This window comes from Pristiophorus japonicus, chromosome 7 (genome assembly GCF_044704955.1).
Source record: "Pristiophorus japonicus isolate sPriJap1 chromosome 7, sPriJap1.hap1, whole genome shotgun sequence".
Classification (NCBI taxonomy): Eukaryota; Metazoa; Chordata; class Chondrichthyes; family Pristiophoridae; genus Pristiophorus; species Pristiophorus japonicus.
This window is the reverse complement of record NC_091983.1, coordinates 126,942,344-127,086,522: the sequence shown is the minus strand read 5'-3', so window position 1 is coordinate 127,086,522 and position 144,179 is coordinate 126,942,344. Positions and strand designations below refer to the sequence as shown.

The window sequence follows — 144,179 nt, the reverse complement described above, 5'->3', positions numbered from 1 at the left end:
CCAAAGTGGATAACCTCACATTTTCCCACATTATATTCCATCTGCCAAATTTTTGTTCCCTTACTTAACCTATCTATATCCCTTTGTAGATTATTTGCATCCATCTCACAACTTGCTTTCCCACCCATCTTTGTATCACCAGCAAATTTGGCTACATTACATTCGGTCCCTTGATCCAAGTCATTGATATAAATTGTACATAGTTGAGGCCGCAGCATTGATCCCTGATAACCTGAAAATGTCCCATTTATCACAACTCTCATGTTCTTATGCAATATATTAGTGTGGATAGAGGATTGGCTAACCAACAGAAAACAGAGAAATAGGAGCAGGAGTAGGCCATTTGGCCCTTCGAACCTGCTCCATCATTTAATAAGATCATGGCTGATCTGATCTTGGGGTCAGCTCCACTTTCCTGCCCGCTCCCCATAACCCTTCACTCCCTTATTGTTCAAAAAATCTGTCTATCTCCACCTTAAATATATTCAATGACCCAGCCTCCACATATCCAAGTGATGTCTCTGTTCCCTTCCCTTTAGGAGTGAATAATCCCACTAAACATACAAGTATGGAATAAATTCAATGTAATGCTTACAGTACTTTTAAAGCTGCTGTTGATCATTGTGGAATATTATCCCCAACCCCGTGAGCTCTTATCTTGTGCAGCAACCTCTTATATGGCACCACATCCACAGGTTCCCCTTATCCACCCTGCTCATTACATCCTCAAAGAACTCCAGCAAATTTGTCAAACGTGACTTCCCTTTCCATGCTGACTCTGCTTGATTGCATTATGATTTTTTGATCATGGTTGATTATTATCTTAACTCTATGTACCCACCTTGGCACCATATCCCTTAATGTCCTTGCCCAACAAAAATCATTTCAGCTTTGATATTTTCAATTGACTTAGTCTCAACAGCTTCTTGGAGGAGAGAGTTCCAGATATCAGGAAGTTTTTGTTCACACATAGACCAATGCATGAAATGGAGTTCCAGATAAAGATATCTCTGGAATCATCTAAGAATTAATTAGATACGGCAGTGGGGGACTTTGAGGTTTTTCTGGATGGATGAACTCAGATGGGTCAAATTGCTTTCCTCATTTTATAATCACTGAGTCACTGAGTTATGCAAATTGCAGCAACTTTTTATTCAATTGTGTGTTATGGTTCAAAAACATGCCTACAGCACATCTACAAATTCGAGCCACTAACTCATGATGTTTGATGTTTGGCTGCTGAGATTATATTTTACTAAGATAAGGGAGCAATATTGCATTGGGGGCAGTAACAGCTGCGAAGTGGGACTTCCTGCGCCAGGTGCAGAAGTCCCGCTCCGGCAGCTAAATTGGGCCTACCGTCCCCGAGAGGAAGTGGAGCGCAAATTCTCATGCTCCACTTCCTTTCAGGGTCGGGACTTGGCACTAACCTCAGGAATTTTCCAGAGCTACGTGGAAAGTCGCATAGCGCTGGTGGGAGCACAGGGCTCTCCCCTTCCATTAAAGGGGAGGGCACGCTGTGGACTTTGCATTGGGGAGAAAGGGCCACCACTATACCACAAGGGAGCAGGGTGCCATGGCAGCAGCATGACACAGAAGCAGAATGCTGGGCTGCAACATCGCGACATAGACCCCGCGATTTGAACAGGGCAAGGCCGCGACTGGTAAGTTGGCCATTTAAAAAAATGTCAGCGCCGCACCTCACCTTTAATTTTCACCCCGTGAAGAAGCTGAAGCCCGGTATGTGTCTCATAAAGCTGGCGCGGGCATTGCCTGTGGCAGCCACACAGGGCACCACCGAATTTTCGCTCCGGGGCTAAAATGAAAATGTCATAATTGGCGCAGTGGACCGGGGCGCTGCCAGCAGGAACGGGGCAACCCTAACCAGTTTCACAAGAGTCAGTAACGGTGCTGCCCCCTGGGTGAGAAGTCATTTGCACTTCATTAACGTTACCCAGGGGCACTAACAGGAGGTGCAAATGACCCGAATTTCTCCCCCATGGTATTCCAGCAGCAGGCCTCAACTCCCCTTACCCTGAGTTGGACAGGCCGCAGAAGATAAGTTCAGGAGCCAGGGCAGAAAAGTTCACTTGTCTATATAAAGCTCTGCTCCAAGAAGAATGATCATCACAATTATCAACCTAGTCAGTTCGCAGTGTCTTTGTGTTGTATTTCCCAAAGGTTATATTATCTAATTGCTCACGAACCTGTACACCTGGAGAGAGGAAGAATGCAAGCAACAGAAGCCCTTGCTGTTATGGGTGTACACCCTGTCCAGTGGGATACTACGCTGCAAGAAATGGTAGGAATCAAGAGTGATGCACATCTTGGAACAGTTGTGAAATAAAGAAGCAAAGAATAGTTGGCTGGACCTTTAGTTTACAAATGCTGATAAATCATTAGAAAATTCTATTCCGCTTTTTGATAGGATTCCATCAGTGACCAGTAATGTCCTTTTCTCTGCAGATTCCAATCTCTGTGAAGAATGCCCCAATGACCACTGGTCCGAGGCAGGAAGTCCGACATGCCAGGAAAGAACTATTGAGTTTCTTAGATGGAGTGAAATAGCATCGATTGTGCTGATACTAGCTGCCAGCCTAGGAACTTTTGTAATCTTTGCAATAACTATAATAATCACAAAAAGCCTGCACACACCAGCTGTGAAAGCTGCTGGAGGTTGGATGTGTTACATAATGCTGTTCTCACTGTTACTTAACTTTGTAAGTGTGATATTGTTTATTGGAGAGCCGTTTGATTACATTTGTAAAATCCGGCAACCATTTTTCGGTGTAAGCTTTACTTTGTGTGTTTCCTGTATTTTGGTGAAATCTATTAGGATCATACTGGCTTTTAGTTTTAATCCAATTACCCGTAAAAGGATAAAGTATGTCTTCAAGCCAGTGCCTATTATAATAGCTACCACAGGAATTCAAGTAATCATTTGTGCAATGTGGTTGTGTTTAAATAGTCCACACATTATAAAATATAAAGGTTTCCCCAAAATCATTTTGCTGTTATGTGATGAAGGTTCCCATGTAGCATTCGGTATAATGTTAGGATATATCGCTCTTCTTGCATGTGTCTGCTTCGTTCTTGCTTTTAAAGGAAGGAAGGCTCCTGATAAATACAATGAGGCTAAACTTGTTACATTCAGCATGCTCATTTACTTAATTGTGTGGATTTCTTTTGTTCCTGCATATATTAACATTCAAGCTGACAAGTATTTCCCAGCAATTGAGTCAGTTGCGATTTTAGCATCGAGCTACGGCATTTTATGTTGCCATTTCTTTCCAAACTGTTATATCATTTGTTTCAAGAAAGAAAGTAATGTTGAGTTGAAATATCTGGTGCATGTGAGAGAGTATTTTAAACGGAGAGGGCAGTTTGTATGTCCCATCCCAAATACAAGAAGAGATTCTGAGATTTATATAACAGGACAGCTAACCACTTCTGTACCAATGAGACTGAATTTTGTTCCTGGAGGTCCAGCTTATCCTTTCAATAAGGAGCATTTCAAAATGTTCAAAACAACCCAGAGTTACATAGTCACACCAAACATGCTTAGAAAAAGACGTGGAAGTTGGTAAATATTTTCTATTATGTCACTGAAATGCAGAGAAAATCAAAATGATTCGTTATTACTTTGATTTGAACTTCAATGATGCATTAACCTCGGACTACTTTTCAAAAAGGACTATATGACGTTATGAGCTGGTCATAAATGGTAATTTTGCAGCAAAAGATTATTAGAATGATAAATTTCAGTTTAGTTATTAGATAACGCAAGAATTAATTCTAAAAAGCCTAGGCTTTTATATTTATTCAAGTTTTGTTTTTGCAAGTCAGATTTAAGAGAAATAGTTTGCATCTTGCAAGATGTAGTAAAACTGCAAAGCATTTTTAATATTAGTTTTGTTTTTTTTGTACGTTTTACTTGGGGTTGAAAATTACATGAAAATAATATTAAAAAGCCGAATCAGCCTGTGCTTATGTGAGATGTCTGAGTGTTTCATTCATTTGTGTTCCCAAACTCATCGCTGTTAACTGAATAGACTCCTAGTATATACCTGTTTGTACAACTACGCGCAATTTTGATTGACAGCCAGATTGGTCATTCAGAGAGCATGACACTTACAGTCCTAAAACCATTTTAGGACAGTGAAAGTAACTGGATTTTCTCCACATAAGCCATTAAAAACTTATGGGCTAGAATTTCCACTCCATTTCCTCCGATTTTCTCGGCGGTATTGCTCGTTTTCGGCGGAAAACCACCCAGCGAAAAATTCCACTCCATTTCACAAAGAGTTCCGCCGGCAGTTTCGAAATATCGCCGGGGAGCGGACCGCCGTAGTGCACCACCGAACAAACCACGACCGCCCACGAAAAGCAGCCGGAGTTGGGCAGTAGGTAAGTAGCACTACAAAAATAGGTTAGTTAAAGGGGCCGAAATTGGCGGACATACCGCCCACGGGCCAGCGACATACCGCAAAATTGATCAAAAAATACTTACGTACCGCCCATATACCGCCCGACGGGAAATTCATCAGCGACATACCGCTGGGTGGTATGCATACCATCCGCCTACACGGAGCACCCTACAGACCGCCCAAAAGTCCAACATTGGTAACATACCGCCGATATACCACCGGAGCTGCACACCGTCTGAAAAAAGGTGGTTTTAAGCCGACGGCATGTCGACGGTATGTAAACTACAATGTTGGACTTTTGGGCCCCCTCCCCCCCCACCCCCAGCGATCTATTTATTTTCCCCCCTCGCCCCCCCCCCCAGCAATCTAGTCCTCCCCACCCTGAGATCTAATCCCCCCCAGAGCAATCTAATCCCCCAGCGATCTAGTCCCCCCCAGATATCTAATCGCCCCCAGAGAGATCAAATCCCCTCAGAGATCTAATCCTACCCCCAGAGATCTAATCCTATCCCCAGAGATCTAATCCCCCAGAGATCTATTCTGTCTGTCTTCCCCCGCCACGCCCCCCGCCCCCGGACGAAATAAATAAACAATTAAATAAATAACAATATAAGTATTATAAATAAATCAATAACACTGCACAAAACAATTACAAATCTAAACTTACCTGTGATCCGACGTCGGCAGTCTCTGGCCTCCGGACTGCTCTTCTCGGTGGTGAGGGGGCGGGGGGGGGGGGGGCGCGGAGGTCAATGGAAGAGCACACATGCACAGAACTCGGGATCCAAAGAGTCCCGAGACCCAGACAACTTACCCTGCACCGCTGGAGCAGACCGTCCATCGCACTCCGCTGACGCACTGCTCAGGTCCGTCCGGACCAATGTTGCCAGCATTCCGCCCCAGTGGTACCCGGCGGTGAAGATTCACCGATCACCACGAGACCGCCGAGAATTGGGCGGTCCACAAAAGTTGGACCCAAAGTGTTTTTTATAAGTCTTTTAAAATTCTTTTACAGCAATTAAGTTAAAAAGGGTCTTGAGAATGTTTTCTGATTTTTTATTTTTTGTTTCTTGGAAAAAATATTTTTTGCGTTTCCACCCATCCTAGGCCCAACCGCAGTCTCGATCTAAATTTGAGTAATTACCGCCCATTTTGATTAAGAACCGCCCAACTTGCCCAGGATCGTGTTTAACTGCCGAGAATCTACATGTAAGATCCATTTTCTCACCGGGCGGTAATTTTCCTTTTTGTGCAATTTCTCGCCGGCGTTAATTTAAGAATCTTAGCGATCTTTCGGGTGGCAATTTGGCGGTGGCGGGTTTTATGGAAATTCTAGCCCATAGCCTCTTCAATTTTTTTCTGAAGTAATTTTCCCAAAAAAATTAACATTAAGAACTAGATTCTAGGCATTATTTAAAGCATTTTACATGCATGACAAGTGAAACTTTTAATCTTTGGTCCCAAGATTTCATGGGCTGTGATCAGAGCAGCTGCACTGCTCTCAAGCACTGACCCTGCCAGTGTTCACGGAGTCAGTGGGAGGGCATCTCATCTGCTTGAGTCAGGCAGGTGCAAGCAACACTTCAGGTGCATCTTTGGTATCCACCTGCTCTATGTGCCCAGACACTCAACCACCCATCGGAGAGGAGGATGCTCAGCCCCACCCTTAACCCCAGCACTGCTCTGATTGGCACCCAAGCAAGCTGACCAATGCAGGAACTCAGGTTGAAGCTCTGCTACCTTGCACATCCAATTGTGAATGGTGCTGGACAATGAAGAAACTAATGGGAGAAGGAAGCTCCTTGAACATCCCCATCCACAACAATGATGAAACCACCTTCAGCCAGAAATGTCAAGTGGATGATTCTTCTCGGCCTCCTCCTGAGGTCCCCACCATCACAAATGCCAGTCTTCACTTCACGTGACATCAAATAAAGGCTGAGTGCACTGGACACAGCAAAGGCTTCAGGACTCAGCAACACCCCAGCTGTAGTGCTGAGGTCCAGTGCTCCAGAACTAGCCAAGCTGTTTCAGAGCAGCTACAACACTGACATCTACCTAACAATGTGGAAAATTACCCAGGTATGTCCTGTCTATAAAAAGCAGGATAAATCCAACCCAGCCAATTACCGTCCTATCAGCTTTTTCCAATCACTGATGGAAGGTGTCATCAACAGTGCTATCAAGTTGCACCTACTCTCCAATAACCTGCTCACCGGTGCTCATTTTGGGTTCCACCAACACCATTTGATTCCAGACCTCATTACAGCCTTGGTTTAAACATGGATACAAGAGATGAATTGCAAAGGTGAGATAAGAGTGACATCAAGGCAGCATTTGAACGAGTGTGGTCCCAAGGAGCCTTAGTAAATCTGAAGTCAATGGGGGAACAGTCTCCACTGGCTGGAGTCATAGCTAGCACAAAGGAAGATAGTTCTGGTTGCTGGAGGACAATTATCTCAACCTCATGATATCACTACAGGAGTTCCTCAGCGCAGTGTCCGAGACCCAGCCCTCTTCAGCTGCTTCATCAGTGACCTTGCCTCCATCTTAAGGTCAGAATTAGGGCTGTTTACTGAATATTGTTTTTGTTCAGAATTCACCAGATAACAAAGGAATCTATGTCTGAATGCAGCAACACCTGGACAACATCCAGGCATAGGCTGAGAGATGTGAAGTGACTTTCGTGCCACACAAATCCCAGACAATGGCCATTTCCAATAAGAGAAAGCCTAACCACCTCCTCTTGACATTCAATGGCATTACTATCACCAAGACCCCCACCATTAACATCCTGGGTGATCACCATTGAAAGAAACTTAACTGGACCAGCCACATAAATGCCATGGCTACTAGAGCTGGCTGGGTATTCTGCAGTGAGTGGCTCTCCCTCCTGACTCCCCAATGCGTTTCTACCACATACAGGGCACAAGGCGCGTGATGGAATACACTCCACTTACCTGGATAGGTGCAGCTGTAACAACAGAGGGAACGGTGGGATACTGGTTATGTTACTGGACTAGAAATTCAGAGGCCTGGACTAGTGATCCAGAGCCATGCTTTCAAATCCCACCAATGCAGCTGTGGAATGTAGATTCAGTTAATTAAATAAATCTGGAACAAAAAGCTAGACTCATGTTGACCATGAAACCACTGGATTGTTGTAAAAGCCGATCTGGTTCACTAATGTCCTTACCCGGGCTGGCCGAGATGTGACTCCAGACCCACAGCAATGTGGTTGACTCTTAACTCCCCTCTGAAATGGCCTAGCAAGCCATTCAGTTGCTCAAGGGCAATTAGGGATGGGTAATAAATGCAGGCCTTGCCAGCGGCATTCACATCCTGTGAATGAATAAAAAAAACACACTTAAGCTCAATACTGTAAAGTCCTGTCCCCTCAGTACAGATTCACACGAGGCATGTAGTGAAGTCAAGGTCACTCTGGACCTGCACCTTTATTTCACAGCTCTGGAATGCTGCACTTGCCTGGGACCTGTCCTTATATGCCTGTCTCTTGCAAGTGCACCCCTGGTGGTAAGGTATGCTGGTGGTTACAGGTCATATCTTATTACAGTCATGTATAGCATGTTAGGATACAGTTATATATAATAATGTAAGATACATGACATCACCCTCCCCCAAGGTCTTATTGTCTTTATAGGTTGAGTCTCTCAGGTGGTCTACGCTCTCGCGTGGAGCGCCTTAGTTGTGGTTCAGTTTTTTGCCTTGGTGTCTGTTTTTCTTTGGGTGTGGTTGCTGGTATCTCGCCTGGGCTGTCTGTTTCGATTGGTGTGATTGTTGTTGACTCGCCTGGGCTGTCTGTTGGGATTGCCCTTTCCTCAGGTTGTTTCCTCTGTCTGTCCACCAGGTGTGGTGCGAGTTCCACATTGTAGTCTACCTCTGGTTCCGCAGTGTTGTTGGTAAATCTGCTTTTGACTTGGTCTACATGCCTCCGGCAGGTTTTGCCATTGTCCATTTGTACTACCAGTAGCCTGTTTCCTTCCTTGCCCATTCCTGTCCCTGCAAGCCATTTGGGACCCCTGCCATAGTTTAGTACAAACACTTTGTCCCCTGTCTCATTCCATCTCCCCCTCGAATTTCTGTCATGGTACTCAATCAGTTTACGGCGCTTTACCTCAATGATTTCATGCATGTCTGGGAGGATTAACGGGAGCCTTGTTTTTAAAGTCCTTTTCATCAACAGTTGCGCGGGGGGGATCCCACTCAATGAGTGCGGATGAGATCTGTATGCCAGCAGCAGTCACGACAGGCGACCCTGCAGAGTGGGACCTTGGATTTTAAGCATGCCATGTTTAATGATTTGCACTGCTCTCTCCGCCTGGCCATTGGAGGCCGGCTTGAACGGTGCCGTCTTGACGTGATTTATGCCGTGGTCAATTATAAAGTCTTGGAATTCTGCGCTGGTGAAGCACGGACCATTGTCACTGACCAATATGTCAGGGATTCTGTGCATTGCAAACATGGTTGCGAGGCTCTCCACAGTGGTGGAGGTTGTGCTCGAGTTTAAAATGGTGCATTCGATCCACTTTGAAAATGTATCTACAACTACGAGGAACATTTTGGCCATGAATGGGCCCGCATAGTCTACGTGCACCCGCGACCAGGGTTTGGTAGGCCAGGGCTATGGGCTCAGTGGAGCCTCCCTGGGGGCATTGCTGAGTTGGGCACAAATGGTGCATCTTCGGATGCAGAACTCCAAGTCCGCGTCAATACCAGGCCACCAGACGTGGGATCTGGCTATGGCCTTCATGAGAACGATCCCCGGGTGCTCGCGGTGGAGCTCCCGGACAAATGCCTCTCTGCCTCGCAGAGGCATGACTACTCGGCTGCCCCACATCAGGCAGTCTGCTTGTAATGATAGCTCATGCATGCACCTGTGAAAGGGTTTTAATTCCTCGAGGCAGGCATCACGAGCCTCTGCCCAGTCACCGGTTAGGACACATTTTTTTACTAAGGATAACATGGGGTCGCTGGCCGTCCAGGCTCTGATTTGGCAAGCCGTCATGGGTGAACCTGTGGACTCAAAGGCATTGATTGCCATGACTATCTCACAGTCCTGTTCATCAGACCCTTCCGTGGTCGCCAGGGGTAGCCTGCTGAGCGCGTCGGCACAGTTGTCTGTGCCTGGTCTGTGCCTTATGGTATAGTCGTAGGACGCCAGCATGAGTGTCCACCGTTGAATTCGCGCCGAGGCGTTGGCGTTTATTGTCTTGCTCTCGGATAGGAGGGACGTGAGGGGCTTGTGGGCGGTTTCTAACGCGAACTTAGCCCCGAAAAGGTATTGGTGCATCTTTTTGACACCGTACACACACACGAGCGCCTCCTTCTCCACTATTCCGTACCCGCGCTCCGCCCGCAAAAGTGACCTGGAGGCATAAGCTATGGGTTGTAATTTGCCCGCACTATTGACATGTTGCAAAACGCACCCGACGCCATACGCTGACACATCGCATGTGAGAACGAGCTTTTTACCTGGATCAAAGAAAGTCAAAGCACTGTTGGAACACAGAAGGTTGCGTGCCTTATTGAAGGCGCGTTCCTGGGCGTCCCCCCAAAACCAATTGCACCCCTTCCTGAGTAGCACGTGGAGAGGCTCCAGCAGCATGCTTAAGTTCTGCATAAAGTTCCCAAAGTAATTGAGTAGCCCGAGAAAGACGCGCAATTCTGAGACATTCTGGGGCCTGGGTGCCAGGCGAATTGCTTCTCTTTTGGACTCTGTTGGGCGGATTCCATCAGCGGCAATCCTTCTGCCCAAAAATTCAACCTCGGGTGCGAGAAACAGGCACTTGGATTTTTTGACTCGTAGGCCTACCCGATCCAACCGCTTTCGTACTTCCTCCAAATTACGGAGATGGGAGTCAGTGTCCCTGCCCGTGATAAGTATGTCGTCTTGAAATACAACCGTCCCCGGGATGGACTTGAGCAGACTCTCCATGTTGCGCTGGAATATGGCAGCTGTCGACCTGATGCCGAATGGGCATCGATTGTACATGAGAAGGCCTCGATGTGTGTTGATGGTGGTGAGTAGCTTACCTCCAGCCAATGTGGCAAATAAATCCTCCGCTCTGGGCAGCGGGTACCGGTCCTGTAGGGAAACTCTGTTTATGGTAGATTTGTAGTCCCCACAGATTCGTACGGATCCATCAGGCTTCATGACTGGGATGATGGGACTTGCCCAGTTGCTAAATTCCATAGGTGATATAATGCCTTCCCGCAGAAGCCTGTCTAGTTTGTGTTCAATCTTTTCCCTCATCACATAGGGTACAGCTCTGGCCTTGTGATGGACCGGTCTAGCATCCTGTGTGATGGAGATTTTAGCTTTGGCCCCTTTGAAAGTGTTGGCACACCTGGCTGAAAGAGATGTTCAAATTGCTTTATAACTGTTGAGCAGGAGGTCCGTTTCTCTAATGACATGGAATGGACATCATCCCATTTCCAGTTTAGTTTTGCCAGCCAGCTTCTCCCCAGCAGTGCTGTGGGGTCTCCGGGGACAATCCACAGGGAAAGTCGGTTCACTGTCCCTTTGTGTGTGACAGAGAGCATGGCGCTGCAGAGGACTGGTATGATTTATTTGGTCTAGGTCCTTAGTTTGGTGTCGACCCTTGTGAGTTTTGGTCTGTCTCTTTTATGCGGCCACAGTTGTTCAAATTGTTGAGCGCCCATGAGAGATTGACTCGCTCCCTTTTCCAGCTCCATGTTGACAGATATCCCGTTGAGTAGGACCCTCATCATTATAGGAGGCATCCTGTTGTAGGAGCAGCGGCCATTGATCGTGTTGACCCATTGTACATCGGTGTCCCGGGTACTGTCCCCACCATTTTCTGGTCCGCTTTCCGACCCATCCGATTCGTATATCAGCTGAGCTGTCGTTTTTTTGCACATGCGAGCCAAATGTCCTGTATATTCACAATTTCTGCAAACAGCCTGCTGAAATCGACATCCCCTTGATGAGTGCCCACCTCCACACCTCCAGCACAGACCTGTTCCATTGTTCAAAGTGTTCCCAAAGAATGAGCTGCATCTGGCTGATCTCTCTTGAGCTTCTCTCAGTTTGTAGTTGATTGCTCGCATTGTTTGTTGATGAGGTGTGAACGGCCGTTCCTGTGGCCCTTGATGGCTTCTGCCTGCTGTCGAGAGCCTGTTCTCCCGGTTTTGTCTGTGTGTGGGGGTAGCAGCTTGTTTAGTGCTGTGAACTTCTTGTTCCGATATTTTGTTAGTTGTCGTACCTGCATTGTAAATCAACCTCGTTTCTTCTTCCCCTACCAAGAATGTCTGTGCAACCAGTGCTGCTGCCTCTAAGGTCAGGTTCTTGGTCTCTATGAGCTTTCGGAATATGCCTGCGTGGCCTATTCCTTCAATGAAAAAGTCTCTCAGCATTTCTCTCCTCAGTTCATTGGAGAACTCACATAAACTAGCCAACCTCCGAAGTCCCGCCACGAAGTCGGGTATGCTCTGGCCCACACAGTGTCTGTAGTTCTAGAACCTGTGTCTGGCCATGTGTAGGCTGCTCGCTGGCTTCAGGTGGTCTCTTACCAGTGTGCTCAATTCTTCAAACGACTTGCTTGCTGGTTTGTCAGGTGCCAACAGATCCTTCATTAAAACGTATGTTTTCGAGCCACAGCTGGTCAAGAGATGGGCTCTTCTCCTGTCTGCCTTATTGTCGCCTAACCAGTCTTTGGTTACAAAGCTTTGCTGGAGCCTTTCTATAAAGTCCTCCCAATTGTCTCCCGCATTGTACTTTTCATCTGATCTGTTGTTCGCCATTCTGTGGATTCTGTAATCCCATAACTCGTCGCCACTGTAAAGTCCTGTCCCCTCAGTACAGATTCACACGAGGCATGTAGTAAAGTCAAGGTCACTCGGGACCTGCACTTTTATTTCACAGCTCTGGAATGCTGCACTTGCCTGAGACCTGCCCTTATATACCTGTCTCTTGCAAGTGCACCCCTGGCGGTAAGGTATGCTGGTGGTTACAGGTCATATCTTATTACAGTCATGTATAGCATGTTAGGATACAGTTATATATAATAATGTAAGATACATGACAAATACAATTCAGTACAAAGCAGTCCACTTGATTGGCACATAAATGATCTAAAGCTAGGAGTGCAAAACTTAATAGCTAAATTTACAGATAATACAAAGCTAATGAAAGTGGTGGTCTCCAAAGCTGAACAGGATAACCTACAGGAGGATTTGAATAAATTTGGGAATTGGACAGACAGATGTCAGTTGAAATGCAATGTAAAGAAATGCAAAGTGCTTCACATGGGGACAAATTATGGGGACTATTACTTAAATGAAAAGAAAATAATGGGCCTAAAATTGCAGTCAGAGACTTCCTTCGTACGAACGCCTCCAACCCGAAAAAAATCTATGAATCTACCTGTTGGTCCTGGAGAAACGTCGGATCCCAGTCGAAGGCTTAGATTCACTGCGCAGCGCATGGGGACCTGTCTTCGAGGTACGTAAGTCCAAGCTGGAGTCATGTGGGCCTGGACAACCAATCACGATGCAGTATTCTCAGTGATAATAATGGGAACTCCGTTTGTACGAGTTCCCATTACTATCAATGAGAAAATCCCCTTAACACAGTATAAAAAATAAGTAAAACACCTCACATATTTAAAATTAATTGAAGTTAAAGTTAATTAAATGTTTTAGAAAAAATGTTTTTTTTTGGAATTTTTTTTCAGTGTTTTAATATGGTTTAAATAAAACTTACCTTAATGGACAGGGTTTTTAACATAAAAATGTGTTTTTAAATTTAATTTTTATATGTTTTAAAACTCTTACGCTGGTAAAATTAAGCTCTGCGCCTGCTTTCATCAGGCATAAGAGTTTGAAGGACATTCGCTGGGCACGAGTTGGGCAAATAGCCCAATCTCTCCCACGCGAATGTCCTTCCTGCGGGGATGACGGATCTGAAAAGCCAGTTTTCGGCGCATGCGCATCATGCCCCGAAAACCAGCTTTTGCAAGGCCTCATCAGGTCCGTGCGCACTTCATATGGACCCGGTGAGGACGGAATTTCAGCACCATGAAAAATGAAAGGGATTTGGAGGTCTTGATTAACAATATGCAATTCTGGTCACCACAGTACATAAAGGAGTACAGTACAGAAGAGTCATTGCACTAGAAAGATAAGAATGAGATGATAAATATATAAATATGTACAAAACAGAGGGGAAATAATTGATAAATTAGACAAACCTAGAGAGGATAAAAATTTAGGTCCGGATGGATTGCATCTGCACCTACTCCAAAAAGCTAAGGAAGAGATAGCAGAAACGTTAGTGTATATATATATAATATATAAAATCAGTAGAAAAGGCAATAGTGCCACAGGATTGGCAGAACATAAGAAATAGGAGCAAGAGTAGGCCATTTGGCCCCTCGAGCCTCCTCCGCCATTCAATAAGATCATGACTGACCTGATTATGGATTCAGCTCCACTTCCTTGCCTGCCCCCCAAATATTATTCCGATAGTATGCTGATATTCAAAAAGGGAGATAGAACAAATCCAGGGAAATATGTTTGACCAACCTTCCTGAACTCTTTGAAGAAGCAACAGAAAGAGTAGACAAGGGTACTGAAGTGAATGTAACATGCATGAACTTTCAAAGAGCCTTCGATAAGATACCGCAAAGTAAACTCATGACTAAAATCAGAGCATGTGGAGTCAGGGGACAAATAGCAGAATGGATAACAAACTGGCTGCAAAACAGAAAACAGAGAATAGGGGTTAAAGGTAGTTTTCAGACTATTGGAAGGTTGGAAATGGTGCTCCACAGGGATCGGTGCTGGGACCACAGTTGTTCACCGTTTACATAAATGATTTGAACTCAGGAATCGGAAGTACAAAATCAACATTTGCGGGACAATACCAAATTGGGTGGTATAGTTAGTACTGAGAAAGACTGCGACAAAATACAAGAAGACGTTAACAAACTTGCAGAATGGGTGTGTAAATAGCAAATGAATTTCAATATAGATATATGTAAGGTGATTTTGGTACCATTTTGGTAGGGATATATGAAGGCCATCTACTCCTTGGAAAAGAAGGCCGGGAAATGGGACCCATTTGAGCCTGCTGGTTAAGGCCGGTTTGGAAGAAAAAATGGCGGCGGCCTCGTTTCTGACCACTTCCAGCTTGGAACATAGCGGCTGGCAGTTTGGGCAGGTCGGCAGAGCTGTCATTGCCTGTGCTCGTTCCAGATATTTCGATGAGCCAAATTATGATGTCAATCAGCGTGCAATGCTGAATTGATACATGATCTGGTATTCTGGATGTCGCCGCTCCTTTTGACGCCATCTCCAAAGCATGCATGGCAGAACATGCATGGCAGAACATGCATGCAGCTTTACGATGGACTCCCTACCAATGCTTCTTAAAGGGACATTTGCAACTTTCAGGTAAGTTTATATTTTTGATTTTGTACTGGCTTCTTTACATTTCATTGGAGTCATTATCATCAGCATCATCATAGGCAGTCCCTCAGAATTGAGGAAGACTTGCTTCCACTCCCAAAGTGAGTTCTTCGGTGGCTGAACAGTCCAATACGAGAACAACAGACCCTGTTGCAGGTGGGACAGACTTTCGTCGAGGGAAGGGGTGGGTGGAACAGGTTTGCCACGCGCTCCTTCCGCTACCTGCGCTTGACCTCTTCATGCTCTCGCCGTTGAGATTCGAAGAGCTCAACGGCCTCCCGGATGCATTGTCTCCACCTCGGGCAGTCTTCGGCCAGGGTCTCCCAGGTGTCAGTGGTGATGTCACACATTACCAGGGAGGCTTTGAGGGTGTCTTTGTAACGTTTCCGCTGCCCACCTTTGGCTCATTTGCCATGAAGGAGCTCCGCATAGAGCATTTGCTGAGGGAGTCTCGTGTCTGGTATGCGAACTATGTGGCAAAGCTGATCGAGTGTGGTCAGTGCTTCAATACTGGGGATGTTAGCCTGGACGAGAACACTGATGTTGGTGTGCCTGTCCTCCCAGGGGATTTGCAGGATCTTGCAGAGACATTGTTGGTGATATATCTCCAGCGACTTTAAGTGCCTTCTATACATCGTCCATGCCTCTGATCCATACAGGAGGGTGGGTATTACTACAGCCCTGTAGACCATGAGCATGGTGGTAGATTTGAGGGCCTGGTCTTCGAAAACTTTTTTGCTCAGACGGCCGAAGGCTGCACTGGCACACTGGAGGCGATGCTGAATCTCCGCATCAATGTCTGCCTTTGTTGATAGGAGGCTCCCAAGATATGGGAAATGGTCCACATTGTCGAGGGCCGTGCCGTGAATCTTGATGACTGAAGGGCAGTGCTGTGTAGCGAGGACAGGCTGGTGGAGGACCTTTGTCTTACAGATGTTAAGCGTATGGCCTATGCTTTCATATGCCTCGGTGAATATATTGACTATATCAGAATGTGCGCAGACGCAGGTGTTGTCCGCGTACTGCAGCTCAACGACAGAGGCTGGGGTGATCTTGGACCTGGCCTGGAGGCGGCGTAGGTAAAACAGCTTCCCACTGGTTCTGTAGTTTAGTTCCACTCCAGCGGGGAGCTTGTTGATTGTGAGGTGGAGCATGGCGGCGAGGAAGATTGAGAAAAGGGTTGGAGCGATGTCGCAGCCCTGTTTGACCCCGGTCCGGACATGGATTGGTTTCTGTAATGGATCCATTGGTAAGGATCATGGCTTGCATGTCGTCGTGGAGCAGGCGAAGGATGTTGACAAACTTTTGAGGGTATCCAAAACGGAGGAGGATGCTCCATAGATCCTCACGGTTGACAGTGTCAAAGGCCTTTATAAGATCAAAAAAGGCCATGTATAAAGGCTAGCACTGCTCCCTGCATTTTTCCTGCAGCTATCCATGCTGCAAAGATCATGTCCGTTGTGCCCCGTAGGGGACAAAATCCGCATTGTGATTCCGGGAGGAGCTCTTCGGCCACAGGGAGAAGATGGTTGAGGAGAACTCTAGCAACAACTTTCCCAGTGCCTGATAGCAGGGAGATTCCCCTGCAGTTGCCGGACTTGTCCCCTTTTTAAAAAATGGTCACAATTTCTTCATCTCTGAGATCTCCCAGCATGCTCTCCTCCCTCTAGATGAGAGAGATGAGGTCATGTATCCGCGCCAACAGCGCCTCTCCGCCATACTTTAGCGCCTCAGCAGGGATTCCATCCGCACCCGTAGCCTTGTTATTCTTGAGCTGTTTTATGGCTTTGCCTACCTCGTGCAACGTTGGTGTTTCACTGAGTTGGTGGCGGGTCGCATGCTGCAGAATGGAGTCGAGAACACTCGAGTCAAAGGCAGAGTCTCGATTGAGGAGATCTTCAAAGTGCTCCTTCCAGCGGGCCCTGACAGCCTCGGTGTCCTTGATGAGTATTTCCCCGTTCTTGGCCAGGAGTGGGGTGGGCTTGGGAGTTTGGACCATAGGTGGCCTTGACTGCGATGAAGAATCCACACATATCGTGGCTGTCGGCCAGTTGTTGTATCTCCTGTGCTTTCTCCATCCACCACCTGTTCTTTAGGTCCGGGGTTTTTTGTTGGTCCTGAGCCTTGAGCCGTCTGTAATGTTGCTTTGCAGCTCCCGAGTTGGGTTGTTGCTTGAGGCTCAGAAATGCTTTGCCCTTGAGATCTATTAGTTCTTGGATCCCCTGATCATTCTCATCAAACCAGTCCTGGTGTTTTCTGGTTGAGTAGTAGCTTGGTGTAATACATTTAAAAAGTTGTTAAAATATGAAGGATGCACAAAGAGAACTTCGGAACATTTGCAAGGCTTTGGATCTTAAAGGAAGGCTTCTGAGAACACCATTTGCTCACAGTCCTGTGGACTCTAGTTACAGAACCCCTTGGGCTGCAGCATGACATGGAGATGGAGCAGAGGCAGCAAAGGGGGAAAGCTGCTCACAGTGAGAGGAGAAAGAGGACCCAGACAGTTCCTTTGTGGCCCAATATCAGGGATCAAATCAATTGCCTGCGATACCAGTGGACGCAATCCCAATTCCCTTTCAACATTTGTCCCACACCTTACCTTCCCTCTGTTACTGACCATCACAGCATCCTCTTGGCCTGAATGCTGAAATAAAAACCACCACCACAAAGAAAGCTTTCCAATCCAACTTTATCCACATATACATCCAATATTATATTAAAAAATCAACTAAGCACCCTTGTGCATCCCCTTAATGAGTCTCTTGTAGTGCCTTTGTCTTCCTTGTGCTTCACGAAGTGCTACCCCAGTGGCTGCAGCATGGCTGGTGGAAGGCTGCTGACATTCAGTAGGAGACACTGCAGATGGCCTTGCAGGACGGCCTCGAGGAGCTGCTGGCTTCGCGTGACAGTTTTTTTTTTCTTCTTCGCTCTCCTCTCCCGCTTCTTGTTGACCCACTGGCTGGGCAGGCTGATTTCTTTTGTGTCTGAAATGAAGAAAGTACAAGGGTATGGTTGTGGTGAGGGGAGAGGGTAAAGCAAGAGATGTATGCTTACACCATTGCAGCTTGTAAATCAGAAAATATTGTGGGATGAGAGATAACTGGGATGTGAGAAGGAGGATAACCTATGAGGATACTGGCATCTTGTATTCTTTCAGCCCGCTACTGGCTAAGGGCGCAGCTACACCCTTGCCAAGATTGGCCACCACCATCCAAAGGGGTGAGGTGAAGCTTGGAATGTGAGGTGTGCCTTGTATTTGGTAGAGATTGTTGGTCGGTGAGTGATGGGGGGGTGGGGCAGGAGTGGTCGTGCATTGAGCAGTGTGTGTAGCTCATGGTACCATTGGTAGTTGATGGTGTTTGAAAGTCCATTCGCTTACCTTGACTGCTCGTCTAAGGTCATGAAACTTCTTTGAGCAATGGAGCTAGGTCCTGGGGGCAACACTGCTTTGCTGATCTGGTCCCATAACCTTCTTTCATAAGAACATAAGAACATAAGAATCAGGAACAGGAGTAGGCCATCTAGCCCCTCGAGCCTGCTCCGCCATTCAACAAGATCATGGCTGATCTGGCCGTGGACTCAGCTCCACTTACCCGCCCGCTCCCCATAACCCTTAATTCCCTTATTGGTTAAAAATCTATCTATCTGTGATTTGAATACATTCAATGAGCTAGCCTCAACTGCTTCCTTGGGCAGAGAATTCCACAGATTCACAACCCTCTGGGAGAAGAAATTCCTTCTCAACTCGGTTTTAAATTGGCTCCCCCGTATTTTGAGGCTGTGCCCCCTAGTTCTAGTCTCCCCGACTAGTGGAAACAACCTCTCTGCCTCTATCTTGTCTATCCCTTTCATTATTTTAAATGTTTCTATAAGATCACCCCTCATCCTTCTGAACTCCAACGAGTAAAGACCCAGTCTACTCAATCTATCATCATAAGGTAACCCCCTCATCTCCAGAGTCAGCCTAGTGAATCGTCTCTGTACCCCCTCCAAAGCTGGTATATCCTTCCTTAAGTAAGGTGACCAAAACTGCACGCAGTACTCCAGGTGCGGCCTCACCAATACCCTGTACAGTTGCAGCAGGACCTCCCTGCATTTGTACTCCATCCCTCTCGCAATGGAGGCCAACATTCCATTCACCTTCCTGATTACCTGCTGCACCCGCAAACTAACTTTTTGGGATTCATGCACAAGGACCCCCAGGTCCCTCTGCACCACAGCATGTTGTAATTTCTCCCCATTCAAATAATATTCCCTTTTACTGTTTTTTTTTCCAAGGTGGATGACCTCACATTTTCTGACATTGTATTCCATCTGCCAAACCTTAGCCCATTCGCTTAACTTATCTAAATCTCTTTGCAGCCTCTCTGTGTCCTCCACACAACCGGCTTTCCCACTAATCTTTGTGTCATCTGCAAATTTTGTTACACTACACTCTGTCCCCTCTTCCAGGTCATCTATGTATATTGTAAACAGTTGTGGTCCCAGTACCGATCCCTGTGGTACACCACTAACCACCGATTTCCAACCCGAAAAGGACCCATTTATCCCGACTCTCTGCTTTCTGTTAGCCAGCCAATTCTCGATCCATGCTAATACATTTCCTCTGACTCCGTGTACCTTTATCTTCTGCAGTAACCTTTTGTGTGGCACCTTATCGAATGCCTTTTGGAAATCTAAATACACCACATCCATCGGTACACCTCTATCCACCATGCTCGTTATATCCTCAAAGAATTCCAGTAAATTAGTTAAACATGAATCCATGTCGCGTCTGCTTGATTGCACTATTCCTATATAGATGTCCCGCTATTTCGCTATTTCTTCCTTAATGATAGCTTCAAGCATTTTCCCCACTACAGATGTTAAACTAACCGGCCTATAGTTACCTGCCTTTTGTCTGCCCCCTTTTTTAAACAGAGGCGTTACATTAGCTGCTTTCCAATCCGATGGTACCTCTCCAGAGTCCAGAGAATTTTGGTAGATTATAACGAATGCATCTGCTATAACTTCCGCCATCTCTTTTAATATCCTGGGATGCATTTCATCAGGATCAGGGGACTTGTCTACCTTGAGTCCCATTAGCCTGTCCAGCACTACCTCCCTAGAGATAGTGATTATCTCAAGGTCCTCCCTTCCCACATTCCCGTGACCAGCAATTTTTGGCATGGTTTTTATGTCTTCCACTGTGAAGACCGAAGCAAAATAGTTGTTTAAGGTCTCAGCCATTTCCACATTTCCCATTATTAAATCCCCCTTCTCATCTTCTAAGGGACCAAGATTTACTTTAGTCACTCTTTTTCGTTTTATATATCGGTAAAAGCTTTTACTATCTGTTTTTATGTTTTGCGCAAGTTTACTTTCATAATCTATCTTTCCTTTCTTTATTGCTTTCTTAGTCATTCTTTGCTGTAGTTTCAAATGTTCCCAATCTTCTATTTTCCCACTAACCTTGGCCACCTTATACACATTGGTTTTTAATTTGATACTCTCCTTTATTTCCTTGGTTATCCACGGCTGGTTATCCCTTCTCTTACCGCCCTTCTTTTTCACTGGAATATATTTTTGTTGAGCACGATGAAAGAGCTCCTTAAAAGTCCTCCACGGTTCCTCAATTGTGCCACCGTTTAGTCTGTGTTCCCAGTCTACTTTAGCCAACTCTGCCCTCATCCCACTGTAGTCCCCTTTGTTTAAACATAGTACGCTCGTTTGAGACACTACTTCCTCACCCTCAATCTGTATTACAAATTCAACCATACTGTGATCACTCATTCCGAGAGGATCTTTTACTAGGAGATTGTTTATTATTCCTGTCGCATTACACAGGACCAGATCTAAGATAGCTTGCTCCCTTGTAGGTTCTGTAACATACTGTTCTAAGAAACAATCCCGTATGCATTCTATGAATTTCTCGAATTCCTCCTCAAGGCTACCCCGTGTGATTTGATTTGACGAATCGATATGTAAGTTAAAATCCACCATGATTACTGCCGTTCCTTTTTCACATGCCTCCATTATTCTCTTGATTATTGTCCGCCCCACCGTGAAGTTATTATTTGGGGGCCTATAAACTACGCCCACCAGTGACTTTTTCCCCTTACTATCTCTAATCTCCACCCACAATGTTTCAGCATTTTGTTCATTAGAGCCAATATCGTCTCTCACAACTGCCCTGATATCATCCTTTATTAACAGAGCTACCCCACCTCCTTTCCCTTCTTGTCTATCTTTCCGAATTGTCAGATACCCCTGTATTTTTCATTCCCAGTCTTGGCCACTCTGCAACCACATTTCTGTCATGGCCACCAAATCATACCCATTTGTAATGATTTGTGCCGTCAACTCATTTACTTTATTTCGAATGCTACGTGCGGTTAGGTAGAGTGTTTTAATACTAGTTTTTAAACCATGATTTTTAGTTTTGACCTCTCCTGCAGCCCCTTTACATTCATACAAATTGTCCCTTCCTATCACCTTGTGGTTTACACTTACCCCAGTGCTACTCTGCTCTGTTGCCTCCTGCCTTTTGCATTCTTTCTTGGGGTCCTGTTCATCTGAGCTCTCACCTACTCTAACTAGCTCCGAACCCTCCCCTGGGTAACGAATACTCCTCGCATTGAGGCACCGAGCTTTCAGGCTTGCCTTTTTATTACACTTTGACCCTTTAGAATTTTGCTGTACAGTGGCCCTTTTTGTTTTTTGCCTTGGGTTTCTCTGCCCTCCACTTTTACTCATCTCCTTTCTGTCTTTTGCTTCTGTCTCCATTTTGTTTCCCTCTGTCTCCCTGCATTGGTTCCCATCCCCCTGCCATATTAGTTTAACTCCTCCCCAACAGCACGAGCAAACACTCCCCCTCGGACATTGGTTCCAGTCTTGCCTAGGTGCAGACCATCTGGTTTGTACTGGTCCCACCTCCCCCAGAACCGGTTCCAATGCCCCAGGAATTTGAATCACTCCCTGCTGCACCACTGCTCAAGCCACGTATTCATCTGAGCTATCCTGCGATTCCTATTCTGACTAGCACGTAGCACTGGTAGCAATTCCGAGATTACTACTTTTGAGGTCCTACTTTTTAATTTAGCTCCTAGCTCCTTAAATTAGTCTCGTAGGAACTCATCCCTTTTTTATCTATATCATTGGTACCAATGTGCACCACGACAACTGGCTGTTCACCCTCCCTTTTCAGAATGTCCTGCACCCGCTCCGAGACATCCTTGACCCTTGCACGAGGGAGGCAACATACCATCCTGGAGTCTCGGTTGCGGCCGCAGAAATGCCTATCTATTCCCCTTACAATTGAATCCCCTATCACTATCGCTCTCCCACTCTTTTTCCTGCCCTCCTGTGCAGCAGAGCCAGCCATGGTGCCATGAACTTGGCTGCTGCTGCCCTCCCCTGATGAGTCATCCCCCTCAACAGTACTCAAAGCGGTGTATCTGTTTTGCAGGGGGATGACCGCAGGGGACCCCTGCACTACCTTCCTTGCACTGCTCTCCCTGCTGGTCTTCCATTCCCTATCTGGCTGTGGACCTTTCACCTGCGGTAAGACCATCTCGCTACACGTGATACTCACGTCATTCTCAGCATCGTGGTGCCCCAGAGTGAATCCACCCTCAGCTCCAATTCCACAACACGGTCCGTCAGGAGCTGGAGGCGGATACACTTCCAGCACACGTAGTCATCAGGGACACCGCAAGTGTCCCTGAGTTCCCACATAGTACAGGAGGAGCATATCATGTGACCGAGCTCTCCTGTCATGACTTAACCCTTAGATACACTTAATTTGGCGACAACACTCTTAACAGGTTACTTAATGATATAAAAAAGAAAAAGAAAAGCTACTCACCAAACACCAGCCAATCACATACCCCTTTGGCTGTGACGTCAACTTTTGATTTCTTTCTACTTCTTTTTTGCTTTTTCTCCCGGCTGGAGCTGCACAAGCTGGGCCTTTATAGGCCTCACCGATGCCACAAACTCCCGCCTCTGACTGCTGCCGCCTCTCGCTGCCGCTGGGCCTTTATAGGCCTCACCAACGCCACGAACTCCCGCCTCTGACTGCCGCCGCCTCTCGCTGCCGCTGGGCCTTTATAGGCCTCACCAACGCCATGAACTCCCAGGAGGACTGCCTGGCCTCCTGTAGGTAGAGGACCTCACTTCCAGTGTTGACCTCCTGCATAAAGCTAGCCTCGCTTGAACAACACAAACTTTGGTCCCCTGCTTAGCACACAGCCTGTCAGCAGTGTGTGCAGTGCTAGGCTGTGCACCGCATTCATTATAATTAGCAGGCAGCATGAAGTTGGCATGCTCCCTGTGCTCTTTGAACAGGCGCAAGCATATCTCACATCGCAGTGCCTGTGCCTGCTTTTTCACGCTGTCCAATTTCTAGGCCTAAGAGTTTAAATAAGGTAGAGTCACAAAACGATCTATGAGTACAGATTCACAAATCTTTAAAAGTAGCAACTCTGGTTAAAAAAGCCATAAAAAGTGCAAAAAGGGCTTTGGGGTTCATTTCTTGAGGAATAGAATACAAAGGCAGTGAATTTATGTTTAACTTGTATAGAACTTTGGTTCGACCACAGTCAAGTGCTGTGCACAGTTCTGCTCTCCATAAGAAAGTGATAAAAATATTTACAAGGATGATACGAGAACTATGAGCTTATAGCTATCAGGAAAGACAGGCTATGGCTCTTTTGTCTAGAGAAGAGAAGACTGAGAGGTTTCCACTTGTGAGGGAGTCCAAAACGAAGGACCATACATTTTAGTCACTAATAAATACAATAAAGAATTCAGGAGTGACATTGTTACACAGAGTGTGGTGGGAATGTAGAATTCGCAACCGCAAGGAGTAGTTGAGGTGAATAGTGTAGATGCATTTAAGGGAAAGCTAGATCAGTACATGAGGGTGAAAGGAAGCGAAGGATATATTGATGGGGTTAGATGAAGTAAAGTGGGAGGAGGCGCATGTGAAACATAAGCACTGGCATAGAACTATTGGGCCATATGGCCTGTTTCTGTGCAGTGAAATCTATGTAATTTTGACTTTGGATTCAATGGAAAGGAGAGTGATGTATAATGGGTAATATTGGATCAAAGTCAAAATTACCCCCAGGGAGTAAAACATAGAAACATAGAAAATAGGTGCAGGAGTAGGCCATTCGGCCCTTCGAGCCTGCACTTCCATTCAATGAGTTCATGGCTGAACATGCAACTTCAGTACCCCATTCCTGCTTTCTCACCATACCCCTTGTTCCCCCTAGTAGTAAGGACGACATCTAACTCCTTTTTGAATATATTTAGTGATTTGGCCTCAACAACTTCCTGTGGTAGAGAATTCCACAGGTTCACCACTCTCTGGGTGAAGAAGTTTCTCCTCATCTCGGTCCTAAATGGCTTACCCCTTATCCTTAGACTGTGACCCCTGGTTCTGGACTTCCCCAACATTGGGAACATTCTTCCTGCATCTAACCTGTCTAAACCCATCAGAATTTTAAACGTTTCTATGAGATCCCCTCTCATTCTTCTGAACTCCAGTGAATACAAGCCCAGTTGATCCAGTCTTTCTTGATATGTCAGTCCAGCCATCCCGGGAATCAGTCTGGTGAACATTCGCTGCACTCCCTCAATAGCAAGAATGTCCTTCCTCAAGTTAGGAGACCAAAACTGTACACAATACTCCAGGTGTGGCCTCACCAAGGCCCTGTACAACTGTAGTAACACCTCCCTGCCCCTGTACTCAAATCCCCTCGCTATGAAGGCCAACATGCCATTTGCTTTCTTAACCGCCTGCTGTACCTGCATGCCAACCTTCAATGACTGATGTACCATGACACCCAGGTCTCGTTGCACCTCCCCTTTTCCTAATCTGTCACCATTCAGATAATAGTCTGTCTCTCTGTTTTTACCACCAAAGTGGATAACCTCACATTTATCCACATTGACTTCATCTGCCATGCATTTGCCCACTCACCTAACCTATCCAAGTCACTCTGCAGCCTCATAGCATCCTCCTCACAGCTCATACTGCCACCCAACTTAGTGTCATCCGCAAATTTGGAGATACTATATTTAATCCCCTCATCTAAATCATTAATGTACAATGTAAACAGCTGGAGCCCCAGCACAGAACCTTGCGGTACCCCACTAGTCACTGCCTGCCATTCTGAAAAGTACCCAATTTCTCCTACTCTTTGCTTCTTGTCTGACAACCAGTTCTCAATCCACGTCAGCACACTACCCCCAATCCCATGTGCTTTAACTTTGCACATTAATCTCTTGTGTGGGACCTTGTCGAAAGCCTTCTGAAAGTCCAAATACACCACATCAACTGGTTCTCCCTTGTCCACTCTACTGGAAAAATCCTCAAAAAATTCCAGAAGATTTGTCAAGCATGATTTCCCTTTCACAAATCCATGCTGACTTGGACCTATCATGTCACCTCTTTCCAAATGTGCTGCTATGACAGCCTTAATAATTGATTCCATCATTTTACCCACTACTGATGTCAGGCTGACCGGTCTGTAATTCCCTGTTTTCTCTCTCCCTTTTAAAAAGTGGGGTTACATTGGCTACCCTCCACTCCATAGGAACTGATCCAGAGTCAATGGAATGTTGGAAAATGACTGTCAATGCATCCACTATTTCCAAGGCCACCTCCTTAAGTACTCTGGGATGCAGTCCATCAGGCCCTGGGGATTTATCGGCCTTCAATCCCATCAATTTCCCCAACACAATTTCCCGACTAATAAGGATTTCCCTCAGTTCCTCCTTCTTACTAGACCCTCGGACCCCTTTTATATCCGGAAGGTTGTTTGTGTCCTCCTTAGTGAATACCGAACCAAAGTACTTGTTCAATTGGTCTGCCATTTCTTTGTTCCCAGTTATGACTTCCCCTGATTCTGACTGCAGGGGACCTACGTTTGTCTTTACTAACCTTTTTCTCTTCACATATCTATAGATTCATAAAGCAAGCTAAATTTGACTTAAAAACCACACTCACTAAAAAGGTCAAGTAAATAAATGCCTGTTAGATAGGGGATCCTCTCCTCGCCAGAGGCGGAACTTCAGAGACCTTTGGCAATTTCAACACAAAGCCAGGTGCTGAATCAATCTCACTTAAACAATATGTGGCCCAACCCAATTATTCCTAATCATAAAAACATCCCTTTAAATATAATTGTGCAGCACATTTAAGAGGAAGTTTTTTAAGTACAGTTCTACTTCCTTAGGGAACTGTAGAAAATGCTTTATACGCCTGGCTTCATAAATAGAATTGTATGCAAACAGTTCTTTCACCCATTCAGATGATATTTAAGTATTCTGAGTTGTTGACTTCCAATCTGCATGATTCCAGAAAGAATATGATGGCATTTGCTTCCAAACAATCAGAAGTAAATAGAAAACAGGGTGGGATTTGTTCTTTCAGAAACAGGAAGGATGATAATCAAATCCTCCCTATATCTAGATAGAGCAATGTTTCTAAATGTCTACAGATTGGTATTGTGTGCCACAGAAATGATCTCCACACCTCTTAAGTGATCTGTTTGGTTTCTTTATAATTCCAAATTATTCCAAACCGTTAAAACCCCTGAGAAAGATGTCATCCTTGCCTGTCAGATTTATTGTTTCCTTCCTTATATTTTACCATCCAGTCAGACACTGCGATATCCCTGATGATATTGTAGGAGCCAGAGCTCCGGGAGACATCATCATCGGAGGACTCTTTCCAGTCCATGAAAAGGTGGAAAACTTGGCAAACCGGACTCAGCCGGGACCACTACACTGCTCGGGGTAAGTAAGTGTTTCTTCCAATGACACTGCTTACGGTGATTCGGATACACTGTTTTAAGACCAGAGGCTGTTATATCATATAACACACAATATGTTATTATATAACAACAATAACTTGCATTTAGATAACACCTTTAACGTAGTAAAATATCCCAAGTGGCTTCACAGGAGCAATTATCAGACAAAACTTGACACTAAGCCACATATTAGTACAGCTGAACAAAATCTTGCACAAAGAGTTAAATTTTAAAGAACAACGGAAAGGAGGTAAGAGAGTTAAAGAGGCAGAGCAGTTTGGGAAGGGAATTCCAGAGTTTAGTGCCTAGGCAGCTGAAGGAGGAGCGATAAAGCTGAAGGAGAAGCGCAAAAGGCCAGAATTGGAGCAGCACAGAGATTTTGGGGGGTTGTAGGGCTGGAGAAGATTACAGAGATAGCGGGGAGTGAGGCCATAGAGGGATTTGAAAACAAGGATAAGAATTTTAATATCAAGGGGCCCAAGTTTCCACATGATTTGCGCCTGATTTTTAGGAGCAACTGGTGGAGAACGGACTATCTTAGAAATCGCAATTCTCCACATTTTTTTTTCTGCAGTTCTAGTCAGGTAGAACAGTTCTACTTTGGAACAGAATTTTTTCTTCAAAAGGGGGCGTGTCCGGCCACTGACGCCTGATTTAAAAGTTTCCACAGTGAAAACGTACTCCAAACTAAAGTAGAATGGAGCAAGTGAAGATTTTTGTTCTACACATTAAAAAACCTGTTCTACACATTAAAAAGTCAGGTGCAGGTTACAAATTAGGCGTCCAGAACGAGGTGGGGGGGGAGGGGGGGAAGGGAACTCATTAAATTCTACAATAAATCCTTATTTATACTTCTACAAATAAATCCAACCTGAATAAACATTTATCAGCAAAGAAAAGATTAAATAAACCATCTTCCTACCTGTGTGAAAGTGCTTCAGCCAGGGAGAATTCTGCAGCCGTTCGTTGCCGCTGAGCGGGAGGGGCGGGGGAGGAGAAAGCCGTTTGTGCCGCTGAGCGGGAGGGGGGCGGGGGAGAGAGAAAGCCGTTCGTGCCGCTGAGCGGGTGGGGGGGGAGGAAAAAGCGGTTTGTTGTTGTGGAGGGGAGGGACGGGAAGGAGACAGCCGTTTGTTGCCGCGGAGGAGAGGGAGGGGAAGGAGACAGCGGGTTGTTGTTGTGGAGGGGAGGGAGGGGAAGGAGACAGCCGTTTGTTGCCGCGGAGGGGAGGGAGGGGAAGGAGACAGCCGTTTGTTGCCGCGGAGGGGAGGGAGGGGAAGGAGACAGCCGTTTGTTGCCGCGGAGGGGAGGGAGGGGAAGGAGACAGCGGGTTGTTGCCGCGGAGGGGAGGGAGGGGAAGGAGACAGCCGTTTGTTGCCACGGAGGGGAGGGAGGGGAAGGAGACAGTGAGAAGGGTAGCCTCAGTGCTGATGTGCTGATGGCAATGTGATTTTATTAAAAAATGTTCAAAAATTAAAGAACTACAAAAATGGCCGACTGCCAATGTTTTTTTTCACACTGAGCATGCGCGAACGCTCCAACGCGCACGCGCAGCGTTGCCGGCAGGAAAAAAACTAATTTAAATAGTACCCGCCCCCTCCCACTTACAAAATCGGCGCGAGTGTAGGCTCCGCCCCCCTGGGCGCCGCGCCAAACAGACAAGGAGCTGCAAAGCGCTCGAGAATAGCGCGTTTTTTTTCTAGTGCCGTTTTAGGAGCGAGAAACGGGCACCCAGCTCGGAGGGGCGCCCGTTTTTTATCCTGTGGAAACTTGGGCCCAAAGTGCTGCTAATGCAGGTCAGCGAGCACACGGCTGAATAGGACTTGGAGCAAGTTATGATGCAGGCAGCAGAGTTTCGGATCAGTTCAAGTTTACAGAGAGTGAAAGAAGACAGGCCAGCCAGGAGAACATTGGAATAAGTTAAGTTTAGAGCTAACAAAGGCATGGCTGAGGATTTCAGCAGCAGATGGGCTGAGGCAGGGGCAGAGGCAGGTGCTGTTATGGAGGTGGTAGTAGGTGTTCTTAATGATGGAGAAGATATGGGGTCGGAAGCTCATCTTAGGATCAAATAGGATGCCGAAGATTTTAAGTGGTTTGGTTGAGCCTCAGACAGTGGCCAGGGACAGTGAGCTGTCCACAGTGTGCAAGAACCTGCTGATGAAAAAGGCCTTGTAAAATTTTGCTCATAATCTATAAATTTAAATAAACTTAAAATAAAACTTACCTACTGGAAAATAATTGAAGTTTAATAGATCTGAAAGAAAAATTACCGAAGGCATTACCTAGACAAACTGAGTTGGTAGATCCAGGCAGGAGCAGCAATGCTACCTAGTGTTGGAAGACCAAAAGTACATAATGGTCACTATAGAAACCTTTACAAGCCTCACAGTATAAAAGCAATTCCCAGTGTTATGCCTGGTGAAACAAAATCATGTTAAGTGGAGATAAGTGTGACAACCAGGACATGCATGTGTCCAATTTTGGGCTCTGCACTTTAGGAAGTATGTGTAGGCCTTAGAGACGGCGCAGAAAAGATTTATGAGTGGTTCCAGGGATGGGGGATTTCAGTTACGTGGATAGACTGGAGAAGCTGGAGTTGTTCTCCTTAGAGCAGGGCAGATTGAGAAGAGATTTGGTAGAGGTGTTCAAAATCAAGAGACGTCTAGACAGGGTAATTGAGAAAAACATAAGAACATAAGAAATAGAAACAGGAATAGGCCATACGGCTCCGCGAGCCTGCTCCGCCATTCAATAAGATCATGGCTGATCTGATCATGGACTCAGGTCCACTTCCCCGTCCGCTCCACATAACCCCTTATCATTTAAGAAACTGTCTATTTCTGTTTTAAATTTATCCAATGTCCCAGCTTCCACAGCTCTCCCACTGTTCCCACTGGCGGAAGGGTCGAGAACCAGAAAACACAGATTTAAGGTGATTGGCAAAAAGAATCAAAGGCAACATGAGGGAAAACATTTTTACGCAGCGAGTGGTTAGGATCTGGAATGCATTGCCTGAAAGGGTGGTGGAGGCAGATTCAATCATGGCTTTCAAAAGGAAATTGGATAAGTACCTGATGGAGAAAATATTGCAGGGCACCAGGGAAAGGGCGGGGGAGTGGGACTAGCTGAAGTGCCCTTGCAGAGAGCCAGCACGGACTTGACGGGCCGAGTGGCCTCCTTCTGTGCTGTAACCATTTGATGATTCTATGATTCTAGAAGCAAAACCTTTCGGGGTAGAATTTCTGCAGTGTTTCACCAATCATTTGCTGCAACATCAGTGGAAGTTATGGCAAACAACTACAGCAACTTGTATTTATATAGTGCCTTTAACATAGTATAACATCCCAAGGTGTTTCACAGGAGCATTATCAAAAGAAAATTGACACCGAACCATATAAGGAGATATTAGGGCAGATAACCAAAAGCTTGGTCAAAGTGGTAAGTTTTAAGGAGCGTCTTAAAGGAGGAGAGAGAGGTAGAGAGTCGGAGAGGGATGAGTCCGTGAAGAGATTTGAAACAAGGCTGAGAATTTTAAAATCAACGCATTGCTAGACCGGGAGCCAATGTAGGTCAATGAGTACAAGGATGATGGGTGAATGGGACTTGGTGCGAGTTAGAATATGGGCAGCAGAGTTTTGGATGAGTTTAAGTTTATGGAGGGTGGAAGATGGGAGGCCGGCCAGGAGAGCATTGTAATAGCCAGGTCTAGAGGTAACAAAGGCATGGATAAGGGTTTCAGCAGTAGAAGAGCGAAGGCTGTGGCGGAGTCGGGTGATGTTACAGAAGGGGAAGTAGGTGGTCTTGTTGATGGAGCAGATTTGTGGTCGGAAGATTATCTTGGGGTCAAGTGTAACACTAAGGTTGTGAACAGTCTGGTTCAGCCTCAGGCTGTTGTGGCTATGCAACAGAGTTTGTGGTGGGGACCAAAGACAATGGTTTCAGTCTTCCCAAGATTTAAATGGAGGAAATTTCTGCTCATCCAGTACTGGATGTCAGACAAGCAGTCTGACAATTTGGAGATAGTAGAGCGTTCAAGAGCAGTGGCGATGAGGTAGAGTTGGGTGTCTTCAGAGTGCATGTGGAACTTGACAGTCAGGAGAATTCCTTATTTTATTATTGATATATAGGCAGGACTGTTATGATCAGCAATAGATAGTGTATTATTATATAAGTTGATCATTTGTGGTGTTGCTCAGGGACGAAGATAAATGGTCTCTTTTGCAGTAACATTTTCTCTGCTTCTTTCCTGCTGACTAATTCTTGCAGTCGCTCTCTCTCTGTTATTTTGTTTGTGTTCCATTTTTTTCTCTCTACATTTGTTTTCCACACACTTCTATCAATGTGGTATCTGAGGGCCCAAGTTTCTTGGCTTCCTTCAGTGTGACACTGATCAGGAGCTGTGTACCTGAAGTGTGCTGTGCCTGTCCAAGTCAAGCTGCAGCCGGTTTTGGTTTCACGAGTTAGTAACTTGGCTGGAAAGTATGTCAGCCACTGGCCTTCGTGCTGCTGTTGAAAGCCCCAAGGCTCAACAAGAATTCTAAAAACTCTTCTATTTATTGTTTACTCTTTGGTTACTCAGTCTGGGGAGGTCCTGGCACAAGCCTTCCACCATCTTCTTTGGGCACCACTGTATCTGGATGCCTCATAGCCACAGCAAGAAATAGAGCTGGGAAACTGTAGGAGTTTCCTAGTACATATTGCTGGTGAAGGCTCAGCTCCAGCATTCGGTGAAGCCCCAGAAATGCATATGCACCTTAATAAAGGGCATTTCCCAGAGGTAAAGGTCAGGAAAATTGGCGCCTACTCAGTGCTGTCTCATCCTGCATCGCTCTATCCATGGGGAATGAGATGTCAGTGTTCCTTCTGGCATAGAAAGCCTCAGAGACTTACAGTGGGAGATGTCGCTGATGTCACCTGCTTCAGCCTGGAAAGAGCCTGTGCTATTAAACCTAAGGGGCACGGTGACCTTGATGGCCACAGGCAGTGCTGACCATGCCCTACTTTGAGGCTCAAGTTGTGGCTGCAGCAGGTGACCTAGCTTGGTGCAGCCTCCTTGGTGAAGTGAAGGCACCTGACACATTGCTTCTCAGTGATGTTAAGGTAGGAGAAGCTCTCCCTGAAGACCCACTGTGGGAATGGTCTCCTGTGCAATGCCCTTCTCCACCCTCTTCTCCCAGCTGTTTGATCTCTTTCCTGTCTTCACTGCTCCCCCTCCTCCACCAGCCTCAAAGGAAGATCTACCAGACCACCCATGACAGCAGTGAAACTGGTTTGAAGGCAGACTGAAGCAGTCCAACAGCAGCAAAAAGTTGTAAGCAGAAGTCACAATTCAGTTGTAGAAGGCAGGAAAAAGACCAAGAAAGGCCCAAAACTGGCAGCATAAAAGGACAGACCAACCTGTATGGAGTGGATGAGCCCTTTTAATTGCACTGCTGCAGGGTTCTTGCTGTCTGTCAGCACCATGATTTGCTGAGCGAGTTTATCACGCAGTGAATCAGGCGCCGGGCAGCCCAATTTCACAAAAAGGTCCTCCAACAAGTGTAGAACCCTTATTCAAATATTATAATGAGGTTCTTTAATACTTCCAGCATGTGCCCTGGATGCCTATGGAGGATCCCGATCCAATATGGCAGCTGGCGCACTTCCAACAAGGAATGAGTGTGCACACGCCGCACACCATATTGGATCATACGCCAGTAAAACTGCTGCAGAGCAATTTAATTTTTAATTATATAGTTTGTTGTTGTTTGCTTAATCACATGGGACTGTAGGATTTGGCCGGTGCCAACATCAGTGTGTGTATGGGCCAGAAGGATTTTTGGACTTTTAAAATGGATCTGTACCCTTTTAAAATGGAGATGCACATGGGCTGCATTTCAAAATGGAATTTGTACTTTTGTACTTTAAAAGGACCGATTTTTGTTTTCTGTGAAGTATAGCAGGAGCTGTCTGTCTTTTAGGCAGGGGCCTTTTCATTTCGAACTTTGTGTGATCTGTGGAAAACACCTTTTTTCTATGGGGCCGGCATGTCTGGATGGACAATGAGGTTTGCAGGCCAAATGTAACACCCCTGGACTCTTTCAATGAAGGAGCAGTCAAGAACTCAACAAACAGTTAGCACTTCGAGAACTGCTCATTTACAGACATGACCTACCATTGTTTTCATCAAGATGACCAATCCAGGACAGATACGTCTCCAGGAAGACCAACTAACATCTCTGTGACCATGGAAACCAGGAATTGCCCAGCCAGTTTTGTGTATTGTACGGAGTATAAAGGTGCTGAACTTTGGGGGATTCAGTGCTTAATTTTCTCTACCATCTGGAACGGGGTTCCCCACGTGGCTACGCATCCGTCAACTCTCCAGGAACACCCAAAGTGAGTGCCTCGCCGTACCACCTGAACTTAATTCTCTAGGCCTCATCGCATGCCTCTGTTAGGTATGGTTTTGTCTTTAGAGTTGAACGAACCCGGGACCGTGTGAATCAACAACAAGGGCTGGTAATTATATCCAGCATACACCTCTGGAAATCTCCAAGACCGCAAGCATGTTTAGCTGCTGAGGAACTGCAGGTGTCCAAGACGCAGACTAACACGTGTGTTAGTGAGGAGGCGTCCAAGTGTGGGTTCTGACCAAACCAGGAGAGGCATTTAGTTACACGGGTTTCCATTATCTAGGCTTAGAGTCTGGGAAGGGGGTTGGTTTGGCGTAACCGACAGGGTGGGTATTTAGTCTAAGGTTTTTAAGCTAGTGTCCGCAGTCACCTACTCTTTAAGCCGTAAGCAAGAGGAGTAAAGGTTGTCATTTTGTGAATGTAATAAAACGAATTGATCTTTGACCAACCTGAATCATTTCATTTTGTCTGAGTCAATTATAATCTATCCATAGTAACTCCTTGGGTCCGAACTTGGGGGTTGTGGGGCTTGTGGTTCACAGCATAAGTCGGAAGACCAACCGGGTGGCATCTGCTCATGGCTGGGTTACACTGTAATCCCGCTGGGGGCGCTACGCATTGAGCATAGGAAAAAGCCTATCTGACCTTGGTCTAACTCTCTCTGTGTGGGATTAGCTGCTAATCGATGAGCTAGGCAGGAACTATTGGCAAAAGCTCCTGCTGTCCAAAGGGAAACAACCCAAACCGAGGAGTTTTAAAGCACGGGTCGACTCAAGGGAGAGTCACAGAGACACGGGGCAAGCAAAACACCCTACAGGACCACATCGAGGAATGGAGGAGGGAGAAAAGAACGTATTTCTGAAAGGATTAACATTGGGCAGTATTTTTTCTGACATATTACACAAATGGAATTAATGCTGATGCATCAGATGAAAGTCCCAGTGATCTCTCATAAAAAGTACTCTTTACATGATTATTTTGAAAACTATGGTTACATCAAAATGAATACATTTTTCATGAAAATTGACACAGTAAGTGCAATGAGTTAATGACAACTTACGCTAACCATTGAAAAGTATTTTATTCCCAATGATAAACTTGACTAAATCAGGAGTTTCATTTCAAGGAGACCTTTTTGAACATTAAATCCAGCTACACAATGAGACAAATGGTTTAGAGCTAGGTTCACCTAGCTATAAATTGTGCCCAGGTTATCATGTTACAAGGTAACACAGGGGTAAAGCCATGCCTCTACTTCACCTGTACCTGTACATTGGGGAAATAATGACAATGAGGTAGTCTTTGAGTAAGATGTGTTGTGCACATTCCCATACAGGATGTGAAACAAGAAACATTTTTAAAATAGCCAAGATATATAAGAGCATTTGTTCTTTTCTTTTTTAGGTTTAATATACGAGGATTTGTACAAGCAAGTGCAATGATATATACGATTGACATTATAAATAACTCTTCTCTGTTGCCTGGGGTAAGATTGGGTTATGAAATATATGACTCCTGTGCAGATTCCACGAAAGCCATAAAAGCAACGATGAGATTTCTGTCTGCATCTATCTCTGCTGACAGCCATTTGGACGTGCGCTGCAACTACTCTGATTACATCCCAGTTGTAAAAGCTGTTGTAGGAGATGCTTATTCTGAAGTTACCATTCCAGTTGCCAGGATAATGAACCGTTACCTCATGCCACAGGTAAGATCATGAAACAGAAAGCCGCTCATTTAAAATAGAAAAGTGTGACTAAAGTCAAAAGCATTTTACAGGTGCAACGTCTCAAATCCACCAACCTCAGGACCGAGATCGGCCAATTTTTGGATTTTTCCAGATGTCGCACCTCACTGTTGGCGCTCCTCGCCGCCCGCCGATCCTCTGCTCCTCGCCACCCTCCAATTCCCACCACTCCTCCCCACCCACCAATTCCTGCCAATTCTTGCTGCCCACGGGCCCCCCAGCACTGCATTTTTATTGGTTTTTACCGGTTTCCTCGTCCCTTGCCACCCGATGTCGACAGATTGGAGATGCCCGGTGGTTGGGCAGCCACCATCTTGGCTGCCTCCCCCACTACAGGGACATGACCTCATCTCTCTCATCTGGAGGGAAGAGTGCATGCCAGGTGATCTCAGGGATGCAGTGATCGTGACCATCTTTATAAAAGGGGACAAGTCCGACTGCGGCAACTACAGAGGAATCTCTCTGTTATCAGCCACTGGGAAAGTCGTCGCTAGAGACTTCCTCAACCGTCTTCTCCCTGTGGCTGAGGAGCTCCTCTCGGAGTCACAGTGCGGATTTCATCCCCTGGTGGGCACAACAGACATGAATTTTACAGTGCGACAGCTACAGGAAAATGCAGGGAGCAGCACCAGTCCTTATTCATGACCTTCTTCGACCTTACAAAGGCCTTTGACAGTGTCAACCTTAAGGATCTATGGAGCGTCCTCCTCCATTTTGGATGCCCCCAAAAGTTCGTCACCGTCCTCCGCCTGCTCCACAACGACATGCAGGCGGTGATCCTTACCAATGGATCCATTACAGACCCAATACATTTCCGGATCGGGGTCACACAGGGCTGCGTCATTGCCCCAATCCTCTTCTCAATCTTCCTCGCTGCCATGCTCCACCTCACATAGAACAAGCTCCCCGCTGGAGTGGAACTAAACTACAGAACCAGTGGGAACCTGTTCAACCTTCGTCGTCTCCAGGCCAGACACAAGACCACTCCAACCTCTGTGGACTGCTAGAGTACGCGGACGATGCCTGCATCTGCGCACATACAGAGGCTGAACTCCAAGTCATAGTCAATGTATTTACTGAGGCGTAGAAAGTATGGGTCTTACGCTAAACATCCGTCAGACAAAGGTCCTCCACCAGCCTGTCATCGCCGCTCAGCACTGCCCCCGAGACACCAAGATCCACGGCGCGGCCCTGGACAACGTGGACCATTTCCCATACCTCGGGAGCCTCTTATCAACAAGAGCAGACATTGACAACGAGATTCAACACTGCCTCAAGTGCGCCAGTGCAGCCTTCGGCCGCCTGAGGAAAAGAGTGTTTGAAGACCAGGCCCTCAAATCTGACACCAAGCTCATGGTCTACAAGGCTGTAGTAATACCCACCCTCCTGCATGGCTCAGATACATGGACCATGTACAATAGACACCTCAAGTCGCTGGAGAAATACCACCAACAATGTCTCTGCAAGATCCTACAAATCCCCTGGGAGGACAGCCGCACCAACATTAGCGTCCTTGACCAGGCCAACATCCCCAGCATTGAAGCACTGACCACACTTAATCAGCTCCGCTGGGCAGGCCACATTGTCCGCATGCCAGACATGAGACTCCCAAAGCAAGTGCTATACTCGGAACTCCTTCACGGCAAACGAGCCAAAGGTGGGTAGAGGAAACGTTACAAGGACACCCTCAAAGCCTCCCCGATAAAGTGCAAACACTGACACTTGGGAGTCCCTAGCCAAAGATCACCCTAAGTGGAGAAAGTGCATCCAGGAGGGCGCTGAGCACCTCGAGGCTCATCGCCGAGAGCATGCAGAAAACAAGCGCAGGCAGCGGAAAGAGCATGCGGCAAACCAGTCCCACCCATCCTTTCTCTCAATGACTATCTGTCCCACCTGTACAGGGACTGTGGTTCTCATATTGGACTGTTGAGCCACCTTACGACTCATTTTTAGAGTGGAAGCAAGTCTTCCTCGATTCCAAGGGACTGCCTATGATGATGATGATGACAATGTCTCAAATCTGAAAACATAGCGGCAAAGCAGATAACTAGTCTGGCCCACCGGTTTTGGGACAATAATTCCGGATTTTATTTTACTGATTATCAAATGGGATTTTCTCAAAAATGTTATTTTTTTGGACAATTCCAATTTTCGGACAGCTGGGTTTGAGATATCATTTTGTTTAACTGCTGCTTCAATTTAGGAGCTTCACAAATGAGCAGCAGCGACGATAACAATTGAGTATTTTTGACTATAATGTATGTTTATTTTTGTACTGCATTCTTAGAGCTTAAAATAGATTATTTTGAGAAAGACATCGTCCTCAAGATGACCTGTAACTGTATGATAGGTGAACAATGCTGTTAGCTCTGTATAAATTATATAAAACACAGTTAATTTTCTAACAGAAACAGGCATCTGGGAAAAGTTAATTACCAAACATACCCAAGTGCTGGACAATGACCGTATATCACTGGCCTATTGATCCATGTTATAATCGAAATAAGATAGCTCTAGTATTAGCTGTTTTGAATGAGACTGAATTAAGTGATAATAATCATGTTTTGAAGTGGTGTGAAATTCAGTTATGGTGTTTGTTGTCGACTGTCTCATAGACTAGCATGAATTGGCTAGAATAGACTGGCAAAGGATAGTTAAAGGGTTGACGGTGGATAAACAATGGCAAACATTTAAAGATCACATGGATGAACTTCAGCAATTGTACAACCCTGTCTGCAGTAAAAATAAAACGGGGAAGGTGGCTCAACCGTGGCTAACAAGGGAAATTAAGGATAATGTTAAAACCAAGGAAGAGGTATATAAATTGGCTGGAAAAAGCAACAAACCTGAGGACTGGGAGAAATTTAGAATTCAACAGAGGAGGACTAAAGGTTTAATTAAGAGGGTGAAAATAGAGTACAAGAGGAAGCTTGCCGGGAACATAAAAACTGACAGCAAAAGCTTCTATAAATATGTGAAGAGAAAAAGATTAGTGAAGACAAACGTAAGTCCCTTGCAGTCGGATTCAGGTGAATTTATAATGGGGAACAAAGAAATGGCAGACTAATTGAACAAATACTTCGGTTCTGTCTTCATGAGGGAAGATACAAATAACCTTCCGAATGTACTAGAGGACAGTGGGTCTAGTGACAAGGAGGAACTGAAGGATATCCTTATTAGGCAGGAAATTGTGTTAGGGCAATTGGTGGGATTGAAGGCCGACAAATCCCCGGGGCCTGATAGTCTGCATCCCAGAGTACTTAAGCAAGTGGCCCTAGAAATAGTGGATGCATTGGTGATCATTTTCCAACAGTCTATCGACTCTGGATCAGTGCCTATGGACTGGAGGGTAGCTAATGTAACACCACTTTTTAAAAGATAAGGGAGAGAGAAAACGGGTAATTATAGACCGGTTAGCCTGACATCAGTAGTGGGGAAAATGTTGGAATCAATCATTAAGGATGAAATAGTAGCGCATTTGGAAAGCAGTGACAGGATCGGCCCAAGTCAGCATGGATTTATGAAAGGTAAATCATGCTTGACAAATCTTCTGGAACTATTTGAGGATGTAACTAGCAGAGTGGACAAGGGAGAACTAGTGGATGTGGTGTATTTGGACTTTCAAAAGGCTTTTGACAAGGTCCCACAAAAGAGATTGGTGTACAAAATCAAAGCACATGGCATTGGTGGCAATGTACTGACGTGGATAAAGAACTGGTTGTCAGACAGGAAGCAGAGAATCAGGATAAACGGGTCCTTTACAGAATGGCAGGCAGTGACTAGTGGAGTACCGCAGGGCTCAGTGCTGGGACCCCAGCTCTTTACAATATACATTAACGATTTAGATGAAGGAATTGAGTGTAACATCTCCAAGTTTGCAGATGACACTAAATTGGGTGGCAGTGTGAAACATAGAAACATAGAAACATAGAAAATAGGTGCAGGAGTAGGCCATTCGGCCCTTCTAGCCTGCACCACCATTCAATGAGTTCATGGCTGAACATGCAAATTCAGTACCCCCTTCCTGCTTTCTCGCCATACCCCTTGATCCCCCTAGTAGTAAGGACTTCATCTAACTCCCTTTTGAATATATTTAGTGAATTGGCCTCAACTACTTTCTGTGGTAGAGAATTCCACAGGTTCATCACTCTCTGGGTGAAGAAGTTTCTCCTTATCTCGGTCCTAAATGGCTTACCCCTTATCCTTAGACTGTGACCCCTGGTTCTGGTCTTCCCCAACATTGGGAACATTCTTCCTGCATCCAACCTGTCTAAACCCGTCAGAATTTTAAACGTTTCTATGAGATCCCCTCTCATTCTTCTGAACTCCAGTGAATACAAGCCCAGCTGATCCAGTCTTTCTTGATAGGTCAGTCCCACCATCCCGGGAATCAGTCTGGTGAATCTTCGCTGCACTCCCTCAATAGCAACAATGTCCTTCTTCAAGTTAGGAGACCAAAACTGTACACAATACTCCAGGTGTGGCCTCACCAAGGCCCTGTACAACTGTAGCAACACCTCCCTGCCCCTGTACTCAAATCCCCTCGCTATGAAGGCCAACATGCCATTTGCTTTCTTAACCGCCTGCTGTACCTGCATGCCAACCTTCAATGACTGATGTACCATGACACCCAGGTCTCGTTGCACCTCCCCTTTTCCTAATCTGTCACCATTCAGATAATAGTCTGTCTCTCTGTTTTTACCACCAAAGTGGATAACCTCACATTTATCCACATTATACTTCATCTGCCATGCATTTTCCCACTCACCTAACCTATCCAAGTCACTCTGCAGCCTCATAGCATCCTCCTCGCAGCTCACACTGCCATCCAACTTAGTGTCATCCACAAATTTGGAGTTACTACATTTAATCCCCTCATCTAAATCATTAATGCACAGTGTAAACAGCTGAGGCCCCAGCACAGAACCTTGCGGTACCCCACTAGTCACTGCCTGCCATTCTGTAAAGTACCCATTTACTCCTACTTTTTGCTTCCTGTCTGACAACTAGTTCTCAATCCATGTCAGCACACTACCCCCAATCCCATGTGCTTTAACTTTGCACATTAATCTCTTGTGTGGGACCTTGTCGAAGGCCTTCTGAAAGTCCAAATATACCACATCAACTGGTTCTCCCTTGTCCACTCTACTGGAAACATCCTCAAAAAATTCCAGAAGATTTGTCAAGCATGATTTCCCTTTCGCAAATCCATGCTGACTTGGACCTAACATGTCACCTCTTTCCAAATGCGCTGCTATGACATCCTTAATAATTGATTCCATCATTTTACCCACTACTGAGGTCAGGCTGACCGGTCTATAATTCCCTGTTTTCTCTCTCCCTCCTTTTTTAAAAAGTGGGGTTACATTGGCTACCCTCCACTCGATAGGAACTGATCCAGAGTCAATGGAATGTTGGAAAATGACTGTCAATGCATCTGCTATTTCCAAGTCCATCTCCTTAAGTACTCTGGGATGCAGTCCATCAAGCCCTGGGGATTTATCGGCCTTCAATCCCATCAATTTCCCCAACACAGTTTCCCGACTAATAAGGATTTCCCTCAGTTCCTCCTCCTTACTAGACCCTCTGACCCCTTTTATATCCGGAAGGTTGTTAGTGTCCTCCTTAGTGAATACCGAACTAAAGTACTTGTTCAATTGGTCTGCCATTTCTTTGTTCCCAGTTATGACTTTCCCTGATTCTGACTGCAGGGGAACTACGTTTGTCTTTACTAACCTTTTTCTCTTTACATATCTATAGAAACTTTTGCAATCCGTCTTAATGTTCCCTGCAAGCTTCTTCTCGTACTCCATTTTCCCTGCCCTAATCAAACCCTTTGTCCTCCTCTGCTGAGTTCTAAATTTCTCCCAGTCCCCGGGCTCGCTGCTATTTCTGGCCAATTTGTATGCCACTTCCTTGGCTTTAATACTATCCCTGATTTCCCTTGATAGCCACGGTTGAGCCACCTTCCCTTTTTTATTTTTACACCAGACAAGAATGTACAATTGTTGTAGTTCATCCATGCGGTCTCTAAATGTCTGCCATTGCCCATCCACAGTCAACCCCTTAAGTATCATTCGCCAATCTATCCGAGCCAATTCACGCCTCATACCTTCAAAGTTACCCTTCTTTAAGTTCTGGACCATGGTCTCTGAATTAACTGTTTCATTCTCCATCCTAATGCAGAATTCCACCATATTATGGTCACTCTCCCCCAAGGGGCCTCGCACAATGAGATTGCTAATTAATCCTCTCTCATTACACAACACCCAGTCTAAGATGGCCTCCCCCCTAGTTGGTTCCTCGACATATTGGTCTAGAAAACCATCCCTTATGCACTCCAGGAAATCCTCCTCTACCGCATTGCTTCCAGTTTGGCTAGCCCAATCTATGTGCATATTAAAGTCACCCATTATAACTGCTGCACCTTTATTGCATGCACCCCTAATTTCCTGTTTGATGCCCTCCCCAACATCACTACTACTATTTGGAGGTCTGTACAAACTCCAACTAACGTTTTTTACCCTTTGGTGTTCTGCAGCTCTACCCATATAGATTCCACATCATCCAAGCTAATGTCCTTCCTAACTATTGCATTAATCTCCTCTTTAACCAGCAATGCTACCCTACCTCCTTTTCCTTTTATTCTATCCTTCCTAAATGTTGAATACCCCTGGATGTTGAGTTCCCAGCCCTGACCATCCTGGAGCCACGTCTCTGTAATCCCAATCACATCATATTTGCTAACATCTATTTGCACAGTTAATTCATCCACCTGTGAGCTGTGAGGAGGACGCTAAGAGACTGCAGGGTGACTTGGACAGGTTAGGTGAGTGGGCAAATGCATGGCAGATGCAGTATAATGTGGATAAATGTGAGGTTAACCATTTTGGGGGCAAAAAAATAAAGGCAGATTATTATCTGAATGGCGGTAGATTAGGAAAAGGGGAGGTGCAACGAGACCTGGAGGTCATGGTTCATCAGTCATTGAAAGTTGGCATGCAGGTACAGCAGGCGGTGAGGAAGGCAAATGGTATGTTGGCCTTCATAGCTAGGGGATTTGAGTATAGGAGCAGGAAGGTCTTACTGCAGTTGTACAGGGCCTTGGTGAGGCCTCACCTGGAATATTGTGTTCAGTTTAGGTCTCCTAATCTGAGGAAGGACGTTCTTGCTATTGAGGGAGTGCAGCAAAGGTTCACCAGACTGATTCCAGGGATGGCTGGACTGTCATATGAGGAGAGACTGGATCAACTGGGCCTTTATACACTGGATTTTCGAAGGATGAGAAGGGTTCTCAGAGAAACGTACAAGATTCTGACAGGACTGGACAGGTTAGATGCGGGAAGAATGTTCCCGATGTTGGGGAAGTCCAGAACCAGGGGACACAATCTTAGGATAAGGGGTAGGCCATTTAGGACTGAGATGAGGAGAAACTTCTTCACTCAGAGAGTTGTTAACCTGTGGAATTTCCTGCCACAGAGAGTTGTTGATGCCAGTTCATTGGATATATTCAAGAGGGAGTTAGATATGGCCCTTACGGCTAAGGGAATCAAGGGGTATGGAGAGAAAGCAGGAAAGGGGTACTGACGGAATGATCAGCCATGGTCTTATTGAATGGCGGTGCAGGCTTGAAGGGCCGAATGGCCTACCTCTGCACCTATTTTCTATGTTTCTGAAGCAAGACTCTTTCAACTAGCTTTATAGGTGTAAGAATCAGTCACTTTGGATGAACCAAGTGCTTAACAGTTTTAGGAGTACTAGCAGAGGACATGGAACTATCTGCAGAAAAGGAATTGGTTCTGAAAAGAATTAACAGAACTGAAGGTGAATATGTCACCAACAACATACATCCTAAGCTGCTGAAAGAGCTGTTTGAGGAGGCTCTTCAAATTGAGCTTGTTTTTTAGGCATACAGGTACTAGTAGGCACATCTTAAAAGCTTTTACATGTTAAAAAATATTTAATTTACTAAGAAACTGAGTAGTATGCACCAATGAAGCTAATAAATGGTTCACTATAGTTTTTTTAAGTTATTTTCAGTGATTTAAAATCAGGTTGCACACAGGTGGTGAACTAGGCATTTATTAAAAATACTTATTTTTTTTGTGATAAATCAATTTTCAGCTGTATTATTAAAACTGCAATAGGTTACCACTCTTAAATACATCAAGGAATATTTTTTAATGCAAAGCCAAAAAAGAGCAATTACATTACATTCTGCTAACCGATTGCGCTGGTTCATTGAAGATTTTACATTTGTGATTATGCAAATGAGTTTGGGTGGAAATATGAACTATAACTTCACTTTGGAGAAACAGCGCAATTACAACTGCAATTTGCTGCCAGTTTCCCAATTGTGACCCAAAGCGGAAACTCTACCCCGCTGTTTAGTTTAGCTAATTTAAATACCTGCCTGCTTATTGCTTATTTCTGCAAATGAATCTGTCTATCTGTCACATGCCCAGACCTGTGTCAGCAGATCACATAGAAAAACTTGAAACAACATGAACTATGTTGTCACATGGAATAACTTTAAATTACAGAAACAATTAGACTGCCACATGGAGTAACAACGTACTGGGATTTAATGAAGCCGTGGACTGTTGGCAGCTCCTGGGAAATGAGGCAGCTATTTTTTATATATGGTTTCAGTTTACATATTGTCGCACTGAAACAAATATTAATATTACAGTAATAAAACAAATTAAATGCCAATCATATCTTTACTAATGTAATACTGTATGTGGTGCAGTTTCCAGAAATTGGGTTTTAATGGGCTAAAAGATATTTCAAAGCAACAGATCTTCAGCCCATTAAAACTCCGAAGGCTGAAGATTGACTTGACTCTGTCACAGAAATGGTCAATTTAATGCTGGAAATGTAATAATGCATTAAACAAGGAAGAACGGGCAATAAACATTAAACTCCTCAGTGGTCCAGAGAATCCAATCACACACACAATGTAAAGGTTAACTGTAGCTAGCAATATTTTGAATATTCTCCAACTTTTATAATATTCAAACACATACGAACAATTGAAGTATAAACATTTTTTCCTTAAACAGTAATAGTACTGCAATATACCAAATCACAGTAAGTTGATACATCAACTTTAGTTTGTAATATTTGATTATTTATTGGCAAGATTATTGACAATTACATTTTCAACTTTGGCCATTTCCCAGACTTTTACTGGCATATAAATATTAAAAATATTTTCTGATTATTTAAAATAATTTTCATGATTCTATGACAATGGTTACTGTTTTATTTTAATGTTCTGACAGATCAGTTACACAGCATCTGCTGAAATTCTTAGTGACAAGGTGAGATTTGCATCATTTTTTCGAACTATTCCAAGTGATGTCCATCAAACTGAAGCCTTAGCTGCACTTGTCAATCACTTTAATTGGAACTGGGTTGGAGCCATTGCCACTGATGATGACTATGGACGGGCTGTAATAGACAGTTTCATCTCAAATGCAGATAAGTTCAAAATATGTATTAATTTTCGTGAACTTATTCCAAGTTATGTTAATCATCAACAAAGTGATGAAATAATCAGAAAAGTAGCTGAAACTGTTAAAAAATCATCAACAAAAGTTATTATTTTGATTGCACATATACCAACTGTTATCAAATTATTCACCACATTAATTAAACAGAATATAAGTAAAATCTGGATTGCTACTGATGGTTGGTCCAATTCTAGGCAAGTTGCAACCATCGATCAAATTGGGAAAGTTGGAAACATATTTGGTCTGTCCTTCAAAAATGGAAACATTGCAGGTTTTACTGATTATTTAAAAAAGTTGAATCCAGGACCTGATACTATGAATAAATTTATCAAGGAATACAAAAAAACATTAACTCACATAAGTGAGTTTATCAATGATACCAAGGCATGTAAACCAAACTCACAGAGTTGTACACTACCTGACTCCACAAAAGTAGTGTCATCTCTTGCTTGTACAAACATGAATGAATCTGTCCAGGATGATTTCTTCTTCAAAAATACTCAGCGTGGTGGAGCGTACGGAGCATACCTCGCAGTCAAAGCAATAGCTAATGCTCTGCAGAAGTTGCTGAACTGTCGAAAAGAAACATGTGACACAACATTTGATTTCCCTCCATGGAAGGTAATTACGTTTTGCTGGTATTAATTATTAGCTGTGGAGGTTTATAGATGAAGCAAGAATGTAACATTTTAATTTTGTTTTAAATGTTAACACTCTAAGTAGCACAAGTCACAGAGTATTTGGCTGCCAACAAGATGGTCATATGTTCACGTCTCAGGCAGGAGTATTTGTCAATGCTTGGGAATAAATGTTTCTCTTTGTCAGATAGGTTGTTCACCTATCAGATGATGGTGAGATGCTGTATAATAGGGAGAAAGAAAAACTGGTACAGCCAACTTGGTCTTTTACAACTTCACTTCCATCTATTCTTTCGAGTAGTATTCACCCAACAAATAACAAAACAAAATCCTTCTAAATAACAGAGGTATGAAAGAGTTCCTGCCATTAACATTTTTTATATAAATTTGTTTTATTACAGATTTAAATAAAGGACGATAATAAAATGTTTCACGAGTTATAAAATGCTAATATTTTCTGATATGAATATCTTCACTGGATGCTATTGAATGAATAGATTACAATTAATGGAGGTCTCATATTTTTGGATAATCCCAGTTTTTCCAGTGTTTCAGCAATTGATTGTCCTGAAGCTTGAGGAAAAACTAGTACATTTCCTGCGATATCATTCACAGCTTGAGGGCCTGGGAGTGAGAGGAGGTCAGTCTTTGGTCAGACCAGGAAGAGAAGCAACAGAAGACCATGGGCTAGAATTTCCACTTTTGTGCAGATCGCCCAAAAATGGGGATTATTTCCAGCGTTAAGGGTTAATATGGGGTTTTGGGATCGCCGAATTATCGCCCATTTTCAAAACCCCAACTTTCCGCTTTATAAAATAGGCGTTACCACGAGCAGTGTGAAATGGGAGTTAGCGTTAACTTTTTTGACCTTCTACCGTAAACTGTCGGCGTCCATAGCAACACCATGGCAACGGTCGTTTCCCACGTTTCAGGAGGTCAATGGTCATCAATACATGCGCAAAAGAGGAGGGAGAGAGAGAGCAGAGAGGAACTGAAAGCATGTGTGGGTGTGTTGTATGGTTGTTTGGCTGTTGTGGGAGATAGGAGGGAGATTTACCAGCAGCAAAAATAATTGAGTGCACAAATAACATTGTTCACACGGAGTTTTGGGGGGAAAAAATCGTTAAAATGGAAGAGATGGAGGAGGCGACACAGCACGCTGTGGAGACTGAGGACACTGGCGAAAGCAGTGAGGTGGGTGAGGAACTATTGGGAGGATGAAACCGAGCTCGGAGATTCTCCGACGAGGCAAATGCCTCCTTCCTGCAGGAGGTGGAGTCACGCTGGGGTCAATTGACCCAGGGTGGGCATGGGAAGCCCACCCCAAAGGTTTACCAGAAGATATGGGCCGACATAGCCGAGGTGGTCTCGTCGGTGACGAACGAGGTGCATGACAGCAACCAGTGCCGCAAGCGCTGGAACGACCTTGTCGGATCCGCCAGAGTAAGTATTACATTTATTTACATGTACTTATATATTTATATAATTTGAATTGTAAGTGTAATGAGTGATTAAAATCAAATGTGATATCTTGCATTTATACCGTGAATGTTTTACTCAAAGCCTGTGTTGACGGTGTATGTCTTTAGGTAAAGAATGATAATTTTCATAATAATCATGATTACATCTGTCAGTTATGTGTTGAATCAGTCTCTGTGACAGTACCCAGCAATGATGTCATGCAATGATCTCATGCCATGTCATGTTGGTCTTACGTTTTACAGCAGAAGCTTTCGAAGAATAGGGCTGAGCAGCGGCGAACAGGTAGTGGGTCACCAGTCATCCGCAAGCTCACCGACATCGAGGAGCAGGTGCTGGCACTAGTGGGGAGCCACCCCCGGTCGGCCACGCAAGCAGCAGCAGAACCTGATGTGATGCCACGTGAGTAAAGTATACACCATTGCGTGATGTAAAGTCAATAGATGCCACACCCACTCATATGCGAACAATTATATATGTTAGATGATTGATAAAAGTGTCATATAAATAATGATGGCCTCATGAAAATCATTGTAATGCAGAATTTGTTCATGGTCATGAAATATGATGTATGTGATGATTTTGATAGCGGTGGTGCTTTTGTCATGCATATGCTCTGTATAGTGTTGGAATATAAACATAGAAACATAGAAAATAGGTGCAGGAGTAGGCCATTCGGTCCTTCGAGCCTGCACTTCCATTCAATGAGTTCATGGCTGAACATGCAACTTCAGTACCCCATTCCTGCTTTCTCGCCATATCCCTTGATCCCCCTAGTAGTAAGGACTACATCTAACTCCTTTTTGAATATATTTAGTGAATTGGCCTCAACAACTCTCTGTGGTAGAGAATTCCACAGGTTCACCACTCTCTGGGTGAAGAAGTTTCTCCTCATCTCGGTCCTAAATGGCTTACCCCTTATCCTCAGACTGTGACCCCTGGTTCTGGACTTCCCCAACATTGGGAACATTCTTCCTGCATCTAACCTGTCTAAACCCGTCAGAATTTTAAACGTTTCTATGAGGTCCCCTCTCCTCTTCCTTCTCCTCTAATAACCTCATTTATGTTTTGTAGCTCAGCCAGCAGCGCGGCCCCATGTAAAACCATCAAGCCCAGAAGCTGAGGGTGCGGGGCCAGACGTCGAAGTATCCTCTATTTGGTGCTGAGGAGCCCCGATTATCACCCGTGGAGCTGCAGGGTGCCTTCTCCACGGATGACAGTGCCGACTTTGAGGAGCCTGCATCGCCAAGCTCTATAATCCATTCGACACCGATTACATCTAGTGCTCCTGCGCCCATGCCCTCCTCCACCGTGGAGGTAGCGGACCCAAGCACCTTGCTACAGGGCACCTGAGGTGTCTCCATGATGCACTCATACTTATTGTGGAAGGTTTGAGATTGCAATAAAGTCCTGATCTTGTACTACTACAACTGAGTGTGTGTGTGTAATCTGGTATTTAAAGTAACCAGACAGAAAAGAACAAGAAAGCAGTTCAACATCTTTCTTTAAAGAAGGTTTCCTAACTCTACTACTCCTATGTGGTGCTCCCCTAGTAGCCTGAGCAGAGTTGGTGGAAGGCTCATGTGGTGACCCTTGAAATGTTCGTGGTCGGTGATTTCTGGGTGTTGAGGTCTGTGAGGGCTGCTGCATCTAGACTGCTGCCAGAGCCGTCTGGCCCAGCTGACTTGTTGGCATCATGGTGGGTACTGTTTTTTTCAGGGCAGGGAGGGGCAGCATGCACTGCTCCCATCACACCACCGCCACTCACTTGGGTCTGGGACTCATCGCTTCAAAGCCCTGATCCATTTGATTAACCATTCTCGCCATTGTGGAGTCCAGAGTCTGCATGGCAACTGGTGGCTGCGCGAGAGGTAGTATGTGAGAAGAGACTGGTCTTACCTTATGGTGTAAAGAGAGGGGAGTAAGAGATGAATGTGTTTGGAATGAGAAAGAGGTGTTTTAGTATGGCTTAATGATTGAATGTTGAAGGATTTGATGGAGGGAAGGTAATAGTTGAGAATGGTGGGGGAGGGGGTGAGAGGTGTGTTGTCAGATGGTGTTGAGAGAGGTGAGATATGAAAAAGTATACTCACCCTTGCTGCTCTTGTGATGTAATTAAACTTCTTTCTACCTTGACTCCAGGTGCTAGCGGTGATACTGCTGGCACTGACACTCCCAGAGCTGCTCGCCAGTGGCCTTGGGGAACCTCCCTCCTGGCTCGCACCAGGACCTCCAGGGATGCATCAGGAAAGCAGGTGCCAATCCTAGACTAAACTCTGTTGACTGGAAAATGCAAGCTCGCGATACGACCTTGATTTAAGAGGTGCATCCTCACTTTGAGTATCAGAAATTGCAGGACCATGTGGGCGAGCTGCAGGCGATCACGAGAGCAACTCACACTTCAAATGTTAATGAAGCCTGGGAGTTAAGATGGCTCCAATCTCACACTGACGACATCATGGGGCCTTCTTACCTGCACAATTCCCGTACCATTAAAATCAGGCCTCATGTCAGAACCCTGGCTGTTATACTGAGCCTACATACATCAGTGCCGTTGCTGATATTTTTCGGCTTCCAACTTACGAAACTCTTGAATTTTGCTCATTTCAAAGCTATATTCTAAAGGACCATAATATTCATCCCTGATTTAGTAATCTATTTTTAATAGTTAAATCATAAATTGCTGCAATGACAACACATATTAGGTTAAGCAAGTGCAGTAAAGACTGCTATTAAATAAAACTCCTATTTGTTCTTATTTTGTTTAAAATTTACATAAATATTAATACTTTAATTTATGTTCTTAGAACATAAATTAACATCCTAGTGCTGAACCTAACTTTCAAATTAAGGGCTCAATTTTCCCCAGTGATTTGCGTCGTTTTTTTGGCGCAGGCTGCTTTTTTTGGCCTAAGTTAAAAAATACAAGTATCCCCAATCAATTTGCATCAGTGTAATTCAGTTAGTTACGATTTTTTTAGGTTAGTTTTTTTTTCACTCAAAGGGGGTGTAACCTGCCACCCATGCCAATTCTGGCCAGTTCGGCAAGTTTGGCCAGCTCAGAGCTACTCCAGTTCTTCTTAAGCCAGTGTATGTAGCCTCTGTAAAAAAACCTTCTGGTGAGTTAAGGAAATCAGCGCAGGTAAATAAATCAGCAGCGGATGCCCGGACAGCAGCAGCAGGAGAGATGAGAGAGTGGGAGAGTGGGGTGGGGGAAGTCTTTCGGGTATAATTAGGTGCGGGGACCAGGAGGGAGGAAGCCATTCAAGCCTGGGATAGGTGTGGGGACCGGGACCCTCGGGAGGGAGTGGGGGGATAGACTTTTGTCATTACACTTTAATAATTTAATGGAGGTAAGTTGCTGCAATGTTTAATGTGCTTGTGCAGGTTGCTGTGAGCTGGCTGTATGTTTCACTTTCCAGCCTCAGCCCGCAGATCAAGGCTCCACCCCCAAAACTAAAGAACAGGTTAGGCGGCGCCAAAGTGAAGAAATCAAACAGGGAATCTTGGAAGATTTTTTTTCGGTGTACTTGGGCCCCCAAAAAACTGGCGTAACTCTTCAAGTACGCTAAAAAACAGCTTTGGAGAAAATTGAGCCCGTTGTAATTACATATTCAGTGTAGCTTTAGCATAATTAGAACTTGATCTAATGTAACTCAATATTTGTTTTAACTAAGTGCCATTTTCATTTGCAGCTATTAAAAGAGCTGAAGAATATTAGCTTTGTTGAAGAAGATGGTGAATTTAAATTTAACGAGGCCGGAGATTCCACAAATGGATACGATTTATTAAACTGGAAGATGGTTAATCGAAGTGTGGAGTTTAATGTTGTTGGTGAATATAGACTGGTCAACAAAAAAATATACATTAGTGATCACAGCTTCCAGAATGCTATCCAGGTAACTTTTACATTACTTGATAAACCCTGGAATTCTTTTCTCCAAGTGTAACAAGTATCCATGAAGTTATTTTTCCTATTAGAACACATTTATAAGAATAAAAGCATGTATCCCAGGATATAATTTATCCTTGCATTAAAACGGCACATTGCCTAGCTAATTACAGACTGCCACACAACGGATTTAACCGTCCATCAACAGATTTGGCTGGACAACATCAAGTTCGATCAAGCCTTATTCTTATTTGCCAAAACTATGCAGAACTCCAGGATCATTCTGCAGAACAAACTTAAGTCCTGTCTTCTTTTCTCCACTATCAAGTGTCTCCTTAAACTCCTATCCCCTACCCCCTCCAGCCTCGCCTCCCAAAAAATGTGAGGAGACTGAACTATGGCTGGAAGTTTAAGTTCTTGACCCGCCAGGGGCAGAGGGCCCGATAGGGCATGGGAAACCTCCTGAGAGTGGGTCGGTTCCCCGCCCTCCCTGTCCCGCCTCCGTTAAACAAGAAATATGTGATTGCACTAGAGAGGGGACAGAGGAGATTTACGAGGTTGTTGCCAGGACTGGAGAATTTTAACTATGAGGAAAGATGGATAGGCTGGGGTTGTTTTCTTTGGAATAAAGGAGGTTGAGCGGAGATTTAATTGAGGTGTATAAAATTAAGACCTATTTCCCTTAGAAGAGAGGTCATTAATCAGGAGCCATAGATTTAAAGTAATTGGTAGAAGGATTAGAGGGGAGTTGAGGAGAACTTATTTCATCCAGAGGGTGGTGGGGCTTTCGAACTCACTGCCTGAAAGGGGGTAGAGGCAGAAACCCTCACCACATTTAAAAATTATTTGGATATGCACTTAAAGTGCCGCAACCTACAGAGCTATGGACCAAGAGCTGGAAAGTGAGATTAGGCTGGATTGCTCTTTTTCAGCCGGCACAGATACGATAGGCCAAATAGCTTCCTTCTGTGCCATAAATTTCTATGATTCTATGAAACCCGACATGGTGGGATGGAGGTGGGTTGGGGTTGGGATTTATATTTTTTGGGGGTTAAAATTCCACCCATCTATTTAGCTGCCTCTGTTGCTTCCCCCCTTTCCCCTTGCCAAATCTTCCTCAGAATGCCCCTTGCCCTAGCCCTGGTTTCTATTCCTAGTTGCTCTCTTATCTTCTCTCATGCCCTCTCTGAGTTGATCTTGTCCATGAGATCCACCTCCTGCTCCCTTGATACCATGAAGGGATTTACATGAAACTACCATGAAACTACTGACTACTTAATTTTTCCTGGCCCCCTTTCTAGCTGGCATTGTAAATGTCTCTCCTTTCCTTCTGGTATGGTCCCCTTGCCTTCCAAAGCTGCCGTCATCATCCACTTCTCAAAAAACCCAACCTCAAACCATCTGTCTTCGCAAACAATTCCCTCGTCTCCATCCTCCCTTTCCTCTTTAAAGTCCATGAACATGCTGTTGTCTTCTCAAAACTCCTTGAATCTTCACAATAAGTTTTTTGCCCCTGATGCCACTGAAATGAACCTAATCAAATTCACAAATTACATCCTCTGTAATTGTGACTATGATGCATGATCCGTCCTCGCATTTTTCATCTCTCTGCAATCTTTGATTGATTGACCACAGCATCCTCCTTCAACATCTCTCTTCCATTGTCCACTCAGTGGGCCTGCTCTCGCTTGGTTCCACTCTTAGCATTCTAATTGTAGTCAGAGCATCTCCAGCATTGCCTTCTGTCCCCGCCCCCACACCATTACCTCTGGCATCGTCCAACGACCATATTTTCCCCCTTCCTCTTCCTCATCGACATGCTGCCCTTTGGTGACATCATTCAAAGATATTAGGTCAACTTCCACATGTACGATGCTGGCACCCAGATCGACCTCTCCACCACCTTTTTTGATACAAAGTTGCCAGAAAAAGTAGCAAGCCTGAAGATTGGGAGCAGTTTAGAATTCAGCAAAAAAGGACCAAGAGATCGATTACGAGGGGAACAATAGAGTACGAGAGGAAACTTGCAAGGAATATAAAAAATGACTGCAAAAGTTTCTACAAATATGTAAAAAAAAAGATTAATGAAGACAAATGTAGGTCCTTTACAGACAGAAACGGGAGAATATGTAATGGGGAACAAGGAAATGGCAGAACAATTAAATAAATACTTTGGTCTGTCTTCACAGAAGAGGACACAAATAACATTACAGAAATGTAAGGGAACCAAGGGTCTAGTGAGCAAGAGGAATTGAAGGAAATGATTATTAGTAAGAAAATAGTGCTGGAGAAACTAATGGGACTGAAGGCCGGTAAATCCCCAGGGCCTGATGATCTGCATCCCAGAGTACTAAAAGAGGTAGCCATGGAAATAGTAGATGCATTGGTTGTCATCTTCCAAAATTCTATAGATTATGGAACTGTTCCTGCAGATTGGAGGGTGGCAAATGTAATCCCACTATTTAAAAAAGAAGGGAGAGAGAAAACAGGGAACTACAGACCAGTTAGCCTAACATCAGTAGTAGGGAAAATGCTAGAGTCTATTATAAAGGATGTGATAACGGGATACTTAGAAAATATCAACAGGATTAGACAAAGTCAACATGGATTTATGAAAGGAAAATCGTATTTGACAAAACTACTGGAGTTTTTTGAGGATGTAACTGAGAGAATAGATAAGGGAGAACCAGTGGATGTAACGTATTTGAATTTTCAGAAGGCCTTTGATAAAATCCCATACAAGAGGTTAGTGTGCAAAATTAAAGCACATAGGATAGGGGGTAATATACTGGCATGAACTGAAAATTGGTTAACTGACAGGAAACAGAGAGTAGGAATAAACAAGTCTTTTTCGGGGTGGTGGGCAGTGACTAGTGGGGTACCACAGGGATCAGTGCTTGGGCTCCAGCTATTCACAATATAATAAATAATTTGGATGAGCCAACCAAATGTAATATTTCCAAGTTTGCTGACAACACAAAACTAGGTGGGATTGTGAGTTGTGAGGAGGATGCAAAGGTGCTGCAAGGTGATTTAGATATGTTGAGTGAGTGGGTAAACACATGGCAGATGCAGTATAACGTGGATAAATGTGAAGTTATCCACTTTGGTCGAAAAAATTAAAAACAAAGTATTATTTAAATGGTGATAGCTTGGGAAATGTTAATATACAAAGAGACCTGAGGGTCCTTGTACACCAGTCATTGAAAACAAACATGCAGGTATAGCAAGCAGTTAGAAATGGTCCGCTGGCCTTCACTGCAAGAGGATTTGAGTAAAGGAGCAAGGATGTCTTACTACCGCTACACAGGGCCTTGGTGAGACCGCACCTGGAGTATTGTGTGCAGTTTTGGTCTCCTTACCTAAGAAAGGATATACTTGTTATAGAGAGAGTGCAGTAAAGGTTCACCAGACTGATTCCTGGGATGGCAGAACTGTCATATGAGGAGAGATTGGGTCAACTAGGCCTGTATTCACTAGAGTTTAGAAGAATGAGAGGGGATCTCATTGAAACGTATAAAATTCTGACGGGCTGAACAGACTGGATGCGGGGAGAATGTTTCCCCTGGCTAGGAAGTCTAGAACAAGGGGGTCACAGTCTCAGGATACGGGATAGGAAATTTAGGACTGAGACGAGGAGAAATTTCTTCACTCAGAGGGTGATGAACCTGTGTAATTCTCTACCACAGAAGGCTGTGGAGGCCAAGTAACTGAATATATTTAAGAAGGAGATAGATAGATTTCTAGATACAAAAGGCATCAAGTGGTATGGGGAGAAAACAGGAATATGGTGTTGAGATAGAGGATCAGCCATGATCATTTTGAATGGCGGTGCAGGCTCAAAGGCCGAATGGTCAACTATTGCTCCTATTTTCTATGTTTCTATGAGCTCTCCATTGCCTCTGCGCTGTCAAACAGTTTATCTGATATCCAGCCTTGAATGAGCTGCAATTTTTTCCAGTTAAACATTGGGAACACTGAAGCCCGCACCATAAACTCCGTACCATTGCCGTCAATTCTAACCCCCTCACTGGCCACTGTCTCAGCTGAACTAGACTGTTCGCAACCACCATGTGTTATTCAATACCAAGCTGAGTTTTTGACCCCATATCCTCTCCATCACAAAGACCGCCTACTTCCACCGCCATTCCACCACCTGCCTCTACCCATGTCTCAGCTCATCTTCCCATTCTCCATGTTCTGTACATTTCAGCTTGTCCAAAACTCTACTGCCCATATCCTATCCTGTAGCAACATCCACTCATCCATCACAACACAAAAGCAAGATATTCTGGATGCTGGAATCTGAAATAAAAACACAAAATGCTAGAAATCTCAGCGGGTCAGGCAGCATCTGTAGAGAGAAACAGAGTTAATGTTTCGGGTCTATGACCCTTCGGCAGAACTGGCGACTGTTTGAAATTAACAAATTCTTAAGGAGCACTGAAAGGGGGAGGGGAGGAAAGAACTAAAGGGAATGTCTGTGATAGGGTGGAAGACAGGAGAGATTTGAGAGACAAAAAGGATAATGGGCCGACTTGAGATGGTAATGGCAGAAGTTAGAAAAAGATAAATCTAGATAGGGTGTGGATGGCGGAATAGTCACCAGCTGCGCTGGGAACCAGAGAGAAAATATACATAAGCTCGAGGGGATTAAAAAAAAAAGGAGGAAAGGGAGCAAATATGGGCAGAGGTTATGGTCTGAAATTATTGAACTCGATGTTGAGTCCAGAGGCTGTAAAGTGCCTAAACGAAAGATGAGGTTCTGTTTCTCGAGCTTGTGTTGAGCTTTGTTGGAACAGTACAGGAGACCGAGCACTGAGAGGTCAGAGTGGGAGTGGAGCGGAGAATTAAAGTGACAGATGACCGGAATCACGGGATCAGGCTAATGGACTGAACAGAGGTGTTCCGTAAAGTGGTCACCCAATCTGCGTTTGGTCTCCCGAATGTAGAGGAGACCACATCGTGAGCAGTAAATACAGTATACTAAATTGAAAGAAGTACAAGTAAATCGCTGCTTCACCTGGAAGGAGTATTTGGGGCCCTGGACAGTGGAAAAGGAACAGGTAAAAGGGCAGGTGTTGCATCTCCTGCGCTTGCACGGGATGGTGCCGTGGGAAGGGGAGGGGGTGCTGGGGGTAACTGTGGAATGGACCAGGGTATTGTGAAAGGAGCGGTCCCTTTGGAATGCTGAGAGGGGAGTGGAGGGGAAGATGTGAATAGTGGTGGGATCACACTGGAGGTGGCGGAAATGGAGGAGGATGATCCATTGAACATGGAGACTGGTGGGGTGAAAGGTGAGGACAAGGGGAACGCTGTCATGGTTCTGAGCGGAGGGCAAGGGGTGAGAGCAGTGGTGCAGGAAATAGAATGGACACAGTCGAGGGCCATGTTAACCTCAGCAGAGGGAAATCCTCGTTTGAGGAAAAAGGAAGACATGTCAGAGGCACTAGTGTGGAAAATGGCACCATCAGAGCAGATAAGAACATAAGAACATAAGAAATAGGAACAGGGGTAGGCCATACGGCCCCTCGAGCCTGCTCCACCATTCAATAAGATCATGGCTGATCCGATCGTGGACTCAGCTCCACTTCCCCGCCCGCTCCCCATAACCCCTTATCCCCTTATCATTTAAGAAACTGTCTATTTCTGTCTTAAATTTATTCAATGTCCCAGCTTCCACAGCTCTCTGAGGCAACAAATCCCACAGATTTACAACCCTCTGAGAGAAGAAATTTCTCCTCATCTCTGTTTTAAATGGGCAGTCTCTAGTTCTAGTCTCCCCATCAGTGGAAACATCCTCTCTGCATCCACCTTGTCAAGCCCCCTCATAATCTCTTATGTTTCAATAAGAGCAGCTCTCATTCTTCTGAATTCCAATGAGTAGAGGCCCAACCTACTAAACCTTTCCTCATAAGTCAACCACCTCAGCCCCGGAATCAACCTAGTGAACCTTCTCTGAACTGCCTCCAAGTATATCCTTTCATAAATATGGAAACCAAAACTGCACGTAGTATTCCAGGTGTGGCCTCACCAATACCTTTTATAGCTGAAGCAAGACTTCTCTGCTTTTATACTCCAGCCCCCTTTGCAATAAAGGCCAAGATACCATTGGCCTTCCTGATCACTTGCTATACCTGCATACTATCCTTTTTGTTTCATGCACAAGTACCCCCAGGTCCCGCTGTACTGTGGCACTTTGCAATCTTTCTCCATTTAAATAATAACTTGCTCTTTGATTTTTTTCTGCCAAAGTGCATGACCTTACATTTTCCAACATTATATTCCATCTGCCAAATTTTTGCCCACTCACTTAGCCTGTCTATATCCTTTTGCAGATTTTTTTGTGTCCTCCTCACACATTGCTTTTCCTCTCAACTTTGTATTATCAGCAAACTTGGCTACGTTACACTCGGTCCCTTCTTCCAAGTCATTAATATAGATTGTAAATAGTTGGTGTCTCAGCACTGATGCGATGGAGAAACTGGGAGAATGGAATGGAGTCCTTACAGGATGCGGGGTGGGAGGAAGTGTAGTGCATGTAGCTGTGGGAGTCAGTGAGCTTGGAGTGGATGGTTGTCAATAATGGAGACAGAGAAGTCGAGGAAGGGAAGGGGAAAGTTGGAGATGGACCATGTGAAGGGAGGGAAGGGTGGAAAGTGGATGCAAAGTGAATGAAATTTTCTAGTTCAGTGCCAGAACAGGAATCGGCACCGATACAGTAATCAATGTACTGGAAAAAGAGGTGTGGGAGGGGATCCGAGTAGGACTGGAACAAAGAATGTTCCACATATCCCACAAAAAGGCAGGCATAGCTAGGACCCATGCGGGTTCCCATAGCAACACCTTTAATTTGGAGAAAGTATGTGGAGTTAAAGGAGAAGTTGTTCAATGTGAGAACAAGTTCAGCCAGGCAGAGGAGGGTGGTGGTGGATGGGAATTGGTTGGGCCTCTGCTCGAGGAAGAAGCGGAGCGCCCTCAGGACATCCTGGTGGGGCTGGAAGTGTAGAGGGATTGGATGTCCATAATGAAAAGTGTGGTGTATGTAGCACACAAATCACTGACTCCACACGGTCTGGTGTTGATCTAACTGCTGTGACCTTAGTCCTTTATTGAACAGCTCCAGAGTGCTTCACAGGTGTGGTGGGCAGCCTTTTATACTGCCTTGTGCAGGTACTTTCAGATCTCCCACCACAGCGCCCTCTGTGGTGCACCATTGTACTTATCATACATTTAATGTACCAGAGCAATGCACAACATCACTGCCCCCCCCAGTTCAAAAAGCCATTGCTTGAATCCCCTAAATCAAAAGACACATTAGCCCATTGGTAATGTTGGTCACGGATCCACGTCCCAGAATTTAAACACAGTGCCCATTCAGCATTGAAATATTAACTCTTGTCGTAATTCGCAATTAATGTCCATTATTTTAAACACAATGACCACCCGGCATTAGAATGTTATTTCTTGTCATAAATCCATCATTCACATAGCACACTTAGACTCACTCTAGCCGGACAAAAGTCCAAAAGTCTTTATGTGGGGACCGCAGTGGTATGAGGCCCTTTTAAGACTCCCGGGAGCATTTCCCTTTTAAGACGCCATCTTGTGGCTCCCACGAGGCTTCCGTTGGGCGCCGCCATCTTAGGTGTGCTGCTGGCCTAGAAAGAAGAAGAAGAAACAAGGGAGGAGGGAAAGGGAATTTTGAAGTGTTTTTAGGAAGGAATTCAGGCACCCGATGCCAGAATCGATTAGTTCCAGGTCCATGGCACAAGGTTCTCTCCATTTGCCCAGCTGCTGCTGCCGCCCAACTAAACCGAAAGAGGAACAAGAACATCAGCGGCAGGGCCGGTTTGCTTGCTGCCGCGCCCGCTGCCGCCGCAGCCTCCGCTCCCACCATAGCCGCCTCTCCTGCAGCCGCCGTGGTCGCTACCCTTGCGGCCGCTGCTGCCGCCCGGCTGCTCCACTGGGTGGGCCCCCCATGATCCGCCGGCCGTCGATGGGCCTCCCGCTTCTTGCCCGCAGCGCCCCGCCGGCCCGTACCCCAGCAATGAGCCCGCACCTGTGACTTTGAGTGGAGGCTGAGGTTGCAGGATTGCTTGGGGCCAGGAGTTCTGGGCTGATGCTGCAGCTCCAGCTCGGTTGCCGCTGCTCTTTGGAAACCCGGGGAGCAACAGTCTGTGGGGGAGTGAAGAAGTTTTCCCAGCTCCCACGGACCTTTTCCATCCATCTTCTGCCGAGGAGCGTCGGCCCATCGCCTGCAGTGAGATACTTGCACATCCGCTCTGCCGAGAACAGATATCAGTTCCTTGGTGTAAGTACGCAGCTTCGCCGTGACCGGGACCAGCTTGGGTCAGGCGGCCAGGTTACCCCACGGTTTATCAAAAGTTCTCTAACTCATCAACGACGGACCCGATCCCGTATCCACTGCCATACTCACTGGGACTCCGTCAAATTTTACTTCTATTATCACTGGGGGCGAATCGTCGGTGCACGTATACAGTCCCAACCCCTCATCTTCTTCTGCCTGCTCCTCGCTGAACAGTGGATCATCCCCCATCTCCTCAGCCACGAAGTGAGTCTTATTTCTTTTGCACATACACTGAAGGTGGCCTTTAACATGGCAGGTATTGCACGTATGCTCCGCAAACCTGCACCGGTGAGCCCCATGTCTTCCTCCGCAACGCCAGCATGGTGCTGCTCGATTGGCCCCCCTCAGCGGACTCTGAGTTCCAGGATCCCGAGGTCCGTGCTCTCTGCCCTGGGCAGAGCCACGTCCTGCAGTTTTGTCCGTGGTGGCCGCTATCCTGTGGACAGTGCCGGCTGGGTTCGAGACTGTGTGGATTATTTGCTTGGTGCTGCAAGTCAAGGTCATATATGCCCGGCTGATGGTGATGGCCTTTGTCAGGGTGACTGTGGGTTCCGTGGCTAGCAGCTTGTGAAGGAGGCCCTCGTGGCCAATCCCCATGACGAAAACGTCCCGCAACGCCTCGTCAAGGTGTGCGCCAAAGTCACACGGCGCCGCGAGTCTCGTGAGGTCCGCAGCATATTTGGTGACATCTTGGCCCTCAGGTCTGCAGTGATGGTAAAATTTATATCTGGCCGTGAGGATGCTCTCCTTCGGTTTCAACTGGTCACGAATGAGTGCCAGCAAATCCCTGACGAGACAGTAAACTTCATCTCCACAACTGGAAAGCAGTATCGCCTTACGCTTATCTCTCATTGCGTCAGGTCGTTTGCTGTGAAGTAGTACTCGAGCCTTTCCGTAAAGGCCTCCCAATCATTGCCCACCGTAAAATCCTTTCGCCAGCCCAGAGTAGTCATGGTTGAGTGGCGTTTGTCCGCTTCCTCGTTGCCAATGTGGTGTATGTAGCACACAATTCACTGACTCCACACGGTCTGGTGTTGATCTAGCTGCTGTGACCTTAGTCCTTTATTGAACAGCTCCAGAGTGCTCCACAGGTGTAGTGGGCAGCCTTTTATACTGCCTCGTGCAGATACTTTCAGGTCTCCCACCACAGCGCCCTCCGTGGTGCACCATTGTACTTATCATACATTTAATGTACCAGAGCAATACACAACAAAAAGAAGACGGTTGGGGCCAGGAAACTGAAAACTGTTAAAGTGGTGGAGGGCATTGAAGGAGTCGCGAATGTAGGTGGGAAAAGAGTGAACAAGGGGAGACAAAATAGAGTCGAGATATGAAGAAATAAGTTCCGTGGGGCAAGAACAGGCTGAAACGATGGGTCTACCAAGGCAGTCCAGTTTGTGGATCTTAGGAAGGAGGTAGAAGCGGGCTGTGCGGGGTTGGAGAACGATGAGGTTGGTGGCTGTGGAAGGAAGATCTCCAGAGGAGATAAGGTCAGTGACGGTCTGGGAAATGATGGCTTGATGTTTGGTAGTGGGGTCATGGTCCAGGAGGACGTAGGAGGAGGTGTTAGAGAGTTGGCAATTAGCCTCTGCAAGGTAGAGGTCAGTTCGCCAAACAACAACAGCGTCACCCATCCATCACTCCTGTCCTTGCTGATCAACGTTGTGTCCAAACGTTCACAAAAAACTCTCAATATTGGGGTAGAGTTTGTACTTTGGGCGAATGCCAATTCTGGTGTAAATTGGGACTGTTTTGAATTTTTTTTCCCTCATGTTTCTGCTCAAATGCATTTGCATATTGCTGAACGCAAAATCTACCATGAACCAGCACAATCGGGCAGCGTTTTATAATGTCATTTTTTAAAAAATGTTTTCCTCCTTATATTTAAAAGTGGTAACTTGGTGAAGTTTGATTAAAGCACAGCGGTTTATCACAAATATAAGCATTTTTAATTATAGTATCAATCCACCACCTCTGAGTAACCCGATTTTAAATTATTGACGTTCAGTTTCAAAAACTAATTTAGTTATATTGGGGTACATTAGTCAGTTTCTTCATAAATTAAAACAAAAATCACATGCAAGAGCTTTTAAAACTTACCTTTTAGTGTCCTTGCACCCAAAAGAATCAGCTTAGTTTTTAAAGCCTCCCCGAATGCCTGCAAACGAGCGCAATGGATAGAGGATTGGCTAACTAACAGAAAACAGAGAGTCGGGATTGTTATATCTTGAATAAAGAGTCAGACTAGATGCTGCAAGCTCAAAGTAAGGTGTGACCGTAATCCTTTATTACAGATCTCAGAGTGCCTCTCCAGCCTGTGAGGCCTCCTTATATACAGATGCTCCCAAGGGATTGTGGGATCCCTTGGGACTCCAGGGGATAAGCCTTCTGGTGGTCAGACATGGTATTTACAGGTTTACATACATAACAGGGATAAATGGTTCATTCTCGTAACTAGTCAATCAGTAACTAGTGGGGTGCCGCAGGGATCAGTGCTGGGACCCCAACTATTTACAATCTATATTAACGACTTGGAAGAAAGGACTGAGTGTAACGTAGCCAAGTTTGCTGATGATACAAAGATGGGAGGAAAAGCAATGTGTGAGGACACAAAAAACCTGCAAAAGGACATAGACAGGCTAAGTGAGTGGGCAAAAATTTGGCAGATGGAGTACAATGTTGGAAGATGTGAGGTTGTGCACTTTGGCAGAAAAAAATTGAAGAGCAAGTTATTATTTAAATGGAGAAAAATTGCAAAGCGCTGCAGTACAGCGGGACCTGGGGGTCCTGGTACATGAAACACAAAAGATCCGTATGCAGGTACAGCAAATGATCAGGAAGACCAATGGAATCTTGGTCTTTATTGCAAAGGGGATGGAGTATAAAAGCAGGGAAGTCTTGCTACAGTTATACAGGTTATTGGTGAGGCCACACCTGGAATACTACATGCAGTTTTGGTTTCCATATTTAAGAAAGGATATACTTGCTTTGGAGGCAATTCAGAGAAGGTTCACTAGGTTGATTCTGAAGATGAGGGGGCTGACTTATGAGGAAAGGTTGAGTAAGTTGGGCCTCTACTCATTGGAATTCAGAAGAATGAGAGGTGATCTTATCGAAACATATAAGATTATGAGGGGGCTTGACAAGATGGATGCAGAGAGGATGTTTCCACTGATAGGGGAGACTAGAACTAGGGGGCATAATCTTAGAATAAGGGGCCGCCCATTTAAAACTGAGATGAGGAAGAATTTCTTCTCTTAGAGGGCTGAAAATCTGTGGAATTCGCTGCCTCAGAGAGCTGTGGAAGCTGGGACATTGAATAAGTTTAAGACAGAGATAGACAGTTTCTTAACTGATAAGGGAATAAGGGGTTATGGGGAGCGGGCAGGGAAGTGGACCTGAGTCCATGATCGGATCAGCCATGATCGTATTAAATGGCGGAGCAGGCTCGATGGGCCGTATGGCCAACTCCTGCTCCTATTCCTTATGTCTTATGTAATTAGTGGAAACTCCCAATGGTGATTAGTTCACCCTGGGAGCGTGGCCAATTTTGTGGGTGGGGCCTGCTTCTAGTGTGATGTTTTTAAAACTAGCATAAAAGATCGCGGAAATGTGACTTGCGCTGAATGCGAATGGTGCTTAAAATTCCGTGATCTTTTGCGCCAGTTAGACCGATCTTGGAAAAAAACAGCAGAAGCACCAGGCCATTATACTTAAATCTCTTCACCTCCTCTCACTTTCCTATCTGAGTAACCTCTGAACCATACTAACCGCGCTCACCCCCTCTCCAGAACTATCTGTTCCTTTGACTCTGGCAACAAAACTTTCTTCACCCCATTATTAACGGCTGTGCCTTCAGCCATCTAGGTCCCACACTCTGGACTTCCCTCCCTAAATCCATAAGCTTCTCCATATCCCTCACCTCTTTTACAACTCTCTTTAAAACCCACCTCACCCCTTCTATTGCCTCTGTGTTAATTCTTGTCTGACAGCTCCAAACAGTAGACTTGGGACATATTCCTACATTAAAGGCACTATATAATTGCACACTGTAGAGGTTTTAGATGTGTATATGGGCTCACTTTCTTACATTTTTCTCTTTAATCTTTTGCACCATTTATTTCACACTCGATAGTAGCTCACTGCAGTGATACTATTCCCACCAAGAGAGGGTGCTAGTGATCTATATCTCACATACGCCAGTGCCATTCTGGATCAGCAAGCAGGAACGACATTGAAATTTGATCTTCTCCAAGATGGGTTGCCACCTTGGGCTGCAGATGTCACAAGTGGGGAGATTGGTGTGTCAATAGTTCCATGATCCCAGTTGCAGAATTCCTAAACCTTTAATTACCTCAACTACATCAAATGCTAGTTACAAAAAAAGATGCTATTTGTATGATTTTTAATGCAGTAAGAACTAATTATTTTTGGTGAGGCAATTAAGGTGTCAATCCGGGTGAATGCGTACCTATCATCAATGCTGACAGCAAGCAAAATATCTCAATTATTTGAATGCCAGTCACTAAGTGCAACTTAAAAACATCCAACTTCGGAGACTGCCCAGTGGGACAAAACATTGTAATACCAATGCAGACACCACAACAACAAGGGGTGATGGGGGCTTGGGTCCTTTGGTCTGCTGGGATGATGATTCTGGTTGATGTGCTGTCGGGAGCTGCTAAACAGAGCAGACCACCCAGCACTCTCCACCTAGATGGTAGAGTGACTGACTGGGGCTAAAATAAAGAGATTTGGTGCCTTACAACCACAAAAGCTTGAGTTTCAAGAATGCTAACTTTGAGAATGCATATAACTAATATTTTTATTACTGGTATTTTCTCAGTTGTAACCACCACAGGAATTTTGAAGAAAATATTTTAATAATACTATTGTTTCAGCAACAGCCAGGTGACATATACTGATACAATCATCATGCTATATTCCAGCATACAATTCCACTCAAAATGTCTCAGGCCCAGATCTAAACTTCAGATTTGTGCTATCTTACAATAAAAGTTACAATCTTATGATGTGTAAGAATGAAGGATCGCCCTATTTATTTCAGCCTTATCAAACCTCACCACACAGCATCGCCAGATTAGCTTGTTTATAATTGTTGGCTACTTGAGGACAAGAAGATCTCAAGTTGACAGCAGAGAGATACTTCCTTGGTATTAACTCTCACCCACTAGCAGTTTTCCTGGATTCCCTGGTTCCTATCATCATCATCATCATAGGCAGTCCCTCGAAGTCGAGGATGACTTGTTTCCACACTAGAAATGAGTTCTCAGGTGGCTGAAGAATCCAATGCGGGACCTATAGTCTCTGTCACAGGTGGGGCAGACAGTGGTTGAAGGAAGAGGAAAGTGGGGTGCCAGGGGTGCCATGCGCTCCTTCCACTGTCGACGCTTGGCTTCAGCTTGCTCTCAGCGAAGAGACTCGAGGTGTTTGGCACCTCCCGGATGCTTTTCCTCCACATTGAGCTGTCTTGGGCCACGGATCCCCAGGTGTCGGTGGGGATGTTGCATTTTTTCAAGGAGGCTTTGAGGGTGTCCTTGAAGCATTTCCTCTGCCCACCTGGGGCTTGCTTATAATGTCAGAGCTCCGAGTAGAGTGCTTGTTTTGGGAGTCTCGTGTTAGGCATGCGGACATTGTGACCCATCCAGCAGAGCTGATTGAGCATGGTCAGTATTTCAATGCTGGGGATATTGGCCTGAGCGAGGACACTGATGTTGGTGCGCCTATCCTGTCAATGGATTTGCAGGATCTTGCGGAGGTAGCGTTGTTGGAACTTCTCCAGTGTTTTCAGGTGCCTGCTGTACATAGTCCATGTCACTGAGCCATATAGGTGGGTGGTATAGAAACATAGAAAATAGGTGCAGGAGTAGGCCATTTGGCCCTTCGAGCCTGCACCACCATTCAATATGATCATGTCTGATCATGCATTTCAGTACCCCATTCCTGCTTTCTCTCCATACCCCTTGGTCCCTTTAGCTGTGAGGGCCACATCTAACTCCCTTTTGAATATATCTAACGAACTGGTCCCAACAACTTTCTATGGTAGAGAATTCCACATGCCCACAACTCTCTGAGTAAAGCAGTTTCTCCTCATCTCGGTCCTAAATGGATTACCCCTTATCCTTAGACTGTGACCCGTGGTTCTGGACTTCACCAAATTGGGAACATTCTTCCTGCATCCAACCTGTCCAATCCCATCAGAATTTTATATGTTTCTATGAAATGCCTCTCATTCTTCTAAATTCCATTGAATACAGGCCCAGTCAATCCAATCTTTCTTCATATGTCAGTCCCACCATCCTGGGAATCAGTCTGGTGAAGCTTCGCTGCACTCCCTCAATAGCAAGAATGTCCTTCCTCAGATTAGGAGACCAAAACTGTACACAATACTCAAGATGTGGCCTTACCAAGGCCCTGTACAACTGTAGAAAGATCTCCCTGCTCCTATACTCGAATCCTCTCGCTATGAAGGCCAACATGCCATTTGTTTTCTTTACTGCCTGCTGTACCTGCATGCCAAACTTCAATGACTGATGTACCATGACACCCAGGTCTCGTTGCACCTCCCCCTTTATCAATCTGTCACCATTCAGACAATAATCAGTCCTCCTGTTTTTACCACCAAAGTGGATAACCTTACATTTATCCACATTATACCGCATCTGCCATGTATTTGCCCACTCATCTAACCTGTCCAAATCAACCTGCAGCCTCTTAGCATCCTCCTCACAGCTCACACTGCCACCCAGCTTAGTGTCATCTGCAAACTTGGAGATATTACTTTCGATTCCCTCGTCTAAATCATTAATGTATATTGTAAATAGCTGGGGTCCCAGCACTGAACCTTGTAGTAAACCACTAGTCACTGCCTGTCATTCTGAAAAGGACCCGTTTATTCTTACTCTTTGCTTCCTGTCTGCCAACCAATGTTCTATCCACGTCAATACATTACCCCCAATACCATGTGTTTTAATTTTGCACACTAATCTCTTATGTGGGACCTTGTTAAAAGCCTTTTGAAAGTCTAAATACACCACATCCACTGGCTCCCCCTTGTCCACTCTACTAGTTACATCCTCAAAAAATTCTCACTTCTGCTCTGCAGACCATGAGCTTTGTTGTGTCCTTACACGCTACAGCAAATCAACACGAGGCACATACTGGAGACAAGGTCACTCTGTGACCTGTACCTTTATTCACAGGACCAAGAAGTGATGACCCTACGTGGGACCTCTATTTATATACCTGGATGACCAGGTGAGGAGTGTCTCCCACAAGTTCACCCGCTGTGGTCAAGGTGTGCATTTCTCAGGTGTGTACAGTGTACAGTGTTGTTACATAAAGGTTACAGTTATGTGAAGGTTACAACCATGACATCACCTCCCCCCAACGTCTTTGGGTCAAAGATTGAGTCTTTCAGGTGGTCGACACTCTCTCGTGGAGCGCCGCAGTTGGGGCTCTGGTTGTTGAGCCTTGGAATGCGTCTCTGTCACCTGTGGTGATTCTGGTTCGTCCGGGCTGTCCGCAGGGACTGTGCATGCTGCTGACGGTTCTTGTTGCTCGTTCACTGGCAGTGGTGTGGGCAGCATCTCATGATCTTCCTAAGGTTCCTCAGTGTCCATGCTGAACCTTTTTTTTACTTGGTCCAGATGCTTGCGGCATATCTGCCCATTTTTAAGTCTGACCACAATGACCCTATTCCCCTCTATCAATTACAGTACCCTCGAGCCACTTGGGCCCACAGCTTGATTAAGAACAAATACAGGGTCATCGATTTCTATCCATCTCCCCTTTGAGTTACGGTCGTGGCACTCATTTTGGGACTGGCGCTTGCCCTCAACAATGTCTGACAAGACTGGATGAATGAGGTACAGACAAGTTTTTAGTGTACATTTCATGAGTAGTTCCGCTGGCGGGACCCCCGTGAGCGAGTGCGGTCGGGACCTGTAGGCCAGCAGGAGGAGCGATAAACGGTATTGAAGGGAGGGTCCTTGAATCCGGAGCGTGCCTTGCTTTATGATTGGACAGCACGTTCAGCCTGGCCATTGGAAGTCAACTTGAACGGCGCTGTCCTGACATGTTTGATGCCATTACCCGACATGAACTCCCGGAATTCATTGCTAGTGAAACATGGGCCGTTGTCGCTAACTAGGATGTCCGGCAAGCCGTGGGTCACAACGACCGCACGCAGACTCTCCACTGTGGTGGATGTCGTGCACAAATTCAATATGATGCACTTGATCCATTTCGAGTACACATCAACAACAATGAGGAGCATTTTTCCCATGAACAGGCCCGCGTAGTCTACATGAATACGTGACCATGGCTTGGTGGGCCAGGGCTATGGGCTGAGTGGGGCCTCCCTGGAGGCATTGCCCAGCTGGGCACACGTCGTGCACCTGCGAACACAGTGTTCCAGGTTTGCATCAATTCCCGGCCACCATACATGTGACCGGGCAATGGCCTTCATAAGCACGATGCCTGGGTGCTCGCTGTGGAGTTCCATGATGAATGCTTCCCTACCCTTCTGGGGCATGACTACCTGGCTGTCCCAGAGTAGGCAGTCGGCTTGGATGGAGAGCTCATCCATCCATCTGTGAAATGGTCTGACCTCTTCAGGGCATGCTCCGTGTGTGGGCGCCCAATCCCCAGTCAGGACACATTTCTTAATCAGAGATAGGAGGGGATCTCTGTTTGTCCAGGTTTTGATCTGGTGGGCTGTGATGGGGGAGCCTCCGCGCTTTGCTCCACTGCCCCCTCAGTGGTGGCCAGTGGAAGCCTGCTGAGCACGTCAGCGCAATTATCGATGCCTGGCCGGTGCTGTATGGGGTAGTCATACGTAGCCAGCGTGAGAGCCCATCGCTGTATGCGAGCAGACGCATTGGCATTGGTAGCTTTGCTGTCGGACAACAGGGATGTTAACGGCTTTTGGTCCATTTCTAACTCGAACCTTCTGCCAAAAAGGTACTGGTGCGTCTTTTTCACCCCGTAGACACATGCGAGTGCCTCCTTTTCAACCATCCCATACCCCCTTTCTGCTTGGGAGAGTGATCTGGAGGCATAAGTCACAGGTTGGAGTTGGCCCTCATCATTACTCTGCTGCAACACGCACCCAATCCCATAGGATGATGCATCGCATGTCACAACCAATTTCTTACAGGGGTCGTACAGGGTCAATAATTTATTGGAACAAAGTAGGTTCCGCGCCCGATAGAAAGCCCGTTCCTGACAGTCCCCCCAAAACCAATCGCAATCCTTACGCAGGAGCACGTGTAGTGGCTCCAGCAATGTACTTAAGTTCGGTAGAAAGTTCCCGAAATAGTTCAATAGTCCCAGAAATGAACGCAACTCTGATGTGTTGCCGGGCCTGGGCGCACGACGGATCACCTCCGTTTTGGATTCGGTGGGCCAGATCCCGTCTGCGGCAACCCTCCTGCCCAAAAACTCAACCTCTGGGGCTGAAAACACACACTTAGACTTTTTGAGTCGCAGGCCGACCCGGTCCAGTCGCCGTAGCACCTCCTCCAGGTTGTGGAGGTGTTCCTCGGTGTTTCGACCCGTGATAAGGATGTCTTCCTGAAATACGATTGCTCCAGGGATGGATTTGAGCAGGCTTTCCATGTTCCTCTGAAAGATAGCGGCTGCTGAACGAATGCCAAACAGACACCTGTTGTAGACAAACAGCCCCTTGTGCGTGGTGATGATGGTCAGTAGCTTGGATTCTTCGGTCAGTTCCTAGGTCATGTGGTGAGGTCCAACTTGGTGAACAGCTTGCCGCCTGCCAGCATAGCAAAAAGATCCTCCGCTCTTCGAAGCAGGTATTGGTCCTGAAGGGACACTCGGTTGATGGTGGCCTTGTAGTTGCCACAGATCCTGACCGAGCCATCCATTTTTAGAACAGGGTCGATGGGGTTTACCCAGTCGCTGAATTCAACGGGCGGAATTATGCCCTCTCTTAGCAACCTGTCCAACTCACGCTCAATTTTTTCCCGCATCACATACAGCACAGCTCTGGCTTTGTGGTGCATTGGTGTGGCATCCGGGGTGATGCATATCACTACTTTAGTGCCTTTGAAAGTCCCGATGCCAAGTTGAAATAATGACTCGAACTTTTGTAGGACCTGTGAGCATGAACTTTGCTCCACAGATGAAATGGCGTGCACATCCCCCCATTTCCAATTCATCTCGGCTAGCCAGCTCCTCCCCAAAAGCGCGGGACCATTTCCTGGGACAAGCTAGAGTGGCAGCCGGTTCTGAGATCCATTATGTGTGACCACCAACATTGCACTGCCTAGCACTGGGATGATCTCTTTGGTGTACGTCCGTAGTTGCGTGTCAATGCGTTCTAGTTTGGGTCTGCTAGCTTTGAGTGACCACAGTTTCTCGAATTGTTGGATACTCATAAGTGACTGGCTGGCTCCTGTGTCCAGCTCCATGCGTACCAGGATGCCGTTTAACAGTACTCTCATCATCATAGGTGGCGTTTTTGTGTATGAGCTGTGGATGTTTGCCACCTGGACCCGCTGAACTTCAGCATCCATTGCTGTGTCCCAGGCATACCCCTGCCTTGCAGATCCCTCTTGTGGTTCATCCACTTCGTAAACCAGCCTCGCTGCGGGCTTCCTGCACATCCTAGCTAAATGTCCATTCAAGTTACAATTTCTGCAGATGAATTGTTGAAACCGGCAGATCTTCACAGCATGTTTGCCCCCGCACCTCCAGCATGAGCTGAGATTGTTGTGAACAAAAGAGCTGTTACCAGGTATTCCTCTCTGATTGTCTCTTTGATTACTCTTGAGCACTCTGTTTGTGGGTGTCAATGGTCCCATCCCGGGACGTATTGTCCCTTGGTGTAAATGTCCGTTCAACCTGCCATTGTCTCTGTTGAGGACCCACCCTATAGTCTGTTACTGCCTGGTTGGTGTCAAATTGCCCTTGCCTGCCTGCGGGGTTCTGAGTCGCGTTTACCATGTTAACTCCCTGCTCCATTGCCATGTTGGGAGCAGAGTTGCGCGCGTATATGATCTTGGTTTCCTCCTCCCCCACCTTGAAGGTTTGAGCCATCAACGCCGCTGCTTCCAAGGTCAAGTCCTTGGTCTCAATTAGCTTCCTAAAAATCTCGGCATGACCAATGCCCTCAATGAAGAAATCCCGTAACATCTCCCCCCTGCAGGCGTCTGTGAACTTACAGAGGCTGGCCAAGCACCGAAGGTTCACAACAAAGTCCGGTATGCTCTGCCCTTCCCGACGTCGGTGCGTATAGAATTGGTGTCGGGCCATGTGTATACTACTCGCCGGTTTGAGGTGCTCACCGATCAGTTTGTTGAGCTCCTCGAAGGTCTTGTCCGCCGGCTTCTCAGATGCGAGCAGGTCTTTCATCAGCGCGTACGTCTTAGATCCACAACTGGTCAGTAGATGCGCATTTCGCTTGGCGGCTGCTGCCTCTCCCAGCCAGTCCTTCGTGACAAAGCTCTGCTGGAGCCTCTCAACGAAATCGTCCCAGTCCTCACCAACACAGTACCGTTCCTCCGTGGTACCGGTGGCCATTCTCTTGAGTCGTTGATTCGCGTTTCTCGTCGCCAAATGTAGTGTCTTTCCACACTACAGCAAATCAACACAAGGCACATACTGGAGACAAGGTCACTCTGTGACCTGTACCTTTATTCACAAGACCAAGAAGTGATGACCCTACGTGGAACCTCCCTTTATATACCTGGATGACCAGGTGAGGAGTGTCTCCCACAAGTTCACCCCCTGTGGTCAAGATGTGCATTTCTCAGGTGTGTACAGTGTACAGTGTTGTTACATAAAGGTTACAGTTATGTGAAGGTTACAAACATGACAAGCTTGGTACCGGGTTTGAGGCCCTGGTCTTCAAACACTCTCTTCCTCAGGCGACCGAAGGCACACTAAAGGCGGTGTTGGACCTCGTCATCGATATCTGCACTTGTTGACAGTAGGCTCTCGAGGTATGGAAAATGGTCCACCTTGTCCAAGGCCTCGTCGTGGATTGTGATAACTGGGGGGCAGTGCTGTGTGGCAGGGGTATGTTGGTGGAGGACCTTTGTCTTACGGATGTTCAGTGTAAGGCCCATGCTCTCGTATGCCTTGGTGAAGGTGTTAACGATGGCTTGGAGTTCGGCCTCTGAGTGTGCGCAGACGCAGGCATCGTCTGCGTACTGTAGTTCGATGACGGAGGATGGGACGACCTTGGATCTGGCCTGGAGGCGGCAGAGTTTTAACAGATTCCCGTTTGCCCTGCAAATTAGCTCCACTCCAGCTTGCAGAGGGTGAGATGGAGCATTGCAATAAGGAAGATCGAGAAGAGCGTTGATGCGGTGCGCAGGCCTGTTTGACCCCGATGCAAAAGTGGAATGGGTCTGTGGTGGATCCGTTGGTCAGGATCTCGGCTTGCATGTGAGCAGGTGGAGAATGGTGACAAACTTTTCAGGACAGCCAAATCTGAGGAGGACGCTACGGTTGACAGTGTCGAAGGCTTTTGTGAGATCAAAGAAGGCCATGTACAGAGGTTGGTGCTGTACCCTGCATTTCTCTTGAATCTGCCACGTGGTGAAACATAGAAATATAGGGCCCAAGTTTCCACATGATTCGCGCCTGATTTTTAGGAGCAACTGGTGGAGAACGGACTATTTTAGAAATCGCAATTCTCCACATTTTTTTTTCTGCAGTTCTAGTCAGGTAGAACAGTTCTACTTTGGAACAGAATTTTTTCTTCAAAAGGGGGCGTGTCCGGCCACTGACGCCTGATTTGAAAGTTTCCACAGTGAAAATGTACTCCAAACTAAAGCAGAATGGAGCCAGTGAAGATTTTTGTAGAACTGAAAAAACCTGTTCTACACATTAAAAAATCAGGCGCAGGTTATAAATTAGGCGTCCAGAACGAGGTGGGGGGGAGGGGAGGGGGAAGGGAAGTCATTAAATTCGACAATAAATCCTTATTTATACTTCTACAAATATTATGCAAATAAATCCAACCTGAATAAACGTTTATAAGCCAAGAAAAGATTAAATAAACCATCTTCCTACCTGTGTGAAAGTGCTTCATCCAGGGAGAATTCTGCAGCCGTTCGTGCCGCTGAGCGGGAGGGGGAGAGAGAGAGAGAGAGAGAGAGGGAGAGAGAGAGAGAGAGGGAGAGAGAGAGAGGGAGGGAGGGAGGGAGAAGGAGGGAGGGAGAGGGAAGGAGGGAAAGGGAGGGAGGGAGGGAAGGAGGGAAGAAGGGAGAAGGAGGGAGAGGGAGGGAGAGGGAGGGAAGGAGGGAGAGGGAGGGAAGGAGGGAAGAGAGAGAGGGGGGGAAAGAGAGAGAGGGGGGGAAAGAGAGAGAGGGGGGGAGAAGAGAGAGGGGGGAGAAGAGAGAGGGGGGGAAGAGAGAGAGGGGGGAGAAGAGAGAGAGGGGGGAGAAGAGAGAGGGGGGAAGAGAGAGGGGGAGGGGGAAGAGAGAGGGGGAGGGGGGAAGAGAGAGGGGGAGGGGGAAGAGAGAGGGGGAGGGGGGAAGAGAGAGGGGGAGGGGGGAAGAGAGGAGGAGGGGGAGAGAGGGGGGAGAGGGGGAAGAGAGGGGGGGAAGAGAGGGGGGGGAAGAGAGGGGGAGAAGAGAGGGGGAGGGGGGGGAAGAGAGGGGGAGGGGGGGAAGAGAGGGGGAGAGGGGGGGACAGGAGCGGGTGTCGGGTCGGGGCGGGGGAGCGGGCCTCGGGTCGGGGCGGGGGGGAGCGGGTCTCGGGTCGGGGGGGGAGCGGGTCTCGGGTCAGGGGGGGGGGAGCGGGTCTCGAGTATGGAGGGGGGGAGCGGGTGTTGGGTCGGGTCTGGTCGGCGGGGGTGGGGGGAGCGGGTGTCGGGTCGGGTCGGGTCTCGGGTCGGTGGGGGGGGGAGCGGGCCTCGGGTCGGGGCGGGGCGGGGGGGGTGGTAGCGGGCCTCGGGTCGAGGCGGGGGGGAGCGGGTCTCGAGTATGGAGGGGGGGAGCGGGTGTTGGGTCGGGTCTGGTCGGCGGGGGTGGGGGGAGCGGGTGTCGAGTCGGGTCTGGTCGACCGGGGGGGGCGGTGGGGGGGAGGGAGCGAGTGTCGGGTCTGGTCGGGCGGGGAGCAGGAGCCAGGGCTAGGGGCTGTGTGCTTCGGGCCCCTCCCACACAGTTCGGCGCCTGGAGCTACTGCACTTGCGTGCCGACAGTAGTGCGCATGTGCAGAGGTCCCGGCACTGTTTTCAGCGCCGGGACCTGGCTCCGCCCCCCCCACAGCTCGTGCTGGCTGCGCCGAGTGCCACAGGACCTGTAAGTAGGTGGAGAATACGGAGGATTTTTTGAGGCGCCGTTTTAGGCACGAAAAACGGCCGCCCAGCTCGGAGGGACGCCCGTTTTTTTTCTTGTGGAAACTTGGGCCCATAGAAACATAGAAAATAGGTGGAGGAGCAGGCTATTCGGCCCTTCGAGCCTGCAGCACCATTCAATATGATATTGGCTGATCATGCAACTTCAGTACCCCACTCCTGCCTTCTCTCCATACCCCCTGGTCCCTTTAGCCGTAAGGGCCACATCTAACTCCCTTTTGAATATATCCAACAAACTGGACTCAACAACTTTCTATGGTAGAGAATTCCATACGTTCACAATTCTTGGGTTAAAAAGTTTCTCCTCATCTCGGTCCTAGATGGCTTACCCCTTATCCTTAGACTGTGACCCCTGGTTCTGGCCTTCCCCAACATCGGGGACATTCTTCCTGCATCTAAGCTGTTCAATTCCGTCAGAATTGTATATGCTTCTATGAGATCCACTCTCATTCTTCTAAATTCCAGTGATTATAAGCCTAGTCGATCCAGTCTTTCTTCATATGTCGGTCCTGCCATAGAAACATAGAAACATAGAAAATAAGTGCAGGAGTAGGCCATTCGGCCCTTCGAGCATACACCACCATTCGATAAGATCATGGCTGATCATTCCCTCAGTACCCTTTCCTGCTTTCTCTCCATACCCCTTGATCCCCTTAGCCATAAGGGCCATATCTAACTCCCTCTTGAATATATCCAATGAACTGGCATCAACAACTCTCTGCGGCAGAGAATTCCACAGGTTAACAACTCTCTGAATGAAGAAGTTTCTCCTCATCTCAGTCCTAAATGGCCTACCCCTTATCCTAAGACTGTGTCCCCTGGTTCTGAACTTCCCCAACATCGGGAACAATCTACCCGCATCTAACCTGTCCCGTCCCGTCAGAATCTTGTATGTTTCAAGAGATCCCCTCTCATCCTTCTAAACTCCAATGTATAAAGGCTCAATTGATCCGGTCCCTCCTCATATGTCAGTCCAGCCATCCAGGGAATCAGTCTGGTGAAATTTCACTGCACTCCCTCAATAGCAAGAATGTCCTTCCTCAGATTAAGAGACCAAAACTGAACACAATATTCCTGGTGAGGCCTCACCAAGGTCCTGTACAACTGCTGTAAGATCTCCCTGCTCCTATACTCAAATCCCCTAGTTATGAAGGCCAACATACCATTTGCCTTCTTCACTGCCTGCTGTACCTGTATGCCAACTTTCAATGACTGATGAACCATGACACCCAGGTCTCGTTGCACCTCCCCCTTTCCTAATCTGCCACCATTCAGATAATATCCTGTCTTTGCGTTTTTGCCCCCAAAGTGGATAACCTCACATTTATCCACATTATATTGCATCTGCCATGCATTTGCCCACTCACCTAACCGGTCTAAGTCACCCTGCAGCCTCTTAGCGTCCCCCTCACAGCTCACACCGCCACTCAGTTTAGCGTCATCTGCAAACTTGGAGATATTATATTCAATTCCTTCGTCTAAATCATTAATATATATTGTAAATAGCTGGGGTCCCAGCACTTAATGTTGCAGTACCCCACTAGTCACCGCCTGCCATTCTGAAAAGTACGCGTTTATTCCCACTCTTTGCTTCCTGTCTGCCAACCAGTTGAAGATCATGTCCATTGTGCCCCTTAGTGGGCGAAATCCACATTGCGACTCTGGGAGGAGTTCTTCAGCCACAGAAAAAAGGCGATTCAGGTGATCCTATAACATATAATTTGCTCTGTTCATAACATCATTGCCAACAGTACAAGAAGCTAAGAAGGTATAGAATAACAAAAGTCCATTGAGCTATCAAGGTCATTGGCTGTACCATTTGCCCTAGTGTGACTCTATCCATGAACCTGTCAGGGAGTATTTGATCCTCTGTGTATCAAGTCCTATTTTAAAGTGCTAATTATCATACCATTAATTGCTTTTTCGGGGAATTGATTCTGTTACTCGGCGAGAAAAAGAGAAAAAAATGTCTTTTAATCTTTAGACTTACTGGAGGCTTGTTAATTTTGTATTCATATACTAGTTCTGTGATCACAATGTAAGTTCAATACCCTCCTTACATCTACACAAATTAGGCATCTCATTATTTTAACCTTTAGACTGCCATAAATTCTGGCGAACGAATGTGTTCCTGGATCAAATAATTTAATTTCAATTCACACACCATGACATTAAACTGAACACTCATATTACAGCAGTAAGTCTGTAGCAGCTTTACTACTGCAATATCAACCCTACATAATTATTTCAAGTGCTCGTTTTCGTTAAGAGTAGAATTTTTTAAAATAAAGTTCTTCAGTTCTACTTAATCTGGTCTTCTCCAATTCTCTCTTTTTTTGCAATTTATTTTAAATTCTTTCTGCCTAGTTTTGGTTATCCTATTTTCCTTTATTTTTTTTCAAACTTTTTGCCTGTTTTGTTGTCGATTTGCTCCTGAAGACGTGGACTTTTTCTGGTTACAGACCTTCAGCCACCACCCGTCCTTTGGTACCTGCCCTTTGCTCAGCTTTTTTAATTAATTGAAATTAATGCAGCAAGAGTAAAATAAACACCCAAGGAGATGACTTTATAAATATTGTTTTATAACATATTTTGGGTATGTTATTTCCTTGTAACATGCAGTGAAATAAATCAAAATAACTGCAGAATCAGTCGTATCCAAATAATGTTCAAACAAGCCTGCTGCCTCTCATCCTCTGTTTTAACACCTGAATAAAGCTACAAACTTTCTGGTAAGTTGTATAGAGCAACATGGGAAAGAGGTTGATTCAAGGATATACCAACTCTCAAGGTACAAATAATGTTGGTACACATCTCACTCCCAGCTCTTCTGTATTACTGCATTGTACTACAGTTCTTCCTATATGCTACCCATAGTTAAATAATCCTCGTTGTGCTATAAATATCTATTTTGACATTTAAATAAACTTCTCTCTTTTCAACTTTCTTCTCCATACATATGAGAAACCTACTGGAGAACATACTTGTTCGCATTATCCATAGGATTTTCCACTAGCTCTACCCTGCCACCAGCAGGATTGCGTTAAGGAGAAAATTGGATCATGAGACATGCACTTGTATTAAAAACTTTTTTTTAGAAATACTAAATAAAATAATTGTAAGTATGGCTTATGTCATGTATTCAACTATCATTGTAGCCCATGTATAAGCTGACCTAAGTTGTACATCTTGAGAACATTGACCACAAGGGGGTGAACTTGTGGGAGACACTCCTTCCCTGGACTTTCAGGTATAAAAGGGGAAGCTCCACACACCTTCATCACTTGAGGTCTTGGTAATAAAGGTAACTGGCCACAGACTGATTTCTCTCAAGTATGGGCCTCGTGTGCATTTATACTGTATAGTAAGGACATATCAGCTTACATTAACATTTGATATATATCGATTTAATTTTTCCTTGGTCTATTTTCCATAGAATATATTTTCTAACTGCTCAAAGATTTGCAAAGCTGGAAAAAGGAAGAAGCATAGTATGCCCGTGTGCTGTTATGAATGTGTGCCTTGTGAAAAGAATCATTTTTCTTCACAGAATGGTAAATGTTGCTAAATTTTATATGAACATTGAGTACAACAACTACTTACTTTTATATAGTGTTCACATAATGAAATGTCCTCAGGAACTTTAAAAGTCAAGCAGTGGAGACTAAGTAGAAAGTAACAGAAACCTTAGGGGTCATTTTCTGCAAAGATTCTCCTGCTTGTCCACTGTAACTTTGGTAGAAGAGTCGTGGAAACCCTGAAAAATGACGTAAACATTGTTATAGCAAATGAGCAGAATTCCCACAGAAATTCCCCCCTGCGGTCAGAGGGAGCAGTATTGAGCAGGTTTGTGAATAAGGAGAAAGAGATAGCAAGGTAAAGAGCATCCCAGAGTGCATGAGCATGCTGGTTGGTGAAAGCAGAGGGTTTTGCAATCAATGTCCTGGGAAACAATGAGCTAGTGGAGATCAGTGAGGACAGGAGTGATTGGTGTGCAAGACTTTGTGCAGGGTATGAATGGGCCCCAGAGTTCTGAATGACTTGACAATTTTTGTAGAGCGGAGCTACAAAGCCCAGCAAGGAGAGAACTGGAGAAATTAAACCTTGAGGTGACAAAGATGTGGAGCAGGGTATCAAATTATATTTGCAGGAATTGTCACACTTGCTTGACAATAACTGTGGGGAACAGTCTCTACAGGATTGCAGGTCAGCAAAAAAATAGATGGACAAAGCACATAAAGACTGCATCGCAAGGCTAATAAAATATTACCATTTCATTGTTCAACTATTGTATTTTACAACAAAGGTTCCATAATTATTGCTCTGGTCAGGCTGAACTTTGAATATTGTACTTGGTTCTCATCATCAATGCATAAGGAAAACATTCAATCTCTGAAAGCAGTGAAGACAAAGACCAAGGGCTGGATTTTCTGTTAATGTGGGCTCCGTTTCATGCCTTGGCGGAGCAGAAAAAGGTGTTTCTGGGCGTCAATGGGCACGTCTAGGATTTAGCGCCCAGCCGGAAGTTTTGGCAATGGTTTTGCAACAGCGCAAAAACTTACTGCCCCGCCCTCCATTTTGACCATCAGGATGACGTCAATCGTAGCAAGGTAACGCTAGCGCCCCGGGTGGAACTTTCGGGCATTACTTCTGATTTTGTCTCCGCCCCAGGATCTGACCAAGAAAAACAGACAGTCCCAGAGTGCAGCAGGTGCAATTGGCACCATATTTAAAGGGAGGCTGGAGAATCTTATATTGCAATTGTCAGTGACTGCCACGGTTGCGCACAGAGCGCTGCATTAGTGCACACTTTAAAGCGGCAATTTTATGTGACTAAAGCCTTTGTTTTCAAGGTCAGTAAGAGAGTTCAATGGGGCAATGCTAGTTAGGCAGCAAATCATGCTGGTTGCTATTGGCAGGCGGCTTCAAGCTGGAAAAAGGCTTATTGTCTATAGTTTGTAACGTAATCAAAGAGGTCGCAGACGTTTGGGGAGGAGGCCTTACTCCCCCACGGGTTTACAGTGAACATCGTTCTTACCTACATATTTCTGATGCGCAGTGCGTTCAAAGGCTGCACTTCAGAAAAGAAGTGCTGACAGAGATATGCCAACTCATAAAGGCAGACCTACAGCCTACCAGCACCAACAGGATTGCGATGCCTGTCAAGGTGAATTTGACTGCGGCGCTGACCTTCTATGCCTCCGGCTCCTTCCAGGTAGCAGCAGGGGACATATGCAGCAACTCACAGCACACGACACATTTCTGCATTCACCAGCTGACAAGGACACTGTACGCATGCAGGATGGACTTCATAAAGTACCCAATAAGCAGCGACAGCCAGAATGAGAGAGCTATAGGTTTTGCACGATTTGCAGGCTTCCTCAAGGTTCAGGATACGATTGCCTGTACGCACATCGCCCTGCAAGCACCAACACAGAATGCAGAGGTCTTCCAAAACAGAAAGGGGTACCACTCCTTAATCCTTCAGCTGGTCTGCGACCACACTCAGTGCATCCACACAGTCAATGCCCACTATCCAGGGAGCACACATGATGCTTTCATCTAGCGTGAGAGCAGTGTCTCAAGCATATTTCAGCGACAAAGACATAATCAAGCTGGCTGATCAGGGACAAAGGATACGGCCTGGCCACCTAGCTCATGACCCCCCCTCTGAAACTCTGCCACAGAAGCCACGCAGCGCTATAATGACAGCCAGACAGCCATCCGCAACATCATTGAACGGACAATTGGCATGCTGAAGCGCTTCCGATGCCTAGACCGCTCTGGAGGCAGCCTTCAATATGCCCCTCAGCAGGTGTCTGTGTTCATTGTCATGTACTGCATGCTGCACAACTTACCCATCATTAGGGAACAGGAATTGCCAATGGGGATCGCAGCACCACCTCAAGAGGAGGAAGAGGAACACGAGGATGAAGAACCTGGCAAGGAACCCATACCGCAACCATCATGACCACATGGGAGGCAGCGTGGTGATGTGGCCACTGTAAGAGCCTTACGTAAGCAGCTCATCCTGTCACATTTCTAACTATTGCCAGTTCTGATGAAGGGTTTTCGACCTAAAACGTTAGCTCTGTTTCTCTCTCCACAAATGCTGCCTGACCCGCTGAGATTTCCAGCATTTTCTGTTTTTATTTTAGATTCCAGCATCTGCAGTATTTTGCTTTTGTGTTTATGTCATCATTGATCGGTTTGCTTGAATGGGGAATGGGAGGTTTGAGCATTGCCTCGCTACTCTATGCCACCATGCTGCCTAATGTACAACTGATTGCACAAATGAGACACAAGACAGTAATGTCAAAGATCAATGAACAATTTTTATTAACATTCAACCCTCTCAATATGCCCCCCCCCGTCACACACACACACACAGAACCCTACATAATAGAATGGTTGAATACTTATGGACACATTACTGATTCTTGCAATGAACAACATATTAAGAAAAAAATAACTGCATCCTGCAGTGCACAAAATTGAAAGTAAAAAAGACTGCTTCCTGCAGTGCACAACAGATAAAGAGAAGAATAACTGCATCCTGCAGTGCACAAAATTGAAAGGCACAATGATTTTTGAACTGACTTCCCCCCGCCCCCCCCTTCCCTTCAAGACCTTCTCATGCCTGCTGCTCCTCCTCAATGAGGCCTTACGGCATACAGCAAGGCTGCTAGAGGGCTGCTGTGTTGGGGACAATGGAGACCACATCTGAGGATGCACTGGACCAGCTCCTGGCTTGGAAGGCCTGGTTTTCGACTGGGGCGCCTCTTCCTCACATTACCAGTCACAGGCAGATGGGGTGTCAACCATCTATGATGCATGGTTGGCACGTGAGTGGTGGGATCCAGAATGCTGTCATCCTGAGGAATGACACCACATCCCACTTCCCTGGAACCACTCACTCTCCAATGGGGCTAGTGCTTAGCAACTGGAGCACGATGTCTCCCCACATGTTGCTGGCCTGCTTTGGCACCATCACCCCGTTGGACAGTGGGGAACGCAGAGTATGGATGCAGGCATGGACTGCATCACCTGCCCAAGCTCAAGCAAAGCTTGTGCCTGTGATGTGCCCGAGTCTGCAGCGTGATCAATGGCATGCGCCACATACTCAGGAACTCCACTGTCGCTGCTGGAGGCCACCATCCTCTGTGTGTGGGCAATGATGGCCTCGCTGGACTCCCGATTCACAACAACAATCTGCGATGCTGCCTCCACAACAGTCACAGTGAGCTTGTCAATGCTCGTTGGGATCCATTCCAATGCATCAATAAGGTCACGATTCATGACTTGTTTCCCTGAACATTTCCACCAGGTCCACTTCAAGGTCTGCCTGTCTGTTAAAAGACCAACTTTGCCGACTCACCCTCCAGAGAGCTGATCTGTGGGATACCACCCCGGCACTGCGTTACTATATACCACTGGGGCCAGGGGCCTCTGATTCCTCAAAGCCCATGTCATCCTTAGAACTACTTAACCCAGAGGGTGAAACTGGTGGGCTCAGATGCTCCGCTGGAGCAGCGTCCTCCAGTGCTTCGTCGTTGGCCGCATGGCCTGCAGTGGAGGCCTCCCTCAAGGAATGCTGCGCCTTTGGTTGGTCATCTGGAAAACAGCAGACGAGTGGTTAGGGAAGATAGACAATGAAAGTAAACTAGCACAAAATATAAAAACATATAGCAAGAGTTTCTACAGGTATATAAAAAGGAAAAGAGTGGCGAGACTGGGGAATTAGTGATGGGGAACATGGAGATGGCAGAAACTCTGAACAAATATTTTGCATCAGTCTTTACGGTAGAGGATACTAAAAATATTCCAACAGTGTATAATCAAGGGGCTATGGGTGGGGGGGAGGGGGGGGGAAGGAACTTAACACAATCACAATCACTAAGAAGGTGGTCCTCAGCAAGACAATGGAACTAAAGGCAGATAAACCCCCTGATGACTTGCATTCTAGGGTCTTATGAGAAGTAGTGGCAGAGATAGTGGATGCATTGGTTGTAATTTACCAAAATTCCCTGGATTCTGGGGAGGTCCCAGCTGATTGGAAAACTGCAAATGCAACGCACCTATTTAAAAAAGAAGGCAGACAAAAAGCAGGAAACTATAGACCAGTTAGCCTGACATCTGTGGTTGGGAAAATGTTGGAATCCATTATTAAAAAAGCAGAGCAGGACATTTGGAAAAGCATAATTCAGTCAGGCAGAGTCAGCATGGATTTATGAAGGGTAAGTCATGTTTGACAAATTTGCTGGAATACTTTGAGGATGTAAAGAAAAAGGGTGGATAAAGGGGCAACCAGTGTTTATGGTATATTTGGACTTCCAGAAGGCATTTGACAAGCTGCCACATAAAAGGTTACTGCACAAGATAAAAGTTCACGGGGTTAGGGATAATATATTAGCATGGATAGAGGATTGGCTAACTAACAGAAAACTGAGAGTTGGGATAAATGGTTCATTCTCGGATTGGCAATCATTAACTAGTGGGGTGCCGCAAGGATCAGTGCTGGGACCCCAACTATTTACAATCTATATTAACAACTTGGATGAAGGGGCCGACTGTAATGTAGCCAAGTTTGCTGACAATACAAAGATGGGAGGAAAAGCAATGTGTAAGAAGGACACAAAAAACCTGCAAAAGGACATATACAGGCTAAGTGAGTGGGCAAAAATTTGGCAGATGGAGTATAATATTGGAAAGTGTGAGGTTGTGCACTTTGGCAGAAAAAAAATCGAAGAGCAAGTTATTATTTAAATGGAGAAAAATTGCAAAGTGCTGCAGTACAGCGTGACCTGGGGGCTCCTGGTGCATGAAACACAGAAGGTTAGTATTCAGGTACAGCAAGTGATCAGGAAGGCCAATGGAATCTTGGCCTTTATTGCAAAGGGGATGAGGTATAAAAGCAGGGAAGTCTTGCTACAATTATACACAGTATTGGTGAGGCCACATCTAGAATACTGCGTGCAGTTTTGGTTTCCATATTTAAGAAAGGATACATATGCTTTGGAAGCAGTTCAGTGGAGGTTCACTAGGTTGATTCCGGAAATGAGGGGGTTGACTTATGAGGAAAGGTTGAGTAGGTTGGGCCTCTACTCATTGGAATTCAGAAGAATGAGAGGTGATCTTATCGAAACGTATAAGATTATGAGGGGGCTTGAGAAGGTGGGTGCAGAGAGGATGTTTCCACTGATAGGGGAGACGAGAACTAGGGGGCATAATCTTAGAATAAGGGGCCGCCCATTTAAAACTAAGATGAGGAAGAATTTCTTCTCTCAGAGGGTTGTAAATCTGTGGAATTCACTGCCTCAGAGAGCTGTGGAAGCTAGGGAATTGAATAAATTTAAGACAGAGCTAGATATTTCTTAACTGATAAGGGGTTATGGGGAGCGGGCAGGGAAGTGGACCCGAGTCCATGATCGGATCAGCCATGATCGTATTAAATGGCGGAGCAGGCTCGAGGGGCCAAATGGCCAACTCCTGCTCCTATTTCTTATGTTTTTATGTAGGTTCTAGCTTTGGTTTGTGCTAAATCAGATGACCTGTCAGGACACGAGTTGGTCTGTATAATCCTGGATTAGGGAGGGGAAAATTGGCCAGGATTCCGTGCCGAGAGGATAACTTGTTTCTTGGTTTCAGCAACTGAATCTCAGCAGTCTTCTGCTTTTGCTGTTATTTACCTACACTGATACCACTGCACTTTTGAAATCATTAATTTTATGTGAAAGGCTTTGAAATGTTTCTGAGAGACATGATAAAAGCACCATATAAATGCGCCTTTTATTGTTAGAAAATGTTCACAAGAATATTATCTGTATCACTCCACTCGTTGAAAATCTATAGGCAATGGAGAAATGGACCCATATCTGGCAGAGGTCTTTTAATATAAATAAAGCATTATTCACTTAGAGACCACTACAAGTATGTGTACATACTGCAAGGTTGGATGCTCAAAGCTGATGAGCAAGAGAAAGACTTGGGTGTTATAATGTTCGAGTCATTGAAGGCTTGTGACCACTGCTGCAAGGCTTTTGCAAAAGCAAATAGTGCTAGGATATATTGCCATGATAATTAAATATAAAACAAGTACTACTATTCTACCTCTGGATAAGGCCTTGGTCAAGCTAGAATGTTGGCTAGAAAGTTGCGACCTCTCCGGGTGCTCTGTGATGCGCATGCGCCGAGAACCAGCTTTTGCGATCTATCAAAATGTCTTTTGACAGAGCGCACACATCCCTGGGAGAAGTACATCTGCGGGGCAGAGATTTGGGGCTATTTGGGAACGAATGTCCTTCAAACTCTTATGCGTATAGCTTACTTTTAGTCATCTGCCCCTAATATCTCCTTATGTGGTTCAGTGTCAAATTTTGTTTAATAATGCTCCTGTGAAGTGCCTTGGGACATTTTATGATGTTAAATGTGCTATATAAATACAAATTGTTTTTGAAGTTATGTAAGCAAAGAACTAGATTTGATGTCAGGAGGTCTGTTTCGCAGAGTCGTGGTCCTATGTAACACGTTGTCAGCGAATTCACTGTACACACTCAGAAGGGAGCTGGATGTGTTCCTGAGAGTGGCCAATTTAACTGCATTTAGAAGGTAGGTAGGTGTTGAGGATTTGTCTCCCAGTCATTGTGGTCTACCAGAACTTGTTTGATTTACTTCAGGGATTGGAAAGGAACTTGCCAGTTTTTTTCTAATTTGGCCTAAAATATATATTTTTTTTACCTTTCCCAGGAGAGGCTATGGGAAGACAAATGTGCAGAAATTACAGCATGACAGTATAGGGCAGGCCCAATGGACCAAATATCCTTTCTCAGATGTTTACATGAATTGTCAGTTTATTGGTGATAGAATGCCACCAACAACATGAAATAAAAAATGCAGCTCCTATAAAAATGTATAATGGAATTGTAGTACAAATAATAAGCTCAAAAATTTTAAAATCACTAGTTTACTTTTGTAAATGTCTTTCTATGTTCCATTCTAGATATGGCTGAGTGTCACAAATGTCCAAAGGAACAATGGTCCCATGAGAACAGTATAAAATGTATTGACAAAACAATCGAGATTCTTCAATGGACAGACAACTTTGCTACTACACTAATTGCAATCAGTGCATTCGGAGTGCTCATCATTTTAGCAATGGCAGCAATATTTACAAAGAACTTGGACACACCTGCTGTAAAAGCCGCAGGTGGGAAACTCTGTTACCCAATTCTAATCTCATTGGTTCTTAGCTTCGGCAGTGTTGGATTTTTTGTTGCAGAACCAACAAATCATAGCTGCAAGATCAGACAGCCTGCCTTTGGTATAAGTTTTACACTTTGTATGTCATGTATTTTGGTGAAAACTTTTAGGATCATTTTGGCTTTTAGATTTAAACCCAGCATCCATGGAAAACTGGTTCAATTGCACAAACCAGTGCTTATTACATTGGTTGGAACAGGAATCCAAGTAATAATTTGTACACTGTGGCAAGTGTTTCAAGGTTCACATCCCGAGAAAATATATGACATTAAGAAGATATTCCTGAGATGTAATGAAGGTTCTTACATTGCATTTGGTGCAATGATCGGGTACCTAGCCATTCTTGCATGTCTGTGCTTCATTCTCGCTTTCAAAGGAAGAAAGTTGCCAGGAAACTACAATGATGCTCGGTTTATCATATTCAGCATGCTCATTTACCTAATAGTGTGGATTTCTTTTGTAATAGTGTATATTAATATTAACATGCAAGGCAATAAGTATGTTCCAATTGTTGAAATTATTGCAATTTTAGCTTCAAATTATGGAATGTTATGTTGCCATTTTATTCCCGTTGGTTACACAGTCTGTTTTAGGGAAAAAAAGAACACTGAAGAAAGCTATATGATTGCTCTGCACAAAAATTACAAGAGCACAAAGCATAAGGTGGAAATAACTCAGGGGGGCAAGCAACCGTCCAACAGTAAAGCAAATACCCCGGGATCTTTGCCATTAGTACTCCCAACTTTTCCTACTCCCTCTAAAAATATAGATAACTATACATTACAAAGCGAGCAGAATCCTAGGCGTACTCAAAGCTCCATTAGAAAAAGATGCAACAGCTGCTAAATATTAAATCACAAGTAACGCAGACATCTGGAAATTAATTTGAAATGAATACATAGTTTTTCTATAATTATAATTTTTAGGTTAAATCTCTTTTTAGTTTTTCCTTAGTTCAGAAAAGACTGCATTTACACTGCAGAAACCACAAGGGCAAAGAGAACATTTGTCATTTTCTAATGTAAATTTTTGCCAATTCCCTGGTGTTTTGTAAATTAAACAATTGTTTTTCTGGACATTTTGTGACAATTAACCATAACTATAAATTAAAGGCCATCATTGTTCTTTTCTTTTGTATGTTTGTCCTGAAAAAGACAGCTTAATGTGATATTTTCTGAAGATTTATCATTCAATGCCAACACTCCATTCTCCTGGGAAACCTGAAAAGAAAATTCAGTCATGCCAGATAAATTAACTGATTATTTGAGGCATTAACGTCTGACTAGCTTAAGTTACTGCAATAGAGGGACTGTCGACTTGCATCCCAAACAGCAAGCACAGAGTACCTTCAACTGTGGAGAATGAATTGGTACAATATCACATATCACAGCTTTTGTATAGGAGACCACCTGTCTGCAACATCGTGATGGCATCTTTATGTGCATTCTCAGCACGTAATTTCCCCAGAACCCATCAAACTAGGTTATACTGTCATAGCGTGCGTGGAATAAACAATATACTTTGCTCATCTACATCAATTCCTCATGGTGGAAAGGTTTAATTGTAAAATTTGGGGTGTAAGCCACAACTTTTGTGCACGTTTTTGATATCCTGCAAATACAGTATGACAACTTATATCCAGCAGATTTAAATGGGTTTCTACTGAAATGACAAGCATATGAGTGTGGCTTTATACACTGGCTGTTACTGTATTTCTTTTGGGACCAAAATCAAACTGAGACTGCATGTTGTATTTCAAAATAAATGAAAAGGACTCAACATGCATTTGTTGTTAAGTTCTTTATTCAGCCTGCAAGGAACCCAAGTGGTCACTTACAATGTCATATTTGATTTTGTTTTATTTTATATGCAGCACATTTTTATGGCACTGAGTAGAGTATTATTGCATTTGCTCTAGTGAACTGGAATGGGCAAACAGTGCATAAAATCCAAATGTCAAGCAATGCTAATGGTTAATTCATGAATTGATTCTGCGATTAAACATATCCCTGAACAAAACAAAAAAACTTCACATTACAGGAACAAAAGTTTATTTAGCAATCAATACAAACTTTCAGCCAATGAGACATCCCAAGGTAAAATACAAATGCTATTTCACATATACATTATATTTCAATATATTGCACATTTGTACATTAAATTATATATGTAACTTTAAAGAGGTAAATACATACTGGGGAGATGCCAAGCAGATACTAGGCCTTTCTCCCAAAGGGACAAGAGATAATCACAGGGAAAGTAAGCCACTCTATTAACCAGTTAAGAGTGTTTTTGGTAGACTTGAAAGAATGTCACCTATTCAACCTCTAAACTGAGGAAATAGGTAAACAAAATAAAAATACATCTTGTGTTGCTGGAAATATTACATAGATTTTTTTTAAAGTCCTAGATGGCATTTCAAACTGACCCAAGCGAATAACAACGCCTCACAATTAGCGCAGTTAATGCTGCAATTGGTCCTTTTTCAAAGATTTTATCACAGTAAATATATTCAAATGTGCCGAAAATGAATTTTTACAGCATCATGCTTCTACTGCAGAACGATATAGTTTTAAAGATCCATTCGGAGTTTGGCTCATTTTAGAAAGTAAAATATCTTGCAAACCATTCCTCATGCTGTGGATCAGATGAAGGTTCTGTGACTGGTGTGGTTTCCATCTGTGGAGGGCTACATTTAAGAGAGAGAAACCGTTTATATAAGTTTGAACAATGACAGTGAAAGTTCAAAAGACATCTGATCACATTAATGACATCTGTTAGGTGCAGTCTTCCTCATTCTTTTGAAAGTTCAATTTCTACATACAAATAGGAGCTGCAACTATTTCACAAGAATTTTCAAGAAATTGGATTATTATGTTGGCACTTTGATCAGGTGGTCGTTCCGCATTCTCAATGAAGTTTTATATTCATTTGGATTTCTTTGACTGGACAAAGCAACATTGAGACCTCAATTATGCAAATGATGAAAACATAAACACAAAGAGACCAAAGTAGCTCCAAGTAATGGTAGAAAGAGAATAAAGGCTGTAATAAGCTTTGCATATGAAGTGAAAGAATAAGGAAGAGCTTACCTAGATTATGTTGCTGAACATTCATTCAAGTAATACCAAGTAATGAAAACAATGATTAGGGATTTAGAACCTAGGTGTTCAAGCCAGATATCTGCACAGTAACACCAAAGAGAAGTCCGATTAAGACAATACTACTTGCTAAAAGCATATAAATTGCACCAAATAATTGCTCCTGCTCGTTTAGGAGATGGCCACTGCATGATTAGAATGGGTATTGACTTTCCTCAGTAGATCCTACCTCAGGAAGTATCGTAGGGCAATGTATTCTACAACCAATTTTTCTAACCTTTATTTAATGATAAATTTTGTAACAGTTCAGGAGTTCAGAGAGGTCGTGAGTTTGGAAGTTCCAAAATGTCGTGAGTTCCAAGAGGTCGAGAGGTCTGAGGAGCAAGAGGCCTGAAGGTCGGTTGGGAGTTCGGAGGTCGGGAGACCACAGAGATCGGTGAGTTCGGGAGGCACTGAGGTCGGTGAGGTGAGTTGGTAAGTAGCTCTCTTTTCTCTATTTCTTTTTAAGTAGATTTTAAACTAGATAAAGCTAACCAGAGGGATGGCAGTGCAGCTCAGTCCTGTGGCGTGCACATCCTGCGGCATGTGGGAAGTCCTGGATGCTTCGCGCAGCCTAGACAACCATGTGTGCAGGAGGTGTCTCCAGCTTCAATTGCTCGAGCTCCGCGTTTCGGAGCTGGAGCAGCGGGTGGAGTCAATAAGGTGCATCCGCGAGGCTGAGAACTACATGGATAGTACGTTTCAGGAGGTGGTCACCCTGCAGCTTAAAGGCTTGCAGGTAGAGGGGAAGTAGGTGACCACCAGACTTAGCAAGTGTGCTAGGCAGGTAGTGCAGGAGTCCCCCCGTGAGTCCATCTCGCTTTCAAACCAATATTCACTTCTGAGTATTGGTAAGGATGATGGTGCCTCTGGGGAATGCAGCCAGAGCCAATTCCAAGGCACCACGGCTGGCTCAGCTGCACAGGGGGGAGGGACGAAGAACAAAAGAGCCCGAGTGATAGGGGATTCTATAGTTAGGGGAACAGGCAGACATTTCTGCGGCCATAGACGTGACTCCCGAATGGTTTTGTGCCTTCCTGGTGCCAGGGTCAAGGATGTCACAGAGCAGACGCAGGGCATCCTGGGGGAGGGGGGGGGGGCGGGGGGGAGGGTAAACAGCTAGAGGTCTTGGTCCATATCGGAACCAACGACATGGGTAAAATAAGGGAAATAAGGGATGAGGTCCTACAGGAAGAATTCAGGGAGCTAGAAATAAAATTCAAGGGTAGGACCTCAAAGTAATCTCCGGGTTACTACCGGTGCTATGTGCTAATGAGTATAAAAATAGAAGGATAGAGAGGATGAACACATGGCTGGAAAGGAGGTGTAGTAGGGAGGGCTTTAAATTCTTGAGGCATTGGGATCGCTTCTGGGGGAGATGGGACCTGTACAAGCCGGATGGGTTGCACCTCAACAGCGCCGGGACCAATAACCTCGCAGGGAGTTTTGCTAGTGCTGTTGGGGAGAGTTTAAACTAGCTTGGCAGGAGGATGGGAACCCGAGAACTAATTCAAAAGGGAAGGAAGTAAAGCTGAAATTGGATAGCAAGAATCTAGAAAGCGAAAGACAGAGGAAACAGGGTTTAGTATGTAGTAAGCAAGGAGGTCTTCCTGTGCTGAATGGTATATAGTTTAATGCAAGGAGTATAGTGAATAAGGCAGATGAGCTAAGAGCACAGGTAGACACTTGGGAGTATGACATTATAGCCATTACAGAAACATGGCTGAAAGAGGGGCAGGTTTGGCAGATCAATATTCCTGGCTACAGGATTTTAAACAAGATAGAGAGGGGGGTAAAAAGGTGGGGGGGGGGGGGGGTTGCGGTACTGATTAAAGAAAATATTACAGCAGTGAGGAAGGATGATATGTTAGAGGGATCATCAAGGAAGGTAGTGCAGGGGTCCCCTGCGGTCATCCCGCTGCAAAACAGATACACTGCTTTGAGTACTGTTGAGGGGGATGACTCATCAGGGGAGGGCAGCAGCAGCCAAGTTCATGGCACCATGGCTGGCTCTGTTGAACAGGAGGGCAGGAAAAAGAGTGGGAGAGCGATAGTGATAGGGGATTCAATTGTAAGGGGAATAGATAGACGTTTCTGCGGCCGCAACCGAGACTCCAGGATGGTATTTTGCCTCCCTGGTGCAAGGGTCAAGGATGTCTCTGAGCGAGTGCAGGACATTCTAAAAAAGGAGGGAGAACAGCCAGTTGTCGTGGTGCACATTGGTACCAACGACATAGGTAAAAAAAAGGGATGAGGTCCTACGAAACGAATTTAAGGAGCTAGGAGCTAAATTAAAAAGTAGGACCTCAAAAGTAGTAATCTCGGGATTGCTACCAGTGCCACGTGCTAGTCAGAGTAGGAATCGCAGGATAGCGCAGATGAATACATGGCTTGAGCAGTGGTGCAGCAGGGAGGGATTCAAATTCCTGGGGCATTGGAACCAGTTCTGGGGAGGTGGGACCAGTACAAAGCAGACGGTCTGCACCTGGGCAGGACCGGAACCAATGTCCTAGGGGGAGTGTTTGCTAGTGCTGTTGGGGAGGAGTTAAACTAATATGGTAGGGGGATGGGAATCAATGGAGGGAGACAGAGGGAAACAAAAAGGAGACAAAAGCAAAAGACAGAAAGGAGATGAGGAAAAGTGGAGGGCAGAGAAACGCAAGACAAAAAACAAAAAGGGCCACTGTACAGCAAAATTCTAAAAGGAAAAAGGGTGTTAAAAAAACAAGCCTGAAGGCTTTGTGTCTTAATGCAAGGAGTATCCGTAATAAGGTGGATGAATTAACTGTGCAAATTGATGTTAACAAATATGATGTGATTGGGATTACAGAGACGTGGCTCCAGGATGATCAGGGCTGGGAACTCAACATCCAGAAGTATTCAACATTCAGGAAGGATAGAATAAAAGGAAAAGGAGGTGGGGTAGCATTGCTGGTTAAAGAAGAGATTAATGCAATAGTTAGAATGGACATTAGCTTGGATGATGTGGAATCTATATGGGTAGAACTGCAGAACACCAAAGGGCAAAAAACGTCAGTGGGAGTTGTGTACAGACCTCCAAACAGTAGTAGTAATGTTGGGGAGGGCATCAAACAGGAAATTAGGGTTGCATGCAATAAGGGTGCAGCAGTTATAATGGGTGACTTTAATATGCACATAGATTGGGCTAACCAAACTGGAAGCAATACAGTGGAGGAGGATTTCCTGGTGTGCATAAGGGATGGTTTTCTAGACCAATATGTCGAGGAACCAACTAGAGGGGAGGCCATCTTAGACTGGGTGTTGTGTAATGAGAGAGGATTAATTAGCAATACCGTTGTGCGAGGCCCCTTGGGGAAGAGTGACCATAATATGGTGGAATTCTGCATTAGGATGGAGAATGAAACAGTTAATTCAGAGACCATGGTCCAGAACTTAAAGAAGGGTAACTTTGAAGGTATGAGGCGTGAATTAGCTAGGATTGATTGGCGAATGATACTGAAGGGGTTGACTGTGGATGGGCAATGGCAGACATTTAGAGACCGCATGGATGAACTACAACAATTGTACATTCCTGTCTGTCGTAAAAATAAAAAAGGGAAGGTGGATCAACCGTGGCTATCAAGGGAAATCAGGGATAGTATTAAAGCCAAGGAAGTGGCATACAAATTGGCCAGAAATAGCAGTGAACTCAGAGACTGGGAGAAATTTAGAACTCAACAGAAGAGGACAAAGGGTTTGATTAGGGCTGGGAAAATGGAGTACGAGAAGAAGCTTGCATTAAGACGGATTGCAAAAGTTTCTATAGATATGTAAAGAGAAAAAGGTTAGTAAAGACAAACTTAGGTCCCCTTCAGTCAGAATCAGGGGAAGTCATAACGGGGAACAAAGAAATGGCGGACCAATTGAAGAAGTACTTTGGTTCGGTATTCACTAAGGAGGACACTAACAACCTTCCGGATATAAGAGGGGTCAGAGGGTCTAGTAAGGAGGAGGAACTGAGGGAAATCCTTATTAGTTGGGAAATTGTGTTGGGGAAATTAACGGGATTGAAGGCCGATAAATCCCCAGGGCCTGATGGACTGCATCCCAGAGTACTTAAGGAGGTGGCCTTGGAAATAGCGGATGCACTGACAGTCATTTTCCAACATTCCATTGACTCTGGATCAGTTCCTATCGAGTGGAGGGTAGCCAATGTAACCCCACTTTTTAAAAAAGGAGGGAGAGAGAGAAAACAGGGAATTATAGACCGGTAAGCCTGACATCGGTAGTGGGGAAGATGATGGAATCAATTATTAAGGATGTCATAGCAGCGCATTTGGAAAGAGGTGACATGATAGGTCCAAGTCAGCATGGATTTGTGAAAGGGAAATCATGCTTGATAAATCTTCTAGAATTTTTTGAGGATGTTTCCAGTAGAGTGGACAAGGGAGAACCAGTTGATGTGGTATATTTGGACTTTCAGAAGGCTTTCGACAAGGTCCCACACAAAAGATTAATGTGCAAAGTTAAAGCACATGGGATTGGGGGTAGTGTGCTGACATGGATTGAGAACTGGTTGTCAGACAGGAAGCAAAGAGTAGGAGTAAATGGGTACTTTTCAGAATGGCAGGCGGTGACTAGTCGGGTACCGCAAGGTTCTGTGCTGGGGCCCCAGCTGTTTACACTGTACATTAATGATTTAGACGAGGGGATTAAATGTAGTATCTCCAAATTTGCGGATGACACTAAGTTAGGTGGCAGTGTGAGCTGCGAGGAGGATGCTATGAGGCTGCAGAGTGACTTGGATAGGTTAGGTGAGTGGGAAAATGCATGGCAGATGAAGTATAATGTGGATAAATGTGAGGTTATCCACTTTGGTGGTAAAAACAGAGACACAGACTATTGTCTGAATGGTGACAGATTAGGAAAAGGGGAGGTGCAACGAGACCTGGGTGTCATGGTACATCAGTCATTGAAGGTTGGCATTCAGGTACAGCAGGCGGTTAAGAAAGCAAATGGCATGTTGGCCTTCATAGCGAGGGGATTTGAGTACAGGGGCAGGGAGGTGTTGCTACAGTTGTACAGGGCATTGGTGAGGCCACACCTGGAGTATTGTGTACAGATTTGGTCTCCTAACCTGAGGAAGAACATTCTTGCTATTGAGGGAGTGCAGCGAAGGTTCACCAGACTGATTCCCGGGATGGCGGGACTGACCTATCAAGAAAGACTGGATCAACTGGGCTTGTATTCACTGGAGTTCAGAAGAATGAGAGGGGACCTCATAGAAACATTTAAAATTCTGATGGGTTTAGACAGGTTGAATGCAGGAAGAATGTTCCCAATGTTGGGGAAGTCCAGAACCAGGGGTCACAGTCTAAGGATAAGGGGTAAGCCATTTAGGACCGAGATGAGGAGAAACTTCTTCACCCAGAGAGTGGTGAACCTGTGGAATTCTCTACCACAGAAAGTAGTTGAGGCCAATTCACTAAATATATTCAAAAGGGAGTTAGATGAAGTCCTTACTACTCGGGGGATCAAGGGGTATGGTGAGAAAGCAGGAATGGGGTACTGAAGTTGCATGTTCAGCCATGAACTCATCGAATGGCGGTGCAGGCTAGAAGGGCCGAATGGCCTACTCCTGCACCTATTTTCTATGTTTCTAAATGAGGCCATATGGATCAAATAAAAAATAAAAAAAAGAGCGATCACACTGCTGCGCGTGTTTTATAGACCCCCAAACAGTGGGAGGGAGATAGAGGAGTAAATATGTAGGCAAATTGATGTGAAGTCCAAAAACCATAAGGTAGTTATAGTAGGGGATTTTAACTATCCAAATATTGATTGGGACAAATTTAATGTGAAGGGTATAGAGGGTGCGGAATTCTTGAAATGCATTCAAAAGAACTTTTTTAGTCACTATGTAGCAAGCCCAACGCGAGAGGGGGCGGTCTTGGATTTAGTTTTGGGGAATGAAGCTGGGCAGGTTGAAGGGGTATTAGTGAGTATCAGTCAGATTCAAGTTGGTTATGGATAAGGACAAGAATAGGCCTGGAATAAAAGTTCCGAATTGGGAAAAAGCTAATTTTGCTAAGTTAAGGAGTGATTTGGCCATGGTGGACTGGAAACAGCTACTTGTGGGTAAATCAGTGTCGGAACAGTGGGAGGCATTTAAGGAGGAGATACGGAAGGCTCAGGCCAAACATGTGCCCTTAAAGAAAAAAGCTGGTAAAAATCATTCTAGAGCTCCCTAGATGTCTAGGGACTTACAGGGGAGGATTAAGAAAAAAAGGGAAGCTTTTGTCATATATCAACGGCTAAATACTATAGAATCTTTAGAGGAATATAGAAAGTTAAGAGGCAAAATTAAAAAGGATATAGGAATGCTAAGCGAGAGCACGAAAAATTCTTGGTCAGTAAAATTAAGGAAAATCCTAAGATGTTCTGTAAATATATTAAGAGTAAGAGTAACTAAAGAAAGGATAGGGCCTATTAGAGACCTGAGGGTAATCTTTGTGTGGAGGCGGAAGATGTTGGGAGGGTTCTTCACGAATACTTTGCATCAGTTTTCACAAAGGAAAGGGGCAATGCAGATACTGCTATCGCGGAGGAGTGTGATATTCTGGATGAAATAAATATAATGAGAGAGGAAGTATTAAGGGGTTTAGCAGCTTTGAAAGTCGATAAGTCCCCAGGCCCAGATGAAATGCATCCCAGGCTGTTGAGCAAAGTAAAAGAGGAAATAGCAGAGGCCTTGTCTTCATTTCCCAGTCCTTTTTGGGCATGCTGCTGGAGGATTGGAGGATTGCTAATGTAGTACCCTTGTTTAAGAAGGGAGAAAGGGATAGGTCGAGTAATTACAGGCCTGTCAGCCTAACCTCGGTGGTGGGAAAATTATTGGAAAAAATCCTGAAAGACAGGATAAATCTGCATTTGGAAAGGCAAGGATTAATTAGGGACAGTCAGCACAGATTTGTTAAGGGAAGATCATGTCTGACTAACCCAATTGAATTTTTTGAGGAGGTAACCAAGAGGGTCAATGAGGGTAGTGCATATGATGTAGTATATATGGAATTTAGCAAAGCTTTTGATAAGGTCCCACATGGTAGACTGGTTATGAAGGTTAAAGCCCATGGGATACAGGGCAAAGTGTCAAGTTGGATCCAAAATTGGCTTGGAGGAAGCAAAGGGTAATGATTGATGGATGTTTTTGTGACTGGAAGGATGTTTCCAGAAGGGTTCCGCAGGGCTCACTGCTGGGTCCCTTGCTTTTTGTGGTATACATCAACGATTTAGATTTGAATATAGGGAGTATGATTAAGAAGTTTGCAGACGACACTAAAATTGGTTTGCCTGTGTGGTTGATAATGAAGAGGAAAGTCATGGGCTGCAGGAAGATATCAATCTACTGGTCAGGTGGGCAGAGAAGTGGCAAATGGAATTTAATTCAGAGAAGTGTGAGGTGATGCACTTTGGGAGGGCTAACAAGGAAGGGGTATACACATTAAGCGGTAGGCCACTTAATAGTATAGATAAATAAAGGGACCTTAAAGCGCATGTCCACAGATCCCTGAAAGTAGCAGGCCAGGTGGATAAAGTGGTTAAGAAGGCATACGGAATGCTTGTCTTTATTGGCCGAGGCATAGAATATAAGAGCAGGGAGGTTATGCTTAAATGGTATAATACATTGGTTAGGCTGCAACTGGAGTATTGCATGCAGTTCTGGTCGCCGTATTATAGGAAGGACGTGATTGCACTAGAGAGGGTGCAGAGGAGATTTACTAGGATGCTGCCTGGAATGGAGAATCTTAGTTATGAGGACATATTGGATAGGCTGGGTTTGTTCTCATTGGAACAGAGGAGGTTGAAAGGAGACCTCATTAAGGTGTACAAAATATTGAGCGACCTGGACATAGTGGATAGTAAGGGTTTATTTCTATTGGTGGAGGGGTCTATTATGAGGGAGCATAGTTTAAAGGTGGTTGGTGGAAGGGTTAGAGGGGATTTGAGGGGGAGGCTTCTTTACGCAGAGGGTTGTGGGGATCTGGAACTCGCTGCCTGGAAGAATGGTGGATGCAGAAACCCTCACCACTTTTAAGAGATGGTTGGATAGGCACTTAAAGTGCAGTAACCTGCAGGGTTACGGACCTAGAGCTGGTAATTGGGGTTAACAGGATGACCTTTTGTTGGATGGAGCAGATATAATGGTAAGTACTGCAGGGAATAGAATACGGCCAGGGTGATCTCCTGGACTAGTTTCGATCGCCTGGATGTGTCGGAGAGGAATTTTCCCAGATCTTTTCTCCCTAAGTTGGCCTGGGTTTTTTTCTGGTTTTTGCCTCTCCCAGGAGATCACATGGCTCCGGTTGGGGTGGAATTAGAATGTTTTAGTAGAAGGGGTGTCGCAGTTGTGGTGAGGCGGATTGTTTGGGCTGGGTGCTCTTTGCCTTTCCGTCATTGTTCATAGATTTATATGTAACCTTTAGGGCTGTTGACCAAGGGCCGTATGGCTCTTTGTCGGCCGGCGCGGACACGATGGGCCGAAATGGCCTCCTTCTGCACTGTAAATTTCTATGTTTCTAAACGACTTAGAAAGCTCCTATTAATGGAACAAAATGACAGCTAAAACTGCAACATTGATTTCTTGAAATAAGCAAAACTCATCCAATTTGCTGCAAAGAAAGTATACTAACAACTGTGCTATCCCTATGCCAAACAAGATGCAGTCAGTTGGTGTAAGGACCACATAAAAAGGAAACCATTTTAAGTTTAGCAGAGCTAACCCTCATTCTAGTGCAAGCATATCACCTAACTATACTGCAATTAAAATACTCAGCAGGTCAGGCAGCATCTGTGGAAAGCGAAACAGGGTTAATGGCAGTGAGTTTACGAAACTTGGCGGGTCCATGGTGGGGGACATCAGTGGCGGATCCTGACCCCGCAGCAGCCTGCAGCCCATTGTGTAGAATTAATGTCCATTGATAGGGCATATTAAACCCGCCCAGTGCATTTGCCAGCCAATTAGAGGAAGCGATTTTGGTGACTTAATTTGATTATGTGTCATCAGCCGGTTTCTTTAAAGGGACCATGCCCAAATTTATTTTTACATTTGTGCTATCAGTGTTCCACAGCATTGAGGTGCTGCAAACATGAACAATGACTGCACAAAAACACAGGGCTGCACCCAGGCTCTCCCATGACTCCCTCCATATGTTTATAGAGGGAGTCACAGCACACAGCGAGGTCTTCTTCCCTTCACATGGGCGCAAGAGATCACCTCCCCAGGTGATCAACACAGCCTCATTGCATATTGCACAGGACATAAGCAGGGATGTGGGTGCAGTGCCGCAAATGTTTCAATTATCTCAGTAGAACACAACACATTCGTAAAAAGCCACACTCAACTTCATCTTTCTGTGCCTCTGATCACATCCCCATCACTCTGCATTCCCTACCCTACTCCTGTACATCCTTACTCACAACAATCGACCTTGCAGCTCCACCCATCCCTCTCTATCTACAATATCACATCCCCATCTCATGAACCAACCCTCACACTCATCCTAATGCAACCATACCAACTGACAATACACTTGAGTGTTTTAGCCAATGTTCATGTAAAGTTTCTGGTGATGTGGTGTCAAACATTGAGGGCTAAAAATGTGTTATAGCCGGTTTGAGGCGCTGACATCAATGGACGCTAACTTTAGCGGCGGTCAATGTCTACCGCCTCCAACTGGGATTTTCCTTTGTAGCACCTCAAGAGGGGATTGGAGTACTCAGGCAAGTGTTCCACAAGCCTCTTTGGGCGCCCATCGCGGGGCGGTAACGTGGGAGCGCTACTCAAGTTGAGGCGTTAGGATACCAGCATCCTAGAGCCTAAAGAGGTGAGGTCGACCATCTGAAAGCTGCAAAAAAATAAAATGGAGACTACCAAGAGCCTTCCACAGGTAAGAGAGGTAAATAAATTGTTGAAAATTTGACTCTCAACATTTACCTCTTCATTCCCTGCGATATCACCCCAGTATCCTCTGTGTACCATCTGCTTCCCCCTGTCGGGAGTAGCGGCAGGTGCTACAGCAGTTGAAAGCAGTCAACTTTGGAACTGCTAGAGTGTACAGCGCTAAATGACAGCGCTGTCGCTAAACCACTAATGAAGTTCACGGCAGGCTGTCATAGCATGGTAGCCTGTTAGCACCCTGCTCAGGCGCTAACAGGTGACGCTAATTTTTAGCCCTGAAACGTTTATTTTCAAAACTTTCCGTTCTTGGACAGATTTGTGTGCACCTTTGGAAGTGGCTGAGTGAGTTGCAGTGACTGGTGAGACAGAACGGTACCCCCTGCAATGGCGATGAATGTGAAAGGAATGGCTTGGGCATTGTCGGGATGCTTTATGGTGTTCGTGAGAGGTGGTACTAACCTGGCACATCATGTGGCAGCCAGGGTGCAGAGAGTCAAGTGAAATAAATCTGGCCATGGTGAAGCCATCCCTGGATGTCTCAAAGTACTACAGTGCTTTTGAAGTATAGTCAAAGTTATAATGTAGAGAAATATCACAGACAGCAATGAGATAAATTGCAATTTAAAAAAAAAGATTTGAGATATTGGCATTGCTGTCAAGGTCGTCGATCGCAGCTGGGGGGACTGGAGAATTGAGGGGCCTCATTTGGCAGAAAGGAGCCAGGTTTAAACATGTTAATGAAAAGCAGAACACTCGCACGGCACGTTACCCACCACCATAAAGACAGCTACGGGCGAGTATGCGGCTGGTTGGAGATGCTTTCCTCATTTTACATTTTTTTACCCCCGCCAACCCTCCCCCCCCCCCGAAATCCGTGGGTGGGGTTAATATCAAGGCCTCCATTCTGCAGGGCTGGGACTTCCTTCATCCTTGGCCTGACAAAACATCAGCCGAGTGAAACCAGGCATACCAGCTCACAGATCAGTGGAAGTGGGCACCACCTCGGACCTGGAACCCTAGCCTACAGTTTCCAGACTCCTCCATGGTGAGTGCCCGAGATCCACCCCTAGCGGTATGGGTATCTGCTGCCATTAATTAAGTGATCTCCATTCGATCCACATTGACGTTTGTAACATCAGACCATAGCTATACCAGCCATTTTTTTCAACAGCGATGGGTTCTTGTGATGTGGGGAGTGTCTGTCAGTACCTAGGAGGTGCAGAGATGGGTCAATATTTGAGGTGGAAACCCTTATCAGAGCACAGTCCTAGCAGATATGTGAGCTGGTGATGTATTTTCTCTTCTCAAGACTGACAGATCTACTGTGGTTTGCTTGAAAATTTTCTGTTTTAAATTCAGATCTGCTGCACTTGCATTTTTTTCTCTCTTTCTACTGTGCCTTCATTTCTCACGATTTGTTTGTATGGATCTTTTCCTGTGACTTTACCCCTCTACCTATTTCTCCTTTTTATATCTCTGCATCACCTCGCTGATGATCTTCTATATCTTCTAAAAGCTTTCTATCAAGCAGTTTGCAGGTCAATTAACCAGTCAACTCCTCCTCAGTGATTGGAATATCTGCTGACTCTCTACTCCTTCCCCCACTCTTTTTTTATTATCACTAACATGTTAATTTACCTTTCATGCTTCAGGTCTGATGAAGGATAAACACCCAAAATGTCACAGCCTGTCTTTTTCTTTACAGATGCTGAGTGACCTGCTGTTTCAAATTCCTAGCATCTGTAGTTTCGCTTTTGTTTTACGGATACATTAATTACTGTACATGTTGTAGCCATAATTCTCCAAACAAAATGATACTCCATATCCCAAGGAAGCACTACAGCTTAGAAAATCAGTGACACGCTGGCTTAATAATGAGAATTTCTGACGAGAAACCCACATCACCTTCCCTTACTGTATCCCATAACATTGGCCCCTCAAGTCTTAGCTATTTTAACTGCACAAGACAACTTAACATTAAGTGCAGCAATAATACCACAAGATCTTTTCGTCTGTATGACAGGAAGGATGAGAAAATATGGCACCTGCTATAGAATCAAATCTACACCCTGCACATTAATGAAATGCATTATTGCGTTTTAAATCAAGGAAAATCAAATGGGTGACTGAGTTCATGTGCCTTCTAACAGCTGCTTAGAGTAGATTTAACACTGGCCTGGGATGAGATTACCTGCGCAATCGTTTGTGTATAGTATGTAATAGAGGAAACCTAAATAAGGGCAGTGGAGAAAATCAAATTGGGGAAAGAAGCACTCATTTAAAGCCAACTTGTTAACTTGTAAGAAACAACACTGACAAGGGTAAAAAAAAATGTAATATGAAAGCATTATAGAAACTGGAAAGCATTTTTTGGTTCATACAATATATAAATGTCTTCTGAAAAACGGTAACAACAGGGACTCAAGTACCTGAGGAAATATCTCCAAACAAATGTTCCACAGACAAGTCAATAGGCAAGAGTGGCATTGATTATACAGAATAAAAACAGAAAAAGCTGGAAATCTCAGCGGGTCAGGCAGCATCTGTTGAGAGAAAGCAGAGTTAACGTTTCAGGTCGACGACCCTTCATCAGAACTGGAGAGTGTTTGGAAAGAACACATTCTTAACCAGCACTGAAAGGGGGAGGAGAAAAAAGAACAAAAGGTCTGTGATAGGGTGGAAGGCAGGAGAGATTAGAGAGACAAAAGGGATGATGGGCCAAATTTAAATGGTAAAGTACCGGAGCTAGAAAAACATTAGTCAAGATAGGGTGCGAAGGGAGCCAAAGATTGGCAGCAGTTACGCTCTGAAATTGTTGAACTCGATGTGAGTCCTGAAGGCTGTAAAGTGCCTAAACAAAAGATGAGGTACTGTTCCTCGAGCTTGCGTTGAGCTTCATTGGAACAGTGTAGGAGACCGAGGACGGAGAGGTCAGAGTGGGAGTGGAGAATTAAAGTGACAGGCAACCAGAAGCTCAGGGTCACACTTGTGGATTGAATGGAGGTGCTCCGCAAAGCAGTCACCCAATGTAGAGGAGACCACATCATGAGCAATGGATACAGTGTACTAAATTGAAAGAACAAGTAAATCGCTGTTTCACCTGGAAGGATTATCCAGGGCCCTAAATACTCCTTCCAGGTGAAACAGCGATTTACTTGTACTTCTTTCAATTTAGTACACTGTATTCGCTGCTCACGATGTGGTCTCCTCTACATTGCTGAGCACCTCGGTTCAGTCCACAGGTGTGACCCTGTCACTTTAATTTTCCATTCCATTCCCACTCTGACCTCGGGCTCCTACACTGTTCCAAGGAAGCTCAACGCAAGCGCGAGGAACAGTATTTCATCTTATGTTTAGGTACTTCAACATCGAGTTCAACAAGTTCAGAGTGTAACCGCTGCCAATCTTTGGCTCCCCACGCCCCCACCCCCAACCCCCCGTTTCTTTTTTTTTTCTCCTGGTCTCTAATGGCAGCTGGTCATTATCCCATCATTCACAACCTATCTTGACTAATATTTTTCTAACTCCTGGCAATTCGGCCCATCATCCATTTTATCTCTCTAATCTCTCCTACTTCCACCCTATCACAGACCTTCCCTTTTGTTCTTTTTTCCACTCTCCCTTTCAGTGATTAAGAACGTGTTCTTTCCGAACACTCTGATGAAGGGTCGTTGACCCGAAACGTTAACTCTGCTTCCTCTCCACAGATGCTGCCTGACCCGCTGAGATTTCCAGCATTTTCTGTTTTTATTCTAGATTCCAGCATCTGCAGTATTTTGCTTTTGTATTAGTGATTATACAGACTTGATCTTAATTCATAAAACAGTGCATACTGCAAGTAATAGTGAGCTACTACCTTTCTACTTAATTTCTCACATTCCATATGCTCTCTCCCATAGAAATATCTCACAGTAAGCTTTCCTGAGCTTTAGAGCTGATCCAGAGAGATCTTAACCAAACTTGCTACTTTTATCTTTTAAGGGGGACCTAATGGAGGCATTCATAATTATGATTATAAAAGACAAAGTAGTGAATTTTGTGAAACTGTGCACATTGCTGCAAGGAGCTGCTCAAGAAAACTTCAAGCAGCACCTCCATGTAAGATTACTCCACCTATTCCCTACTGCCTAAATAGACTTAGACACAAACTACATTGAGAACTCTTGCCTTAACAATTAACAAATCTAATCAGTCAATGTGATGTTAACAGGAGTACTGGAGTTACAAAATGCATATAGTTGTGGTGACAGTCTGATACTTAACCCTGTCAACAAGGTACGAGAGCCTTCTTGATTTTCGCAAAGTGGAATTTATGTTGCGCCTTTGATCTGTCAGGAGCAGAGTAGAAAGATGACACTTGACCCGGTTAGAACACAGGCGACACAAATACAGATTGGTCTTCATAGAATCATACAGCACAGGAGGAGGCCATTTACCCCATCTCTTTGAAAGAGCTGCCCAATTTAGTCACAGCTTTTCCCCCATAAACCTGCACAGTAGTCCTTTTCAAGTGTCTTTTAAAATTTCCTTTCCAGGTAAGGCGTTCTAGATCTTAACAACCCTCTGTGTGAAGAAATTTCTCCTCATCTCCCCTCTAGCTCTTTTGCCATTATTTTAACTCAATGACCAATGGTCACCGACCCACTTGCCAGAGGAAATAGTTTCTCCCTACTTGCTCTATCAAAACCCCTCATAATTTTGAATACCTCTATTAGGTTTCCTCTTAACCTTCTCTGCTCTAAGGAGACCCTGCCTCAGCTCATCTGCTGCTGAAAGTCATATCCATGCCTTTGTTTCTGGTCTGGCAACGGCTCAATTTTAAAATTTCCATCCGTATTTACAAATCCCTCTATGGCCTCACCCCTCCCTTTCTCTGTAACCACCTCCAGTCAGTCCGACAAGTCTTCGATATTGCTGCACTCTTCCAATTCTGACATCATGTGTATCCCTTATTTTAATTACTCCACCACAGGCAGCCGTGCTTTCAGCTGCCTAGGCACTAAGCTCTGGAATTCCCTCCCTAAACCTCTCCGACTCTCTCATCCTTTAATTCACTTCTTAAAACCTACCTCATCTGCCCCGATATCTCCTTCTGTGGCTTGGTGTCAAATTTTGATTGGCAGCGCTCATGAAGTACCTTGGGGCTCAACGATTTGTGAATCTGCACCCCCAGGTTCCTCTGTTCTAGCACCCCCTCAAAATACTACCATTTAGATTATACTGTTGTTTCTCTTCACACTTATCCGCATTAAATTGCATCTGCCATGTGTCTGCCTATTTCACCTGTCTATGTCGTCCTGAAGTCTGCTACTATCTCACTCACTATTAACTACATTGTCAAGTTTTGTATCATTCACAAACTTTGAAATTGTACTCCCTATACCCAAGTCCAGGTAATTTATAGATAAGAAAAGCAATGGTCCTAATACCGACACCCGGGGGACCCCACTGCATACTTCTCTCCAGTCAGCAAAATATCTGTTCATCAATACTCTCTTACTCTTATCCCTTAGTCAATTTTGTACCCAAGTTACTTCTGTTCCTTTAATACTATGTGCTTTTATTTTCCAAATAAGTCTGTCTTGAGGTACTTTATCAAATGCCTTTGAAAGTCAATTTTTACAACATCTAATGCACTTCCTTTATCAGCCCTCTGTTACTTTATCAAAGAACTCAATCAGGTTAGTTAGGCATGATTTGCCTTTAACAAATCCGTGCTGGCTGTCCCTTATTAACCCATGCTTCTCCAAGTATGAATTAATTTTGTCTTTCATAACGGCCTCTGTTACTTTTCTACTACTGACGTCAGACCAATTGGTGAACAGATTTATCCCCCTCTCCTTTTTGAACAGGGGTATAACATTTGCAATCGTCCAGTCCTCTGGCACCACTTCAATATCTAAGGAGGTTTGAAAGATTATGGTCAGAGCTTCTGATATCTCCATCCTAGCTTCCCTCAGCAACCTAAGGTGCATTCCATCTGGATCAGGTGACTTGCTAATTTAGAGTGATACCAACCTATCTAGCACCTCCTTTCTATCGTTTTTTATTCTACTCACCACTCCTGTACTCCAACATTAACTTCAACCTCTTTTTATTCTGAAGACAGATGCAAAGTACTCAGTCAGTATCTCAGTCATGCCTTCTGCTTCCACAAGATGATTTCATTTTTTATCCCCAATCGGCTCTACCATTTGTTTAACATAGAAACATAGAAAATAGGTGCAGGAGTAGGCCATCCGGCCCTTCGAGCCTGCACCAACATTCAATAAGATCATGGCTGATCATTCCTTCGGTACCCCGTTCTTGCTTTCTCTCCATACCCCTTGATCCCTTTAGCGCAAGGGCAATATCTAACTCCCTCTTGAATATATCCAATGAACTGACATCAACAACTCTCTGCGGTAGGGAATTCCACAGGTTAATAACTCTGAGTGAAGAAGTTTCTCCTCATCTCAGTCCTAAATAGCTTATCCCTTATCCTAAGACTATGTCCCCTGGCTCTGGACTTCCCCAACATCGGGAACATTCTTCCTGCATCTAACCTGTCCAGTCCCATCAGAATTTTATATGTTTCTATGAGATCCCCTCTCAACCTTCTAAACTTCAGTGAATACAGGCCCAGTCGATCCAGTCTCTCCTCATATATCAGTCCTACCATCCCAGGAATCAGTCTGGTGAACCTTCGCTGCACTCCCTCAATAGCAAGAACGTCCTTCCTCAGATTAGGAGACCAAAACTGAACACAATATTCCAGGTGAGGCCTCACCAAGGCCCTGTACAACTGCAGTAAGACTTCCCTGCTCCTATACTCAAATCCCCTTGCTATGAAGGTCAACATACCATTTGCCTTCTTCACCACCTGCTGTACCTGCATGCCAACCTTCAATGACTGATGAATCATGACACCCAGGTCTCGCTGCACCTCCCCTTTTCCTAATCTGCCGCCATTCAGATAATATTCTGCCTTTGTGTTTTTGCCCCCAAAGTGGATAACTTCACATTGATCCACATTATACTGCATCTACCATGAATTTGCCCACTCGCCTAACCTGTCCAAATCATCCTGCAGCCTCTTAGCGTCCTCCTCACAGCTCACACCGCCACCCAGCTTAGTGTCATCTGCAAACTTGGAGATATTACACTCAATTCCATCATCCAAATCATTAATATATATTGTAAAGAGCTGGGGTCCCAGCACCGAGCCCTGCGGCACTCCACTAGTCACTGCCTGCCATTCTGAAAAGGACCCGTTAATCCCGACTCTCTGCTTCCTGTCTGCCAACCAGTTCTCTATCCACGTCAGTACATTACCCCCAATACCATGTGCTTTGATTTTGCACACCAGTCTCTTGTGTGGGACCTTGTCAAAAGCCTTCTGAAAGTCCAAATACACCACATCTACTGGTTCTCCCCTGTCCACTCTACTAGTTACATCCTCAAAAAATTCCAGAAGATTTGTCAAGCATGATTTCCCCTTCATAAATCCATGCTGACTTGGACCAATCCTATCACTGCTTTCCAAATGCGCTGCTATTTCATCCTTAATGATTGATTCCAACATTTTTCCCACTACTGATGTCAGGCTAACTGGTCTATAATTACCCGTTTTCTCTCTCCCTCCTTTTTTTTAAAAAGTTGTGTTCCAGTAGCAACCCTCCAGTCCATAGGAACTGATCCAGAGTCGATGGACTGTTGGAAAGTTATCACCAATGCATCCACTATTTCTAGGGCCACTTCCTTGAGTACTCTGGGATGTAGACTATCAGGCCTTCAATCCCGTCAATTTCCCTAACACAATTTCCCGCCTAATAAGGATATCCTTCAGTTTCTCCTTCTCACTAGACCTTCGGACCCTTAGTATATCTGGAAGGTTATTTGTGTCTTCCTTTGTGAAGACAGAACCAAAGTACTTGTTCAATTGGTCTGCCATTTCGTTGTTGCCCATTATAAATTCACCCGAATCCGACTCGACTGCAAGGGACCTACGTTTGTCTTCACTAATCTTTTTCTCTTCACATATCTATAGAAGCTTTTGCAGTCATTTTTTATGTTTCCGGCAAGCTTCCTCTCGTAATCTATTTTCCCCCTCTTAATTAATCCCTTTGTCCTCCTCTGCTGTATTCTAAATTTCTCCCAGTCCTCTGGTTTGCTACTTTTTCTGGCTAATTTGTATGCCTCTTCCTTGGATTTAACACTATCCTTAACTTCCCTTGTTAGCCATGGTTGAGCCACCTTCCCCATTTTATTTTTACTCCAGATAGGGATGTATAATTGTTGAAGTTCGTCCATATGATCTATAAATGTTTGCCATTGCCTATCCACCGTCAACCCTTTAAGTATCATTTGCCAGTCTATTCTAGCCAATTCATGTCTCATACCATCGAAGTTACCTTTCCTTAAGTTCAGGACCCTAGTTTCTGAATTAACTTTGTCACTCTCCATCTTAATAAAGAATTCTACCGTATTATGGTCACTCTTCCCCAAGGGGCCTTGCACAACAAGATTGCTAATTAGATCCTTCTCATTACACATCACCTAGTCTAGGATGACCAGCTCACTGGTTGGTTTCTCGACATATTGGTCGAGAAAACCATCCCTAATACACTCAAAGAAATCCTCCTCTACCGCATTGCTACCAGTTAGGTTAGCCCAATCAATATGTAGATGAAAGTCGCCCATGATTACTGCTGTACCTTTATTGCACACATTCCTTATTTCTTGTTTGATGCTGTCCCCAACCTCACTACTACTATTTGGTGGCCTGTACACAACTCGCACTAGCGTTTTCTGCCCTTTGGTATTCCGTAGCTCCACCCATATCGATTCCACATTATCCAAGCTAATTTCCTTCCTTACAATTTCATTAATTTCCTCTTTAACCAGCAACGTCACCCCGCCTCCTTTTCCTTTCCGTCTATCCTTCCTAAATGCTGACTACCCCTGGATGTTGAGTTCCCAACCTTGGTCATCCTGGAGCCATGTCTCCGTGATGCCAATCACATCATACCCGTTAACTGCTATCTGCGCAGTTAATTCGTCCACCTTATTCCGAATACTCCTCGCATTGAGGCACAGAGCCTTCAAGCTTGTCTTTTTAACACACTTTGACCCTTTAGAATTCTGCTGTAAAGTGGCCCTTTTTGTTTTTTGCCTTGGGTTTCTCTGCCCTCCACTTTTACTCTTCTCCTTTCTATTTTTTGCTTCTGTCTCCATTTTATTCCCCTCTGTCTCCCTGCATAGGTTCCCATCCCCCTGCCATATTAGTTTAACTCCTCCCAAACAGCACTTGCAAACACAACCTCTAGGACATTGGTTCCGGCCCTACCCAGGTGCAGACCGTCCGGTTTGTACTGGTCCCACCTCCCCCACAACCGGTTCCAATGCCCCAGGAATGTGAATCCCTCCCTGATGCACCACTGCTCAAGCCACGTATTCAACTGAGCTATCCTGCGATTCCTACTCTGACTAGCACGTGGCACTGGTAGCAATCCAGAGATTACTACTTTTGAGGTCTTACTTTTTAATTTAACTCCTAGCTCCTTAAATTCATCTCGTAGGACCTCATCCCGTTTTTTACCTATATCGTTGGTACCTATGTGTACCACGACAACTGGCTGTTCACCGTCCCTTTTCAGAATGTCCTGCACCTGATCCTTTAATTGTTATTGGGTTCTGTTTTATGTTACTTGCTAATCTTTTCTCATACTCTTTCTTTGGCCTTCTCATATCCCTTTTCTATTTCCCCCTGCATTCTGTACCTGCCATTTGTCATGAATCTCCTTTTTCAATTTTATTTTAACCTATATTTCCTTTGCCATCCAGGCAGCTTTAGCTTTGGATGCCCCATCTTTCCTCCTTATGGGAATATGCTTGGTTTGTACCTGAACTATAAGAACATAAGAATTAGGAGCAGGAGTAGGCCATACGGCCCCTCGAATCTGCTCTGTCATTCAATAAGGTCATGGCTGATCTTCGACCTCAACTCCATTTCCTTACCCTATCCTCATATTCCTTGAATCCCCTTGAGTCCAAAAATGTATCTATCTTCGTCTTAAATATACTCAACAACTGAGCATCCACAGCTCTTTGAAGTAGAGAATTTCAAAGATTCTCAAACCTCTAAGTGAATAAATTCCTCCTCTCAGCCTTAAAAGGCAACCCCTTATCCTGAGACTATGACCCCTAGTTCTAGACTCTCCAGCCAGGGTAAACAATCTCAGCATCTATCCTGTCAATACCCCTCAGAATCTTATGTTTCAATGGGATCACCTCTCATTCTTTGAAAATCCAGAGTGTAGACCCAATCTACTCAATCTCTCATTATAGGACAACTCTCTCATCCCAGGAATCAATCTAGTGAACCTTTGTTGCACCATCTCCAAGGCAAGTATATACTTCATAGAAAATAGCAGTAGTAGGCCATTCGGCCCTTCGAGACTGCACTGCCATTCAATATGATAATGGCTGATCCTCTATCTCAACACCATATTCCTGCTTTTTCCCCATATCCCTTGATGCCTTTTGTTTCTAGAAATCTATCTATCTCCCTCTTAAATATATTTAGTGACTTGGCCTCCACAGCCTTCTGTGGTACAGAATTCCACAAGTTCACCACCCTCTGAGTGAAACATTTCTCCTCATCTCGGTCCTAAATTTCCTACCCCGTATCCTGAGACTGTGACCCCTTGTTCTCGACTTCCCAGCCAGGGGAAACATCCTCCCCGCATCCAGTCTATCCAACTCAGTCAGAATTTTATACGTTTCAATGAGATTCCCTCTCATTCTTCTAAAGTTTAGTGAATACAGGTCTAGTCGACCCAATCTTTCCTCATACGACAGTCCTGCCATCCCAGGAATCAGTCTGGTGAACCTTCGCTACACTCCCTCTATGGCAAGTATATCCTTTCTTAAGTAAGGAAACCAAAACTGCACACAATACTCCAGGTGTGGTCTCATCAAGGCTCTGTATAACTGTAATAAAACACCCTTGCTCCTGTACTCAAATCCTCTTGCAACGAAGGCCAACATAACATTTGCCTTCCTAACTGTTGCACCTGCATGTTTGCTTTCAATGACTGGTGTATAAGGACACCCAGGTCCCTCTGTACATCGACACTTCCCAAGCCATCACCATTCAAATAATTCTTTGTCTTTATGTTTTTCCTACCAAAGTGGATAACTTCACATTTATCCAAGTTATACTGCATCTGCCGTGTGTTTGCCCACTTACTCAACCTATCTAAATTGCCTTGCAGCATCTTTGCATCCTCCTCACAACTCACAATCCCACCTAGTTTTGTGTGATCAGCAAACTTGGAAATATTACATTTGGTTCCCTCATTTAAATTATTTATATATATATGTATTGTGAATAGCTGGGGCCCAAGCACTGATCCCTGTGGTACCCCACTAGTCATTGCCCGCCATCCCAAAAAAGACCCATTTATTCATATTCTCTGTTTCCTGTTAGTTAACCAATTTTCAATCCATGCCAATACATTACCCCCAATCCTATTTTGTCCACTAACCTCTTATGTGGGACTTTATCAAAGGCCTTCTGAAAATCCAAATACACTACATCCACTGGTTCTCCCTTATCTATTCTATCAGTTACATCCTAAAAAAACTTCCGTAGATAAAGGAGACATAAACTATGGACAGTACTCCAGGTGTGGTCTCACCAAGGCCCTGTACAATTGTACTCTAACCCTCTAGCAATAAAGGTCAACATACTATTTTTGTTTTTCTAATTGCTTGCTGTACCTCCATGCTAACTCGCTGTTTCTTGCACCTAAATCTCTCTGAACATCAACATTTAAAGTTTACTATTCTCTTCTATTCTTCCTACCTACCAAGTGAATGTGGGAAGAGATCTAGCACATATTGACTGGAAAAAAATTTGGCCAGGGAAACAGTAAATGAGCAATGGAAGACCTTCTAGGCGGGAGAGTAGCAAAACAAGCATGGGTCCCTTAGAGCCTGAGGCAAGAGAAATTATATTGGGGAACAAGGAAATGGCAGAGACTTTAAACAAATATTTTGCAGTGGAAGACACAAAAAGTGTACCAAAATTAGTGGGGGGAAAAGAGGTTAATGAGAATGAGGATCTTAAAGTAAGTGTAATGTACCCAAGTTGGCTGATGATACAAAGATGGGTGGGAAAGTAAATTGTGAGGAGGACACAAAAAGTTTGCAAAGGGATATAGACAGGCTAAGTGAGTGTGCAAAATTTTGGTAAATGGAGTATAATGTGGGAAAATGTGAGGTTATCCACTTTGACAGAAATAATAGAAAAGCAAATTATAATTTAAATGGAGAAAAATTGCAAAGTGCTGCAGTACAAGGAGACCTGGGGGTCCTTGTGCATGAAACACAAAAAGTTAGTATGCAGGTACTGCAAGTAATCAGGAAGGCAAATGGAATGTTGGCCTTTATTGCAAGAGGGATAGAGTATAAAAGCAGAGAAGTCCTGCTACAACTGTACAGGGTATTGGTGAGGCCACACCTGGAATACTGCGTCCAGTTTTGGTCTTTGTATTTAAGGAAGGATATACTTGCATTGGAGGCTGTTCAGAGAAGGTTCACTAGGTTGATTCCAGAGATGAGCGGGTTGACTTATGAGGATAAGTTAAATAGGTTGGGGCGATACATATTGGAGTTCAGAAGAATGAGAGGTGATCTTACACTTCTTCGGTGAGAACACCTCCACGGCGGCGGGGCCCGCCCGAACAACTCCACGGCGGCGGGGCCCGCCCGAACACCTCCACGGCGGCGGGGCCCGCCCGAACAACTCCTTGGCGGTGAGGACCCCACTGAACAACACCTTGGCGGCGAGGCCCGCCCGAACACCTCCACGGCGACGGGGCCTGCCTGACTAGTTCTCTTCGGCGAGCGCCGACCCAAACCGCTCTTCGGCGAGCACCCCCCCATCCCACCCTTTCTGACATTCTGAAATCCGAAAGCTCGGCTGTTTCCGGATTCGTGACATCAGAAAGATGTTTCAAAATCCGGCAAAACGCAAAATCCGGAACGGCCTCGGTCCCGAGGGTTCCGGATTCTGTATGCTGCACCCGTACCTGCATGTTAACTTTCAGTGATTAGTGTGCAAGGACACTCGGGTCCCTCTGAACACCAATATTTCCCAATCTCTCACCTTTTTTAAAAAAATACTCTGCTTTTCTATTTTTCCAAAGTAGATAACGTCACATTTCTCCACACTAAATTCCATTTGCCTTATTCTTGCTCACTTAATTAGCCTGTCTATGGGGCCGAAATTGATGGCCTTACCGCCCACTGCCGCCAACATTCCTCTGGTCAAACCACCCAGTGCCACTTACGTTGTGGCCTGGAGCAGGCGGGAGGGGAGAGCTGTCGGGAAGTGCCCGCCAACGTCAGTGGACGGCCAATGCACGCAAGTAAACTCCCGCCTGCCGAGATGCCATTTTCATGTGGACCACTGGGTGCAGGTAGCTCTGTCCTCAACGGTAAGTGTGAAGATGCTGTAAAAAAGGTTAGTGAAGTTGATTTAAATTATTTCTTTACAGCTACTTATCTGGATGGGGTCCCCTGAAGGTCATCAGATGTTTTTTTTTTTGTTTTTGATGGTTTTTATTTTTAGTTCTTCGACCCTCCCTGACTCCATCCTCGACGGCACTTGAGCAGCAATCGCCTTTGCCGCCGGGAATGAGTGCTCCCACCGGCTGCTGTCCAGATTGGCAGCGTATGCTGCAGATTTGCCACCTGCCGACATTCGAGGGACCTGGGTGATGAAAATCCCGTCCAAAGAATCATCAGGGACCTTGGCAGCCATCGGCAGTCCTTTGGGTGGCACGGGTGGGCAGAGGCCTTCATCAATTTTGGCCTCTATATCCCCTTAAAGCCTCTTTACATCCTCCTCACAACTTGCATTCCCAACTAGCTTTGTATCATTAGCTCTAACAGATTTGTCAAACATGATTTCCCTTTCATAAATCTGTGTTGACTGCCAAATCCTATTATTAGAAAGACCATATCCCCCATGAGAAATTATATGGAAACTTATACAGAATAATCAAGTTTATGCAAACTGTCCTCATAATTTAACCTTCTAAACCTTCATATGCCATAATAAAACTGTGTGGCCTTCTGGTCAGTTTTCCAGAACTGTTTTGAGATGTAAATATGGCATGATGCCACTAACTTGGTGATGCAACTAATATTTCTTGGCTCAAGGCTGGGAAATCGTTTTCTTGGACTCAGCTGATTATGATGCCCTGCAACAGGTAAGTTGTGGCAGAGGAAGGGAAGTGGCCAGAATGGCTTACATTTTACTCAAAATATTTAGCATTTTGTCGATCAGAATCTTGCCTTATTTTCTACCTTTTTTTGCTGGGGCAAAAGTAGTCACTTTTTACTCTCTATTGAAAGCTTCAAATTCTGATAACAAGAAGCTTGGTAACAGCTACCCTTTTGAAGGAAAACTATAACGTCCGTGTGTGTCTGCGTGTGCATGCTTATATAAGAAAAGAAAAGGTAGAGAGAAAAGGGTCCGTTGAGATTCACCAAAATTCACCAACCAGATCCCAAACTGCGACCAGCGTCCTTGATCAAGAAACCAGCTAATACAACACTGTATAAATGTGGTTATGTTTATCTTTTTCTAGTGTACAACATTAAATGTCAGTTATGCTGGTTTACTTGTAAAGATGTTTCGTTTTGGAAGTAAGCTTGCTGTCATCTGTTAAGGATGATGAGCTTGGAGCAGCTGCAGGCTTTGATGAGAATCAGATTCACCTTCCCATTAGACTTATTTTGAAAGAATAAATGGCCCTGAAAAAATGCGATTTGAATTGTACAACCCAGCTGCCTTGTGCTTCTAATGTCCTTTTCCCTTACAAAATGTTTATAGTGTCCCTTCCTCAATCTGTTGACAGATTCTACAGGCTGAAAAATCAAGATCAAGTCAGACACAACAGAGAAAAGGTTTCCAGCAGTTCTAGAATTTCAAAGCACTCTATATCAATGTGAGCAACTTTCCAAAAATTAAATTGAGGAATTCTATCAAAACAATACAACATTACCAAGGAAATAAAGGAGAGTATCAAATTAAAAACCAATGCATATAAGGTGGCCAAGGTTAGTGGGAAACTAGAAGATTGGGAAAATTGTAAATGACAGCAAAGAATGACTAAGAAAGCAATAAAGAAAGGAAAGATAGATTACGAAAGTAAACTTGCGCAAAACATAAAAACAGATAGTAAAAGCTTTTACTGATATATAAAACGGAAGAGAGTGACTAAAGTAAATGTTGGTCCCTTAGAAGATGAGAAGGGGGATTTAATAATGGGAAATGTGGAAATGGCTGAGACCTTAAACAATTATTTTGCTTCGGTCTTCACAGTGGAAGACACAAAAACCATGCCAAAAATTACTGGTCACGGGAATGTGGGAAGGGAGGACCTTGAGACAATCACTATCACTAGGGGGGTAGTGCTGGACAGGCTAATGGGACTCAAGGTAGTCAAGTCCCCTGGTCCTGATGAAATGCATCCCAGGGTATTAAAAGAGATGGCAGAAGTTATAGCAGATGCATTCGTTATAATCTACCAAAATTCTCTGGACTCTGGGGAGGTACCAGCGGATTGGAAAGCAGCTAATGTAACGCCTCTGTTTAAAAAAGGGGGTAGACAAAAGGCAGGTAACTATAGGCCAGTTAGTTTAACATCTGTAGTGGGGAAAATGCTTGAAGCTATCATTAAGGAAGAAATAGCGGGACATCCAGCTAGGAATAGTGCAATCAAGCAGACGCAGCATGGATTCATGAAGGGGAAACCATGTTTAACTAATTTACTGGAATTCTTTGAGGATATAACGAGCATGGTGGATAGAGGTGTACCGATGGATGTGGTGTATTTAGATTTACAAAAGGCATTCGATAAGGTGCCACACAAAAGGTTACTGCAGAAGATAAAGGTACGCGGAGTCAGAAGAAATGTATTAGCATGGATCGAGAATTGGCTGGCGAACAGAAAGCAGAGAGTCGGGATAAATGGGTCCTTTTCGGGTTGGAACTCGGTGGTTAGTGGTGTGCCACAGGGATCGGTGCTGGGACCACAACTGTTTACAATATACATAGATGACCTGGAAGAGGGGACACAGAGTGTAGTGTAACAAAATTTGCAGATGACACAAAGATTAGTGGGAAAGCGGGTTGTGTAGAGGCTGCAAAGAGATTTAGATAGGTTAAGCGAATGGGCTAAGGTTTGGCAGATGGAACACAATGTCGGAAAATGTGAGGTCATCCACTTGGAAAAAAAAACAGTAAAAGGGAATATTATTTGAATGGGGAGAAATTACAACATGCTGCGGTGCAGAGGGACCTGGGGGTCCTTGTGCATGAATCCCAAAAAGTTAATATGCAGGTGCAGCAGGTAATTAGGAAGGCGAATGGAATGTTGGCCTTCATTGCGAGAGGGATAGAGTACAAAAACAGGGAGGTCCTTCTGCAACTGTACAGGGTATTGGTGAGACCGCACCTGGAGTACTGCGTGCAGTTTTGGTCACCTTACTTAAGGAAGGATATATTAGCCTTGGAGGGGGTACAGAGACAATTCACGAGGCTGATTCCGGAGATGAGGGGGTTACCTTATGATGATAGATTGAGTAGACTGGGTCTTTACTCGTTGGAGTTCAGAAGGATGAGTGGTGATCTTATAGAAACATTTAAAATAATGAAAGTGATAGACAAGATAGAGGCAGAGAGGTTGTTTCCACTGGCCGGGAGACTAGAACTAGGGGGCACAGCCTCAAAATACAGGGGAGCCAATTTAAAACCGAGTTGAGAAGAAATTTCTTCTCCCAGAGGGTTGTGAATCTGTGGAATTCTCTGCTCAAGGAAGCAGTTAAGGCTAGCTCATTGAATGTATTCAAATAGATTTTTAACCAATAAGGAAATTAAGGGTTATGGGGAGCTGAGTCCACGGCCAGATCAGCCATGATCTTGTTGAATGGCGGAGCAGGCTCGAGGGGCTAGATGGCCTACTCCTGTTCCTAATTCTTATGTAAACTTTGTTTTGCAGTGGAGCAGCATATTAGAGATAAGCACAGATGGACCTGATGGCCTTTTCTCAATCTAGGTACATAAACAAGCATAGAATGTTGAAGATGCCAATGTGATGAAAAAACCTGTAATATGCCTGAAAGTTGGTTGAGGGAGAAGAAATGAATCCTTATATTAAAAAAAAAACTTTCAAATTATTTGCATGGCTTTCCCATTGTATATTGCTCTTGCACACAGCAAAGTCCCACAAATCGCATTGGGATAAATGACCAGATAATCTGCACTACTTTTCTTTAAATTTTCTCTTGAAGGATCATGTCCGTCTTAGACCATGGACAGGGTTTCAGATTAACATCTTGCCTGGAAGATGGCACCTCTGATAGTGCAGCACTCCTTCTGTGCTGCACTGAAGTTTTAGCTTAAATTATGCGCTCAAGTCTGTGAAGTGGGCTCCAAACCACAACATTCTGACTCAAAGTGAAGAGCGTTACCACCTCAGTGGAACTAAATATTGGGCGGGGCATATAACTGGTATCCAAAACAGTACCAGCTGTTTTGTGATACTGCCCAAGATAAATTTCTACCCCATTATTTCCGGTCATTGAGGGGTCTAGAATGAGGAGACATAGATAAGATTAAATGAAAGAGATTAAGGACAGAAAGTAGTTTTTTTTTTAAAACACTGAAGGGTTGCGATGCTGTGGAATGCACTTACAGAATTAACAACTAAAGCAGAGACCATGTCAACATTTAATAATGGGGCACGTCTTGCTGGAACTCAACACGTGTCATTAGTTAGACCTTTTTCTGCATTCCATTCTTCAAAACATTTTTGCGCAGTAACTTGCTAGAATTTGAGGCTGATAAAGGCGTGGCGAGGGCAAGGGGCATCTGGAACCTTGGTGAATTAACAGTGCAGCTCCTTAATGAATGAGATTTAAGGATTGAGAAAAAAAAAACAGAGGAATGACGAAGAAGGAGGGTGAATTCAATTTCAAATCAGGTACAGAAAAATAAATAAAGCGAAGGAACAAAAGATTGGATTAAGAGAGAGAAAATAAAGAGACAGAAAGGAAAAGAAAGAAAACAAAAATTTCAAATTTTACATTTTTAAAATCTCAACAACAATTGACTACGTGCAAGAATGAGATTAAATATTTAAAATTTTTCTCTTTCTGGGCAGAGAGGTTGATTGGCATTACCATGTCACTAAAAAGGTACTTGCACTGTTAAATTTCTGCCCCAACTTTCTTCAGCAAGCTTAATGGGCAATTAGTGTGCAAATCAAGCAAGTTCTTAAAAATAATGGGGAGGTTAAGGGTGAGATGCCGTTTGTGCTAAGCAAATGGTGGAGCGGCATAAATCGACCAGCCAGTTCTGGAGATTCGCAATTCATGGCGTATCTCTTAATCCCCTGAATTTGCTGGCCAATTTGTGCATTAATAATGCTGTGCGTTGCTAACATGGCACTATTTATCCAGCAAGATCCTGCCTAATAGGTTAAATCAAAGGGGAGGGAAATAAAGGGATATGGGAACAGAATGGGCCACGGGATTAACATTATTGTTCATATGTAGGAGAAACACCAGTACGGACTGGCTGGCGTGAATTGCCTATTTTTTCAAGATAATATCTATGTGATAAGGAAACAAAGTACTGCAAATTACAAATCAGTACAACATGACACCAATTTCGTTCAATTGAACTAAATCATAATTTTAAAATACAGAACACCCAGGAACCCAAAATAAAAGATAACATGCAGGTTGAGTTTAAAACATCTTCATAGCAAAAAGGAGTTTAATTAGTGACACTAGCATGCTTTGGTTAGCATGCCGCACGCATAAGTACAGAACCAAAACAACAGCTGGTCTGCAAAATGTATTTATTAAAATAGAAAATTTATATTTAAAAAGTGCATGCTTTACATCAAGTAGTAGCTACCAAGCAAAGCAAGATACAGATACAGTAAGCCATTACAACTAAGGCCCAGATGATAAGAAATTAACAATTTAAAACAGGAACAAATCCACAAATACAATCAATGGCAAAGAAGAAATATAAAACAGCAAATAAATGAAATGAAAGCACTCAGAGTTTCAGATAAAGCTGCACGATTCCCTTTTCTGCTTTTAAATATAGTAATATATGTAAATATATGTAAATCTTAGAAAATTGGTGTAGCAGCTCCTATACAATCATAAATAATTCATATAGATTATGCTTGCTTTTGCAAATTATTTACAATATGTTGCAGCAATCTAGTTTCAGATGGTCATTTTTAATTTGGCCAGATTATAAAGTAATCACTTTATTTTAAATTTATGGAATTAAGTTGAAAGTGACAAAAAATATATAGCTGTGAAAGCTGCAGCTTTAATGACAGAGTAGCGACACAAGCTACTAGGCTAAACAGATGTGAGTAAATGATCTGGAACCTGAAATAAAATTTAGAATATGTACAACATACCTTATATTCCAGTTTTGAAATTTTTTTTTTCCATCAGAACACACACTGGAAAAAGTCGAGTGCCATTCACTCATTTTTAAAAGGGGAGGAGGCTTCACGGGTAATGTAATCATTATGAAGTGCTCAACTGTTTATATCTTCCATTGTCTTTGTTCTAAACCCATAACTTTTCACTAAAAGTAAAAGCTATCTCAGCAGTCAAAATAGCCACACCTTCTACTGAAGATGGGAAAGAGACTCCACTGGATCTACTCCACTAGTTATCAGGAAGTTCTGTGCAGCCTGTAGACTTAAAAGGTCAATACGGAACCTCTTAAAAACAAATCTCATTTTCTGGTGTTACTTTCTCCCTTCTTGCAACATCATGCACAAACCATTCTGTGACAGGAGACCAATTAACACATATGTGTCTATGTTATTCTCTGCTACAGCATGCCTCACACCTCCAAGTAGCCATTCTTCCTGCTGGAAAAACAGACAAAAAATGATAGGCTCTTTCTCAAAGACCCAGTTGAGACATTGAATTAACCATGCATGAAACTTATTTAACACTCAATGGTAACAATGCACGAGTACCACCAACTCACTGACGCACCAGGTACTGTGCATTTTATTTTGAAAGTGGCCTCTGCCAAGCTTGCTTGCACTCATATTCATGCAAGTCATCCTTGACTCCAGGGGACTGCCTAAGAAGAAGGTGGTTGTATGGCATGTTTCACTATATGTAGCGAATCAACAAATTAAATTATGATATCATCAGCTGTGATGCATGAAACCTCAGTTCACAATTACTTGGTGCATGTTTATCCTGGATGACAATTATTGAAAGTGGCAAGATAATTTACATTTCATGCAGTGACAGTATTATGGAAATTGAGATGCAGCTGAGAAAATGCTGAGTTAAAAACTTTGACTAAAGAATGCACCTAAACACCCAGCTCTCACTGCAAGCTAACGCTCCAAAATTACTTCTGCTCACTTGGTTCTTAGCTGAAACTGTGAACGCCAATTTAGGTACAGATTTGGGATGGATTTACACTTGGAATGGAATTCTACTGCCAACTTGGTTAAAATGTCTCAATTAAATTAAGCTTGGTTTTATTTTCAATTCACCATGGTTCTCCAGTGTAAATTTGAATTGAAATAAAAGACAGTGACCCAGCGAGGGGCGCAGGATGCAACCACTGCACCAGAATGGACTCCCCAGATACTGGACCTTGGGCCTCATTCTATAGGAGCTGGCGTGATGAAACAGTCAGTTGGCAAAGATTAGTAAGAAAATCAGGTTGCTGCTAGCATCGCAGTGGCCCTCAGGTAAGTGGGTCCGGGGATTGGGGATCAGAGGGCTAGGTAACTTGGAGCTGGAGCTGGGGCATCGGTCGGAGATCGGTGTCAGGGGTCATGAGGGTTGGACCGAGAATCACAGTGGTCATTTTGGTGATCGCGAGGGTCGTAAGCACAGGGGAATTTTGCCTCTAATCGGTGGGGTCCGGAGGGGCAGTGATGATGGGGAGGGCGGGGAGCAGAGTAATTTTCCACTTGGCATTCCTGGTGGGGAACATTGGTCACCGAAAAGACACACTGGATATTCTGGTTGATGCAGTGCATGATATTCTGATCTTTATGGTTGGAAAACCATGCACAGCACATGCCGCAATCTCAGTGGGCAATGCTCCATCACGAAGGGCAAAAAATGAACAATTATTTTTACAATGCATTTTTATCCCACAGGTGGATTTTTATCAGCATGGGCAATTATTGTGGTCTTACATTTTATTTTGTGAATATTTATTTAAAACGTACAATGAAACACTATGAGACAAGGTCAATCTATTTATTACTTTTACTGTTTAAAATACTGCATAAGTTATAAGCATCAATGTGGATAAAATTATAAAACTGCTTTCAGAAGGTTTAAGATTCAGGTGTATCCTCTTCCCTGAACTTTTAAGTCCTGCTTAGTAACAAAAGGGATTTTCTAAAAAAAGGTAGTGCATCTTACAAAATGGAAAATTATTTCAAATTCATAAAAAAGTACAAATGTTATGCTTGCTCATATCATTACACTGTAATTCTAACCAGTGTAACTAGCTCATTTTTAAAGTAGTGGAAGTAAAGAAGGCCCGTGGGTTAAAGAGAGAAAAAAAAAATCACCATAAACAGTCTCACTGATATTCATCAGAACTGTTGAAATAATGGCATAACACAAATTAATTTAAAATTAAATGTGGTAATCATCAGGATATTGAAGGAGCAATATTAATGAGGCCTGCACATCTACTAGAAGGCAGTCATTAAGTTAATTTCAAATTCAAGCATAAATAGCAGAGCAGAGGGAAAGCATGCTTTAATTGCAAAAATGTAAGCTTAAAATCAATAACTGATCTATCCTAAAGACTTGTCCAATCTTAGCTTATGTAATTGAATGCTGAATCTCAAAAGTGGAGTTTTGGATCATGGCCAGTTTTGTACCATCACCTCAATGGTCTAGTTAAGGTGAATGCTCACCTCAGAAATCTTTTTGCCTCTTTTGGATGTACAGGCTGGGGTAGAGGCTTGTTGCAATTCAACCCAATATCATGAACAGGGGAATTAGGAATTGGCTCCAGGCGATTGTGCTGATGTTGCCCATTTCCCACTCCTGCAGATTCCAGCGCACTTAGATTTGGGGCACTGACGAAACGATTGGCAATTTTATCATTCTTTTTCTTCTGCTGCAATAGAAACAAGAAAAATTAAGGAACAAAACTATTAATTCCAAAGAAATGTAATTGTTAATCAGTTTAATAAATCCATCGTGTAAAAATGGATGATCAAAAGTATTCACCTTGAACATTCACCTGGTAACTACAGAGTACTACGCAGGTTAAGATATTAATATTCCTATCAAACAAACCTTGGCTAGAGGATTGATGACTCCTACATTAGGGCTGGCATTAAAAACTTTGTTGAAATTTGTTTCTCTATTCACCAGTTCCAGCTGGTAAAATTTCTTGTCATCCTATTAAAAGTAAGTATCAGAAATTAAAATATGCATTCTATAACTATACCTTTTAACAACAATTTGCACTGATTTAGTGCCTTTAACACAATAAAATGTTCCAAGGTACTTCACAGGAGTATAATCAGGCAAAAACTGACATGGAGCCAACAGAGATATTACGACAGGTGACTAAAAGATTGGTTAAAGAGATAGGTTTAAGGATGATCTTAAAGGAGGAGAGAGAGAGAGAGAGAGAGATAAAGAGGCAGAGAGGTTCAGGAAGGAATTAGACAGTTTGGACTTAGACATCTCCAGATATGACCATTAATGGAAGGAGTGGATGTTTAAGGTTGTGGATGGGCTTCCGTTCAAGCAGACTTCTTTGTTCTCGATGATGTTGAGCTTCTTGAGTGTTGCAGCTGCAGCCATCCAGGTAAGAGAATATTGCATTACACGTCTGACTTTGCCTTGTAGGTGGTAGAGAGGCTTTGGGGAGTCAGGAGCAATGTTCCCTCTAAATTTTTTTGGGGTGCAAGATCCATTCAAATATACACACGTGTGGTTTTTCCACTGTAAAGTCAGCAAACGGTTTGTGTGGGACCGCCAGATTGCTTCCTGGTCATGCAGCTTAACAGGAACATTGGTCAGGAGTGCTGCATGCGGGCATGGACTGCTTCATTATCTGAAGAATTGAAGAATTGTGAATGGAGCTGATCAGTGTGCAATAATCAGCGAACATCTCCACTTTTGACTTTATGGTGGCAAGGTCATTGATGAAGCAGCTAAAGATAGCTGGGCCTATGATGGTGCCCTGAGGAACAGCCCAAGCGATATCTTGGGGCTGTGATGGTTGGCCTCCAACAACCGTAACCATGATTCCAGCCACTGGAGTTTTCCCCTGATCTCACTGACTTAAGTTTTACTAGGACTCCTTGGTGCCACGCTCGGTCAAATGCTGCCTTGATGTCAAGGGCATTCACTCTCACCTCACCAACTCATCTCATGTCTATATTTGGGATTAAGGCTATAAAGGAGGTCTGAAGTGAAGTGGTACTGGTGGAATCCAAATTAACCATTGGTAAGCAAGTTCTTGGTGAGTAAGTGTCACTTGATAGTTCTTGGAGGGCTAGAGGAGGTTACAGAGATAGGGAGAGGCAAGGCCATGGAGGGATTTGAACATGAGGATGAGAATTTTTAAATTTAGGTATTGGCAGAGCCAATGTAGGTCAGCAAGCACAGGATGAATGGGAGATAGCGTGAGCTAGTCTATGGGGAGCAGAGTTTTGAATGAGCTCCTGTTTATAAGAGGTTGGAAGCTAGACCAGCCAGAGAGCATTCAAACAGTCAAGCCTGGATGTAAGCATGGACAAGAATTTCTGCAGCAGATGGGCTGAGAGGTGGAGACGGGCGATATTATGGAAGTGTAAGTTGGCAGTCTTTGTGATGGATAAGATATGGGGTCGGCAGGTCAACTCACAGTCTAATCGGACACCAAGGTTGCAAACAGTCTTGTTCAGCCTCAGACAGTTGCCAGAGAGGGGATGGAATTGGTGGCGAGAGAATGGAATTTATGGCAGAGGTCGAGGACAATGGCTTTGGTCATACCCAATGTTTAATTTGAAATACATTCAAATTTGAATCACCTATTGGCTAACAGCAGTTAAAACTTTGAAAGCTCAATTTATGCTGAAAAACCAGACTTAGAAAGCAAAAATAAAAACCTTGGCACAATTTTTTCAACCGAACCATAAAACTATAATTATGATTTTGTCCCCAAAAGGTCTGCATACAGTTTATAAGCTAGTTATTGGCCATTTGTCCTTCCTGGCTATGTCAGACCCTACATTTAAGGCTAATAAATACACACTATTAGTTTTTTCATGAGTTGATCCCGTTCTGTAATCATTTCCTTTAGCTCAGCGATCAGCTGCAGATCCTCTGCTCTTGATTCTCTGTTGTTGTATTTCTCTTCAGCTTCTTCCAATCTAGAAAAATATAAGCATATTATACAAGTTTATGTACCAAGGATAAGCATTCAGATAGTCCAGAATTTGCTGAATCCAAATTATACATTTTGTATGAAAATCAGAGATTCACAAACCATGTCATCACAAGATCATTAATAAAAACATTGAAAACAAATGCACATTTGTCTTGAAATATTTTAAAATAAGATTTTGGGGTCTTCTGTGGTGTGACTTGTGGATCAAAAGTGAAAATAAATAAATTGAGGATGTCAATAAAGGGGGAAAGGCAAAACCTGCTGAATGACACCGAAGAGGCCCGTTAGTAAGGAGCTGCATGACAAGTCTAGGGAGCCTCAAGCATCTCACCCTCTGTATTGTACAGGGATTTTGCTTTTAAAAACTTTCCCTTTCTCTTTTTCCTCCCTGTTCTCATTTCTAACATTTTTATGTCTTCCTTCCTTCCATCTTTACAATTTTTTTTCGATGATTCTGATATGCAGAAACTAGATTCTAATCACACAATGGGACCACTACAAAGAGTAAGAACATAGCAGTGAGGGTCACTGAGCTCTCTGGCCACTTGTGTGGATCTACATAAAAAGAGCAGAATTCAAAGCCTGGGCTCTCAAAAAACAAGCCTGTGTGGATGATAATGTTGCAAGTATTGCAAGATGGCATGGGTGAGTTTATTTGAAATTTTGAGTGTTCTTTTTCACAATTGTTGATTTATTTTCCATATTTATGTTGATACAAATTTCTTATTTTGAGTTGCATAAGGGGAATATTTCAAAATTATAAATGTATGTTAAGAATGTTTTGCTGTAAATAACAAATAACTGAGATTTTTATCCAAAGCAGGTAGGGTGTGAAACCAACATGGCAGTCAAAGGCCAGTTGGGGTTGAAATTCAGCGATGTGATTGTTGGATGAATGAGAGTTTTGAAAAAGTGTTGAAATGTTTACAGATTAGTTGGTTTTTCCAGTGAATGTGAAACTTAAGCTCATCAGCATCCTTTTGTGCTCCAGTAACATCACTTGACAAGACTATTTTCTCTCCCTCTGTGTATACATATTCAATATGTGGATAGAAGTACTAATTGCACTTTTAATTTGTGTGCTGCATATGTAATGACACATAAAATTACTGCTAACATTGGGTGTCAGTTACAAAACTGAGGGAGCAGCAAACATAGCCTATAATGATTTAAAAGCTAAATACTGTGGATGCTGGAAATCTGTAAATGTGATCTTCTTTCCAATTGTTGTAAGTTTTAGTCATGGACAGGACCAGGAAAACCCTTTACTATGAGGTTTGCCTATAGTTATGGAAATGCAGTGTCACACATGTTGTCTATGGAAGGTTGAAAGTGTTTGCCTTAAAAGTATCAATCTCCAATAACCAAATTTATTCCAGCCTAATAAAAGTAGTATTTACTAGGTCTGACAAGATGATATTGTAAGTGACAAATTACAATAATAATTTAAAATAGAGGATTTGTATATTACATAGACTGTACAGCACAGAAACAAGCCAGTCATTCGGTCCAACTGGTCCACGCCAGTGGTTATGCTCCACATGAGCCTCCTTCAATACCCTACTTCATCTAACCCCATCAACATATCCTTCTATCTCTTTCTCTCTCATGTGCTTATCTAGCTTTGTGGCGACAGTTCTCCTGTAATCAAAACAAATGAGGCTGAATGTAAGACAAGAGACCTATTTTAACTCTGAGCGGGAATCGGGCAGGTGGGGGCTGAGGTGGGTGGCAAACCGCCCTGACCTCGGCAGTGAGAGGCCCGGGAAAGTTGAATTCCCTTGTCATTTCTGCATGCCATTGGTCAGTTGTCAATCTGAAACTAGCTGGAAGCAGCATTTGGCTGGTAGGTGGGAGTGAAATGTCAGGCAGTAGGAGGTTGGCGCCGAGGTGGAACCAATGATCCCCAGCACTCAGGTAACGTGTGGAGGGAGTAACATTGTGAGGGGGAGAGGCCTAAGCTTTCCTTCTGGGGCCCGGGGAGAACTTCTGTTCCACCTGGCCCTACAAGGAAAGTAAAAGAAGCTTAAAAAAAAAACTTACCTGTATGGGCCTCTTCTGGCCCCGGCTCTTCTTCCCGCGAAGTTACCTGGTGGGAAAGCTGCAGCAACTTCCCTCTTCAGTCCACCGATTAAAATAGCAGCTGGACCCCGATGATGTCATCGGAGCTCAATTTGCATATTTAAAGAAGGGCCCCGTGGATTGCGGTGAGTGTTCTTCCTGCCTGCTCAGAAGATCAGGTTAAAATGGAATACTGCAGGAAGAAAGTGGGTCGTTGGTAGGTAAATCTCCCAGGCAATTTTTACTGCTCCATTTGGCGTAAATTGAGTGGTCAGGATTAAAATCACCGTTAAAGACTATAATCACAATAACACAAGTGAGACCAGGTTTCATCATGTTAGATTAAGATTCTTTAACAGCTAGTACGTTCCCTTAAATTTAGTCAAAACAATTGTTCATTTATACAACTCCCAATATACAGGAGCATGCAGCAGAAACACACATTCAAATCTGACACCAGTTTGGCAATCTACTACAGAGTGAAACTGAAATTAGAATAATTATCCACACCTGGTGTATGCCATATTTGATCCAGATAACGCTAATGCATGCTTGGGTATGATTCCACATGTGCCAGAAGCTCGTGAATACCTTGCCAAGAGGCCATTTCCCAAGTGCGAGCCTCAGTAGTGCATTTGCAGCCTTTTTAAATGTGTGAGTGGAAAGAAGGGAAAGAAGGGAGTGGGTGCATCACAGCCAAGCCTGATGTTCACCTAACAACCTGCATACACTTTCCAGCAGGTGTCCCTGCATAGCAGTGTGAGCCCAAACTGATTCATTTCCTTCCTACCACCCACCTCAGTGCAGACCCAGTGATTGAATCTGGGACCATTCTAGTTAATATGACTCAATATCACAGAAGAGATCAACTCGGAAATTATAGGTCTATTAGTTTAATGTCAGCTGTGGCAAAGTTAGTAGAATCTGTTATTAGGACGGTGACAGATAATTTAGACAAATATGAACTGATCAGAGAGAGCTGGCATGGATTTGTAAAGGGTAAGTCATGCCTAACGAAATTGAATTTTTTGAGGAAGTAACAAATGTGGTGGATAAAACAGTCCATGGATTTTATTTATATGGACTTCCAGAAGACATTCAACAAGGTTCCACATAAAAACTGTTCACAAAAATGAGAGTGCATGGAATTGGGGACAACCTATTAGCTTGGATAGGGAATTTGTTAGGTGGTAGGAGACAGAGAGTAGGGATAGTGCGTGTGTACTCAAATTGACAGGATGTGACTAGTGGTGACCCCCAGGGGTCTCAACTTTTCACTGTATTTTTAAATGACTTGGACGAAGGAATAGAGAGCCGTATATCTAAGTTTGCTGATGACTAAGTTAGGTGGCACAGTAAATAGTGTAGTATAGTGTAGTGTAGCAGAAAATTGCAAAGGGACAGATTATGTGAGTGGGCAAAACTGTGGTAGATGCCGTTTTATATGGGAAGTGTGAGGTTATCCAGCTTGGGCCCAAGAAAGATAGAGTATTTTCGAGTTTGAGAAACTAGGAACTGTGGATGAGCAGTGAGATTTAGGGGTCCAGATACAGAAATCACTAAAAGCTAGTGGTCAGGTACAAAAATAATTAAAATGGCTAATTGAATGTTGGCCTTTATCTCAAGAGGGCTGGAATATAAAGGGATAGAAGTGATGTTACAGCTGTACATCACTCTGGTTAGATCCCATTTAGAGTACTGTGTTCAGTTCTGGGCACCACAGCTCAGGAAGGATATATTGACCTTGGAGAGGGTGCAGCGCAGATTCACCAGAATGATACCAGGGCTAAAAGAGTTAAATTATGAGGACAGATAGCATAGTCTAGGTTTGTATTCCCTTGAATATCGGAGATTAAGGGGTGATGTAATTTAGATGTTTAAGATGATTAAAGGATTTGATAGAGTAGATAGAAACTATTTCCTTTAGTGGGAGAGTCCAGAACAATGGAACATAATCTTAAAATTAGAGCTAGGCCATTCAAGGGAGATATCAGAAAGTACTTCATCATACAAAGAGCAGTGGTAATCTAGAACTCTTTCCCCCAAAAAGCAGTTGAGGCTATGTCAATTGAAAATTTCAAAACTGGGACTGATAGACTTTTATTAGACAAGGGTATTAAGAGTTACAGAACCACGGCAGATAGATGGAGTTAAAATACAGATCAGCCATGCTCTAATTAACTGGCTAGAGGGGCTGAAAGGCCTATTCTTGTCCCTATCAAGTTGTATGCTCTCCCAAGTAGTGAATAACAAATTAATCAGTATTCTTTCTAGTACTGATACTACAGAGATTTGCGTCAGCTCCTAAAGTCATTATTTAAAAATGCCACACAACATACAAGATTTCCAGAGTAGAAATTTTATCCTTCAGGAGTTCCTGAGCCTTGTTGAAGTCTGCTAGCATGCACTGTGTTTCTCGGATATGGGCTGCAGTCATTTCATTTATCTTCTTCTCCTGATTCTTTATCATCTCCTGTTCATAGATCCTGTTTAAAAAGAGACAAAGTGAAGCTAACTCCCAGCTTAACTTAACAGCCACTAACTTAAACAGCTAAATCTAATTACTTCAACCGTCAATGTGCCTACAAATCATACAATGTTAGATCCATTTCCTTTAACCAATTTCAAGCTGTTAGAACACCTCAGGTAACAATAAAAAGAAATAAATATTGCAAATCTGTTGCCTGTACCTTTGTACCTCGCCAGGGAATAAACAGGCCCATTCCTTCTCATTTTAGCAATGTTTTTGCAATCCTCCTCTTGCTTCATTGGACAACTTAAGTACCTATTGCCCACTTAATTCTTAGTTTCTCCACTGACTGCCCAGTGAGTTTAGTCAGACAAGTAAAGTTTGGGTTTGATGCCTAGTCTGTGCTCAGTTAGTTGATCTCAGCTGGAGCAGCCGTCGAGGTACTACAATTGTTCTCAGAAGCCCTATGTTAGGGAGGGGAAATTGTCCTTGAGCCACCTTTTCTGGAGTTGCTTGCTTGTTCATGTCAGGCGAAGATCATAGAATAATACAGCACAGAAGGAGGCCATTTGGCCCATCGTTCCTGTGCCAGCTCTTCAAAAGAGCTATCCGCTTAGTCACAAACCCCTGCAAATTTTTCCCTTTCAAGTAATTGTCCAATTTCCTTTTGAAAATGATTGAATCTGCTTTCACCCTTCTTTCAGGCAGTGCATTCTAGATCATAACAACTTGCTGCGTAATTTGTTTTCCACACCTCCCCTCTGGTTCTTTTGCCAATTACCTTCAATTTGTGTCCTCTGGTTACCGCCCATTCTGACATGGGAAAGGGTTTCCTCTTATTTAATCTATCAAAACCCTTCATGATTTTGAGCACCTTTATCAAATCTCCCTGTAACCTTCTCTGCTCTTGGGAGACCAACCCCAGGTTCTCTAGTCCCTCCACATAACTGAAGTCTTTCATCCTTGGTACCATTCCAGTAAATCTCTTCTGCACCCAGTCTAAGACCTTGACATCCATCCAAAAGTGTGGTGCCCAGAATTGGCCACAATACTCCAGCCTAACCAGTGTTTTATAAAGGTTTGACATAACTTCCTTACCTTTGTACTCTGTGCCTCTATTTATAAAGTCAAGGATCCCATATGTTTTAACAGCCTTTTCAACCTGTCCTGCCACCTTCAAAGTTTAGTGTACATAGACCCTCAGGTTTCTCTGTCTCTGCACCCCCTTTAAAATTGTACGATTTGGTTTATATTGCCTCTCCTTATTCTTCTTATCAAAATGTATCACTTCACACATCTCTGCGCCAAATGTTTGCCCAGTTCACCAATCTGTCTTTATCCTCCTGACGTCCGTTACAATCCTCATCGCTGTTCACTATATTTCAGTTTTGTGTCAACTGTAAACTTTGAAATTATGCCCTGTATACCAAAGTCCGGTCATTAATATATATCAAAAAGAGCAGTGGTTCCAACACCAAGGGGATATCACTGTATACTTGCCTCTAGTTTGAAAAACATCGTTCACCCATACTTTCTGCTTTCTGTGACCTAGCCAATTTTGTATCCACGCAGCCACCGTCCCTTTAATCCCATGGGCTTCAATTTTGCCAGAAAATCTATGATGTGGTACTTTGTCAAGCACCTTTTGAAAGTCCATATACACAACATCAACTGCACTACTTTCATCAACCCTCTCTGTTACTTCATGGGATGGGATTGTATTTGGCTGTGATGCCTCTTGAAGCCAAATATCTTGCCGACATTTATCAGCAAGTCTCACACCTCACACATAATAGGCACCTTGCAAAGTATTGAAGGCTAAGCACCATCTGTGGCGATGTATCCACTAAAGAGGCAACTCCTTCAAGTAAGGAGAAAGAAAATTTGCAGACATTGACAAGAATTATTTTCCTGTTTTCTTTTCACGGTTTGTTCATATTTTGTATACATATTTTTCTAATTTTGCACCACTTAATATGCCACATAAATATAAATTAATAATGACAAGTGGGTGAAACTCTTGAGGTTCTGATCTCAACCACACAAAATAGTGAGGGACCAAGAGTTGGCCAGGTGTTTCATCACTGAGGAGAAAAGGAAGAAGTCAGGAGTTGTTGCCACAGGCAACTCTAATACACCTCCTCCAGCTTCAGCAAGCAGAGATCGATTTTGATTTATTTTTTGAATCAGAAATTGGTTCTTGTGCTAGACATTGTGCACTTGATAAATTGTCAAAAAGTATAAAAAATCTAAATATGTATTGCCAATATTAATATGTGTTCATTCTAATGGGAACTAGTTTTGAGCTGATCTGTAAAAAATGGTTAAAATGATAAAGAAAAATACAATCACTTTTTTTCAAAATTGTTCTCCTCTGTTTACCTCATTTTCTGGTTGACGTCACTCCGTATTTTTAGAACTTCATTCCCTTTGTACTCGAGCTCTTTGGTCAAGGTGCTTAAATTGTCATGCATAGACAGGTTTTCTTCATCCAGTTCCTTTATATGGCGCTCACGGTGTCGTACTTCTTCTTGTAGATCAGATACTCTGCTCAATAATTCTTTCTTCTAGATTGTAAAAAAGAGTCATGAATTGGTAAGCATATACCAGTATAAGGAGTAATTTTATGACATGTACTCCCACTTGGAGCCCCACCCACAGGGATCCAAAAAAATGTTGCACACAAGTTCCATCCATTAATTTGAGAGATCCTAATAAGCCCAAAAGGAACAACATGGTTTGATTTTCAATTCCTTCCCAAAACAACCCACAAGCTTAATGTGCATCAGTTATGAAAATCTTTTTAGTAAAAGTATATTTTGATTCAACTCATCCGCCAGCTTATTTCTCAGCTCCTGTTCACAAATACAAGCAAGTATCACAATGATCCAACTCATGACATAAATATAATATTCAGGGAGTAGGAGAATGAAAGAAGTATTTCTTAGTAAAGAGTGCACAAATAACATAAGATTCTCATTTGAAGCATTTGATGGTATGGGGAAAGACAGACGATAGGCTAATCTAGAAGTTACCGATATCATAATCAGTACAATTAAAGAAAAGGTTCACCCAAGAACCTATAGCGTCCGAACTCGGTCGAAGCCAAGGCCCGCCCAAAGGACCGCTGAGAGACCGGGCGGTACTTTGCCAGGAAGATTCCTCTAAAAGAGGTGGCAGTACCGCCCGGCGGCCAAACAACGGCTTACGCAGTCAATATGGGCAGCAGTGGGCGGGAGCTCTCAATCTCGGCGGCAAAGGCTCTTGTCGCCCAAGTGCTGCCGAGGATGGAGTCGGGCCCAGGGAGGTTGGAAGTTCTGAAATGAAAAATCGTAAACAAAAAAAAATCACCAGAACACCTTCAGGGGACCCCATCCAAGTAAGTCGCTGTAAAAACATTTTAAAAATATGTTCACTAACCTTTTTTTCCGTTCTCCATAAGACTTCAAAGGTAGTAAACTCAGGATTGCTACCAATGCCACGTGCTAGTCAGAGTAGAAATAGCAGGATAGTTACGATGACTACGTGGCTTGAGGAATGGTGCAAGAGGGAGGGATTCAAATTCCTGGGACATTGGAATCGGTTCTGGAGGAGGTGGGACCAATACAAACCGGAAGGTCTGCACCTGGGCAGGACCGGAGCCAATTTGCTAGTGCTGTTGGGGAGGGTTTAAATTAATATGGCAGGGGGATGGGAATCTACGGAGGGAGATAGAGGGAAATAAAATGGGGGCAGAAGCAAAAGGTAGAAAGGAGATAAGGAAAAGTGGAGGGCAGAGAAATCAAAGGCAAAAATCAAAAAGGGCCACATTACAACATAATTCTAAAAGGACAAAGAGTGTTAAAAAACAAGCCTGAAGGCTCTGTGTCTCAATGCGAGGAGCATTCGTAATCATCATCATCATCATCATAGGCAGTCCCTCACAATCGAGGAAGACTTGCTTCCACTCCTGAAGTGGGCTCTTTGATGGCTGAACAGTCCAATACGAGAGCCCCAGACTCTGTCACAGGTGGAACAGATAGTCGTTGAGGGAAGAGGTGGGTGGGACTAGTTTGCTGCATGGTCTTTCCACTGTCTGTGCTTGATTTCTGCATGCTCTCGGCGTTGAGACTCGAGATGCTCAGCGCCCTCTCGGATGCACTTCCTCCACTTAGGGCGGTCTTGGGCCAGCGAGTCCCAGGTGTCAGTAGGGATGTTGAACTTTATCAGGGAGGCTTTGAGGGTGTCCTTGTAGCGTTTCCACTGTCCATCTTTGGCTTGTTTGCCATGAAGGAGCTCAGAGTAGAGCACTTGCTTTGGGAGTCTCGTGTCTGGCACGCGGATTATGTGGCCTGCCCAGCGGAGCTGATCGAGTGTCGTCAGTGCTTAAATGCTGGGGATGTTAGCCTGAATGAGGACGCTGATGTTGGTGCGCCTGTCCTCCCAGGGGATTTGTAGGATCTTGCGGAGACATCGTTGGTGATACTTCTCCAGCAACTTGAGGTGTCTACTGTACATGGTCCATGTCTCTGAGCCATACAGGAGGGCAGGTATTACTACAGCCCTGTAGACCATGAGCTTGATGACAGTTTGGAGGGCCTGGTCTTCAAACCTCTTTGTCGATGCCGGCTATTGTTGATAGGAGGCTCCCGAGATATGGGAAGATGTCCACGGTGTCCATGGCCGCTCCATGGATCTTGATGACTAGGGGGCAGTGTTGTGCGCTGAGGACAGGCTGGTGGAGGACCTTTGTCTTATGGATGTTTAGCGTTAGGCCTATGCTTTCGTACCGCCTCTGTATGTGTGCAGACGTAGGAGTCGTCCGCGTACTGTAGCTCAACGACAGAGGTTGGGGTGGTCTTGGACCTGGCCTGGAGATGCCGCAGGTTGAACAGGTTTCCACTGGTTCTGTAGTTTAGTTCCACTCCAGCGGGGAGCTTGTTGACTGTGAGGTGGAGCATGGCGGCGAAAAAGTTTGAGAAGAGGTAGTAAGGTGGTTGTATTAACTGCGCAGATAGCCGTTAACGGATATGATGCAATTGGGATTATGGAGACATGGCTCCAGGGTGACCAAGGCTAGGAACTCAACATCCAGGGACATACAATATTCAGGAATGATAGACAGAAAGGAAAAGGATTTGGGGTAGCATTGCTGGGTAAAGAGGGGATTAACACAATAGTAGGGAAGGACATTAGCTTGGATGATGTAGAATCTGTATGGGTTGAGCTGCGGAACACCAAAGGACAGAAAACGCTAGTGCGAGTTGTGTACAGACGGATTCGTGTAATAAAGGTACAGCAGTTATCATGGGTGACTTTAAAATGCATTTAGATTGGGCTAACCAAACTGGGAGCAATACGGTGGTGGAGGATTTCCTGGAGTGTATAAGGGATGGTTTTCTAGTCCAATATGTCGAGGAACCAATTAGAGAGTTGGCCATTCTAGACTGGGTATTGTGTAACGAGAGAGGATTAATTAGCAATCTTGTTGTGCGAGGCCCCTTGGGGAAGAGTGACCATAATATGGTAGAATTCTTCATTAAGATGGACAGTGACACAGTTAATTCAGAGACTAGGGACCTGAACTTAAAGAAAGGTAACTTCGATGGTATGAGACGTGAATTGGCTAGAACAGACTGGCGAATGATACTTAAAGGGTTGACGGTGGATAGGCAATGGCAGACATTTAAAGATCATATGGATGAACTTCAACAATTGTACATCCCTGTCTGGGGTAAAAAATAAAACAGGAAAGGTGGCTCAACCGTGACTAACAAGGGAAATTAAGGATAGTGTTAAATCCAAGGAAGAGGCATATAAATTGGCCAGAAAATGCAGCAAACCTGAGGACTGGGAGAAATTTAGAATTCAGCAGAGGAGGACAAAGGGTTTAATTAGGAGGGGGAAAATAGAGTATGCGAGTAAGCTTGCAGGGAACATAAAAACTGACTGCAAAAGCTTCTATAGATATGTGAAGAGAAAAAGATTAGTGAAGACAAATAAAAGGTCCCTTGCAGTCAGAATCAGGTGAATTTATAATGGGGAACAAAGAAATGGCAGACCAATTGAACAAATACTTTGGCTCTGTCTTCACTAAGCTAGACACAAATAACCTTCCGGAAATACTAGGGGACCGAGGGTCTAGCGAGAAGGAGGAACTGAAGGAAATCCTTATTAGTCAGGAAATTGTGTTAGGGAAATTGATGGGACTGAAGGCCGATAAATCCCCAAAGCCTGTATCCCAGAGTACTTAAAGAAGTGGCCCTAGAAATAGTGAATGAATTGGTGGTCATTTTCCAACATTCTATGGACTCTGGAAGAGGGAGAGAGAAAACATGGAATTATACACCGGTTAGCCTGACATCGGTAGTGGGGAAAATGTTGGAATCAATTATTAAAGATGAAATAGCAGCGCATTTGGAAAGCAGTGACAGGATCGGCCCAAATCAGAATGGATTTATGAAAGGGAAATCATGCTTGACAAATCTTCTAGAATTTTTTAAGGATGTAACTAGTAGAGTGGGCAAGGGAGAACCAGCGGATGTGATGTATTTAGACTTTCAAAAGGCTTTTGACAAGGTCCCACACAAGAGATTAAAACACATGGTATTGGGGGTAATGTATTGACGTGGATAGAGAACTGGTAGGCAGACAGGAAGCAAAGATTAGAAATAAACGGGTCCTTTTCAGAATGGCAGGCAGTGACTGGTGGGGTACCGCAAAGTTCAGTGCTAGGACTCCAGCTATTTACAATATGCATCAATGATTTATATGAAGGAATTGAATGTAATATCTTCACGTTTGCAGATGACACTAAGCTGGGTGGCAGTGTGAGCTGTGAGGAGGATGCTAAGAGGCTGTCGGGTGACTTGGGCAGGTTAGGTGAGTGGGCAAATACATGGCAGATGCAGTATAATGCAGATAAATGTGAGGTTAGCCACTTTGGGGGCAAAAACGCGGAGACAGAATATTATCTGAGTGGTGGCAGGTTAGGAAAAGGGGAGGTGCAATGATACCTGGGTGTCATGGTTCATCAGTCATTGAAAGTTGGCATGCAGGTAGAGCAGGTGGTGAAGAAGGCATATGGTATGTTAGCCTTCATAGCTAGGGGATTTGAGTATAGGAGCAGGGAGGTGTTACTGCAGTTGCACAGTGTCTTGGTGAGGCCTCATCTGGAACATTGTGTTCAGTTTTGGTCTCCTAATCTGAGGAAGGACATTCTTGCTATTGAGGGAGTGCAGCGAAGGTTCACCAGACTGATTCCCGGGATGGCAGGACTGACATATGAGGAGAGACTGGATCAACTGGGCCTTTATACATTGGAGTTTAGAAGGATGAGAGGGGATCTCATAGAAACATATAAAATTCTGATGGGATGGGACAGGTTAGATGCGGGTAGAATGTTCCCGATTTTGGGGAAATCCAGAACCAGGGGACATAGTTTTAGGATAAGGGGTAGGCCATTTAGGACTGAGATGAGGAGAAACTTCTTCACTCAGAGAGTTGTTAACCTGTGGAATTCCCTGCCGCAGAGAGTTGTTGATGCCAGTTCATTGGATATATTCAAGAGGGAGTTAGATATGGCCCTTACGGCTAAGGGGATCAAGGGGTATGGAGAGAAAGCAGGAAAGGGGTACAGAGGGAATGATCAGCCATGATCTTATTGAATGGTGGTGCAGGCTCAAAGGGCCGAATGACCTACTCCTGCACCGATTTTCTATGTTTCTATATTCAAAAGGGTGTTAGATGTGGCCCTTAAGGCTAAAGGGATCAAGGGGTATGGAGAGAAAGCAGGAATGGGGTATTAAAGTTGCAAAAATGATCAGCCATGATCATATTGAATGGTGGTGCAGCCTCGAAGGGCCGAATGGCCTAGTTCAGCACCTATTTTCCATGTTTCTTCGTACCTACCGTTTGGGGTAGAACAGCCTCCACGCAGCGATCCTTCCCCCTGCTGGCGCCGACTTTGATCGACTCCCACCCGCACCAATTTGGCAGTTCAGTGGGCGGGAGACAACTTGCGCTACTTGGCCGCCAGAGGATGTTAGTGGGCGGTTCCAGGAGGTAGTCCCCTCCCACCAGCTCCAGCCCAAGTGGAAAATGGCAATAAGAGGGGAAAACGGCAGCAAAACTTGGCGGCAGTCGGTGGCAGCAGGCGGTAAGGCCACCAACATCGGGGCCATAGTCTCTCTCAAATTAGCAGCCACTAAGTATAGCATGAACATCTCTAATACTTGCATTTATATGGTATCTTTTCACATCTCTTAGAAACATCTTAAAGTGCCCCATTCCATGAATTATTATGAAGTCCAGCAGCCATTCTGTGCTCGCAATGAAACAGAAACTTTTTATTTTTATTTATAGCACTGGTTCAGGGAATAATATTGGCCAAAACCTGGGAGAACTACCTACTATTCTTTGAATTCTGCTATGAGATCATTAATATCCATTTGAACAGGAAGATGAATCTTGGTTTAATTTCACATTTAAAGAATGACACTGTTGGCAATCTAGATAATGTGCTCAAATCATGGGATGAAGGCTAAGACATATACAAGGCAGAGACATCCTGCATGACAGACTGAATCTGTAGTTGTGTGACAAAAGCAGTTTTACAAAGCCATGAATATACAAAAGATGATAATTCTCATATACCTGCCAAATAATTGTTTACAAGTCCTCAACAATTTCCCAATACAGAATGTAAAAAAATTAGTATATTTAAAATAATTTCTAAGCTTAATATATTTTAAATTATTCATAAGTGCATAATATCTCAGACATTTTGCAATAAAATGGGAGTCATAAATCACCAGATAAGGGGCCCAAGTTTCCACATGATTTGCGCCTGATTTTTTAGGAGCAACTGGTGGAAAACGGACTATCTTAGAAATCGCAATTCTCCACATTTTTTTTTCTGCAGTTCTAGTCAGGTAGAACAGTTCTACTTTGGAACAGAATTTTTTCTTCAAAAGGGGGCGTGTCCGGCCACTGACGCCTGATTTGAAAGTTTCCACAGTGAAAACGTACTCCAAACTAAGTTAGAATGGAGCAAGTGAAGATTTTTGTAGAACTGAAAAAACCTGTTCTACACATTAAAAAAATCAGGCGCAGGTTACAAATTAGGCGTCCAGAACGAGGTGGGGGGGGGTGGGGGGGGAAAGGAAGTCATTAAATTCTATAATAAATCCTTATTTATACTTATACAAATATTATACAAATAAATCCAACCTGAATAAACATTTATAAGCAAAGAAAAGATTAAATAAACCATCTTCCTACCTGTGTGAAAATGCTTCAGGCAGGCCTTTCGGGACCGAAGGCTGAACGGGCCGGCCCGAGACTTCGGGCAGGGCCCATCCCCAGCACCAGATTTACAGGTAGGTGGCGTTGGGTTGGGTTGGGTCAGGTCGGGGAGGGGAGGGGAGGTTCGGGTCGGGGGGGGGGGAGAGAGAGGGGGGGGGAGAGAGAGGGAGGGAGGAGGGAGAGAGAGAGAGAGAGAGAGGGGGGGGGGGGCGGAGGGAGAGAGAGAGAGAGAGGGAGGGGGGAGGGAGAGAGGTCAGGTCGGATCCAGTCCGGGAGCGGGAGTCGGGTCGGGTCCAGTCGGGGAGCGGGAACAGGAGCGTGGGTCGGGTCGGGTCCAGTCGGGGAGCGGGAACAGGAACGCGGGTAGGGTCCAGTCGGGGGGGCGGGGAGCGGGAACAGGAGCGCGGGTCGAGTCGGATCAGTCGGTGGGGGGGCGCGGGTGTCGGGTCTGGTCCGGAGGCATGGGGGGGGGTGTCGGGTCTGGTCTGGTCTGGAGGCGGGGGGGGGGGGAGCGGGTGTCGGGTCTGGTCTGGTCTGGAGGCGGGGGGGGGGGGGGGGAGCGGGTGTCGGGTCTGGTCCAGAGGCCGGGGGGGGGGGGGGGAGAGCGGGTGTCGTGTCTGGTCTGGTCCGGAGGCGGGGGGGAGCGGGTGTCGGGTCTGGTCCGGAAGCAGGGGAGGAGCGGGTGTCGGGTCTGGTCTGGTCCGGAGGCGGGGGGGGCCGGGAGCGGGTGTCGGGTCTGGTCAGGGGGGGGGGAAGCCGGAGCTGGCCGTGGGAGGAGCCTTATTCACGCAGCCCCAGTGAGGCCATTCAGCCAGGGCTAGGGGCTGCGTGCTTCGGGCCCCTCCCACACAGTTCGGCGCCTGGAGCTACTGCACTTGCGTGCCCACTGTAGCGCGCATGTGCAGAGGTCCCGGCACTGTTTTCAGCGCAGGGACCTGGCTCCGCCCCCCCCCCCACAGCTCGTGCTGGCTGCGCCGAGGGCCAGAGGACCTGCAAGTAGGTGGAGAATACCGAGGATTTTTTTAGGCGCACTTTGTGCCGCGAAAAACGGGCGTCCAGTTCGGGACTGCGCCGTTCTAGGCGCGTGTGGAAACTTGGGCCCAAGAAGTCAATTATCTAATTTGGAAATAGACTAATAAGCCCTGTTGGAATAATTGAACATCTCTGTGTTTGTAAAAAAAAATTCAAATGACCAAAATGAGTTTCTAGTAGCTTCATTTCTGAAAGAACCAAGAGCTTACAGAGACAAAGTCACTTACAAACTTGGTATAAATCCAATAAAATGTTAAATTAGAAGTAATAAATTGCTGTACAAGCATAAATAAATGCAAGTTAAGTAGTTCACAACTAGCATGTCCAATTTTTTAAAAGAAAAATCATTAATGTCAATGCAAATTATATGATCTAATTATTTATAGGCCAATTAATGTAATAAGAAGTGCACACGGGCCAATTTTGGGGTATAGAAACATAGAAACATAGAAAATAGGTGCAGGAGTAGGCCATCCGGCCCTTCTAGCCTGCACCGCCATTCAATGAGTTCATGGCTGAACATTTAACTTCAGTACCCCATTCCTGCTTTCTCGCCATACCCCTTGATCCCCCGAGTAGTAAGGACCTCATCTAACTCCTTTTTGAATATATTTAGTGAATTGGCCTCAACAACTTTCTGTGGTAGAGAATTCCACAGGTTCACCACTCTCTGGGTGAAGAAGTTCCTCCGCATCTCGGTCCTAAATGGCTTACCCCTTATCCTTAGACTGTGACCTCTGGTTCTGGACTTCCCCAACATTGGGAACATTCTTCCTGCATCTAACCTGTCTAACCCCGTCAGAATTTTATATGTTTCTATGAGGTCCCCTCTCATTCTTCTGAACTCCAGTGAATACAAGCCCAGTTGATCCAGTCTTTCTTGATAGGTCAGTCCCGCCATCCCGGGAATCAGTCTGGTGAACCTTCGCTGCACTCCCTCAATAGCAAGAATGTCCTTCCTCAGGTTAGGAGACCAAAACTGTACACAATACTCCAGGTGTGGCCTCACCAATGCCCTGTACAACTGTAGCAACACCTCCCTGCCCCTGTACTCAAATCCCCTTGCTATGAAGGCCAACATGCCATTTGCTTTCTTAACCGCCTGCTGCACCTGCATGCCAACCTTCAATGACTGATGTACCATGACACCCAGGTCTCTTTGCACCTCCCCTTTTCCTAATCTGTCACCATTCAGATAATAGTCTGTCTCTCTGTTTTTACCACCAAAGTGGATAACCTCACATTTATCCACATTATACTTCATCTGCCATGCATTTGCCCACTCACCTAACCTATCCAAGTCACTCTGCAGCCTCACAGCATCCTCCTCGCAGCTCACACTGCCACCCAACTTAGTGTCATCCGCAAATTTGGAGATACTACATTTAATCCCCTCATCTAAATCATTAATGTACAGTGTAAACAGCTGGGGCCCCAGCACAGAACCTTGCGGTACCCCACTAGTCACTGCCTGCCATTCTGAAAAGTACCCATTTACTCCTACTCTTTGCTTCCTGTCTGACAACCAGTTCTCAATCCATGTCAGTACACTACCCCCAATCCCATGTGCTCTAACTTTGCACATCAATCTCTTGTGTGGGACCTTGTCGAACGCCTTCTGAAAGTCCAAATATACCACATCAACTGGTTCTCCCTTATCCACTCTACTGGAAACATCCTCAAAAAATTCTAGAAGATTTGTCAAGCATGATTTCCCTTTCACAAATCCATGCTGACTTGGACCTATCATGTCACCTCTTTCCAAATGCACTGCTATGACATCCTTAATAATTGATTCCATCATTTTACCCACTACCGATGTCAGGCTGACAGGTCTATAATTCCCTGTTTTCTCTCTCCCTCCTTTTTTAAAAAGTGGGGTTACATTGGCTACCCTCCACTCCATAGGAACTGATCCAGAGTCAATGGAATGTTGGAAAATGACTGTCAACACATCCACTATTTCCAAGGCCACCTCCTTAAGTACTCTGGGATGCAGTCCATCAGGCCCTGGGGATTTATCGGCCTTCAATCCCATCAATTTCCCCAACACAATTTCCCGGCTAATAAGGATTTCCCTCAGTTCCTCCTCCTTACTAGACCCCCCGACCCCTTTTATAACCGGAAGGTTGTTCGTGTCCTCCTTCGTGAATACCGAACCAAAGTACTTGTTCAATTGGTCCGCCATTTCTTTGTTCCCCGTTATGACTTCCCCTGATTCTGACTGCAGAGGACCTACGTTTGTCTTTACTAACCTTTTTCTCTTTACATATCTATAGAAACTTTTGCAATCCGTCTTAATGTTCCCTGCAAGCTTCTTCTCATACTCCATTTTCCCTGCCCTAATCAAACCCTTTGTCCTCCTCTGCTGAGTTCTAAATTTCTCCCAGTCCCCAGGTAATTCTATGTTGGCCGAGAGGAAGTTCTTGTGAAGTTTGGTTAAAATCCAACGAAGCAGGGGATGGGTCGACAAAGTAGAGCAACTGAATATAGGTTCCACAATTTCCAGCACAGAATTCATAATCTTATCCATGCCATCAGGGAAGACCCAGAATGAAGAACATAAGAAATAGGAGCAGGAGTAAGTCATTTCGCCCCTCGAGCCTGCTCCGCCATTCAGTAAGAGCATGGTTGAAGTTCTACCTCAACTCCCTCAGTATCCAAAATTATAGCGACCTCTGCCTTGAATATATTCAACAACTGAGCATCCACAGCCCTCTGGGGCTGATAATCCCAAAGATTCACAAACCTTTCAGTGAAGAAAACTCTCATCTCAGTCCTAAATGGCTGACCTCTTATTCTGAGACTGTGACCCCTGGTTCTAGACTCCCCAGCCAGGGGAGAAATCTTCCCTGCATCTACCCTGTCAAGCCTTGTAAGAATATTGTACATTTCAATGAGATCACCTCTCATTCTTCTAAACTCTCGAGAATATAGGCCGAGTCTACTCAATCTCTCCTCATAGAACAATCCCCCCATCCCAGGAATCAGCCTGGTGAACTTTTGTTGCACTCCCTCAATGGCAAGTATATCCTTCCTTAAGCAAGGCGACCAAAACTTTACATAGTACTCCAGGTGTGGTCTCATGAAGGCCCTACATATTTGCCGAAGACTTCTTTACTCTTAAACTCCAATCCGTTTGTAATAATGGCTAACATACCATTTGCTTTCATAATTGCTTGCTGTACCGACATGTTAATTTTAAAGGACACCCAGGTACCTCGGAAAACCAACAATTCCCAATCTCTCGCCATTTAAAAATATTCTGCTCTTCTATTTTTCTTCACATTTCTCCATATTATATTCCACCTGACATGTTCCTGCCCACTCAATTAACCTGTCTATATCCCTTTGCAGAATCTTTGTGTCCTCATCACAACTTACTTTCCCACCTAGTTTTGTATTGTCAGCAAATTGGATACATTACATTGGGTCGCCTCATCTAAATCATTGATATAAATGTAAATAGCTGTGGCCCAAACACTGATCCTTGTCATATCCCACTAGTTACAGCCTGCAACCCGAAAATGACTCGTTTATTCTTACTCTCTGTTTTCTGTCCATGAACCAATTCACTCAAGCCATGCTAATATATTACCTCCAGTTCCATGAGTCCTAGTTTTTTTGTACTAGCCTCTTGTGTGGCACTTTACTGAATACTCTTTGAATATCCAAATATACTACAATGCACTGGATCCTCCTATTTTACCTGCTAGTTACAACCTTAAAAAACTTTAAGGCTGGGCATATTCCTTACAAGGTAAAAGGGGATAAGATTTTCAACAAATGAGTCTCCCTAAATTATATTTGATCATCGGTGCCAAACAGAACCAAGAAATAGATGTATAGCAGCAATGGGCACACTGAATGGCCATAAGGGAAGGAAATAATATTTTAAGATAAAAATAATCTAATGTAAAAAAAATCACTTTTGCGTTGCTTATATAACTTAATGGTCACAGAAACATCGGAATACAAAAGACATTCTCTGTTAAGATAATTATTATATTTAAACTAAATCACTTTGAATAACATCACTGAGTAGCACGGTGTCTAGACCAATTAGTTGTGCTGTTGAATAATAGTACATGATGTGCAAGCTGTTTTAATACATTTTTTTTTAAAACGCTGAATGGAACAATGAACTAACCAACCTGCTGTCTGCGCAGCTCAATAGCCCGATCTAATTCCATTCTCGCAGCTGCCATTTCCTGTTGATGGTTTTGTCTCAGCTGGTCCATGGCTACAGAATGCTCATAGTTGAGATCCGAGCACAAAGAGGCTAGAAAAGACCATACAATATAGCATCAGCATTTGCAAAAATTTCATAATGTATTCCTAGGTTGTTGACCAAATATATAAACTGTAGAGGAAATACTTTTATAAGAGAAAGGAAAATAAGATCAACTATGCTACTGGTATCCCATAATATAATTAAAAAACTGTCTTGCCATAAGCAAAAATTTTAGAATTTAAAAATGATTAACAATGTAGTATCTATCTCGAGTTTAAACATTTTTATGAATATTCACATGTTAAAAATTATGAGAATGCTGGGATAATACTTATTTGCTGTTATTAAGGCTTTTGTCCTGGCCTTCGCTACAAAACCAAAATTAAAATCCCAAATTGATTTAGAGATCTTACAGCAGAAAATACACACAATCAGCATTAACATTTCAGATAACAGTATCAGTATTAAGAAATGAAAAAAATGCTAAAAATTGTGAGTGGTTTTGATAAGGTAAATAGAGAAAAACTACTTTCACTGGTAGGCGGTTAGGTAACTCGAGGGAACAAATTTAAGATCATGACCAAAAGAACAAAGACAGGGGTAAGGAGAATTTTTTTATATACAAAAGGATGTTAGGGCACAGAATGCCTGTAGTAGCAAGAAATTAATCAGGGAAAAATTAAGTTAATAAAGTTAAAATCTTAAGCAAAGAAAGGCTGAAAGAAAGGCTTAATGTGTTCATGGTGGAATAGCTGAGTTCTGCAGCCAGTAACTAACAGTTACTGCCTTCTCCATCTGAAACAAAGAACAAAGGTTCTCATAATGGGTTAGGACTGAGGTCAGAGAGTTCTCGAGGAGATAACATCTCCTGAGAACATATGCCTAAGAACAAACCAACAGCTATACAAGACAAAATGGAGACAGCTCATAAAATAATAAACTGGACGGGCCACCTCGAGGTAGACGAGAAAACAGGAGACAAGGTCTCTTTGAAATGAAATTATCCAGCTGTATTTATCAAGGACACCAGTATTAGAATCCATGCCTGGGAAAGAAGTTCACAAAAATGTAACACGTAACACATAAGTGCCGCCCAGCTAAATTTTCTGTAACTGAATGTACCAATGAAATCCTTAGAATTGTATATACCAATTAAATCATTAGAAATTGAATGTACCAATGAAATTACTGTAACTATATTGACCAATATATTAGTGGTAGGTGGACGGGGACTTGTGGCAAATAACCAATGGAACACTGCCCCGCGTAGTTTCATGATTTTGTATGTATTTGACTGAACTTTGAGTGTATAAAATGTAGCAGCCCAGGCTGTTCCTTGAGACCAGTGTGGATTGCATCCAATAACAGTACTGATGCGACCGAGTCTCCCTTGATCGATCAGGTTTAAATAAACAACTCTTTTCTCTATATACAGACCTTGTGTTGAGTGTTAAAAATGGCGTCCGTAGTGCCTATTTCCCTCTGTAAGGCCCTGAAAAAGCAACTATTTTTGAGCACTCTTTTGGGCCTTGCATCGGTCCAGCAAAGTGCATGCTAAGTGCTGAAACTTGGGATGGGCCTTGTGTGGGCGATCATCTCGGCGATCAAAGTGGAAAATTAGGGGCCTGTTTTTCCGGCGATATTTTGTGCCTAGTCTCCACTTTTTGCTCAAAAAGGGCGATAGAGGTCCGTTTTGGGCAATAGATGGGCGATGTGAAGTGGAAAGTCTAGCCCAATAAACCTATCCTTTGTGCATTTCCTAGCTCCGGAATGAGATAAAGAAAGAAGGGAAATTGTAATGCCTTTAAAAAAGCCTGCGTGGGTCTCTCAAGTCGACGGGCTGGGAAGATACGCCCCCGTTTTCCTTTGTATAAAATCTTATGTTAAATGACGTGAAAGCTTCTAGCTCAGTAAAAAGAGTTTTAAATAAAAGATTGGCAGTACAATATTTGAATTGGGATTTTGAGATACTTCAGGTGATTCTCTGTGATAAACATTTTGGTTGTATTGGAAAATCTTGGTTTTGGAAACCTTTTTAATAAAAGTACACATCTGTGTAACTCTACCTCAACTACTATGTCAGAAGCTGAAGCTTAAAAAGATGTAATTTATGAGGTACTGCATCACAAAATATATCTTGAAGTTACAGAGCAAAAGATTTTCTACTAATGCTATTCCTACTTGGATTGGAGTTTTTAATGTTCAGCTTCTAAAACAGAAGTTAGGCACACAATTATAAAACAAGTACTTTGCATTCTGTGATCTGTGAATCATTTAGAAACTATAAGCATAAATGAGAATTCCAATATTTAAAAAAATAGTATTACAATATTTGACATTTTTTTATCCAAAAATAAATACAAATACTACAAAAGGGGAGCAGAAATTAGGATGGGAACAGTGAAGAGTTAATTTTGTTGTGAAGGTTTCAAGTGCCATTGGTTAAGAACAGACACAACAAAATACTGAGATACATTTATTAAAAAAAAGAAAACGAAAAAGTTTGGAAACAATCTAGAAATGCCATTTGAGGAAGATGAGGATTTGTCACTTCAGGAGGCAAGGTCATCGAACATGACGGCCGGATAAAACGACTATTGGATGCTGCTGATAATGCTGCCCAAGAGGCGGCTACGTCTGCCGAAGTAGAAGTAGAACCAGTCTGCAGCTTTACTACAGAAGACGACATAAACATAGTAAAGTTGCATGCAGATGTAAGTGATAGAGAAAGAATGGAAAAGAAAGGGAGGAATACTAGGTATGGATTCAGTATGGAGGAAGGACAGAAAGGTGCTGGCCCCGTCCTGTATACAGATAGATTTCATGGGGCCACTGCCAAATTCTCGAGGACGAAAGTACTGTTTGGCAATTATAGATTTGTTTACTCAGTGGGTGGAAGCCTTTGCAATTCAGAATTGCACAGCCACCACTATAGCACGGATCCGAGCAGAAATGGTAATTCCCAGCTGGGGGGATACCCACCCAAATTGACTCGGATCAAGGAACTCATTTCATGGGTCAAGTAATGAAAGAAACTTGTAGAATATTCGGTATTAAGCAGAAGTTTCACATCCCATATCACCCCCAGAGTTCAGGGATGGTAGAGAGAATGAATCGGACCCTTAAAACCACCCTGAGCAAGGCAATATAGGAAACAGGGCAGGCATGGACTGAACTCCTACCGACAATATTAATGAGGCTGCG

General features: G+C 44.3%; 3 protein-coding genes across 3 annotated transcripts in view; 2 read left to right on the top strand and 1 right to left on the bottom strand.

Moving 5' to 3' along the window:
- The window catches only part of LOC139266626 (G-protein coupled receptor family C group 6 member A-like), an 11,123-nt gene extending 7,536 nt beyond the window's left edge, over positions 1-3,587 (top strand). Inside the window, exons 5-6 of the mRNA XM_070884217.1 lie at positions 2,182-2,302; positions 2,467-3,587. Of these exons, the coding sequence (XP_070740318.1) occupies positions 2,182-2,302; positions 2,467-3,587 (1,242 nt within the window). The remainder of the gene's footprint in view (positions 1-2,181; positions 2,303-2,466) is intronic.
- A 22,888-nt stretch (positions 3,588-26,475) lies between these two features.
- LOC139266625 (G-protein coupled receptor family C group 6 member A-like) lies at positions 26,476-110,274 on the top strand. The gene is made up of 11 exons (XM_070884216.1): positions 26,476-26,669; positions 34,483-34,786; positions 44,113-44,964; positions 46,311-46,424; positions 50,156-50,359; positions 51,805-51,913; positions 58,147-58,322; positions 78,139-78,436; positions 78,767-79,021; positions 84,079-85,038; positions 110,099-110,274. Exons 1-11 carry the CDS (start codon positions 26,476-26,478, stop codon positions 110,272-110,274), a joined length of 3,642 nt encoding a protein of 1,213 aa, XP_070740317.1.
- Positions 110,275-116,410: 6,136 nt separating this feature from the next.
- fam184ab (family with sequence similarity 184 member Ab) overlaps positions 116,411-144,179 on the bottom strand; it is a 119,036-nt gene continuing 91,267 nt past the window's right edge. Inside the window, exons 7-13 of the mRNA XM_070884215.1 lie at positions 140,896-141,023; positions 128,807-128,991; positions 126,294-126,440; positions 121,759-121,876; positions 119,805-119,909; positions 119,417-119,622; positions 116,411-117,373 (exon numbers count right to left, since the gene is read on the bottom strand). Of these exons, the coding sequence (XP_070740316.1) occupies positions 117,346-117,373; positions 119,417-119,622; positions 119,805-119,909; positions 121,759-121,876; positions 126,294-126,440; positions 128,807-128,991; positions 140,896-141,023 (917 nt within the window). The 3' untranslated portion in view covers positions 116,411-117,345. The remainder of the gene's footprint in view (positions 117,374-119,416; positions 119,623-119,804; positions 119,910-121,758; positions 121,877-126,293; positions 126,441-128,806; positions 128,992-140,895; positions 141,024-144,179) is intronic.

Bases quoted from the DNA above. Each gene is read 5' to 3' on its own strand.
- LOC139266625 (XM_070884216.1), top strand. From the start codon at position 26,476: ATGTCATCCTTGCCTGTCAGATTTATTGTTTCCTTCCTTATATTTTAC. The intron at 26,670-34,482 runs GTAAGTAAGTGT...TTTCTTTTTTAG, and splicing joins GGACCACTACACTGCTCGGG to GTTTAATATACGAGGATTTG. The intron at 34,787-44,112 runs GTAAGATCATGA...ATGTTCTGACAG, and splicing joins ACCGTTACCTCATGCCACAG to ATCAGTTACACAGCATCTGC.